The sequence below is a fragment of the Drosophila ficusphila genome, unplaced genomic scaffold, assembly GCF_018152265.1.
Source record: "Drosophila ficusphila isolate 14025-0441.05 unplaced genomic scaffold, ASM1815226v1 contig_791, whole genome shotgun sequence".
NCBI lineage: Eukaryota > Metazoa > Arthropoda > Insecta > Diptera > Drosophilidae > Drosophila > Drosophila ficusphila.
The window spans coordinates 3,222,195-3,365,007 of record NW_025064737.1 but is presented as its reverse complement, the minus strand read 5'-3'; the positions used below and the strand labels follow the sequence as shown (position 1 = coordinate 3,365,007).

At 42.1% G+C, this 142,813-nt stretch overlaps 10 protein-coding genes, 1 long non-coding RNA gene and 2 other non-coding genes across 13 annotated transcripts; 7 read left to right on the top strand and 6 right to left on the bottom strand.

Annotated features, from left to right (window-relative positions):
• The first annotated feature begins 6,690 nt into the window (after positions 1–6,690).
• On the top strand, positions 6,691–24,357 carry LOC108090214 (pair-rule protein odd-paired). Its single transcript, XM_017188807.1, is given in 4 exon segments — positions 6,691–7,974; positions 22,815–22,984; positions 23,667–24,092; positions 24,094–24,357. Coding segments are annotated over 4 exon segments (1,839 nt in total). The 5' UTR covers positions 6,691–6,995.
• A 7,439-nt stretch (positions 24,358–31,796) lies between these two features.
• On the bottom strand, positions 31,797–34,250 carry LOC108090237. Its single transcript, XM_017188835.1, has 3 exons — positions 34,176–34,250; positions 32,603–34,123; positions 31,797–32,539 (listed from the first exon to the last, which is right to left on the bottom strand). Exons 1-3 carry the CDS (start codon positions 34,176–34,178, stop codon positions 31,868–31,870), a joined length of 2,196 nt encoding a protein of 731 aa, XP_017044324.1. The 5' UTR covers positions 34,179–34,250; the 3' UTR covers positions 31,797–31,867.
• A 23,229-nt stretch (positions 34,251–57,479) lies between these two features.
• LOC108090204 (replication factor C subunit 1) lies at positions 57,480–61,018 on the top strand. The gene is made up of 4 exons (XM_017188794.2): positions 57,480–57,568; positions 57,634–58,940; positions 59,176–60,018; positions 60,082–61,018. Exons 1-4 carry the CDS (start codon positions 57,560–57,562, stop codon positions 60,863–60,865), a joined length of 2,943 nt encoding a protein of 980 aa, XP_017044283.1. The 5' UTR covers positions 57,480–57,559; the 3' UTR covers positions 60,866–61,018.
• Positions 61,019–73,703: 12,685 nt separating this feature from the next.
• LOC108090139 lies at positions 73,704–104,315 on the top strand. The gene is given in 12 exon segments (XM_017188677.2): positions 73,704–74,417; positions 86,472–86,704; positions 86,858–87,079; positions 87,146–87,389; positions 87,449–87,609; positions 87,679–87,753; positions 89,416–89,522; positions 89,733–89,848; positions 89,912–90,164; positions 90,632–96,438; positions 96,922–100,624; positions 100,627–104,315. Coding segments are annotated over 12 exon segments (12,822 nt in total). The 5' UTR covers positions 73,704–74,168; the 3' UTR covers positions 102,279–104,315.
• LOC108090140 lies at positions 84,086–85,637 on the bottom strand. Its single transcript, XM_017188680.1, has 2 exons — positions 84,521–85,637; positions 84,086–84,420 (listed from the first exon to the last, which is right to left on the bottom strand). Exons 1-2 carry the CDS (start codon positions 84,696–84,698, stop codon positions 84,203–84,205), a joined length of 396 nt encoding a protein of 131 aa, XP_017044169.1. The 5' UTR covers positions 84,699–85,637; the 3' UTR covers positions 84,086–84,202.
• Positions 104,316–105,710: 1,395 nt separating the features above from the next.
• On the top strand, positions 105,711–107,490 carry LOC108090079 (FERM, ARHGEF and pleckstrin domain-containing protein 1-like). Its single transcript, XM_043209193.1, has 3 exons — positions 105,711–105,856; positions 106,297–106,783; positions 106,851–107,490. The coding sequence occupies exons 1-3, from the start codon at positions 105,823–105,825 to the stop codon at positions 106,927–106,929; spliced, it is 600 nt and encodes a 199-aa protein (XP_043065128.1). The 5' UTR covers positions 105,711–105,822; the 3' UTR covers positions 106,930–107,490.
• A 948-nt stretch (positions 107,491–108,438) lies between these two features.
• Positions 108,439–108,603, top strand: LOC122320789. The gene has a single exon (XR_006245832.1). It is a non-coding gene; the product is annotated as a U1 spliceosomal RNA (small nuclear RNA).
• A 1,551-nt stretch (positions 108,604–110,154) lies between these two features.
• Positions 110,155–110,319, bottom strand: LOC122320806. Its single transcript, XR_006245849.1, has one exon. It is a non-coding gene; the product is annotated as a U1 spliceosomal RNA (small nuclear RNA).
• A 2,268-nt stretch (positions 110,320–112,587) lies between these two features.
• Positions 112,588–116,095, bottom strand: LOC108090221 (ubiquitin-conjugating enzyme E2-17 kDa). Its single transcript, XM_017188814.2, has 3 exons — positions 115,888–116,095; positions 113,288–113,573; positions 112,588–113,216 (listed from the first exon to the last, which is right to left on the bottom strand). The coding sequence occupies exons 1-3, from the start codon at positions 115,929–115,931 to the stop codon at positions 113,091–113,093; spliced, it is 456 nt and encodes a 151-aa protein (XP_017044303.1). The 5' UTR covers positions 115,932–116,095; the 3' UTR covers positions 112,588–113,090.
• A 666-nt stretch (positions 116,096–116,761) lies between these two features.
• LOC108090100 lies at positions 116,762–117,256 on the top strand. Its single transcript, XR_001771331.2, has 2 exons — positions 116,762–117,031; positions 117,093–117,256. It is a non-coding gene; the product is annotated as an uncharacterized LOC108090100 (long non-coding RNA).
• A 1,130-nt stretch (positions 117,257–118,386) lies between these two features.
• Positions 118,387–120,187, bottom strand: LOC108090235 (protein takeout). Its single transcript, XM_017188833.2, is given in 4 exon segments — positions 118,387–119,029; positions 119,032–119,148; positions 119,211–119,306; positions 120,036–120,187. Coding segments are annotated over 3 exon segments (738 nt in total). The 5' UTR covers positions 119,281–119,306; positions 120,036–120,187; the 3' UTR covers positions 118,387–118,478.
• Positions 120,188–121,820: 1,633 nt separating this feature from the next.
• Positions 121,821–126,742, bottom strand: LOC108090231 (protein takeout). The gene is made up of 7 exons (XM_017188829.1): positions 126,659–126,742; positions 126,195–126,272; positions 125,028–125,146; positions 124,597–124,718; positions 122,357–122,490; positions 122,125–122,277; positions 121,821–122,057 (listed from the first exon to the last, which is right to left on the bottom strand). The coding sequence occupies exons 1-7, from the start codon at positions 126,720–126,722 to the stop codon at positions 121,903–121,905; spliced, it is 825 nt and encodes a 274-aa protein (XP_017044318.1). The 5' UTR covers positions 126,723–126,742; the 3' UTR covers positions 121,821–121,902.
• Positions 126,743–132,024: 5,282 nt separating this feature from the next.
• LOC108090088 lies at positions 132,025–135,407 on the top strand. Its single transcript, XM_017188589.2, has 4 exons — positions 132,025–132,245; positions 133,878–133,987; positions 134,666–135,080; positions 135,144–135,407. The coding sequence occupies exons 1-4, from the start codon at positions 132,179–132,181 to the stop codon at positions 135,293–135,295; spliced, it is 744 nt and encodes a 247-aa protein (XP_017044078.1). The 5' UTR covers positions 132,025–132,178; the 3' UTR covers positions 135,296–135,407.
• Positions 135,408–142,813: the final 7,406 nt, after the last annotated feature.

Sequence of the window (142,813 nt, the reverse complement as noted above, 5' to 3'; positions counted from 1 at the left end):
AGTATTTAAATGCATTTGGACTTATTAAAAAGTTAAATGTAAGTTAAAAAAAGATAAATTTTAAATGTAAAAGAAAAAATGATAAAAAATAAATACTTACATAGCAAGTTAAAGTATATTACAATATAGTTTTTGTTATGTACATTGTAATATATTTGAACTTGCTATGTAATCAACATTAAATGTAACTTTTTTTAGTACTCAGCTAAATTTAACAGTAGGAATGTGTGGATTTTCTCATTTCCCAGCTAAAATTACAAATCAAGTAAAGTTTTCTTTCCTAAAAATATGTATTATATAAAGAAAGAGCATACACCTTCCTTAATAATAAAATTACTCCTCGCTCCAAAGACTTTGACTAATTCTCCATTTTGTGGCGGACTGTTCTTGAGGCCAACTCGCTTGGGATCCGTAGCGCCTGCCTTAGTTAACAATTATTAATCGATCGTAACATTTATCATAACCCCTTTAGGGCTCACTTTTTGGAGGAACATATGCAAATGCCTTCTTGACATTTGTTCGCTGGGGGGCTGGTGGAACGTTTTCCAAGCCCATTTGATAAACGAAACGAGATAACTTTCGTGTTTAGCCGCCAGAGCCAGATCTCCGGGCAGATAACTTGATATGGGAGATGACAAATCTGAGATAACCTTTTGTTAAGAGAGTTTCCCGGCTGAGCGGCGGAAATGAAAGCGGAAAATTTCGAGAAATTATTCAAACAAATCAATATGCTGATGGGGAGCTTTTGGGCCATTACCTTTTGCGCCGCCTGTCAGCAAGGACAACGGGCAGCGATGTCCTGCCTGCCCGTTTCAAAGAATTGTGCCCTGGGCCCGTGTCAAAGGTCCTGGCCAAGGGTCCTTTCACCGGGTTTTCCTGGGCATCGTCCCGCTGCGCGGATGCAATTTGCCTTCGGCCAAATCAGCTGGTGGTCCCTCGATTTTTGAACGGCCTTTTCCACCGTACTCCGCCGGCTCCTTGTAGGTGTTCAACCCAAATTAGTGGCTTGTGCTATCAAATAGTTCTGTCCTGTCACTGAGCCAGCTGCATTCCGTTTCCAGTTGCGCTCTCATTTGGCCAACCAAGCCCGGGCCCAAACCAAACCCAAAGCCAAACCCAAACCCTGGCTCCAGCTCCAGCCATGGCTCTTTCGGGCGCTCATTAGTTATGATTTAGTGTGCGCATAAACAAAGTTATTAAATTTCCATCCACGCTCCGCCAAACTACTAAATTGTCTGCCCCGAAGTTGTGTAGTCATAAAAATTAAAACCATAAATTAAATGAATATTTATTTACTACGCCATGGCATCTCCTTTCCTCCTCCCCCCATCCCCTTCCCTTCCCCCTCAGCTCCCCCCTCCCCCTCCCCCTCTCATTTGGCCAGGCCAGGAGATGTTCGCAAGGAGAGCCAAAAGGCAAACAGAAATTTAATTAACGCTTCTGTGTACATGTAACTACGCTCAGCAGGGGCGGGAGGAGGGGGAGTTGGGTGAGGGGAGGAGTTGGCGTCGGTGGAGTCGACGTGGCGCATCCGCGGGAGCGGGGGCATGGACCCACTCTCCGCTCTCCAGAGCGCCGTTTTCCATGAGCCATAATTAACGATTAATTAAAAGTGCCGACTGAGCCAACCCACAAGCCAGTGAAAATAAAAAGAGTTTGTTGCAATCACAACCTTTTGCGGCCATAAATAATAATGTTGGGACGAAAATGGAACACTTTCTAAAAGAGAAAATTTAAACCTTATTTTTAGAACTAATCATAAAGAACAGCATTTATAAATGAATTTAAAAGAATACGTTTCTAGGTGCTGAATTAAAAATTGATTGGTTTTTATCATCAGAAGTCATAAGTGACATTAGTCATAAGTGACATTAAAAATGTTGTATAGCTTTGAACTTTACGACTAGTTATCGTAATTTATAGCTTATATATATTTTTTTTACTTCGAAGTATACCAATTAAAACCTTTTATATGTATAAACAAAAAGTCGAAGGCTCTTTTAAAAAAATTACTCAATTCCTCGAAGCAGCATGATTGTTTTAATGAAGAGAGGGTACGTGAGGCAAGTTACAATAATAATATACTCATTTCTAATTAACAAAGCTTTAATTCTTAAATTCATACACCTCTGAGTTTCTAGGGGTTCAGAGAGCCTTATATAAACTTTTAACATATGAGCTTCAAGAAATATTTAAATGTGTTTCAAAAATCGTTTAATTTAAAATTATGGGTAATTCATGAAATGCCTAAAATAGTTAGAACAATCATCTAAGCCGGACAAATCGAGGTGAACCTAAAGACTATACTAAGGTTTCGTTATGTTCCTTCCGCTAATCGAGAAAAGCGAGACTAATTCCGCCACCATATATTTCCTGGACTTGCTAGACATAACAATGCAGTTCGGCCCGAAAATGGTTTCACAAAACGTGCAAGTCCTTTATCCTTTTTTACAACAAAGTCAGGGCATCAGCCCTAATGAAAACTAAACTATTTACCCAGAAGTGGTCACCGTAATTGGCTCAAAAGAGTTAAGGCTGGGGAAACTGTAACGCCCTGCCCGGATCGGAATTCGATACCGTATCCGATCCCAAGTCCTGACAGCCAGGTATGCGAGGTGTTTGTGCGGCTCGGACCAACGCCCACAATAACAACTTGACTCGGGCAACGGCATAATTTATGCCGACCGATGGTCGAGAAAACCTCGAGGCAAACAGAGACAATCGCATTTGCAGTCACAATTCAAATGAAAATCCAGCCCAGCCCGGCTAACAGCTCGTAAATCACAAAGGGTATCGAGCATAGAGTCCCGGCCGGAAAGTTGACTGACTGCTTGACTTGGCCAAGGGACTTACCTGCAATCTGCACGGCTGACCATAAAATCCGCCCAAGGCCTCCAGGTTCCGTCCGCCTTTGTTTTTTGCTGTTCAATGGAAAACGCATTGCGGAAAAAGGATGTGAGCTGATCCTGGCCCTCACCTTGATGTTTATGGCATGTAAATATTTATGGTTGACATGACCTTGTCGAGTCCGTGTCCTCCGATCCGCTCTTCGCCTGTCACGCATTTTTTTACGATTCGTCCGAAGCAAAACCGTTGTGTCCGCTCTCCAGCGAAATCTTTATGAGGCATATAATTTTTCCCAAATTTTATATTTCCCCTATCTGGAGATTCTGTTTGCGATGTGTGTGTGTGTGTGTGCTAGCGAGGTTGCCTTGTTCCGGTGTCTTCATGATGGTCATAAAAAAATTGACTTTCCTAAGCTGTGTTGGCTCGTTAATCCTTGTACTACCTTTCCAAGCATCGGCAGTTCATCACGCCCCGGGATTAAGCACTCGGATTTCTTCACATTTTTGCGGGTTTCGCGAATTTCCTTTTTATATTTGGCCAAGGGGTCTGCCTACCTGAATTGATTACTGGTTGTGCAACGGGAAGTGGGTGGCCGATTTGGCGTGTGCTCGACACCTGCGGGAGTACATAGTTAATTTATTTAATTTAATTTGCCAAGAACTTAAGTTCAGTTCTGTCTTAACTTGGTGATTCTTTTAGATCGAATGGAAAATAGCTTCGTAGCGACTTATGCATTTTAGAAACAATTTACCTTGCTGACTTAAAATGTTTACTTAATAATAACTTTAAGCCTTACCTTTCATATCTCATAATAATCCACAAATTTACGATATAAATTTTTGTAAATGTCGGTTTTTCAGCTAGGGTTTTACCAGTTCCCAAACATTTTTTTATGAAATGAATAAATATATGTAAACTGTTAACAATTATTAATAAAATGAATTCATATTAAAAATTCATATGTATTAAATATTTTTTATATGTTACCATTACCATACAATTTTTAACAAAACCTTCTATAAAATATAACCTTGTATAAAATAGCTCTATTTACTTTTCCTGTATGCCAAACTCCTACTCCATTCCAATTTCCAAGCAATTCTTTTGTTTCCCCCTTTTAAAAATGTTTTCTTCATTAGCCGTGAGGAAAATGGCTTTCTTTCTCCATTCTCCCATTCAAGCCGGCACGCACATCCATCAACACCGAAGTGAATGGAAAGGAAAACGCCAAAGAAAACCAGTTGGACAGAAAACTCCCACGCTCCCACTTCACTCCTTTGACACTCCTTCTCTGCGAGACTTCTCGCTCCCTGGACACTCACTTTGGCCCGGCACGGAGCACTCAAGCCCTCGACTCTCGAATCTCGAATCTCGACTCTGGAATCCCTGGCCTTTAGTACAAAGTCTGGAGTCTCAATCGAACCCCAGGCAAAAAGACCAGTACAGTGCTCACCGCTGTGATCGCGGCATGTGCCAAAGGCGTCCACGCCAGGTTACGGTTTTATTTTGATTTCGCCTCCGACTCAGGCTTTGAATCTGACTACGGGTCGCACTCATGACACGAGGCCATTTGCCCAGGCCAACGCCCACTGGTTGCCCACTTTGTTGTGGCCAAACTGATTAAGCACAGCCGAGGGCTGAGTCCGTTTAACCTTGGTGGTGAAATTTACACCAAAATATGAATATTAATGATAAGGAAGGGTTAGTTATACTTCAAGACCAAGAACAAGTATAAATAACCTCTGAACAATTTTTGTATATGTTTGGGAAATGGAATTTAAGAGGAAAAAGATAAAAAAGATATGTTTTCTTTTAAGTTCTCTGGCAAAGCACATTTTTATATAAACTGTCTCTATGGTTTATAACACTTGCTTTTTAAATGTCTTACTCATCATAAAAAAATAACTTCTTGTGTAGTGTTTTGTTAATGAAATTATTTGACTTTCTAAAACTTAAAGTGATAATATTATTATGTTTTCCATGCTTCTAAGTGTAAAACTGAAGTTGAGTTTTAATTACATAAATAAATAAATCCATATGGAACAAGCATTCTTGTAAATAACCAATACTAAAAGTTTACCTAAAACCCTTTTTGCTGAAGGTGATTTCAATAAGACAAATATAGCACACGCGTTTCTCTTAAAGATTACTTAGCCGATCACTTGTACATATTATAGACAAATAAAGAACCTGCAACCTGCTGAGCAAACTTGCCATATTGTTTATTTAAGGAATTTACATTTATAATTTGTTGTTTGCCAAGACTGCTAATGGTTGTTCTTCTCTCCGCTTGGTTGTGGTTTCTGTTATTCCGAAGTTTATTGCATTTTGCGCTTCCATTTTCAAGTGGCTCGAAATGCATTATTTATGGGAGTGGTTCTATGGCGATGCGCTAGAAATCCACTTCAGTCAACGTCTCCATTTTCAGCGGTTCTCCCCCCTTCAGCGGCATCCTTTCGCAGCTCAAAGTGGAGCAATGGCTTCATTTCGAGTGACATTTGTCGTCGGTGCTCTGCGGGATTGGCCTGCCAGTTTGGAGCACTTTGGCGAAGTTTTATGGTCTTGCCGGTTCCAATATGGCATTGGGGTCGGGCCCGACACTCGTACAATTGCCGATTGCTGATTGCCGCGGAGTTTGTTTTGACAATTTAATAGCTAAACCGTTTGGCGACGACGGTTTATGTCACAATTTAGCTCAATGTTTCAATTGATTGGGGAATGGGGCTCAACACAATTAAAAAACAAATCACGTAATAATCTGCTAATTACAGTCATTTACGAATATTAAATTTAGAGATTAGATAAGAAATGTGAGAAATTTCTGTTCATTTGACAATATTTTCTTACCAGAACAAACTAGTCGCTACATATAAAGATTGTTTATTCACAGTAAAATATAAATTAAATAAACTGCCTTAAATCCCAAATCATTGTTTTGTCTGAAACAAAACTCGGCTACTTTATTGACCCCCTCCAGTTGAAAAATCACTTCTCAATCTGCCCCACAACCCAAATCGCAGGGGCATTTAACACTCAACAGAATCCAATCAAGGCGATTGATACAAGATTATGTATTGTTTCGATAGCTGCTTATTGAAAATTCCATAAATTAGTAAATGAAAAACAGAGCGTTTGGCGCTAATGAAATCTCGTACGTCTTCATTGCGCAACCCAAACAAAGCGGCTGGAAATCGCTGATGTCTGAGTGCGGAATGTGCTTAATATCATTAAAATCAATAAAATAAACAACTAATTTGATAAACCGACAGCTGTGGCCAGCCGGGGTGGGGAGCATTCGCGGTGCAGTGACAATGAGCAGCGGTCTAGAGGGCGCTAGAACTGCATCCCCGCGAGCTTTCAATTGGCTGCCCGTCGGTCCAATCAGCGTCCGGGCCCCCTGCACAGGCGCACGCTGCGCCCAGTCGGCCCACCACCCACTGGCCAACCGCAGTGGGTGTTAATTTCCGAGGAACCAGTTTGGCGAGCGGGAGGGCTATATGGCTGCCGCAGTTCCAATTGGACTGTGTGCCTTGCGCTGGCCTCTTTCAACGGCCTCTGGAGCAGGCTCACGGGCAGCCATTTTCTTCGAGCCGTCCCTCTCGCACTCGCAGTCCAGCCCTATCCGGCGCAGTGGTGGCTTGCGAAACCCACCACGGCCAGCTTTACTCACCTCGCAGCAGCTGTACGGCCATCCCGCTCGCACCCACTAGTCCGGCCTACGTTGCCATTTTGCGGCGGGCAGTGCTGCCTTCCCCCTCGCACACACACGATCAGCAGCAGAGGCATTTCGAGGCGACCAGCAGCGAGCCAGAACTTCAGGAGCATTTCAGTCCTGCTGCGCATCTTGAAACGTCAAGTCTTGGCAGTCGGTTAGCGTCAAGTCTTGCTGCGATTTCGAACGCCCAGAAACGCAACGCGCGCGAGTGCAAGTCAAATCAAACCAAACCAAACAGCAACCAAAAGCAAATAAATACAAACCAGCGAAACGAGCACACAGTATACATAACAGCCAAGTGACGTGACTCAGTGCGGTGATGGGCTCGCTGGCCTAGCTAGTGCAAACAAAACGAATCGAATCGAAAACTTATAGTTCTTAGCGAAAGCATTCAAAACAGATAGCTGTCCAGACAGTAAACCCTCCTCCAGCCATGATGATGAACGCCTTCATCGAGCCCGCCCAGCACCACCTGGCCAGCTACGGGCTCCGCATGTCGCCCAACACAACCGCCAGTAACGGCAACCCGCAGCAGCAACAGCAGCAGCAGCAGCAACAGCAGCAGCAGCTCGAGATGGGCCAGCAGCAGCAACAGCAGCAGCAGCAGCCGCTCCAGGATCAGGACTCGGCAGCGGTCACGGCCGCGGCTTACCAGAACTCCGGCTACGGGCACTTTAACGGCTACGCCTCCCGGGACTTCCTGCTGGGCCGCAGGGAAGCCGACTACGGGGTGGCCGGCTCCGCCGGACAGGCCACCGCCGCGGCGGACTCCATGCTCTTCTCCGGCTTCCCCGCCCAGGCCGCCGAGCTGGGCTCCGGCTTCGGCCAGCACCCGTTCCACAGCCACCACCACGCGGCCGCCGCCGCCCACCACCATCAGCACCAGATGCGGATGGGCATGGCGGACGCCTACGCAGCCGGGCACCCGTACAACCACCACAGCAACTTTCCGGCGGCCGCGGTGCACCACCCAGCCGTGCACCACCCGGCCCACCATGCCATGTCCGCGATGCACCCGGCCGGAGCCGGGGCCTTCCTGCGCTACATGCGCCACCAGCCGACCTCCGCCGCCTCCAGCGTGAAGCAGGAGATGCAGTGCCTCTGGATCGACCCCGACCAGCCCGGCCTGGTGCCGTCCGGCGGTAGGAAGACCTGCAACAAGGTCTTCCACTCGATGCACGAGATCGTCACCCACCTGACGGTGGAGCACGTGGGCGGACCGGAGTGCACCACCCACGCCTGCTTCTGGGTGGGCTGCTCCCGCAACGGACGCCCCTTCAAGGCCAAGTACAAGCTGGTCAACCACATCCGCGTCCACACCGGCGAGAAGCCGTTCGCCTGCCCGCATCCGGGATGCGGCAAGGTCTTCGCCCGGAGCGAGAACCTCAAGATCCACAAGCGCACACATACGGGTAAGTACGGCTGGGAAATGTTAGTGCTCTCTATCGAAATCCTTGAAGGCGGAATATGAATTTAGGTTTGGATGAGTAAAACGAATTCACAGATTTGCTAAAGAACGCTCCTTTACAGCTTTAACTTGGACGGATTAGAATAACCATAGGTGAACTTTTATAATTTCAGTTCCTCTAAGCCCAAAGCTTTATTTTATGAAACCAAGTTTCATAAGATAAAAGGGGTTCGAGTAAATAAAGTTCCAAAGTTCTTTTTTAATCAGTAATCAAAAAATTATTTCAGAGAAACAGAAAATTCTTTATCCACTTAAAGCTTAGAAAGCAAAAAATAAGAAGAATAGAAAATAACATGTTTTTTAAACTGTATGTATGATCGATTAACAATGACAAGCAAACATGTTTTTTCTGTTTCAAAGCGCATCTCTACGATTAAACTAGAAATACTTTGTACAGATTTTTAGGGGCAAAGAGCTTTAAAGACTTTCAGAGCAATTATTATAACAAACTCAGAATTTAGTATCGAAACGCATTTTGGAAATTGTTTGTTTTTTTGACTATTGATTGAAAATTTGTATATGAAGGGTAATATATGAAGGGTAAAGGTCGGAGTTCCTGATAATTTCCTAGGCAAACATCAGTTCACCTTGCCACCGGTTTAACCCTTGCCCTCGTCTGGGCAAATCCCGCACGATATGGAAGTGGGCGTGTTGCCGTCGGCAAAAGTCGGTGCAACGCCCACTACCCGGCTTAACCCGCCACTGGCCGCTCGGGCCTTCTTTTACGACACCTGTAAAACCTGCGTCTTAAGCCTTCCCTCAGCCCCGAAAATCCCCTTAAAGTTGTTGTCTTCGCAGCAAGGATTATTCCTGCGACTTCAGCTTGACTTTGACTTTGCCATCTTCGGTGTTTCCCTAAGCCTGAGAACTCCTCTTGACTTTAGAATTTGGCTAGCAAATCCAATGTGATTTTGGTTAGGTCACAGGAGAAATCTTAACAGAGAATGTTCAGTTCTGTATGCAGCTGAACTTTTTTTCTCATTTTAAGACTCGCCAAATAAAATAAATAAATTATCTTATAATATCAATTCAACAACCAGCCAAATTCTTCAAGATTTGTTTTTAGATTTTAATAAGTTTTTTCTCATTTACAAATTAATTATTTCTTTACAATTTTGGCTCCATTAATCACGCCAATTTTGGGCATTTCTCTTTCGATTGTCTTGCAAGAATAAATCAAAACAAAGCTCAGCTTAACATCAGCACTTCGACAAAAATTAATCAGAAATAAACGAATACATTTTAGTACTTCTTTTGTTTGAGGTTTAAAACCGCAATTTATGTGCCATGGTCGTGATCTATGAGAAGTTGAACTTTAAAGCCAGAGAGCGAGCTTAACGCAAATTAATGACTTTGATTCCAGTGGCTGTTGAACTTGTTCCATTGAAATTTATGGCTGAGCATGTAGGGCTCATTAGAAGCGGCGAAACACAGACATTAAAATCAATTAACCAGGGAAGAGCCAGAGAAATCAGACATTAAATGCGAAAACACAGTACAAAGTTGCCGGCAGAACTCTGGATAATTGTTTTAAAATTGTGCCACTCGATTTAATGAACCCACCGGCAAAGAACAATAAACGGAGGCGAAATGGAAATGGGAGTTCTGTGTGCCTAGCTCCCAGTATTATCCTTGTTCGGTGGGGTCCTTCGTTTATTAAACTGGCAGGACGGATAGAACCGGAGAAGAGAAAGCTAGAGAGCGCACAACAAGAGCAATCTGACCAACAAATGCCGTACAGCCGCATTCCGGAATATCCAGAAAATGGCGTCTCATATCGCCGGGCATATTTTACACATTTTTGTTGCCTTAATTTCGCCTTTGCCTTTGCGCACTTTTTCTGCCTCGTTATTGTCCCTGTTTGGTGCGTGGTCCTTAACAAGTTTTTGTGGGGATTATTTGGCTTTATACTTTTATAAATTGAATTAAAATATGAGGTCTCTCTTCTCGGGGGCTTCATTATAGACACATTTTATAGTTATCACCGCGAGCGCCGAAATAAAACTCTCACACAGATCCATAAATCACTAAATTAGCTGCACAAAAAAGCTATTTTTCCAAATCTGTTCGGACAAACAATATTTTCTTTTGCACACTCATCGAAAGGTAATTAAAATGTTTCGATTTGATTGTCGAGACGCCGCCATATTGTGTTCGATTTAGGAACAATCATGTGGCATTATAATGATCTCAGGGGGCACTGTGAGTTGGTTACCGTGTGTACGATATGATGATATTTTTGACTAATTTCATATTTCTTTTTCTCCGGCGTGATGCGGCAAAAAGTGAGTTTTTTGGGCCCTGATTTCTGTGTGCCTTCAATTGGCCGGAGATGGCGAACACATTGATTGGCTTTCAAGTGGCCGACGCACAACTTCATTAGGGAACGGGCCTTTAACCTTTTTGTTTGTGCCCGGGCACTTGAACTACGTACCTCTACGTACCCCCGCTCTCCTCCTCCTCCGACTTTCCCGCTGCATAAATCAAAAATTCAATCAGCATCGCTGGCTGGGCAAATGTCCCTTGGCGCTGCTGTTTGTTTTTATTGCACTGACACCAAAACCAACAGCAGCCAAACAAACACACACTTTGGCGGGCACACACACACACACATGTGTTGACACGTGTCAAAACTTCCGTTTGTAATCGCTCGGAAATGCTTCTTCGGCATCCGTGCTTGGCCCTCTCGAAAAAGCCATCGAAACCCCGAATCTGGGGTAACACTCCGCGGATTACTGCCTGTTTCGCCAACATTCCGGTCCTCCAGCTCTATTTTATTTACGTTTGCGATTGTTCCTGTTTCAGTTTGTGATTCTGATTCTGATTCAGTTGCTGTTTCTGTTTCTGTTCTGGTGGCTCGCCATGCTACATTAAGCTCTTGATTTAGATTATGCATAGGTTATTTATGAGCTGGCTTCCACTCCTCGCCGATCGGGAGTGGGTCGAATTTGATAAGTGGGTGAGTAAAACGGAGCAGGGCAGTCAAGTATGTGTTTATGGATATGCGATTTGGATCTGCCTTAAGTGGTGCCATTAAAACAGCGAGAACTGATTGCAGGGGTCAATATACGATGGCGAACATCGAGTTTTAGAATTAGAGTGTGAGATGGGGTATGTGGTAATCTAGATTTAGTCAGGGCGTTAATGACAAGTATGTCTGTTTAACATAAACATCAAAAAATATATATTTCCTTTATAAAACTAATTAGCTATGTTCCTGTTAAACTATTATTTTGCCTACATTATTTATTTGCTTTAACTCAAAACACTAAATTATAAACTTTTATTACGTTTCAATTAATCAACTAGTGTTAGTACTACCTGTGCTACCTAATGTTTCCTTAAACTTTATCGTAAAATCTATTCTGAATTTTGATCTTGATAGAAACACTTTTTTATTTCAATTGCGACGTTCTTGTTAGTGGATGTGTTGTGTTAACTTTTGCACTTGTCACCGTCATCGTCTGCAATTTTGTCCAGCCCCCTGCCCCAAACCCTTTCCCACCTCCAGACTCCGCCCCCCAAAAACCCGCAAAAAAGGCAGCAAACAATCAAGGTTTGTCTGCTCTGTGGCTGTTGTTTTGTGTCGTTTTTGTTGTTTGGGGCTCGGTTGACCTGCCGGGGAGGCTGAGTGGCGAGTGGGAGCTGCGAGTGTCTGGATAGATGGCGTTTATCACGCTGTGCGGTTGGCACACACAGCCATCTTTTACACGATTCTTTTTCAGCCCGCTCCTCCTGGCCGGACCACAAACAACTTTATTCATTAACACCTACAACGGCCACAGGATCCGGATCCGACTGCCGCAAGAGCATTCAACAACTTTGTGGTTAGTTTTTATTCGCAGCCCCCTCAGTCCGCCATTTCAAGCTCATTAAGCTTGCTGCTGCTAACCGCCTCCCCCTCTGGGTTTCCCAGCATTTCCCCGCTTTCCCGCCATCCATCGCCTAAGTGCAGTCACTCGCTTTCCAGGCGCCTTGTTGTTGTGCAATTATGCTGCGGGGCAAAGTTTAGCATTCAACATTGTCCTGGTGGCTGCGACCCTTGTTTGATTAGCCCCCTCGCGCCAGGATGCCCCTTCTCAGCTCCAACTCGACTCGATTTAATTGAGTGCAAGTGTTTTTTTAATGAGTCTTTTATGGACTTGTTCGGGCTTTGAACGATGGAGTGAATTATGCAATTATTTGCGCTTTTCAAAGGCTGCAATGGGGATAAAAGAGCAGGGAACGTATTGCTTTAGCTAGGAGTTTGTGACATTGAGCATTCAAAACTAATGCAATTAAAGATTGTTTAAATAACGAAATCGTTACTTTGAACCATTTAGCTGTCATTTTGAAACCAGTTTATCTTCTATTAAGAATTGGTAGCATGTAGCGTATCTAAACTATAATGTCTTTTCCTATTTTGTATTCTTTATTGAACTTATTCTAACAAAACCCCCCAGTAATTTGCACTGCTCACCTCTGCTGCATTTTTTGCTTGCTCGGCGCCAATAATATAATTTTTCAAAACACAGAATTTAAAAGAACCAAAGCGCTGGCAAATGCCAATGATTGATGACTTTATTGCGGGTTCAACGGTTTTCACAAAACACACACCAAACAGACCAGCAGATACGGATACAGATACAGATACAGATACATCGAAGCGAGAGACAAAATCACTTTTTATTTTTGCGGATAAACAGTGTGTTTTGGCTTCTCGGAATTTGACTGCTGCCAGAAGAACAATGGCCAGAAGACGAGGACGAGGAGAGTCAGCGGGAGGGGGCGGTGGAAAAAACCTGCGATGTGCCCGGGCTGATTGCCTCAACTACCTGGTCGGAGTTCTCGGCCAGGATCTGCTGCCTTCCTCCCTCCCTCCCGCTGGCCCACGAACTGCGAACTGAAAATCAATTAGCCACGCTCTCTAGGAGCAATTCCCGGGTCTGCTAACCTAATGACAAATGCATTTGAGGGCCAGAGCAACCAGCGAGCAAATTCGTCATTTAATTAGCAGTACCCCCTCCGGCGGAAGGACAGAGCACTGTCCCCGGAAACAGGACAGTCCTTCGCAAGGACTCGATGTTTGCATTCGTCTCGCCCAATTTAAAGTGTCAAATACCAAACATGACACACGATCGCAATCTGCGAAAAAAGTTTGACAAGCTGGAAAGTTCGCTCCTCTCTTGCGGAGATTTATGTCCCCGAAGTAAAAGTGTATAAATTCGCTGTGGTCCAAGCCTTTGACAGCTGAATGTAAGCAAAGTTGGGAAATTTATTGACCGAACGGGGCGATGGAAACTAGGGTTGAACTTTCTTTGTGATAGGGGGGATTTATGGGTGTGGCAAAACCTTGGAAAATAATTACGTTGTTTTTGTTAAATTATTCTCTATATTAAATGGGTACTTTTTTACTAAGACCGTTAGAACCCGCAGTGGTTGGAACGACGGAATGAAACAACTGAGTGAGGTTGCGGGCCTTAGAGATTAGACAACACTTAATTCAATGGGACTTGCTTTACTATCTAATAGCTAAAAAACTCCCTAAACGTATTATCATATTCTCTAATATACAATACTTAATTCAATGGGACTTGCTTTACTATTTAATAGTTGTTTTTTGTTTAAATTATTTTCTATATTAAATGGGTGCTTTTTTACTAAGACCGTTAGAATCCGAAGTGGTTGGAACGACGGAATGAAACAACTGAGTAAGGTTGCGAGCCTTAGAGAATAGACAACACTTAATTGAATGGGACTTGCTTTACTATTTAATAGCTAAAGAAACTCCCTAAACTTATTATCATATCGCTTGTCCTGTGTCCACCCATGCACACACACTCACCCATTATAATCTAGCATATGCACCCATTCTAATTAGCGACAACCCCGATTGGGAACCCCTTTGCGGCACTCCTAACGGCAACTAACAATACTCCTCGATCCACCCGTTACGCCCATGAGCAGAGAGGGGTTGCTCTGCATCCTTCGCGCTTTCCATGCATTTTCCCAAATGTCAAAACAATTCCACATGCGTGTGTGTGTGTTGGTGTGTGTGCGTGTGTTTGTGTATCACCTTAACCCCTGCCAGCCAAGAGCAGGAATTATAATTTCATTTACCAAAAGCGAGAGACGTAAAAAACGGGCGCTTTAGCGCTGCAGGGGTTTGTTCTCGCAACCCTTTGAAACTGTCATTGTTTGGTCCTCCATTTGAATCTATTAGCTAAGTAGCCATTTTGTTGGGCTGTTGCATAATATCTGACTGGAAGCGCTAGTCCACGGATGGCTTCGTTCCACGGGTGAATCGCTGGATGGCCGTAAGCTGCTTACCCGGCTAGTTAATAAATGAGGCTTAGTTTTGATAAATTTCCTCGCTGTCCCCGGTTCGGTTCTCTTTAATTTTTGGCAAGCTCTTCGCTCCGATTCCTAAGCCCGGTCACGCCCACTCTGTCATTAGAAGTCGCGCTCGAATTAATTAAATTCCTCACCCGAGAGGAGCCAAAGTAGCCACGTACCAGCCTCCATTCGCATTCCTCGGGATCCCGAGATCCAGAAAGCCAAAAGCCGAGGGAAGGCCCAGATCGCAGATAGAGACGGAGCGAGGCTCGAATAAGAATACAATTTCAGCGCATAAAGAACTGATCAGCAGCAGACAAACCATAAAATTAAACTGTCATCTTGCATATTTTTTATATCTGCACACGGCCACGAGTTCGGTTGGGGCACAGGTAGAAGATGGAGCTCGGAGCTGAAAGCTGGGAGCTCGGGATCCCGGACTTGGGTCTCTGCCTTTCGAGAATTATGGAAAGTAAGGCCTGACTAATCCTCTAAATCGCGCCAAGGGCCCCGCGCGCGTTGCCCCACTTGTATAAATTAGCTGATGGGAAAAATGAAATCATTATTCATACGGGCAAAAATGTTAAACAGCCAAAAAGAAGAGCGACTGGGAGACAGCCGGGCAACAGGGCCAGACAATTCTGAATAAATCGGGGAATGCTCTGACCAAAGCAGTGTGGCCTCGATTATGACTGCGGAATGCCTGGAATGTTTTGATTCTGAATGGACATTCTTGGGAAATCAATACGAAGGTTACCCAGTTAAACCCGACAGAATTTGATATATCAACATCTAGTGAAGCAGCTCAACAATTTACTATAGCTTTCAAACCAGCAAATATACTCCTCGAAAACAGAGTATATGACCAACTTTGAATTCCCATTATTCCCGCATTCGAAAAACAACAAGCCAACCCAATTTGATCGCTGAATTAACTGCTATAAGCGTGCTTGTCAAATCAGCTTAGGTTCAGATATATGCATATTTGTTATTTTTGCCGAGACATTTTCGGATCGGATCGGATCGTTTGTCGCTTTCGTTCAGCCGCATTTGTAACACACGAACGCCTCCAAGTTGTCTTAGGCGCAAATGTGATTGTTTAACCCAAATAACAACCTCAACGGGCACGCAATTTGTTGTAAAAACATTGTCAATTGTAATTAGAGGCAGTACATTCTGCGCACAGAGTTTGTGTGTGACAACCTGCCGTCAAAGTTTTTGGCTAAAATTACAGCCGCCAACGCGGAAACAAGCCATCGGAATAATGGATCCGTGGCCTCTATGACGCATTGCCGACGGCTACGGTGAAAAGTATCTTGCGGGCATTGCCAATTCTTTTGCCTCTGGTTTTGGTTTGCGTTCCCAGTGATCGTTCTCAGCGTGATCGAATTTCCTCACGGGACTCAGCCGAGTGTAAGCCACCGGGATGTGGGCCACTGTGCTGCGATGCGATACTTTCCCCTCTCGATTTTCGGAATCCAAATCGCTTGCTGCCCCGAAATATGGCTGTGGCTCGTTACTCGACTGTTGCGAACATAAATGCAATTTTAGTTGATGTTTTGATGTGTTCATTAGGCAGTATCGATAAGATACACAGAGGTGTTGAACTGCGAAGGGTATTCGATGAGGTGTGAGAAAACACTCAAGATGTGTGGGAGAAATTCAAATCCAACGAGAAACAATTTATAACAGCTTCTGGTTAAAAATGCAGAAAAAGTATACTATCTCATCATTTATAGCCATACCACTCAAAACTTCTTTATGTCTCAAGCTCCAAATATTTGTGGCCTGATGTCATTGATTGGTTTTATCACGAGGCGAATCTTGTTAGAATCGACAACGCTTAAACTCGAACAACCATTTGAGATAAGGAGTGATCCGAAACCCGAATCTGGAGGCCCAGCCTCCTTCAGTTGCCAGAGATGTCACATCGCATAACCGAACGATGACAATCTCGATGACATTTTAATTTCTGACAAACAGCAGAGGAGATTTTCTACTTGATGGAACTCGAAAAAACAAACAAACCGATTGTTAAGATCAAGGTGATGGAGAGGGGGAAGGGGAGGGGAAGGGTGAGTGGGCTGAGGAGATTAAGATCTTAAGGAGCGCTAAACAGCAAAGAATCAGGCCGAGGAGATGCCGAGAAGATATAGACACCGATCCGTGACCGATCCGGGACAAAGCGACACCTTCTTCCTTTTAAGAGTGTCGAGCAGGCCGCCCTTTGTTGTGGATTTTAAAACACAGAGAGAGTAAGAGAGAGAGAGAGAGAGTTAGAGCATTTCCCTCTTTCCCGCTTTCTTTTCGCAAGCATTTCCACCGCGTAAGCAGTTCATTCATGAGGCCTTCAGCTGCTTCCTTGGCTAATCCCGCCCGGCCGACTTCAGTTACCACGTTCTTTCTTCTTTTCCAGCCCTGCCCTTGTTTGGATGCATTTTGGGTTCAGACAAAGGGCTTAGTGTTACTTTTGCTCATTGTCTGCGCTCCGTTTGTCATTCGAGTGCAGTTCGAGCCGAGTTAGGATGTCTCATTCGAAAGTGGAGTAGATACTTGCAGTTTAGTGGGTGAACAGAGCCAATCAATTGGTTTTCCTCCAGCCTGCTTGTCACAACACAAAAGTTAAATCACAAGGAAGTTTATTAATGTATGCCATGGAAAGCCTCATTCACAAAGTTCCTTATATCCTATTGCTAGATATTCCAACGAGGTTTGCACACAGTCATATCCCATATCTGCTTATGGTTTCCCCTTAACTTTTTGCTCGCATAACACACACCCTGGCCTGTGTATAAACTCAATCCACAGATAGACAACTGCGGAGCTATTAGTAAAACAATGACAGCAACAGCCTTGCTGAACACGAGTACAAGACCAAACATGGCCAGTTCGTCTGGCCTCCACCCCCCATCCCCATCTCCTCCTGCTTTTCCTCCTTTTCCTCCGCTCTCAGCTTCAGCTGCTCTTGGTTTTTTTCGGACCCAGCCGTTGGAACAAATTTTCGACAAGTTTGCCGAGCAACTAACGCCTCTAACATTCAAGGCGGGCTGGGCTGTATGTAAATGTGCAGAACCTACCTACATGGGAGTGCGGCTTGCAGTTAATGCATTCAAATTGCACATTCGGCCGGAGCGGCAAGAAAAACTTTTCCAGACTTGGCTGACTAAGAAAAAGGCTTGCAAATGTATGTGTGTGTATCTGTATCTGTATCTGGCAACCTCGTGTAATAACCAAAATTTGTTCACAAAACACAATTTCGAGTCGAGCATTGAGCATTAAATTTGATGCCGGAGAGGGAAAAAGTTTCCAAAGCAGTTAATTCGCTGCAAAATTTGGTGTACACAAATTCAAATGTTAGATGTGTAAAGTTGGGGATTCCGTTTAGTCTGCGTTACACTTCCATCCCAAATCTACTCCCAGTTCCCCTGCTCCGTCTTGCTACGTAATCTCCTCTCATTTCCTCATTAGGCACAAGCCGCCAGCGAAGTGTAAAATTCGGTGTGTTTTTTTTTGGAAACACTTTCCCAAAGAATCTGGGGAAGTGACTGCAGCAACCGCAGGGAAACCCAGGGGCTGCGAGTCTGGCCACTGACCCCGGTGTCAATTATTAACGTATCACTTGACAGCGAGCGGCAGAGCTGCAAACAAATAGCGAAAATTATGTGAGGACTTGGCCGGGAAAGCGGGGATGGGTCATCATAATCATCGGCGTCGCAAGGAGGGATGCAGCAATCATAAATCACCAACGAATTCACTCAGCGATGGTTTTTGTCAAACAAACAACAATGGGCCGACTGTGTGGCAGACCCATAGGTAACATCCCCTCGTCCTTCGTCCTTCATTTTTGGTGCTTGGTCCTCCGGCGAGGATAGAGGATAATGACGATGCTCTCCCCGATGATGAGCCCGAGGATTTTGCATTCGGCCGTTGACAAGCGGCATTCATTGCTCTTAAATTATGATTTTATTATTATTATTATGGAATGGAGCGGAATTGTTGGCCATTAATTTGGTCATCAAACGCAGGCAACTGTTATAAATATTCAAAGTGAGCGGCGTGTGGGAAAGTCAGGATGGAAAATGTGAAAGGGGATTTGGAGGGAATCGATGGAGTAGGGATCTCTGGCATCCGATTCATGGTTTCTATATCCCGAAGATCACGAGCTACACTCGAAGGTCACCTGCTCACCCAGGACACCTCACAAAAACCAAAAGACCGTATTCCCATCATCAATAGACACTGCCCCTAACCAACCCTACGGAAAAGTGAGCTATTTGCCAACAGCGAAAAGAAGGGGGAGCGGGGGAAAATTGCCCATTGAAATGTAAACCGCCAGGAAATCGGGGTTTGGCTTTTTCCGGCTTTAGCAGTAGGAACAAAAGGAGCAGACCGGAGGAAAAAGAAGCGACAGCAGCGGAAAAAATGAATGGCAAACAAACAAACAGATACAGATACACAATGAGCTCAGGATTCTCAAATCCGAGGAGTGTCAACAACCCAGACAGGGATGGGGATAGCGAAAAAGATAGGGAAAGGGAAAAGGATAGGGGGAGAGACAGAGACAGAGACAGAGACAGCGAGAGCGGCAGGCAAAAAGTAGCAGTTTTGTTATTGTATTGTTAGATAATAATAATCATATCGCATTGCATGCTGTTGACACATGAGCGATGATGATGCTCATCCCTGCCATTATTTGGCCCGACTCCCTCCCCCCTCCTCCCCTCATCCCCTTCTGTTGTATTATATAAAAAGGAGCCGGTCCTTTGTTCCGATTTTAGGGCGAGTGGTGAGCGCTCCTTGAGCTGGCAATAAATATTTACCGGGGCAATTATTTAACAGCAATTATAACGGAGAGGAGAGGAGCGTTTACTCATACCTGCGCTTTCGCGTTTTTAATTAATTCCACTTCGAAATGCCTTTAATAAGCAACTGTCACTCTGGCGGCAGAAAAATGGTTTATTTGTGCTGCATGTATTTTTAATTTCATCTGTTGTTTGTTGCTGAAAATTAAAAACCTGATTCACTCCAATTAATCAGCGACTGTCAATGATGCTTAATTTGCATCGCCTGGTTAGCAGCGATCACGTCCAGAGGGAAGTATATATTTTGGGTAGTGTATATAGTCCTCCTGTTGCTTCCTCATGACAAGTTTGGGTATTTTGGGAATTAGATTTACAAACAATAAATTAATTATAGAATGTCACATTTTGTAAGTAAACTTAGGTGATTAGTTTGTTTTATTTCTCAAATTTACCAAATGAAAAAAAAAAAAAAAAAAAGTAAGGTATACAAATATTGTAACCATTCTATAATGTACGTTGTCTGTGTATATCATATTTCCTAAAATGTATATTTTATATTCACGGCCTGCAAAGCCCTTAAATCCTGTTTTCAATCCACCCGTTTCCCTTGGCCAAAGCGAAAAGCATATTGTTGTCTTTAGCAAGCAAACATATTTTAATAATATACAAGCAAGTCGTCGGGCCTAAAAGAAAACACTTTAGCAAAACTCATTTCTGTTTTTTTTTTTTTTGGCTCGACTACGCCCAGAAACATCAGTCCCCCAACGAAAAAGAAACAACGCCCCATAATAGCCACAACAAAAACAATTTCAGGCGGGAAAGTGGAGTGGGGTGGTACAGGAAAAGCTGGAGGGGCGGGGGAAATGAGGGGGAGGAAAGGCCGCCGGCTCGGCACTCGTCTGCAAATGACAGCGAGCTTTGCAGCAGTTACATAAAAGCCAAAACATGTGCCATATATACCGACAACAATGCCGCACATATACTTTAATATACATATATAAACGTGTATATGTATGGCCATGTAGAACTTTCTTGGCTTAACCCACGCACACACACACACTGGCACACACACATTGGCAGAGAGGAGATTACAAAGCAACCCCAAAAATATAAGAACCACCCCAAAAAAACAAACAACTCTGCAGCTGTACACAAAACGCCATGACAGGCAGTCTGTGCCGATTCCAATCGTTCCTCGTTCCTCGGTCCGCGAGCAGCGATTTTTTCTTCCTCGGGAAATTAACCATTTTGGGGCTTTCCTCCGGGAAAGCGAAAAGGGAAAGGGAAGGAAAACAGAAGCTCCCGCTAAATATGCAAATCAGGAGGCAGTCGGCCTATTTCACAGCTACGCCTGCGTTATTTACCCGGGGACTTTGCCATTGGATTTACTTTATTGAAATATTTAAATAAGTTTGTCGATTCGCACAGCCTAAATGGGATTTGCCGGCGGAAGGTGGACGGTGGGGGGAGCTCTCTTCTAGGGGGCCCACTGTACCCGTGGCGCCTTGCCAGGCCGAAAAGGGTGCGCCAAGGATGTCTTTCATGTCGCTCCGTCGGAAGGGGAAGTTGAGAAACGTCGTCTGAAATTGACATTTTATAAATGGGCGACGATATTTCGGTTATTTTCCCTCGGCCGTCGGACCCGCCGCAACTTAAAGCAATAAAACATATTTAAATTCCGATTTTAATGCCCGCCAGCTCGGAGCGGAATGTGAAAATTATGCGAATCCTCCGGCGCTGCACTTAGCCGGGGCTCGAACCCTTTAATGTCCTTGGCCGCAGCGCGTGCCGCACTCTCCACATTCCGCACTCTGCACTCTTCACTCTGCCGCCCCCCGCCGCGCTTAGACCGCAGCGCTCCAGGAGATGGATGTGTGGATGGATGCGTGCTCAGTGTTTGGTATTCGGTGCTCGGTGTTCAGTGGGCAGCAGGATGTGCCGCTGGGTTCCCCGAAAACAACAAGGCGATGGGCCTGATAGCTCGGATAGGAGCCCAGCGGGTCGGCGGAACCGAGTCAGCTGCCGTCTTTATGACTAATTAGTGTTCGGAGATATCGTTTCCCACTGCCACCTGATAACTGGAAAGTGCTGATACGCCAGCGGAACGGAGTTATCTCTTGGGTTTCAGGGCAAAACAAACATACTTTTGAAGGTGATTGTGATAGCAAATCAATCTGGATAGAGCTAAGCTCACATGGCGCCTTGTAAAGTAGATCAAAAGCTGGAACTTGGAGCCCATCGAACTGCATTTGGTACGCTTGTTCTGCTGAGAGACCCTTGGGACCTGTCAAAACAACAAAACAACGAACTTCAGCCGCCCTCCGATGTCACTTCTCGTAATGCCTATTTATGAGTTTTAAATTTTGACAAATTAATAGAAAACACAATAACAATCACAATGCGACACGCCGTTCAAATCGAATTCGATTTCTGTTTCTTATTCACGTCGCTCTGACTCATGACGAGGCTCGAAATAAAAGTTATTCAAACGCGGATAATAAAGCACATAAATTAGTATTAAGTTACATAAAGCGAACTGCGAAGGCGAAGAGGTAAACAGAAACTTGTTGAGCTGCCGCCAACTCGCCGCTGGGTGTCTTGCCACAAAGCCCTGCCACGAAACCCCACCTGTGCAGCTTTTCCTCCGCTGCGATTGTCCGCTTAAGCTCGAGGTGTGAAAATGTTCGATTATTGTCATCGCAACAGCCCCGCGTGGGCTCTGCTGGGGGAGAAGTGGGTAAGGGGGGTTGGGGGATCTGAGCCGCTTAGCTTCAATTGTCATAAAAGTTGTGGTGCATGTAATGGCCGCTTATCTGCGACATAAATGCCATATGCTAAATGGACCTCTACACTGGACTTGTTTATGGGGTTTAAACGGCGGTTAATGCGGCAAGTGATTGAAACTGATAGCCAATCGGACAATTATCAAGCTAACTTGGAAATACTTATTCAGATTTTCCACTGCCCTCGTAAATCCCCGGGATCCTTGCCAAATGGGTTATGGGTTACCCTCGATGTTAGATATTATTTATGCCTAATCCTGATTTTATCTCTGCTCGCTGTCAAGATTTTCTACTCCTCCACCGTCGTCAAAAAATAATTTTCTAATAAGCCATAAAATATCACTTCGGGCTAAACGGACAAACGTTTTTCTGCCTTTCGATTGGAAAGGTGTTACGCACACGAATCAAATAATAATCGCTGGCCCTGTGACCTTTTACCTTTACCCTTGCCGCTTTTGTTCTTGTGCATCCTAAGAGACAGAGGAACAAATAAAAAAAAGGACAATCGACATCGGCACAGGTGAAATCGTGTAGGGGTCGCCGGGTCGGGATCCCTCGAACAATGGGCCTCTTGATCCCGCATAATTTATATGATTTCTCCCCCCAGCCGTACGTCTTGTTGTTTTGTTATTGTTTTCCCCGTAAATATGTTGGACACACGGGTTTTCCCACCTTTATTCGACTGTGCGTGTGAGCAGGATAGTTCATAAAAATTGTGAGCCCATAAACGGTCATCGTTGTGCGCTCGCCGCTGCTATTATTTATTTAATGCCCGTCACATAAATAACGCTATTTATTGCCCCTCATAGTTTGAGAACTACATTCGATTCGTTACCGCCTAACCGAATCCAGACTAACCGAGTCCTTTTCTTGCCTACTTTCAGGCGAGAAGCCCTTCAAGTGCGAGCACGAGGGCTGCGATCGCCGGTTCGCCAACTCCTCCGACCGGAAGAAGCACTCCCACGTCCACACCTCGGACAAGCCCTACAATTGTCGGATCAACGGCTGTGATAAGTCCTACACGCACCCCTCCTCGCTGCGCAAGCACATGAAGGTAAGTTCTTTTTTCTTTTATGGAGCACATATAATAATATAATAAGAGAGCATGTTCAGTCCAAGTTATTTGCATATCGCTTTTCGGAAATAACACATTCTATACCTATACCACAAGTGGTTAAGGTACTTTTATTCTACTTTATAACCAGCTTAAGTAAACTTGTTTAAATTCAAGCACTTCACTTAAAGTTTCTTACTTATTCATTTTTGGAAAATGTGTTGAACAATTTATTAATGTTCTTTGTTACTTTCTTCTATAAATCTATAAATCAGTTGAAATAAATGCTATGTGTACCCACACTGTTCTTAAATACTTATATACAGATCATTAATCTCACTTACCAGAGTGTACCTATAACTAGTTGACACGATTCTGAAAAATCAAAAAAGTATTAATTTGCTATAATAGTAACGTGTAGATCATTTCTTATTTTAACTATGTTTTTATATTGATTGTTAGAACCAGTGGATCAAAACAACTTATTAACACTTACTGTTATTTACTGATTAAATAAATATCCTTTAATTTTATGTACTTTGGCTGGTAATGCATGCTAAGGGTAATGTTTGATAATCGTATTTTAGTTTGTATTTCCATTTTAACTGACCACAATATATTCAACCCAATCATGAGTATGTATTGACCTGAACTAACCCCCCACTCTCTTGATCTCCCCCAGGTGCACGGCAACGTGGACGAGAAGAGTCCTTCGCACGGCTACGACAGCGAGGGCGAGGAGAGCAGCAGCTCGAGCATCATCACCGGAGGAGCCCAGACGCCGCCGTCGACGCGGCTGGACGGGAGTGCGGGCAGCAGCAGCGGGGTGAGCAGCCTGAGCGGCGGGAGCGGGCTGAAGTCCTCGCCGCACTCGATCAAGTCGGAGCCCAATCCGCTGCACAGCGTCCACCTGGGCGCCTCGAGCAGCGGCAGCAGCAGCACGGCCAGCAGCAGTGCCTCCCACCTCCTGCAGCAACAGCAGCAACAGCAGCAGCAGCAGCAGCAGCATCAGCAGCAGCAGCAGCAGCAGCTGGCAGCCCATCCCAGCGACTCGAAGTCCTCGCCCGCCCTGCAGCTGATGGCCGCCTCCAGCTCCGCCTACCTGCCGCCCCCCACTGGGGCCGCCGCCCTCGCACCACCACCCACACCACCACCATCAGGCGACCGCCTCGCCGGGAGCGGCCTCCGCGTCGATGCTGCACCACAACCACCACCTGCTGTACCACCCGGCGGCGCAGCACCACCCGCCCAGCGAGTGGTATCACTCGGCGGCGCCGAGCGGGTCCGCGGAGGCGATGAACCCGCTGAACCACTTCGGGCACCACCACCACCACCACCACCTGATGCACCCCGGCGCGGCGACGGCGTATTGAGAGTGGGAGAACTGGTGGCCCGAGGAGCCGCCACCGCCGCCGCCGCCCCCCGCCCAGCCGGTGGCCACGCCCTCCGCCGTCGGGGGGCGGGCCCTGCACAAGGAGCCCTCGAGGAGTCGGCCTCCTCGCTGGACTGGATCTGCTGCCAGCGGCTGCAGAACCTGGCCCTTGTGGCGCAATGTGAAAACCAAATATTTCTGAAAGTCGAGGAGAACTCTCTGAACTTTTTACCTGATAACTGAAGATTGCTGTTGAAACGAAAATCGATAACGATAACACTCACTTTTGACTCGTCTTTGAACGTGACTATTATGTATTTTAAATGTTAATATACAAAAAACAAAAAAGGATGTACGATCGATAAATTGCCTAATTTTTTGCTATTCATCTGTTATGTTAACTTAAACGTAGTTTCTAGTTGCAGAACAAAACCAACTAAAATAACACAACCTAAAGTAATCCTATTGTAAATGTATAGAATATGAGTTAATTACCGCATACATGTAAAAACCGCACTCGTAAATTTAACTTAAATCGAACATTACTTAAGCATATTGACTACCTAGCTCGTAAGTCTTAGCTAATTTTTTGTCGAAGCTGCTTTTATTCTCATCCCTCATCCCTCCCCGAACCCCAAGCTTTCTAGTACAAAATTGCAAATCTATACACTGTAAAAAGAGTTCAACATCGAAGGGATTGAAAGCTACATCGCATATACGTATATACATTTTCGGCCTTAGATTTCTCCAGCTTAAGTACGCAGAATAAATTTAAAGAGTTACCCCAAAAACCCAACAACAAGAAAACCCACAAAAACCAACAAAATAAACTGAAAAAACCTATAAACCAAATGTTCAAATTAATTGGGGAACGGGACTATTTCGATCCTTGAGATTGAATTATTGACACTTATTAAACTGACATTAAATAGTTTGGAACCTCGTAATTGATTAAGCATTACACAGAACCGCTTACTGCATGTAAATTATAAATATAAAACCCAATCATTTTTTCACTAATATATGCACAATAGTCTAATTAACTTAGACTATCCAATTATGTACATATGCATGGTTGCATCAGAAATCTATTTAGATAACTTCGATTTCCTGCTTCGATTTGAAACCGATTCCAAAGCCTTGGACTCATTTCCATCACAATCGATACGGTTCCCACACGCTTCACCAGACTGTTCCATTCCACTCGTTCCGGCTTAATAAAAATGCAAATGGAATTCGCACATTTCTGATCTGTTAATTAAACGAATTTTTTACGGACGCTGCAGCCGAGTGAGTTTCGGATTTGAATGGCCGCTTTAATTGACGGAATTTTGTCATGAATATTTATTGCTAAACTTCGTTAATTTGTTTTGATTGGTTCAGCGGAGGCTGGCAAAAACAAATTTGATGTGTGTGCTGGGCGAATCAAGTTTCCGGGGGCTAAAAGTCATCAAAATGTCTTAATGGCCAACGATTTGCGGGCTAAGCGATGTTCATTAACATTATCATAACAGAGGGCTGCTAAGATAAATCAAAAGCCAGGCAGTGAGAAAAAGTGTCTAAAGTGAAATTATTTTCTGGCGAAAAACGTGTGATTTATTTTTCAAATTCTTGGCAGGGAATTCAGCTGATTTCAGTTGATGAAAGGGCCCTCGGAGACCTGCCACGGTTATTTGGCGGCCGAGAGTGTGAATAAAGAATAAAACGATTTATGTTTTTTTAATTAACCCAACAATTTGTTACGTGCCTCAAACGAACACACATCCACGGACGGTGTCTAGATGTCTAGCCGAGGGGTCGGGGCCGTGGCGAATTCGTATTTTGATTTATTGAATAGAAATCGATTGGATTAATCGAAAGAAATTATATTGCTGCGGCCCGCTGTCGACGAAATTTGCTCTGCCTGTTCGGGGCTTTCTACCGGCAACCTCTGGCTGTCGTCAAAACTCGAGCCTCTCCGATTTACCTGTGTGGAATTGAAATTAAAGGATGGAATCAAGCGGAAAACTGTTGTGGCGTGCAATTAAATTTTTACCTGGATTCCGCCGTCCAAGTTAAAGCCATAAAACGAGTTTGGCTTGCTTTGATTTCGGTTGGTTTACGGCCAGAATATGCGGGCCCCATATAAGCTTTGATTGGGAGAAATAGCTGAAGAAATGGCAGCCAAAGTTAATTGCCAATGTCAGGAGTTTAAGTTGGAGCGGGAGCAAAAGTTGCGCGAGATTCGTATGGCTGCTATAAATCACCAATAGCAAATTAAAGTTGAAATAAAAGGTTCATGAACTGAATGTGCACATTTTTTTTTGATCATAGCTGGACTTTAGAAATTATTTTTTGGAAGGAGAAAATTCGCTTACTCTAAGTTTTATCCTTAAGAAATTGTTTTGCTCATGTAGTACATTATGTAGTACATTACGTCTCCTTTGAATGTCCGTTAATTTTAGAGTAAGCGGTATTGTTTGTTCGTTTAACCGCATTAACAAGAAACTTGTTGTTGTGCTCGCTTGATAAGCGTACTCCTCCGATCTCTCCCCTTCTAGTAAACCCTATCCGAAAACACATCAAAACATTGGCAAGCCACGTTCCCATCGCCGAAGCCCAGAACCAGAAACCTTTAAACAAATCAAGCCACGACCACACAACCACCAAACAACGTCAACAACTGACACAAAACAACAGCCAAAAAGTACAAAAAATGGCCAACAGCGAGAGAGAGAGGGAGAGAGAGAGCCGAAACTTGTTGACACACGGCCCAAAGCCAGTCTCTTTCTGGCCAAGTGCGCCCCTCTCGCTAGCACAAATGGCTCGTTCACTTTCTGTGTCGGTACAATTTAAGTTTCAATAAGCGACTATTTGTTGCAATTTAAGCTGAACGCGTTTATAAATTGACGACGGAAACTGCCGTCGACTGCGACTCATAGACTCATGGGCCACTAGAAAGGCCGCAAGAGGGGCGGAGGGGGCGGCGCACTGCATCCCACTGGGAAATAGGCAGGTAAAGACCCAACGAGTGACAGGGCCCCCGGACGTTTAAATTGAACCAGCGAACGTCCACATGCCGCTCACAATTCCCGATGTAAAGTCTAATTTTCGGTTTTTGCACAAGCGCTGACACTTAAATTACATAAATTAATTTATACTAGTTATGGTTCCTAACTGATTTATTCACTCTTTTTGTTTGCTTTCGTCTGACGTACTTTATTCAGTTCAGTATTATTTTTTCGGTGGGGCTCGGCGGATTTTGCGGCTAACTAATGTTTGCGGTTGTCATTTTTTAATTGAATTATTTTCATAGTTGTCTGGCAAACTGTTGCGGTCGATAATGAGAGTAAAAGTCTGCTGGGCAGGAAACAATTAAAATAGTTTTGTTCACGATTCTTTTTGCGAATTTGCTAGATGATTTCCCAACTATTTTGTTTGCGGCCTTAATGAGTGTCTATGAACAAAAGGCATACACAAGTAATATTACAACCTTTAATAATTTTACCAAGTACATATCTAACTTGCTGGCCGACTAAGTAAAATTGTTTCGAAACCACTATCTTTTAGTTTTTTCAATTGGACTAATGAGTCGGCCTTGATTATTAAGCTATTTGATATATTAAAAGTCTCAAAAATTACTGTATTTCAGTCATTGCATTACAGCATTTTAATCAAAGTGGTTGCAATGTGTCCCAGACGAAAGAATTTTTTTTACTTTTATAACCACGCCTCAGAAACACAAAATTCTTTCAAATGTTAGTTAGAGAAAAATTTAAAAAATGTTTACGCGCTAATAAACGCATCAAACTCGACTAATTAAACATTTTTTTCAGTTCAATTGATTAATTAAATATCGTAACAATTTAAATAACTATAATTGTTTGGAGCCATTCAAAAGAGAACCAACGTAATAGTAGTTATTTTTAAATCAGTGGCGGTGTTTTTTTTGGAAACTTACCTTTCTTCACTGAAAGCATTCCTGTAATGAAGTTGCAAAGGCCACTTTAGTTTTCTTCATTTTAAACATCAGGGCGGGTAGTTGCTTTTCTCCAAAGTCTCATTCAGTCAATTTTATATTTTGATTGTAAAATAGTGTAGTGTGGCGTAAAAGCCACGCATCTCAACATTCCATTTGTGGCACAACAATAGAGCGGAAAAACTCAAACGATAAATAAGAGTATCGGGACAGGCTGAAGCGGCGCAGACGCATTGGCACCACCACGCAGCATATTAACGATAATTTGTACACTTGGCTAATAGTTTTTTGATCAAAAATTTAACGCCACACTCGACTCACAATAGACTTGGCGGACACACCCCAGCCTCCGACCACACGCGATCTGGGAGAAACCTTAATTACTTTTCGCAGTGCAGCCAAAGATGATAAATCGTTCGGCTGGGAAAGCCAAGCAGATCCCATCCCAGACTGTCTGTCTGGAGCGATCGCGACTCGCCGGCTTATTGAGTTACGATGTCAGTGGAGGATCATTAAAATTACAGACAGTACCGGCCAGAAACTGGGTTCCCAAGAAACCTCAATGGAAGGGTCCAGCCGCAACTCATGCCGGCCAAATCCCCAATCCCTTCCCCACTCGCATCAAAAGTTTTGTAATTTTTCAATATTCGCACACAAAACGAAATTAGCTCGTTGGAGGATCGGGATCGGTCTTTGGATTGGAGTGGGGATAGGGATCGGGGTGGAATTGGTATCGGAATCCCAACGCATGCAAATTTCACAGGAATCAAAGGCGAAAAGATGAGGCAAATACAAATAATAATAATAAAAAGGCTTATCCCAAGCCAAGAAAGTCGTTGCGGCGTTGTGACTTATGGCTGAGCTCTTTTTATGATTCGGACACTGTTGCTTTCGTCTCGCTGACACACTGTGAGAAAAGGTTATTAAAATACATACAATTAACATTAATTATTTAGTTTTCTACTGGTCTTATGCTCAACTCCCGAAAAAATTCTATGAACAGGTCCTTATGGTTTTCTACTCTTATTTGGTTTTAGTTTAAATTGACAATTTGTAGAATAAGCTTGATGTTTTTTTTGGATTATATTAGTTTTTGAATTTTTAATTTAAGTAAACCACCCAATTTAAATGAACCTCCGTTCAATACGAATTTTTTTTATAAATGAGAAATGTCTTAAAAAACATATTTGTGCTTTATGCTTGATTTATTTTAAATATATTTTACATTTTATATACATATATGTTTTTATCTCAACTCAGCTATCTGATAGATGGAAAAGCTTTCTTACACCCCACCCATTTCTCGCGGTGCAGATCCACCTTTGCTGGGAGCCTCGTTTCGTTCGGAGCATGTGCAGACAGTTGTGAAATTATATTTGCGCAGCGTCATGGCCATTGTGTTGCTGCAGCAGGATTGGACCGGCCGAGACTGGATCCCCGTCCGATCGGAGTGCACTCCGCTCGATTTGTCAGGGCAGACGAATAGCCCAACTGCCTGTTGGCCAGGAGGAGCTCCTCTGGCAGGTTGTTTCAAGGGGAGGGGGATCGGTGATGGGGGAGGAGGAGTAGAAGGAGGAGATGGAGATGGAGGAGAATGGTCATGGGAGCTAGCGCGCATCACCGTCATCGTGCTATTCAAACAAATGATTTACAAAACGCTAAATGAATTATGCATTTTGCATATGCGCCTTGGCAGTGTCGTGCCATTTCTCATATCGAATGGGGAACCTGTGCCACTCGGCCACATTTCCCTGGTGTTGGCTTTAATAAATTGGCGTGGGGTGCGCCTCGGGCCTCGGGCGTCTATTCCCCTCCGACTTTCCTCCTTACGACCGTCATCCAATCCTCGGGGTCTTCTTGTCGCAGGCTTGTTTGGGCCATGTCCCTAACCACGGCGATGTCATGGCTCCGTTCGGCAGGCGGCCACTAAGCCACTAAGCAAACACAGCCATTCGAAGGCGCAGCCTCGGAAGGGAAGGCAAATATAATCAAGTCGTATAAATTGAGTGCATTTTTCACAATAAATTGTCTAAATTGTCTAAATTATGCCGTGTGCGCTCACCTGATGACCACGAAAGTCACGTGGGCCCATCGGTCCTCGTGGGCAGTGCGTGTGGGAAATTGGTTGAGCTGTGATAGGAAAGGATAATGGACGGAGACTGATCGGATATGGCCAGCAAACACTTCTACCTATTTCAAATAATTCAATTTTAATTAATAACATATTTATTTAATTCAATTCTTTTGGAAAATGTAGTTTTATAAAGCTTGAAAAAGTAAATGATCTTTGTACCGTTACTGCCGATTTAAGAAGTTACAATTTTAAAGGTTTAGTAGTAGTAATTTAGTACTGGATTCATACACAATGATTGACATAACATTAAGAACAAGTTAAACAGTATATTTTTTTAAATTAGTAACACATTCCGCTGATTGTGGGTTTCGTGACACAAGAAAAACACGTCACTCTCTCAACCCTTCCTTCAACTCAAAATCCCCAAGAAAGCACTGCACAATATCGTAAATTATAAACATATCCACGCTCACTTCATTACTAGAAAAAGTGGGGAATGAACACAGAGCATTCCCCAAAAATACACCCACTCAATCGATCTGGATCCCAATCCCAATCCCAATCCCAATTCGAATCCGATTCCTATCAGATCAGTCGAAGGGCATTAGGCAGGTGAAATACGCTGATGTGCCTTAAAACAATATTTGCGCGCCGCTCCGCCGCAGCTTGTGTTTGGTTAGCAATTAGGTGCATCCAGCATGCAGGCGAGCATAACCCAGGACCGATCTCTGATGGATCATGTAAACAACTCCTGCGTATTTAGTATGTGTCGGGAAAATAAATGGCCCCTCGAGGGGCGAAAAAGAAGGGGGGGCGGCGGGGCGGCAAGTGCACGCCTAGACTAACAGTAGCCATGGGCTAATTATGCTGCGGGGGAGGGGCATCTGCCCCAATCCACCATCCCGAATGCCACTCGAGAGCTGCGCCCTTCAGCAAGACACTTGGCCAGCACTAAAGTTGATTTATGCGCCTCGGCGTGCCAGCCAGAATGTTGCATCCGAGGAAAGCGAGCCCGCAGACTGCAAGGCGGCCGTGCCACGCCGCTGAAAGTTTCAAGTAGTTGCCACAACTCCTCCTAGACAGGCTCTAGTGCAAGCCGTTCCGCCCAGAGGAAAATTCCCCAAAGGAGATGTACACTACACTAGGGACACAAATCCATTACCCTTTTTCCATGATAGTTTACCAGTTCAATTCAAACAAATAATAATGAGGAGTGGCATAATATTAAAAACTCTTAATACTGTACCTTAAGAACTTGGAAAACAAAAAAATAAAAATAAAAAATAAGTAAAATCAAACTATAGGCACTGAGATTACTAAAATTGTTGCTGCTATTAACCGCATCAGCAGTGCTTTTCTTTATAAGCTACTTTTCAGAAGTGAATTTAGATTAATATTTCGTTTTGCCTGCTCTTAACGAATTTCGAATATTTAATGAGAAGTAATTGCAAATACAAAATATATGCGCACTCTTGGAACTCATTGAAAGCTCTTCACAACTACTTTCAGCTGGCGGTGGAGCTTTCTGTTGAACTCCTCGGAGAGCAGCTGTCTGTCCAGTTCGCGGAAAGGCTTCTTGGTGACCTCACTCTCCTCCGAGTGTGGCCACTCAGAGTCCGGGGTGGTGACCTCCTGAACCAAGGGTTGCCACTCGGATTCGGAATTTGAAGACAGGCTTTGCAGGAGTTGTTCGGCTAGAAGCGCCACACGATCCTTTTTCCGAGGAGCACTCTCCTTTCCATCAGTCTCCGATCGACGGGCAAAGATCACACTGGGCTTGTAGCTCAAGGTGCTGGACTCGACGGACCGTCTTGACTTGATACTATCAGAGGCACTAGTGGAGCAGCTACTCCTTCTGGTGGTCAGCGCCGCGGCCATTAACTTAGCCCGGATCTGCTCCTCGTCGTCGGTCAACGTGATGTCCAGGAAGTCGGCATCGTCGTCCAGCACAACTGCAGGGCCCTCGAAATCCTCCGGGATCTCCATCAAAGCCTCGTCAGCATCATAAATCCTTAGATTTAGGAGACTTTTGGTCTTTGCTTCAGACTTTTCCTTGGTCAACTCCAACTCGTTGTCGTAGTTTGAAGATTGGCCCTCGTCACTGGAGGATAGCTTTTCTTCATTGGTCCACCCCTGATCATCTCGATATTCCTAAGCGGTGTAGAGAGGACTATTAATGGGAGAAGTTTTTAAGTTTGATGGAATCATTCTTACAGCGACATCGAACTCGCCTTGTTGATCTTCTTCTTCAGTGTTAATGTCTTCACTGAGGTCTATACCATCATATTCATCAGAACAGCTTTCTTCATAATGGTTTGTCTTGGTCTCCTGATTATTTTCGGTACGGTATTCTTCACCTTTATCGCTTCTTCTGAAAATGGCAGAATCAGCTATGAAGTAGTCGCACGTATATTGCTCCATTTCATTGGGGATTCGTTCGTCACTTGACACTTCTTCAAAACTTTCTCTACTGTCAATGTCGTGAGCTTTTCCCTTCAAGTTGAGTTCCTTATCTTGGACGATTTGTACAATTTCGTCAGCACTCGCGTCAGAATAGTCCTCGATCTCGTCGTCACTGGGGTACTGCACCCCAACAGAGGTACTTGGCTTGCAGACTAAGTCGGTGCCGGATCCGTCGCGGAGCTCCTGGGAGTCGGGCCTCCTTCGCCTCGTCTTGATGTTAATGGGACTGTTTCCACGATCTTGATACGTCTTGGACACACTCCTCCGGCGACGATAATGATGATGATGACGATGGCGTGTGCTGCAGCTCGAAAGATAATCTCTCTGCGAGCGAGATGTCGCAGTTGCAGGAATGCCGCTGCTTGGGTCACATCTGCGGTCTGCGGGGTAATCGCTCCCATCAGTCACCTCCGAATCGCAGTTTCTGGAGTGGTGCTTTCTCGACCTGGAACGAACCGAGCCAGTGGTACAAGATACAGATGCCTGTTCGCACATGCACGCTCTTGGTCTATTTCGCTTGTGAAAAGAATCTTCCCAGCACCTGTTTTCCGAGCAGTGGGAATAAGAGTTCCGAGATTCGCGATTGCTAATTGATTTGTTTAAAGTTCTTTCGGAGCGTTTTATCCCATGGTCCTTAACTATTTTTTCGCGCTCGTCTGTAGATCGGCTTTCGTATTCCCGGGTTTCCCTTGGGGAGTGACTGGAGTACTCTGATTCCACGCTGCTCTCGTCATCATAGAACCCACTTCCCGGTCCTCTGGACCCAGATAACTCCCTAGTCCTGCGCAGTTTGGATTTGTTGATGTTGTAGGTTCGACAAGCCCGTTCCCCCTTTTGTTGACGCGCCTTTGACTCCTCGAAGATTTCGCTGTAGATCTGACTGAAGCTCTTCGATCGATCAGAGGACTGAGCGCTTGGATGAAACCGGGATTTAGCTTCGTCCTTTCCACTGGAGGTGGACTCTGAATTATTAGCGCTAAGTGCAAGCTCCTTGTCCGAACAGTTTTCTTTACTTGTTTTGTGAGAAACGTTCGCTTTAAATACCTTCTCTTTCATCTTTCTGGTGTACTCTGGGTATACGGAACAGTCGTGTACTTTTGAACACCTCTCGGAGTGCCTGCAGCACTTTCTTGGGAGGTCCTCCTCGCATTTTTCATGGGTTGAGTAACCGTTTAGTCTTCTGTGGTCTGTTTGTCGGTCAGAGGCAGATTCATTTCGATCCTTTGTCGATCGGCTATCGGAACTCATCCTGTTCTTACCCTTAGGACGAGACTTAAGATTGGGTTGTGATTGGGGATCGAGGCAAATGAAGTTGTCTGCTTACCATATCCCATCAAATTAGTTGTTAGGTGTGGCTGCGAGGAAAGTGGGGAGAATAATCCGATTCGCCTGACATCAACTGGCAGGCAACTCCGATTATCTAGCAGCTTCCAACTTCCATCTCCCCACTCCAAAGGCCGTCGCTTTCAGCGGGCCCATCAATTACGGGCCAACTCAACTTGGCAGCCACGAGGGAGCCGGGCCGGGCCGAAAAACAAAACTCAATTAGCTAAACCAACGAAGACTCACTCACCATCTCGAGAACTTCCCATTGCCACACACAACGAGCCGCCGAAAAATGGAACAAGTGCATCAAGTTTGGCCCGAAACAGGCAGATGGGCGGGGAGTGGGGCGGGTTTTGGGGCAGTGCAACTGCGGCCCCATTAGCGTCACTTGGCAGCTAATTATGCTGCGCCCGAGAATTACTTTTTAATTTGTTGCTCTGCGCCCCGCTCCAAAATAAATAAACGCGCGCGCCAAGAACCTCAAGTGGTTGTGGTTATTCAGGGACCGAGGAGGACTGAGCAGGGGAGCCCCGAAACTCGAGTGGCAAACACTTCCCCGGAGTCTTGGCAGCCAGCCTGGCTATCGCGCTCTTGGGCTCTGCTCCTGGACGCTTAGCTCTGGGCTTCTGGATCCCTATCTTCTGCCACTTCTTCGGCGGCGCGTGCTGTGGGCGTTCACCTTAATTTGTGCGCTGCCCAAGGGCTCGCCGCCTCGGAACCTTCGAAAGTTGCACGTTCTGGAATTCCGGGTGCAAAATGGGCGTGTGCGGACAGAGGAGTTATGTGGTTGCCTCGCCGGCCAAGAACAAGTCTCAGCAGAGTATGCCAAAATGGGACTTTAAGTGGTGCGGGGCTTTCTAAAATGAAGCAGGTATCCCTTGGGTTAAAGGAAATATTAAACTCTACGTTTAACTAAGAAATGGACGTTGCCCTTTAGATGTGGACGTATTAAATTATAATAAGGTAATGCCAACATTATACAAACAGTATATACTCGTATTTAAAAATAGTTTTTTAAGGTATATATAAGCTTCGGGGATATGTTATCTTACTTAACGCATATTTAACTGCCATTCATAATATCTAAATGTTAGCAGCTAAAATTTGGGTTAAGTTTTGTGTAAGCTTTCATTGAATAAACTTTGGATATTTGCGCTTTTAAAAATATATTATTAACAAAAAGAAATTACCTAAATGTTGATTCTTACTTCTTTAGGAAACAAGTTATCTGTTTGTCTCATACATAGAGTTTAAAAGTTAATCCCTCAGAAAACCCAGTGCTTTCCGGAGCCAACTTTCGCTCAGGTTGTCCTGCGACCATCGACGCTTGATCACCTTTTGATCTTCACGCCTTCGGTGGCACACGACTCCAGTCGCTTTGGCCATGTCGCAAGTGTTAATTAGACAAAAACTAATTAAACATTTTGCGCACACACGCTCCGAATGGGGAACTGGCACTGGCGGAGTTGGGGGACTCGGGGAGCCGACGACGGCGCCACATCGCCAGGGACAGAGTCGCCTCAATCGGTGGGGGCAGGGGGTAGCGGATCCACTGGGATCCTCGGAAACTGGGGCCAAAAGCGGCAAGACACATTTATTAAAGTCGCTCGGGGCATAAATCGTTGAGTGACATGCGACAAACGTCCGAGTTACATTCTGTGCGGTGCGATTGATACGACAATCGATCGATGCGATGCGATGCGATGCGATGCCTTCGAACGGATGACGACGATGATGGGTAATTAAAAATTGATCACGTTTAACAAACTGCTACCGAAACAATATATCACAAGTGATCAGCGGAGGCAGGAGCAGGACTTGACAAAGTCACAAAACTTGGGCAGCTTCGATCGATCTGGTTGAGCTGCCACATTAAGTCAAAGCTCTGGTTACATTTCATCTCGGTCTCGGCCAGTTCTATAGGTTTTTGTGTGTTATTCTCCCTGCCCTTTGACGATCGGTCCATCAATAATTCATTACGCCTGAGTGATCTATTCGGCGAGGGAGCCAATCCATCGATCGATCGACTGCTCGCAGGACCCAGCGGATCGATCGCGAGAAAAAAGATATTCCGCCTGTCAGTTGGACCGGGGCACAAGTGTTTCTTTTTGTTCCCCCTCTTGCAGGGAAGAACTGTGCCATAAATATAATGAATACATATTTGGGAGGCATGGAGAGAGGCCAGAACAATGGAACCGCTGAGGTTCCGCTCATTATTAGCCCGAACTGAAGGACCCTTCAGGCGGAGTGTTGGTTTTTGTACAGTCGCTGGCGACTTTTGATGGAACACCGCCGCCGACGGTTATTGATGAGCGAGTGCATCGCGGTAGGGCAATGGATCAGCGATCCAGTCCCCTCCCCCTCCTGAGAATTCCTTGAGAGACTCGAAGCGCTTCGCAAACTTTAACCCTTGAGAGATTCGCGCCGAGGTGTTGGATAAAACATAAAGTTCGTGTGAATGCCGACACGTTGTGACAATTGTTTGACATCAACAGCCGCAGAACGGCCGAACGAACAACCAAAGCCATGCAGAACTATGAAAAGGTCGTCGGGGACTCGGCCGCATGACTCGCCCACACAATCATCGATAAAGTTTGTCGCCTGCCCCGCGCCTTCCTGTAAAACGTGCCACGAGTCGCCCGCGAACATTCAAAATATGCAAATGCCACAGTGGTAAACAAACAGCACAAATAAACACAGACAGACAGACACTGGTTGTGGCTCGGAGTCAAAACCAATCCAATCCAATCCTATCCGTCCCCCGAAATCGCTCCACGCTGGGCATTTTTCGTGGCACAGTTTTCCGCTCTCCGCTTTTCCGCGAAACTTTGTGGAAATTATTCCAACTCAAAATTTAACCTGGCTAATGATAATGACAAGCGGGACAAATTTTAACATTTGTTTACGGTATGTATTATATTTTGCTGACCACCTTTTTTAAACTAGTCATTAATATTATCTGACTTTCGTGTTTCCTTCCACTTTTGTCTTTATGAAACAGGAAGTTTAGTTTTTAAAACAAATCCTATAATTTAAAGGGAGAAATAAAAATAAATGTTTATAAGCTTTTGTTAATGTCGTTTGTTTAATTTCTTTTACTTATACCCAAGCTATGTATGCGGAATCTAGGAAATCTTTATAAAAACGAGTACCAAAAGCTTCATATATGTAACCTTTACGCGATGTAACAGCTCTAATGGTGGCTTAGATAAAGTGGTTGCTAATTAAGATAAATTCGAATTAATTATTAATTCGAGTACGATTAATAAGTACCATGTGCGAATGTAAATGTGCTGGGAAACGTAATAGGAATTATTAATATTTTTATTTTCTTCCAGTGTCTGTATGTTTAATTTTTTTAGAGACTGATATTTGCGGATGAAAAACACTAAATCGTTTTAAAAAGGTTGCTCAATTTATAATTGAAATCGGTGCAATTATTTTCCAGGAACATTTATTAGGAGCCCTGTTCTGTTTCAACATAATGGATAACCTCACCTGTATTTATAACTACAATTTTTGTCTTATCCAGGACTTTTATCTAAAGACTAAACACAACTAACGCTTTTATAATGATGCGCTTCTCTAATGATGAGGGACTCGATTCAGGTGGGTAAAGGTTTCTAGTAAGCCTTTATAGAACAGTTAAATTAATATTGTAGTGGGTACTGGCAAGTACTCCTCCACCTTGGCCCCTTTTTCCCGGTTCCCGGTTCCTGGTTCTCGGTTCAACCCCACATGGCCCGATTGCATCGGAACGGATCTGCGCCAGTTGCTCGTTGCCACGGCGATGTTCTTGTTGCTCGGCCGAAACAACACCAGAGCTCATTGATATCGTGCTTATTGATCTTGTTTGGCGATAAGTCCGCGCTCAAATACTTATATATATAAATATTTTCATCGTCTCGCTTAAGCTCCCACTTCCATGGAAGTTGATCGCATAAAAGCAGCGATCAGCGAGGCCAGAGACAAAGACTCCACTCCACTCCACTCCGCTCCGCACTGGCATTAGAGGCGATCTTCGACTTGGCCAGTAGTTGGATTGGATTCTTTTAAATGTGTTCTGCAGGCTCGCCTTTGCAGTTGAACCCGAGGTTCAGACCGAGTCCAGGACGAGGTGGGGGATGCGGATGAGGATGAGGATGGGGACTGGGGCACATGTGCCCCGAACATTCTCACACGACCAGCTGTGGAATGGCGAGGAGAACCTCGAACCTCGAACCTCGATCCTCAAGCCTCGAAGCCGACCTGAACTGAACTGAAACTGGGACTCAGCGATTGCGGGCTTTTCTCCTAGACCGCAACTATAAATTTCATAAACAGCTCTGCCTTTGGCTCTCGGCCGCCTTTTGGCTGAAGGTCTTTGCAGTTCCGCGAATTAATATTCGTGTGATTTTTTATCGTTATTTTATTTCGACCAAATTTACTGGCCACGGGACTCAAAGTTCCAGTCAAGATGGATGCAACTGCAGGTGGCGAAAGTCAGCGAAATAGGAAATGGGGATCCCATAATAAATTGCTACAAATAGGATGAAGATATACGAGTGGGAAAGAAACGAGAAACAGGCTTCACAATTCCGTACCTAACTTTAAAATTCACTGAGGTCCAAAGAAAATATTATAACACTAACTTATCAACATACAATCAAATTAGATTGTGACTTAATTTTAAGCTGCAATGGACCTTTCATATTAGAATAGAAAATATTGTGTATATGGAAATGCACAAAGTCAAAAATCTTATAAATATACTCTCGAATTTTTGCATTTGTTGAAATGTTTTCTAATTAACAAATAATGATAACTTAAGACCTTTTTCTTAGCTGGACGATATTAAGGGATAATTTTTACATTGTCAAACAGTCATAATAATAAAAATGTTTTTGTAAGACGTCGAGTCCCATGTAGTCTATCTAGGGTTTCCTATAAAGTCTTCACCCCATTAACCTTCATAAAGATGCCCGCAAACATGTGTCAACCCATTGCCATAAATGTCCGAACAATTAACATGCGCCCCAAGTGGCAAGGCCCCATGTGCCCCAGGATAGTCATTAAGCGGCTGAGCCTCAACTTTAACCTTTTTAATGGCAGGCCGCATCATAAAAGCCCTCCACACCCCCTCCCCACCGTTCCCCGAGTACCTGGTAAATTAGCCAGAGTCGTAAACCGAGGAGGAGATGGGTGTAATTATGCAAAACATATCCGTACGAGCAGATGAATTGGACATCAAGGGGCGTTTGCAGAAATTAACTTATTAATTCTGAAAGTTGGAATTTCAATTTTACCGATCCGCGGATCGATTTCGTTTGCCCTTTTTATGGGCTGCAACGTTTTAGTTATTAATTTCACTCGCAAACGAAGCCAACACACACGGCGTATGCGGAATGTCCCTGCGCCTAATGAAGAAGGGTTGGGGGCGAGGCAAAAGGGGTCCAAGGGGTCCAAGGGGCCCGGGGTGATCGCAAACAGCAGCTCGTAATTTAATATTTCATGGCGCCAGCAGCACTATAAAAAACGCAGCAGCCTGAAGTCCAGCTCCAAAATGAAATGACTTAAGCTGCACCATTCATTATGACAACACGACGTTGGCCGAGGACCTGAAAACACGGAGCCTACACTGAGAAAAGGATCTTAAGGTTAGAAGTTTAACTATTTATAAATTGAAATATTAGAAGTGCATTATAGATTTTTACTGTGTTAAAGTATACAATTTTACAATATTTATTGAGAACAAAGAAAGAATATTGATTTCTAAAACGTAATAAATATTTTTCAATAAATGACTACAACATTTTTTTTAAAACTCAACACTGTTTTGAGCTTACAGCAATCCCTTCTATTTTTAGTTAGGAAAAATGATTTATTTATTTGGTTCTATTAAAACAATGAAATCACTGTAAATGTTTTCGAGTGTAGCCAAGAACCTGGCCGAAACCCTGCCAGACAGGCTCCGAAGGGGGGTCATACATTCCCCGAGCTTTTTGCAGATTTGCTGCTGCTTCATCTTCATCATCTTTTGGTTATCTTAGAGGGCTCCTCGGCACAGTAAAAAAATGTCTACGCCAAACACAAATTTTGTGTTGAGATTGCGATCATTTCGCTGATATGGCCCCGCCCCCTGCGAGCAGCTCCCCTCCCTCCGCCCCAAAGGTCCAGTATTTGGCATTCAGGCGTGTGCGCAGGCGCAATCCGCGAATCGATTCCCCCCTCTGCTCCCCCTCTACCAATCCACCCCTTCCCCAGTGAAACAACAACAAAAACCAAGGTGGAACAACGCGTGACGCAGAAATACCAAACACATAACATTTGACTGTTGCTTGTTGTTGTGGTTACCCTTTTATGCCACTCGCATGCACTGAGCAAAAAAATGATTGGCTGAGAGCAGGACCAATTTTAAATAGTTAACTTTTTAATTGAATGTCTGGGCAACCTTCTCTTTCAAAAATCTTGTTGGGTAGGATGCGATTCCGATCGAGACAATATTTTAATATTTAAGGAAAATAACAAAGTAAAAAAGTTTACAAAATTAAAATAATATCAGCATGATGAATTAATACCTACATATATCTGTTCTTAACAGAAGTTTTTCTGTGTAAAAAGTTTAATCCTCTTATTCTAAACTCGCGATTGCCGTGATAGATGTTTTAGTCAAAAATCAGGAAAAGCAATAAAATGTTTAACTAACTCAAATCAAAAGCAACTAGTCCTTCATTTAGACGACTTGTTTACATAAGTGTATCAGGATGAATTATTGCTAAAAATTTCAATGACTTATTCTTATTTTGAATGTATTAATTCAGCTGTTATTTCCAAAAGAGTTTTCAGGTTACAAATTAATAAGTACAAAATGTGTTTCTCTTAAACGCGAAACGTGTTTCAACTTTATAACTGAAACAAATTTTAAAAAATTTTTCTTTTCATTTCATTTTATTTTAATGCAGAACTAAGCAAAGTCTTTACATTTTTTAAACATCCTACGAAGGTAAATTGGAATAAAAGGAGCATTCCATACCACTGTTTAACAAAAATAAGACAGACGATAAAATCGCTTTATGTTGAATGCTGAATGAATGATATTATTTTATGCCTTACTAGCAAATCTGTGGGCTTCTCGATGATTGTTTTTGTTTGTCGTTTTTACTCAGTTTTGAACTCCTTTGCCTCGGTTCGCCCAATGCCCATAAACGTAATGTGTGCGAAATTGTGAACATGTGGGAACTTTTTCGCGTTTCAGTTTCGGCTTGAGTTTTGAGTTGCTTTTATTTTGATTTTATTTCATATGCTGGTTGGCTGGTTGTTTGGCAGTTCGGTTGTTTGGTTGTTTGCCTGGCTGCATTGGACAACATCGACGACTGCGTTTGCGTCTGCCACCCCCATCCCCCGTATCTCCCGATCCCCGATCCCCGATCCCCGACCCCCGGTCCCCGGTCCCCATCTCCAACTCCATCTCGATCTGGCTCTGGTCTCAGCTTTTCGGTGTTGTTATGTCGTACTCATTTCGCCTTTGATTTATGCACCGTACCCTTTCTAAATAATAAATAAAATATGAAATATGTCGTATTTCTCTCCGGGCTCTTCTCCCCCCGCAACGCGAAGAAGAACAGATCCTCGGATCCTCGGATTCGGCAATCCCACCTGAAAGTATCCAAGTCCCGGGTCCTGGTTCCTGGCCAACAGTTGGTGTCGTTTTGTTAAGTGTCCATCAAAATCAGTTTTGTGTCTCGAAAAAGCTCAAAATGTATACATCAAATGCCCTGCTCTGCTTCTTTTTTCAGTTAGCTCATAAATTATATTTTTGCCAGACCCTAAAAAACTTTTTGGGTGTGTGTTTGGCTGGTGTTCCGCAGAAGAAATTGAAAGTTAGACTTCGCCGGAGACTGACAAGTGAGCCTGGGGTTATGCGATCCTTCTCCATTGTACTCCCGACCATTCTGGACATTTGTGAGTCCGGCGCTAGTTGGCTGTCAAATTAGTTCTTTTCCACGGTGACCGATCCGATGGGTGACTCAAGCTGCTTGCGTGTGGGATACGCTGGAGTTGTGGCACAAAGAACGAATATCGTTATGGGCGGGGGGTCAGATTATGATTTGCTTGTCAAAACTCGAATATTCCATTTCGAAAGTATTTCTTAACTGGGCTTAAACCATTTTTACCCCTTGCTCGTACAGTAAACAAAAGCTTTTCTGGAGTTGTAGGGCTAAAAATATAGCAGTTGGTCTGTTTTTAAAAAACTATTAAGAAATGTGATGGTTTCGAATACTTTGTTGTGTTGATTAACCGGAGAATAATGACAATTGAAACCCCACAAATAATGCCATTGCATATTTTAATACTAGTAAAAGGCCAATTTCTTGTTCATGTCTTATTGACGAAAGGGAAACTACTCTATTATTTAAAAAGGGAAAAGCTAAAGCGTATATATATTATAATTTTATAGAAAAAAGGCGATTGGGAAAGCTTCTGAGCTATACACCAATAAAGCATGACATTGCAAAAAACATTTGTATGTCCCTATAATGCTAATAAAGAATTTATGTAATTTTTATGGTCGAATCATTTTCCGCAATTAATCTCTTTCTTTCGCTAGAAATAACCATATCATAAATCAAAAGCATTACCTATTATTATTTTTATTATTTGATATCCATTTTTTTTTTTTTTTTTTTTGGTTAAAAATGAAAGTGAACGCCCGCCGGATGATAATAAAAATAGGCTTTTAAATAAATAGAGTGAACCGGATTTGCGACAAGCCGAGTTCTCTACATTACCGCCCAGGCACACGACGACTGACACCTTCGCATTCGAATTCGCATCCGCATCCGCAGCGGCATCCGCTTATATGACGCATTTCCTTGTGGCAACTCTAACACCGCCAACAACAACAATAACAAAACAGTACTGCAAGTGATGTTCCGTTGTTGAAGACCCACCATTATCCTTTCACACGCAGTCCTTTCCTTCGGGGGCGAAGCTACCGCTTTCGGAAAAAGTCAATTAAAAAAGTTAAATAAATCATAAACTTGGCAGATGATTTGATTGCGGCGCAGGAATCCTAGCTCAGCCATTGGGCCACAGAGTGTCTGTGTGTTTCACTTCTTTCATGGAGGGTGGCTTTTACACAGCAAAAAAAGTTATGGGTTTTAAAAATCAACAAGAAAGAAAAGCGTTTAAAATTGATCAATAAAATTGCAAGCAACGCCAAGCCCTTGGTTCTTTAGCACTTCCCGATCAAGTGATGAAATGTTTTGCTTTGCCCCCTTAAGTAGCATAAATTTTTCTCGGTGCAGCTGCGTTTGTTTGAATAGCTGAGGGCTTACATCCATCGAAGGGAAGCGTTCTTCCTTCGGCATTCGTGTGTTTACTTTGTTGCGGTTTTCTCTCTGCGAGGCTTAGCTTCCGGATGGGCGGGGGGTGGTATGGGTGGCATCGGCTGGGTGGGCGGACATCCGACGGGCGGCCGCTCGTCCCCCAGTTGACTTTCGGGCAATCATAACTGTAACTGTAAATGCTCGGGAGCCGCCGGCGTAGGAAAATTTATGAAGTGTGGCGTGTGCAAGGACACGTGTACCGAGTCCTGCATTTGAGTTCTGGGCGTGCTCCTGGGATTTCCATTATTAAACATTTTCGGCTCGCTCTTCGGCAACTGCAAGTGATTTGCTTTGATTTTCTTGTCTGGCATTTATCATTCTGCAGCCTGTTCCTTAACTTCTTGGCAGTAAATGAATTTTAATCAAATACATTTTGCATAATTTATGATTTTCATGGGTATTTGTCGCATCCTTCAGAGCTATTTTACTTCCAAATACATATATCCATTTTTTGGCAGGCGCTTTTAAGTTGTCCGCACCCGCATCCGTTTCCGCAGTCCCAAAAATAAATGAAGTAACAGAGTGCCTCGAATAATAGATACCCTCTATTAGTGGTAAAAAAACCATCAGTAAAACATCAATATTACGCTCCAAAGAGCCATGGACTAACAAAATGCAATATATATTTGATGATAGTTTTCAAGTGAACTGAGTATGTTAAATGTAGCAAAATTATATTTTAGCCACGGTATCAAATCTCTTGGTAATTTCCCCAACCCGTGATCATTAGGATTCGAGTATAAAAGTTGCCGACACATTCCCCAAACTTTCTTCCTTCTCCTTTTCTGTCTGGCAGCCACTGCGAACTTCACTGCGCCAATACGTTTCCGTTTTCCTGTCTGCCTGACACTTGCAGCATGCTGCCCGTCATTATCCTTGGCTCCTTTCTGCTTCCTGGCCTCGTGTGTTTTCTTCTTTTTTTAGTATATTTTTCGGGGGCATTACGAAATGATTTAATGACAACGAATGAAAAATTTATTGTGCGTGAAGTTTGTTCGCGCTGAAGGGTCGTCGCATAAATTGGCAACGACATTTCTACGCTATTAGCTGGAAAGTATTTTCTTTTTGCAACCCTCGTTTGAATAAATACATGCCATTTTGATGGGGAAAGAGGGCGGACAGAGATAGGTCGGGTAGATAGCCGGTCCTGTCAATGTCATAACTATGTGGGCGTGCCCCACTTGTCTCTTACATGACGGGTCAATAATTATGTTGTCATTTCCAACATGTCCCCGATTAACCCTCAAAGTTCAAACTTATGAGGGCTCGACTCAAATTACCAGGGTCCACTCCAAAACTTCGATTGTGGTTAAGCGTTAAACTGGGACTAATGAGAAGCGCGGAGGAGGGTCAATATTGTCAGTAACAGTACAATTTAACATATTATACAGAGCTAAATATAACGGAACCTGGATTAAAGCTTAGAGCAAATAATTTTTTATTTAAATCTGACAACTATACGATTACATTTTACCTTCCACTGCAATGGGACAAAACATAAGCTTATATTTACGAATTTAAGGATCATTTTTAATATATTTGTATGCATACATTAATTTTATACAATACATATTTATATATATTAACATATTCGAACGTATTTGTTTTTAAACAATTCCGTTTTCAAACACATCTTTACAGTTTACAATATGAGCATAAATAACAACAATAAAACAATACGGTCTATCTATGATTTGTACTCTGTTTTGTATATTAAGTTTTAAACTCATTTTGAGATCTATTCACAAAAAATTCGAAAAGTAATTTTGAGCACATCTGTAACACATATTTTTTGTTAAGATAAATCCACCGTAACAAAAACATAATCCGACAAAAAAAATGTAGGGGAATGTCGTCAAGGTTGGACAGTTGTCAGGGTCGGACACTTGCAATTTTTCTAATAAACCAAGTATCGCCATCTGTGTGCGAATGTGGTATTAATTGTTTCCACTGTGGGAAACTTTTCATTCCAAGCCGTATCCCAGAACTGTTAATTTTCCTGTTTTGTTGACATAGTGTCGTGATAGTGACGAAAAAAGTATCGGAGAACGCGCAAAAAAAGTGGCATAATTCAGCGGAAAATATGCCATCCGCAGGGTAAGTTTAAAAATACGTTAAATGGTTCCCCCTTAACGAAATCCTAAAAAAAAAATTTGTTCTAAATAAAGCGATTTGGTGGTTATGTTGTGCGGTAGGGTTATGACTCATGTTGTCAGGGTTGGACACTTTTTGTTGTCAAGGTTGGACACCCTTGGTTTTTTCCCTTTTGTCAGAATATTTTAATTTTTCCAATGTTTTTTACAGACTTTTGCATAATATGCTTACAAACAATGCCACGACAATTGAATCGCAACAACTCTGTTGCATGTAGAGAATGTAAAAGAGACGTTCACCTCAAGTGTGCCAAAATGACAAAAAGTTATTTTGTTTGTCCTAATTGCGAATCTGATTAATTTTTTTTCATACTTGGTTGTAAAATTTGTTGTTCACAATAAAAAAAGAGTCAAAAGACATAAAATATACCTGATCCATGGATAATGTCCTCTTTTATTGCTACTTTTCTGAAGTAGCAATTCAAGTGTCCAACCTTGACTACAGTGGCCAAGCCTGACTACATTTTTTTTTTTTTTTAATACTCGCCATTTCTATGTTTTTCATTTCACAACATAATGTTCATTGTCAGACATACCTTTTGCCTTTACCATTCAAACTATTTACGCAAATGATCTTAATTCTTATTAAAACGATAATTATGGGCATGGGTCGAAAGTGTGTCCAACCCTGACGACATTCCCCTATATATTTCAAAATGTTGTGTTGCAAACATAAAAGTATAATTGGTTTTTATTGTATGTTTGTTTTTCGTCCTTACTTGGTTTAATTTGGATAGAACATTTTTAGAAACATTAACAGAAATAAGTCTTTACAATAAGTCTTAAATATGACCCACCAACTGCAGTCGTCTTAAATCAATGTTTATTTTCTTCACAGACCTTTCTTAAAGACCTTTCCCTCCCCCAGCCCGAGTGCCATTGAAGCCGTCAGAGGCACTGGTTCGGGCCATTAAAATTTCAATAGCTTTCGGACGCGGAGTTCTTTCTTCTGGCTGCCGACCAATCGTTCGCCGCCTTGTCTCTTGTCAATATTGGACAATTCATGCGCATTGCGTAAACATCCGTTAAAACTTTATTTTATGGCCGCCATTTTACGGACGTTTTGGTGTAAATACATTTCCGCCGAGCGACATCGGACATCGGACCATGGACAACGGTCCGGTAGCCAGAAAGGAACCGGACCAAATCGAGCACCAGGGAATGGGCATTCGCAGAGGAAGGGGAAGGGAACAGATTCTGTCTCAGGAAGCGAAAAAAATGGCGACGCCAGCAGACGACAGCGGAGAATCGAAGCAGATAACCGAGGGAACGTGGGACTCGAGAGCCGGGCTTAAATTATGCACTGCAAAATAAGCGACAAGGCACATAATAAAAATCGGGAAAAATTGTGAACGCAACCAAAAGGATGGAACGGCAACGAGAAAATCGGTAGGGAAACTCAAAGTCGGGGAGAAATTAAGTTTGTTTAAGAAAAAATCAACAAAAACATTTTTGGATTAGAAGTATTTTCTACAGAAAATAAATGTGTAAATAAATCATTAAAAGAAATCCAGTATTAATGCACAGTATTGTGCAATACACTAAATAAAAATGGTACAGTATTACCTCTAGCTTTTCGATTAAAACAAAAAATAGTGTATTTACTATGAAATATTATAGGGCGTTTATTTATTCTAATATTCTTTATGATGTCCGAAAACATATTCTTCGTTATGGTATGGTTAGGGAATCAAGCAAGCCGTATAGTTCAGCTTTTGGAAAAATTGATTTTTTTTTTGGTACACAAGAAAGCAATTTTAGGAAACCATGGGGCAGAGGCCAAGAAAAATAAAGGAAAATCTGACAATTTTAATGAAAAATCTTGTACGTTGCGAAGAAGGAAAAGGAACGCCAGCAGGGTCGGGGTGAATTTTTGTGACAAGCATGTGACCCAATTATGCGCAATCATGGCAACAAGTTAGAGGAATCATAACAAACATTTCGCATTCAGTGGGGATCTGGATCTGGATCTGTATCTGGTGCACAAAAGACGAAGTGTCACCGGCACAAGACACGAGCCGACTTTTCCCCCAAATTCCCCCGTCCCGCAACAATTTCAATTTCAATGTGCCTGACAGCGCCAGTCCGTCATCAGCCACCCCACTCCCCCTCGCCCTCGCCCAAATGTCCCCCAGCTCCTCGCAGAGAAATACAAATCAGCAGAAGAAGACAACGTGGATGATGACGATAATAAGGACGATGACGACAATCAACGGCGAACAAACAAGTTAATGTGCAAAGAGGGGGTGTACACATGGAAAAATATTACACGTTTAAATAACGAAAGCAGCTCAGACCATCATCGAAAATAAATACTTAAATATTTCCACATAAAGTTAAGGAACAAAGTTGAAATTGAAATTGAACAAAAATACATGTACATACATGGTTTACTTTACTTTTAAGTATATAGATTGCTCATCAGGCCGAAGGACTTAGTATCCAGTGCCTTACAGTACATTAACTTTAGTATTAAATACTAGATTTAATTTAATAAAATAAAATAAAATAAATAAGATTCCTCATCATATATTTTACACTAAATTATGTTTTAGTGCAAGGAAATTTGCCGCTCATTGTGTATGTCCTAGAAGCCAAAGGCTTTTGTCCTAACAAGTGGCCACAATTGAATAAATGAATGCACAAACGAGTGGGCCGCTGACAATGGGCGAGTGAATGACAGTGGGAGGCAGGGTCGGCACAGTGGGCTCGGATCAGGTGAATGCGCCGCTCATTATGTTCTTCGCCGCTTTTCCGGATTGCAGGTCACTACCCGAAAACCCCCAATTTCTAGCTTTGTTTGCGGCGCTGCAATTTGCGCTCTTTGTCTGCCGCTTTTGGAGGCTATGCAAATAATTGCTTCATGTCCTTGTTCTGTCCGGCCATTATAAGTCCCCGCTGCCCCCCCCCCCTTTCCCTCTCCTGCGTGACAGAAGGACGACTCCTGACATGACTTAATGAGCTTTCATTCGAGTGGCGAGCGATTTCACCGCAAACTAAGTTAAGTGGATTTCTGCGGCTTGCCAAAAACATAATTGAACATCAATTGCGGCATTTGTTTGCTGGCCAAGTGGGTAGTGGTTAGTTTAGTAGGAATGCCTAATGCATTTGGCCCATTCATTAGAGTATTGGAGACTTGTGCTGCCGCTTATTATTTGGCTATGAGTTTTCAATAATGTTTTCTAAGCATTTGTCACGGAGATTCGCCAATTGCGCATCCTAAATGTAGAAATGTAGAAATGTGTTTCTTCAGTGTTTCTAAAGAAGGGTAAGTGAACTTTTCTGGCTGAATGCGTATTTAACTAAGGGATGAATTAAATGTGGTCTGTGATAACTAATTCAAAGGAATACATACACAAATGTTAATCAAAAGCTTTCAGCGGGCTATATTAACTGTTCTTGATCTTAGTTGTTACAGTTAGTTAGTTGTTAGCTCATAGAGGGTTATATTTATTGAAACCGTTTTTAAAATTATTTTTTGTTTACTAAACATTTTATTGTTTTTGGATTTACTAAAAGCTATTTGGAACTCTCTTTATTGGTTGGATGAAACGTACTTCCAAGAATTGATAAGACCCCCTCGATTGCAATTGCACTCCCCCAATTTAGACCTCGATAAGCGGAAAATCTCCCACGTTCCACTAAGGAACCCAACGAAACCAAGTCAACAATTACACAGCGAATTAAGCCAAGTCGACTCCGGGCCAGAAAACATTGAACTTTTCTCCCTGCTGCCTCATTAGGCATTCAAGAAGCGTCGGACAAAGCCATTGATAAAACCCCCACTCAGATCTCGGAAAAAAGAGGTACGAGGGCGAAGGGCAGAGCGTTTCTAAACAAAACAATTTACGTATAAATTAATTTACTTTCATTAATTAGTTGGGCATTAGACGAGCTGGGGTGGCAGAGTGGAAAATTGAAATGTAAAAGTTTTCGCTTCGCTTTTTGTTCTTTGGTTTGTTCATTTTGGGCAAGGAGAAATTTGCATAGCAATTCAGCAGTTCCGAGTTTTCTATTATTTGCATGTCCAATTAAACTTTTTGGGTCAGAGAAAACCAATTAACGCTTTTGTAATGCAATATATGGGTAAAGATAAAACTGTTAAAAAAAGTGGCACTTTTATCAATTTGTTTGTTTTTGGTTTATATATTTAATATAGAATTGAATTTAACATATAGAAATTCGATGTGCCCTTTTAAAATGACAATATTTTCTAAAAACTTAAAAATTATTTTCACAAATAACATTACTTTTTTTTATTCCAGATTGTGGAAATCTTAAGTTTAGATGCTGTTTAGTTTTTAGTTAGGATTGATATCAATTTTAATTGTATTTGATCGATTCGAGATTCCGCCTTTGATGATTATCGACATCTGATCCACGAGGCTCCAAATCAAAATCTGTAAGTGTATCGCGGAGATGAGAAGACTGCGCCTGACTTCAACTTGCCTATAAAAATGCTGATGTGTGTAAACTATAAAAATGTGACTTGCTTGCAGTCGGAGGGCATGGACAACTATTGTTCGATTTAGAACCAAAGCGCATGCGCCATAGAAACCGAATAAAAAACGTTTAAAATGTACATAAATTATGCCGGAATGGAAATGGAAATAAAGAAAAGGCTCGGCCAGAAAAAAATAATAGGAGTGTTGCACTAAAAAATCCGTAGGTGTTGCCATTGTCACAGTCTGCCCTCTTTTGAGAGAGATAACCCGAACGAAAGCAACATTAGGAACCCAATAAACGTCAGTCAAACCAGCGATCAAACTTAAAATTTCATTACAGTTTCTTTAAAATGGCGCCAGTCTCAATACGATTTAAATATTTAAGCACTGAGAGGAAATATGTATTAGAGTTACTTGGAGTAAACCACTTAATTGGCGGCGACAAATTCCTTATACATAAATATAGCAAATAACCGACACTCATCGCTAGTTTCTCCTGTCGTAAAAATTGTGTCTTTAATGTTTGCGACAAAAGTAATAAATATTTTGCGGTCCAATTGATGGCTATTTAATGGTAAGACATCAAAATATTTAAAAAGCAAGAAGAGGAGTGTTTTTATATAATACTACAATAAAGAGAAATAAGTCTGCCTAATAGAGCTTGAACCCACAAAAAGTAGCTTTCGTTCAGTTATGCTACCTTATATCTACCTTTCCCCTTAAATAGTTATAAATCGACAACAAACAAAAAAAAGGAGTATCTTTCATTAAAGCTACTATTTCAAAATTTTAAATTAAGCTGGTCTGAAGGGGCTTGAGGAGAGAAAGAACAGGGAACTAAAGACCGATTCCAGTGCCACAAAGAAACCAAATTTATAACCCAACAACAGCAACAGAGACTGCGACTGCGACTGCGACAGAGGCAGAAAGACACAGAAAGTCTTGTGGGGGAAATGAAAAGTTGAAAACCTATAAAAATTTAAATTGATTGTTCAATTAATCTCCACAAAACTTGACAAGAACGGCCAAGTGTGTTTCAACGGGAGAACAAAACAGGAATACATTTTAAACATTTGCAGGAATGGGGTTTCCTACAGAAGAACTCCTACATTTTGCGAAGAGGGCAGTGCAGAAGTATTGACAAACTTCGAAAAGAAATCTGTGAAAATCCCTGCTTTTAAGCCAATACCCGCTGCACAATGCAAACTGACATCCAGAATTCCCGCCAATACAAAGGGCCCAAGACAAGTTACTTAAAACCAGTTACATAAAAGAACCCAAATCGGAATCGGGGAAGGGACTGAAAGAGGGACCCATAAAGAAAATCCCTTTGCACCTCTGGGCCAGACAATGCAATAATATTTTTCATAATTTCTTCCCAGTCTCTGCCGCTTTTTGTTGGTTGTTAACCCACAGTCAATTAATGTCCCATAATTTCCGACTTCATATGTGATCGGAGAACGGAGATGGAGGCGGCAACGGTACCTATGTAGCTCCACGTTCTGAACTTGTCATAAGGTTTTTCGACTTTTAATTGCTAATAGGTATTTTGATCGCTCTGATCGAGCGAGGGTTCAGTTGTTTAATCAATGTGGAAATGCCGCCAGAGCGGAGCGCGTCAAATGAAAACCGATCCCTATCCCTATCCCGATCCCGATCCCGATCCCGATCTCTATGCCGATGTGGCGATGGCGATCCTTGGCGTTCGTTTAACGATCGATCGATCGATCCCCGCCCGCTGATCTCCTGGCCGAGGCAATCGGCAGCTAATTTCCATGTCTGGGCCTCGGTTTTGGTTCCATCTGGACTTGGGGGCTTCTTTTACGGCTGCCTCCGCTCTCGGCGTCATTAACATTTTCGAGATTTAATCATCAAACATGGCGCAGCCTCGGATCTCCAATGCAGCTCGGTTTGGATCGGTTGGTGGTAATGATGGCATGTTCTGTCTTTTGTTTGGCCGCTTGTCGTACATGCGCTTTTATCGGCATTTAAAATAATCTATAAACGTTTCGCGGCGGCGAGGAGCTGCCGGGTGGTGGGAGATTCCATCAACTCGGGGCGCCACAAGGCAAATCGGCTTAGAACAGTTCGGTGGCAAGTTGAAAGTCGGTAATCGGATATATCCTGATCGTAAATGTCTTCGGGCCGAAAGTATTGCATAAAAAGCAAGAGGTCGTAATTAATACAAATCGGTTTTGAGCCTTGAGCGGAAGAAGAGATGCTTTGAAATTATGAAAGATAATCGTAATATGTTGTGAATAAATATTAATATAAATTAGCCCTTGAAAGTTATGGGTAAAATGTTAAAATCAAGATCTACTAATTAAATCTATTATTATTTTTAAACGTAGTTCTTTTTTATTGCGTTAATCGCATAAATGAAATATCATCAATAACAATCATAGTATTCCAAAACGATTATCTTATTGTTGGGTCGATAATGACCTTAATATAATTATTAGTTGTCTTTTTTGTTCACAAAATTAAGTCGCCTTAATACCATCAATGAAATATGCAACACTTAACAAATTATTCGTTGCAAAATTTTGTTTCTCTTTAAGTTAGTTAAAGCCACTATCTTTTGGTTTGTTCCTCTTTCTTGCGAACGTTCGTAATCCCGACCCAAGATATACAGCGCTTTCATTGATTTCAATTTGCCCGGCTTGCGACGCCATATTTCAGTTTCTGACCGACGCACAATTTACAAGCCATAGCATGTGTCTCCAACTCTCCGGCCCCAACCATCCATCCAAGCAGCCATCTCTCTCACAGGCCGTATCTCCCTCTCTTTCGTGTGTTCTGGCGGAGCGAAGAGAGAAGGAGAGGGCGGAGGACACTGGACAGACAGCTTAATTGATGAACAAAGGCGTTTGGGCCAAAAGTTTTGCGTTTGTTTAAGAGATAGCCAAGCGATGTCTGGGTCCTGGACAGTCTTTTTGCCGAGTTCGAAGTCGAGGACTTGCAGAAGTCGTACAAAATATTTAACACCCGCTGAGCGTATTTATGGGAGAATGAACCTGTGTGTCCTACTCTCCTCGTCATCAATTCCAATCCCATTCCCACTCCCGGTCCTCCGCCTCGATCCCCACCTCCTCCACGTCGTCCATGACTCCACCATTTTGTCTTAGACGGGCCAATATGAATCCACAGGAGCGCTATGAGGGCTTCCGAAGATGAATCTGTTGGTGAAGAGTAAGCAAAGTTATCAGAAATTATAATATGCATGGAATCGCAAACTGATAAATCAGTTTATTGATTCATCTCGGACTAACAATACTTGTTTTCTCCCAAAAATCGTAAATTTTATAATGTAACAAAATTAATTAATGATACTATTCGGCTACTGTTTATATTTACTTCCAAAATTGAAATAATCATGATCTCATGAATTTCATTTGCTCTTGCTCAGAAAAATTTATCTATATTTTTATTGACTTAATATTGACTTGCAAAAAAAAATGTCTTACTCCAAAAAAAAAGAAAATGAAAATCTACTACTTTGTATTTTGACTCTGTTAAAAGCGTTTCCTGGATAATAGACAGTTTATTTTATTTATTTCGTATCAAACTCTTTTGGATAACAATAAAAAAAAAATAGATATAAAAATTTGACATGCTATCTTCTTAACTTTTAAGCTTAAAGTAATGTTGAAGTTGGTTAAAGTTGTTGTTTTGAAGCAACATTTTAATTCACTCTTCAATACAACTCTCTGGACAAATTGAACCGCTACTGATCTTCGGAATCCTTGTAGACTTACCTCCTCCTCCATATTCCATCTGTATGGCCACATAGATATGTGTGTCTCTCTCGCTCCCACTCCTGCAAGATTTGCAATTCCAATTGGCGCGACGTCTGCTCCCGCTCCTTCTCATCTCCTCCTTCTCTTCTCCTGCACCTGCTCCTTCTGCTGCTGCCGATGATTAGTTGTTGGCTCTGCGTCCTCCACTCTTCCCATCTCGTTCTCTCTCTCTTGCTCTGCGGACAAGCAGCCCTCTCTGTCTAGTCTGCAGTGGGGCTTTCTATGGCCACGTTTAACCTTCTTTTTATTGCACACACGATGCAATTATTTGTTTTATTAACTGTTGAACATGTTTTCTGCGCGCACAGTGCTCCATGTTTTCCCACTGATATATAAGTCGCTTCCAAATTGTAAATTGCAAATTTTATTAATTTCTGTCCATGGGAACTTGTTTCCCTGCAATTGAACTCCGTGTGGGTTCTTCCCGATTTGATTTGGGCTCGGTTCGCCTCTGCAGAGATGGGTAATTTTCAGCATCTAGTCCTGTTTGTTGGGTGGTAATTAACCATTTAAGGCTATGTACTTGGTAGGAATTATATGGTATTTTTTCGGTCAAGGAACTATCATAGTTTACTCAGAAGAAGTTGTTGAAAATCTATAAAAGCATGCAAAAGAAAACATACTATATCTGAAACACTTTCTCCTACAAATATTCCTCTGAAATACATGTTATGTGTCGCTCAGCCAGGGGAAATGGCAATTTTTCATTGGCTAAGCCTGAAACAGGTTGATTTGCATAAAATGCAAAGCCAAAAAATTAATTTCCCACCCACTTCGCAAACAAAGGTGGCAAACAGGACGGGGCGGGGGAAGTGAAGTCAACAATATAACATGAACTCCGCTCAAAGATTAATCAGCTAAGCAAACATAATAAAAGGCTAAGCGCTATTTTGCGACATTTTGATAAATATCGAATCAAAATAGTGCGTACGAATAATTAATCATGATTAAAGGGGGTCAGAGGCGTGGGCGGGGGTATTAGCCAGTGTTAATGATCGATAAATGAGACAGCGGGGTAGAACGGAGAACAAGTGCTCGCCATCACACGCCATTCTCGAATTAGTGGCCAGCAGAAACAAGGAGTCACCCCCCTGCACTTACCCCCATCCCAATCACCCCCATGATGACTTAAACACTCTTGCCAAAAAAATGTCACATAATCCTGGAAATCAAATGCAAATGTAATAAATCCGTGTGAAAGGGGGTGCCGTCGGGCCACCCCCCGATTTGTATTTATTTACTTGTGACTTTCGACGCATAATTTAAGGTCCTGCCAGATGAAATCCACCCGAGGTCAATTTATATTCAAAGCCTTCCCCCGAGTTCCGATGTGTGGGAACTTAAACATGCGGTTTCTTGTGAAGTCAGTTGGCTCAAACCCTTTAACACTTTTTCTGTTTTTTTTTTTTTTTTTAATTTTAAGGAGGTTTTTAGCAAGTCCTGAATGGCACAATTTTTCGGAAACATTGCCACTTATTGTTAAACAAATATCTTGGCACCCATACCATACATGTTTTAGGTTGTCATTTGTGCCAGGTGAATTAAATGCGAGAGACAAATTAACTTAAAGTTGTTTAAGTGTTAACTAGAAACCAAACTTATTCACTCTTTTTTCCCCTCTTTTGATTATTGATTATTGATAGTGAAATTTAATTAAAATCAGTGTTAGCAACGATTATTCACATAGGCCCCAAGGGTGACATTCGATGGCGTTTAGCACGTGCAGCCGCCGCGAGCAAGGCCACTGGGTGGGTGGCCCTTCGTGGAGGGGGTGGCGGCCAGCCGCTCTGCCCGCAACCCTTAATTGCGCGTGTAATCAGTTGGCCAAGGGGGTTGGCAACCGGCAGGGGAGAGCGGAAAATCGGGGGAGGCGGCCTAATGCCCTGTAAATGCAACTAAACAGCTTGTGTAACGCTTCGCTCTGCGGCAAAGAGTGTCGGGGGATTTGACTCCGAAGCGATGTAAAGTGGCATTGATGATGTGATTCCGATTTGATTAGATTGCATTGCATTAGCGGAAGATTGATGGGGCATATGTCAAATAAAGTGTTAAATTAAAAGGCGTGTAAGCAGATTTGTTTTATTTTTGGCATCCACATTCATTGTAAAAAGCAATTTGCTGCGGCGATTCGGCTTTGTCAGCTTTGTTGACTTAAGGTATTTAATGATTTTTATATACACAAAGAAAATTATTTAAATCAACCATTTTTGGAATAAATAAATTGTTTTCAGAGCTTCTAGAGCTTATTTGGAATTACTAAAAAAAAGTATTGTACTTATTGCACTGAATTAGATATATGTTAATTTTTTTAAATCACAATACCATAGTATTGTATACTGCCTTGAATTTCTAAATTAAATATTTTTTAAAATTTATCCAATCGTTCAAATGACAGCTACTACATATAGTAAACCGATTCTTACAAAAAATGATTGGGAAGTTTAAAATAATGAAAAACCAAGTAAATGTTTAATAGGCTTAAACACCGAATAACACCGAAGCTAAGTTTTGTATAACCCTACTAGGCAAATAACTTATATACACAAAGGCAGCTTTATGGGAGCTACAAATATGATCTCGTCGTTCGATTTTTATAAAATGTAGTCTAAAAAAAAGAGTAATTTAAAATTAAGTCGATCAATGATGATGATCAACCCCCAAGGGTATTAAAAGATATGTTACTTATAGGGTCGTTTCAAAAGTATTAGTATCTAACTTAAAATTGAATTCATAAGTCCCTTTAACCCAGGGCATTAAAACTTTTACTAATAAAGAAAGCATTTTTAATCTAGTCTAATATTCAACTTAAAAATCCATCGTCATCTAAAATGTATTTATCATTAATAAAATAAAATTTTTTTTGAGTAAAAACATGAACACATGAACACGTACACTCGCGGCTCGAGCAGATAAAAAAAAAGAATGTACACGTAATTGGTAATTTACTTTAACAAAAAAATAAATAACATCAACAAGCTTTTTTCAATATTCAAACTTAAACTACTGATTTCACAAAAAACCCTTCTACTAAACGGTGCTAAAAACAAAAATTGCGTATTTTTTTGCATAATACTTTTGAACAAAGATTCGAATGCAAAAGTTAGCTTGCTCCATTACAATTGCAATCTAAGAAATATTTTCAAAATATTTATAAAAAGAAACGGTTATGGGAAATTCGATCAAAAAACTAACTTTATTTCGGGATGCTCTTAAATGGGTTTGATTCGCAACAACACGGTTATCAAAAATAAAATCCACAAAAATGTTGGTATTATAGTTTTTGTAAAACAAACATGTTTTAAAAGTTATTCAATAGAAAAGGTAGTCAACGAGCCACCTTAACCTTGTAATTGTTACCATAAACTTGAGGATAATTCAGACCACAACAAATTTTTAACGATATGTATTTAATTATAGCATATTTGGGTTGCGTCATAGCTAAAAGATTATCAGAAACTCAAACCATAAAGAAAAATGTTCAGTTTCTCAGTCTGGTGGCACCGTTTTTATCGTTGCATGATAGTATCGGAGAATCATCGCTTTCTGTTCCATCCCTACATTCAAATCTCGCTAAAAATTGGCAATTCTCTTCAAAAACTAAACAATAACTGCCGTAATGCAGCGCGTAAGTGCTTGACAATTGCCAGGCGTGTTGACAACACTTCAGTTAAACAAAATTAATTGTTGCAGGGCATCGACTCCTTCTTTAAACGGCTGCCTGCAAAGCCAAAAACGGCAGAGGATGAAAATGGAGAGACGCCGTTGAAGGCGCCAAAACGCAGGAAGGCCTTGATCATTTCCAGCGACGAGGATGAGGTGGCTGCCAGTCCACCAGAGCCCAAGAAACGCAAGTCGTCCAAGGCGACGTCCGGTGATGATGATGTTGTGCCGGCCACACCGGAATCGAATGGCAAAAAAACCAGAAATGACCAGAAGCCGGCGCTTTCCAAGCTCAAGAAGCACGTGGATCCATCTGAGCTCTTTGGTGGGGAGACCAAGCGTGTCGTTGTTCCCAAACCGAAAACAAAGGCGGTTCTTGAGTTTGAAAACGAGGACATAGACCGGAGTTTGATGGAAGTCGATATGGAGGAGAGCATCAGGGAGGTAGAGCCAGTGGAAAAGACGTCACCTCCCTCTCCCAAAAGAGCGAAGACAAGCAGTCAGGAGCCCGCAAAAACCAAGTCCACAAAGTCCAAAGCCTCCACTCCGCGTGCGAAGAAGGAAAAGCCTTCGGCAGACCTGGAATCGAGTGTTCTGACCGACGAAGAGCGTCACGAGCGGAAACGCATGACCGCCGTGCTCTACCAGAAGTACAAGAACCGCAGTAGCTGCTTGAATCCCGGCAGCAAGGAAATCCCTAAGGGCTCGCCCAACTGCCTGAGTGGACTGACCTTCGTGGTCACCGGAGTCCTGGAATCCATGGAGCGCGAGGAGGCGGAGGCAGTGATCAAGGAGTACGGCGGCAGGGTGATGACCGTGGTGGGAAAGAAACTGAAGTATTTGGTCGTGGGCGAAGAAGCTGGTCCAAAGAAATTGGCTGTAGCCGAGGAACTCAATATACCAGTACTCAGCGAGGACGGACTCTTCGACCTAATCCGGGAGAAGTCCGGGCAAAACAAGCAGGTAAAGGAGGAGAAAAAGAGTCCCAAGCAGGAGCATAGCTCCAAGGAAAGGGAGAAAAATGGGGTTAACGCTTTAACCGAGGTCCGAGTTAAGGAGGAGAAACATAAAATCAAAGAGGAGCACTCTTCCCCTAAGACGAAAGTCAAAGAGGAGCACACTTCCTCTAAGGTAAAGAAGGAAAATAAGGAAGAAGTGCCAGCTGTTACCCTGAAGATAAAGAAGGAACCCAGCTCGCAGGAACAAAAGGATCCGGTCGCAAGGCCCACAGAACCCAAGACCCAGGATGTGGTCAGCATGGCCTGGGTGGACAAGCACAAGCCCACAAACATCAAGGAAATCGTTGGCCAGGCAGGACCCGCTAGTAACGTGACCAAGTAAGTGAATACATCACATATACTCGTATATTAATAGGAATCTCTGTTCTTTGCCGAGGGCTACTATACAGACCTCTTCTTCTTTTAGGTTAGGAAGACCTCAAACATTAATACATGGGTTCCCGAATACTCTTTACAGAAGTTCAATTCTAAATATTCTAATAACCCTTTTTTTAAATTCTTGAATTCTTTTATTTGTTCAACAATTTGATTTTAACTGAACCCATTTTTACAGACTGATGAACTGGTTGTCAAAGTGGTATGTTAACCATGACGGAAACAAAAAGCCTCAACGCCCCAACCCGTGGGCCAAGAACGATGACGGCAGTTTCTACAAGGCGGCTCTGCTGTCAGGACCGCCAGGAATCGGAAAGACTACGACGGCGACTCTAGTGGTGAAGGAGCTGGGCTTCGACGCGGTGGAGTTCAACGCCTCCGACACGCGCAGCAAACGCTTGCTCAAAGAGGAGGTCTCAACGCTTCTGAGCAACAAATCGCTATCCGGATACTTCAGCGGCCAGGGGCAGGCGGTCTCCAAGAAGCACGTGCTCATCATGGACGAGGTGGATGGCATGGCCGGGAACGAGGATCGTGGCGGAATGCAGGAGCTGATCGCCTTGATCAAGGACAGCTCCATTCCGATAATTTGCATGTGTAACGATCGCAACCATCCGAAGATTCGGTCCCTGGTCAACTACTGCTACGATCTGCGATTCCAGAGGCCGCGGCTCGAGCAGATCAAGGGTAAAATCATGAGCATCTGCTGCAAGGAGAAGGTCAAAATATCGCCTGCGAAAGTGGAGGAGATCATTGCGGCCACCAACAACGACATTCGGCAGTCCATCAATCACATTGCGCTGCTCAGCGCCAAGGAGGACAGCTCGCCTAAGTCAGGGTCCCATGTGGCCACCAAGGATCTTAAGCTGGGACCCTGGGAAGTGGTGCGCAAGGTGTTCACGGCCGACGAGCACAAGCATATGTCCCTCGCGGACAAGAGCGACCTGTTCTTCCACGACTACAGCCTGGCGCCGCTCTTCGTGCAGCAAAACTATCTCCAGGTCTCGCCACAAGGAAACAAGTAAGCAAGGGACTCACTTATGATTACTCTTTTGAAACCTTGTCGTGCAAATTCTATTTTCAGAAAGGATGTTTTGGCCAAGGTGGCTGCCACGGCGGACGCCCTCAGCTTGGGCGACTTGGTGGACAAGCGCATCCGCGCCAACTCCGCCTGGAGTCTGCTGCCAACACAGGCCATCTTCAGCTCTGTGCTGCCTGGCGAGCACATGTGCGGCCACTTCACCGGACAGATAAACTTCCCCGGATGGCTGGGCAAGAACTCAAAGTCGGGAAAACGGGCGAGACTTGCTCAGGAGCTGCACGACCACACCAGGGTCTGCACCTCGGGATCGCGACTGTCCGTTAGGCTGGATTACGCGCCGTTCCTGCTGGCTAACATTGTGCGGCCTCTGGCGAAGGACGGGCCAGAAGGTGTGTCCGCCGCCCTTGAGGTTATGAAGGACTACCACCTTCTGCGAGAAGATCTGGACTCGCTGGTCGAGCTTACCTCCTGGCCGGGCAAGAAGTCACCTTTGGATTCGGTGGATGGCAGGGTGAAGGCAGCACTAACCCGCACTTACAACAAGGAGGTTATGGCATACTCCTATTCCGCTCAGGCTGGCATCAAAAAGAAAAAGGCGGAGGCTGGCGGCGGAGACGAGGACTACTTGGACGCGGGTCAAGGAGAAGAGGACGCTGCTGGTGGACACGTCTCGTCAGAAGACGATGAAGACAAAGACAACCTCGAGCTGGATGGTCTAATCAAAGCCAAAAAGAAGTCGACCGCTTCCAGTACTTCTAAGGGCGCTGGTGGTTCTAAAAAGTCAGCTTCCACTACCTCAAAACCAAAAGCCAAGGCAAAGAAATAAAGGCTTTTTAGACTTGTATACGTTTTTGCATCCAAAATTGTCAATACGATTTCTTTCTATGGCTCATTTATACTGATGGTCGGCTCTGGCAGTCCGTTGTTCATATTGTTAAAAACATCAACCATATACCAATAAATTGTGTGTTTAAAACTAGTTCGGAAATCCAAAGTTTGTAAAATTTAAAAACCGTTGTTGAGATTATTATATTTTTTTCAAAAGTTCCCACTACATAACTAGAAAATATATATTCATATGCTGAAATCCTAAACTTTTTATTAATGATTTAAATGTAGGTATATTAAAAAAGAAATAATAGAACATCTTTTATTTAAAAAAGAGAGCACTAAAAGATAACTTCAAAATCTCAGTGGGATTTTCCCCGCACAGAAACTTCAGATTTCCTGGCCCCTTTAAAAATTGCATATAGAAATAACATATTCTTCTAAGCATTAATTTTCTGTCTTTATCTTTAATCCAATTTTTTTGGATTATACAGGGCCGGCGGAAGGTGTATACCGGGTGTTGAGCACTCCACACGCCAAATCTTAGCGGGTGTGGAATTCAACACCCCAAAATGCTTGACTTGTAGAAAAAAATTTATTTACATCCATTATTATCAGTTGAATGTATGATTCAAAACTGTTTCTCCGGCCCTGCATATAGAGTATATCGAAGAAAAACGAAGAGAAATCCCGCCTTTACCACGGCCCAATTAAATCAGTTTCTATTTAAATAGGTAGATAGTAACTCTCCCAAATATTTCCCAAGTTAAGCATTTTCCAACTTAATGTAACAACTACTTAAATAATTATGAGATTATCATAAATAAATCTTTTCAGATTGGTACTTACTCAGTTAGCTCCTTGATCTGCACTGCAATCTTTCGTCTTCTTGAAGTAAGATAATCACCGCAACCACTTTATTCGCAACATTAACACTTAACACTTTACCCTGAAATTAAATAAGAAAAAAAAATAATAATAAATAATTTGTAACAAATAATAATAGTTAGAATAAATTTGTTATTAAAAAAGGTATTAGTAAAAAAGGTATTTACCTCTTTGGGTTATTGATTCACTGCATCTTGAAGTACACTCCAAGTAGAAAGTTATAGTCATCACCTGTAATGAAAAGAAGCATTCCAAAATATTAGTTAAATTATTTTATACAAATCGGTTGTTTAAAAAATACATACCCCAATGAGGTGATGCACTGCATTCTGGAGTGGAGTTCAATAGAAGATCACGCCATTCATAATTGATCCTGCAGCCTGTTGTCCAGTCCATTTATGTGGTGTCAGCATACTATATATTTCCGGTAACCGCATTCTTACAACTATTACTATATATATACTATATATATTTATATTATATGTCCCTACTTGTCCCTACCTAATTGTAAACATTATTAATTGTGTTTGATTTTCAAGTACTTTAAGTTCAATATTTTATAAAATTTACCTTTCAAATTTCTTTCATGTTCTTGAAAACTTTCAGATCTTTATGTTTCTTTTAGTTTCTTTGTCAAAATATTTATGATTTTTTAAAATATATAACTTAATTATTTATTGTCTAAAGGATGTACTCACTGCGTAATAACTTTGGTGCAGTGCATCCTGATGTCGAACTTCAAGTTACAAGTTGGATGGTGTCACTGCAATCAGCCAAATACACAACCAAAAACCTGAAAAAAAAAAAAAAAAAAAAATTGAATTAATTAACTGCATTTTTTTTACAAAAGCCACGTCATCACATAATTAAAAAAAACTGCAACTCACCTTTTCAGGTTTGGATGCCCTGCATCCTGGAGTCCACTACATGCAGGAAGGGATCGGGCACCTTTAAGTTCATGCCAAGTCAGGTCATGATGCAGTGCATCCTAGGAGGAGTCGACCCATGGTGCACTGCATCCGGGAGTGGACTCCAGTAGGTGGAGTCGACCCAAGATGCACTGCATCCGGGAGTGGACTCCAGTAGGAGGAGTCGACCCATGGTGCACTGCATCCGGGAGTGGACTCCAGTAGGAGGAGTCGACCCATGATGCACTGCATCCGGGAGTGGACTCCAGTAGGAGGAGTTGGCCAGATACTCTCTCCCACTCTGGAACCACGTCTCTAACACACACGCACACACACACACTTCCAGAGACCGGAAAAAGTTTCTTAGAGAAACTGCCGGTCATCCCGGAGAACTGAGATTGGCCAAAATCAAGGGGTATCCCACTACGAATCAGCCAGAACCACTTGGGAATTATAGGTGCAAGAAAACGAAAAAAATAATTAATTATCATTGTCGCTGACGTGGCCATATTAATTTAATTAACATTTAGTTAACATTACATTTACATTATATTAAATTAACATTATTTTAACATTAAATTAACATTATGTATATTAATATTAAATGGATTTTAATTAACATTTTATATTTAAAATAGTTTTTTTTACCTGTTGCATTTTGATTGATTGGTGTTGTTGTTTTATTAAAATAGCTTTTAAAAAATATATTCTGTTCAATTCAGGATTGAAATTTTGTGAGGTCATCACCCCACTCAAAACTGTTTCTCCGGCCCTGGGATTATATAACATAAGTGTCAACTTATATACCTTTTTAACTAAAAACTTTATTTTTGCACCGAAAATATTACCTTTTTTTTTATTTATTTTAAAAAGCACGTGAAACGTGGATCAGAAAATGTTAAACAACACATAAGTACGAGTTTTTTTTTATAGAATACAAATTCATATTTAAAAAAAAAATTTAAAATAAACTATCAGCATACCGGGGTTAAATTTAAAACGAACTAAGATCTTAATATTCAAACCATAAAAGAAATAAATAAAAATTAGTAAGAAATACATCGACAGAATCCACAACCACGCAAATAATTTGGGTTATTGTTGATTTTTTTTAAATTAATATTATTATTATTTTTTTTCTTAAAATGCAAATAAAAGATATGTATTTATCATATTTTATGATGTTGATGGGTTAGCGCAAGTTTTTGAAAAAAGCGGCATCTTGACAAACTTTGTGTCGCAATTTAAATTTCATATATCGACGAATTTCCGCGAATGTATCGTATGTTAAAAAATCCAATTTTTTTATTTAATCTCTTAGGAGCACTGTAACGTTAGATAAAATTGAATTGTAATTTTTATCGAAACTATGGGGTTTTCAGTTATAATATTTCACAGTGTAGTAAGACATTAGGTGCCTAACAATTTTGCATTAAAAACTCAATCTCGAAAAAAAGCGACATACGATACTTTGGCGGAAATACGCTTATATGTATTTAATTATTTGTTATGGTTTATTTTAAACAGGTAAACCATAATTGCTTTTAAATTTTATTAGAGAAAAACGTTCAACACTCAGGTTTGGGAAACGTTCTTTAAAATCGAAATGGCACTGCCGCACATGCGACAAACTTGTCCCATTTGGTAAAGCGTGCCAAATAAACATAATAATAATAATTTTTTGTATGCTACTTTGACTGCATATTTTAAATACGGACTTCGTAAAAAAAATAGTTTTTAGAAGTGGCTGTATGGCTGTTACCCTTATTAATCTTTTCGTGGCCACCCTGAAGAGAAATACAAAACAATCAAGCAGCTTTGGAAAAGCGCCTCCAGCGGGAACTACCAAATCGTTCAGGTTCATTTCATGTGCCGCTTGGAGAAAGCGCCTCTAGCGGACGAAAAATATTCATCAATCGATATAAACGATATTAAAAAAATAACAGTGGTATTCTAATATATCAAAAAATTAACTTGTAAAATATCGATATATTGGTTCTCTGATATATTTTTCACATCCCCACGAGCTAGTTGTACGATTTTATTTCTCGATTCGAACGGACTGCACGTACTGTGGCAGCGGAAAATGCAGTGAAAATTGCTAGGAAAATTATGGGACAGCATGTGCGGGCACTACAACTAACCGTTTAACTGCAAGTGTGCGCGATCCAATGGATTTTTCGAGTTTATCTGCCGAGTTCAACGTAGTTGTGGATTTTTTCGCACTGAAAAATTCTCGGCTTACGCGTGATAGTGTGTGCAAGTGTGTATCTGTATCTGTGTAAAGGGCGCAGCTTGGCGAAAAACAACACCCAGAAAATGAGAAATTCCAGCCTGGCGAGGCGCTTTTAATTAAATTGAAATTAATTGTAGTTCAAAGCGTCAAATTCAACGGGTTTTCTTTGTTTTTTTGCGCAACTCGCTGCTCTGAAAATTCAATAAGCACGTAAATTCCAGCACACACACATACCACCTTAATCGCGCACGCACACCGATACAACGCTGCTGAGCTGGGTGACAGAGAGAGAGAGAAAAGGAAAAGAAGGCAAGTGTAGACTTTGCTCCAACTCCCCGCCCTCCCCCATTGTTGTTTTCGGGCCAGGCACAAGGACACGCAGCCTCCCAGCTCACGAATACATGCTCGTGCTGGGAAGCCAGGGTTTTTGAGTTTCTGCTTCTTCCTTTTCGGTAAACAGGTGCCGCGCCTTGTGCCGTTACTTTCGTTGGGGCCTTGGATTTTGTGTTTTGGCAACACTTGTTTACCTTTTCAACACTTAGATGAATTAATATATGTAAGAGTGAAGAGTGAGGGTTGAGTGGGAAACGAATGCTGTGAATGAAGGGTTCTACCCTGTTAACATGTTTATATCTCGTACAAGTTTTTATGTCTATATTTCGTTTGAAAACAATTTCTTTTCCAAAATTAAAAATTGAATTAAACGTGGTGATTATTAGTACCTAGATCCATGTTCATACATTTTTCAAGTTAAAATAAATTATAAATCGATCTTAAACATACAGAAAATAAATTTTTTTAAATTAAAAGATACAATTGAACTCTGTTTTCAAAATGTTTCCAAATGTGTCAACAAATAAATTCAACAAAAATGTACAGACATAAAATCGACACATATATGAGCGGAGTTTATTCTTTTTAGTTTTTAAATCATAAAATAAAAGGAAGCAAGAAATAGGTTGAAGGGAAAAGCCGTTTAAGTGTTAATGATATCCCCAAAATTTTAGCAGCTTGTATAACTTTAGCTAATTCCTAGCAGATTTAAACAATATTTTTTGGCATGTGCTTAATTTATTATTGCGTTCAGTTTTAATTTATGGAGCTTGGGATTTACTGCAGCACCGATTCCATTTCTTTAATTTTAAGTTCAGATTCATTCGCATCATCTTATCGCCCTTTTCCACTTTTTTTTGCACACAACGCTCCAAATTCAGGTCATTGCATTTGTTTGACTTGCCACCCACTTACCTCCCCTCCAATCGTCTTTCCCTTTCTTTCTTGCTCTAGTCCTGCGTCTGCAGGTTGATTTTCAATAGATTTCCCGTCGTCTTTTTTTATTTTCCGCCTTATTGGACTTTTAGTTTTTATCGCTTTATAAGGTCAGCGCTTTTGCGTTTCCCGTACTTCATAACCCTCTTTGCATTGTGACGAAACACAACAGCAATCATGCTCTGCAAAAAGACCGAAAACAGGGACTTATCGATAAGTGGTAAAATGTGACTGATAAGGCAGAACAAGGAATACAGTTAGACGACTCACAAAACGGTTCTCTTATCTTTATCTATACTGCACGAGAAAACTCCAGAATGAAAAAAGATAAACGTTGAACAAATGAGGGCAGTCTTTCTCGCAAAAGAGGAACTTTGTATTTTTGTTGATTTCTTAACTTATTCTTAAAAGTCAGGTTTCACTAATTTGTTTTCCATTTGCCCTGCCTATTAACAGACTGAAATCCACAAATTTGTTTTCCAGTCTATCACGTGTCCTGTTTAATGTCGGACAGAGTCAGTTCGTTTCCTTAAGGTTTTTACTGTATTTTCTATTTATACAGCCCGTTTACATGACTTCTTATCAGCTGAACTGAAGTCGTGTGTGTGTGAGTGAACTGATTTAAGTGGCAAGGGGAGGCGGCAGAGATAAACCATCGAACAAAACACACTTGACTGAAACGAACGAAACCGAAGCCGTTAAAAATACCCGTTTGTTGTCATAGCTGTTCGTTAATTTTTTGGCAACCCAGCCGCCTTTCTGACATCATCATTTAAGGTTCTTTGGGGTCGAATAGAAAATTCTTTATTTATGTACAACCTGTTAACAGGTAAATAATTTTTTAAACACATTTAATACATTAGAAGTTAACCGTTTTAAAGCATAGTCTTTTAATTTAAGCATTTTTTTATTCGATTTGTTTGATTTGAATCAACAGCTGATAAAGTCTTTTCCATAACGAAAGTTGAAGTTATATACATATTTATATTAATATTTCACACAAGGAAAGTAGTAGTGTCAAATACCGTTATTTGTTTTCACATTAGAAAATATGGTTTTAGGGCAGGAGTTTTCTAGTCTAAACTCTTCTATCTTTTCACGGATGCTGATTTTATATTGGTAGTAATACGAAAAAAGTAGTTGATGTAGAAAGAAGACTTGACTTGCCTTGTTGACCAAAGGAGAACGAGTTAATCGTGCAGATGAAATGGGTCAACAGTGGACATTGTACAAACTGTCTGTCGTTGTAAAGCCGAGTTACACAGATACAACACACAAAGTCCGTCGACAGCCGCAACGGGGCCGGCTAAATTAAGTTGCCAGCCAACTTCGATGCCATATAGCCATGCCCACAGCCTATACATATTTTATTTGCGATCTCAATTCGCTTTGTTAGCTTTCTGTGTTTTTCCGTTCACTGTATGCAGGAGAAAAGGGGAGAACAAATAATAAAGTGAGGGTGGTCGAAACTCGTTGAATACGCGTCCCACCCTTGTTCTCCTTTGTTTTTTTTGGTGGTTTAATTGAAATTTGTTGTCTCAGCAGTGATTTACACTCGTAAGCAGGTTTTCTGGTTTCGGTCAAAGCATAAAACCATTTCCATTTCCGTTTGGAGCAGCTAGAGAAATCAAAATGTATGTCGTATTGCCGACGGTCGTGAGCTGCATATAAACTAAGCAGAGTTAATGTGCTTAAGCATCGATACAGTAACTTCCAGATAAGCACTACAAGTGGCTTTGAACAGAAATCAGTAACACCACTAAAAATGCGACGAAATATAGTTTATTAACCCTGAATTAATTGCATGTTTATAAGTAGCTGTAAAAACTTTTTCTTTTCTTTATATTATACTTATTAAAAAAGTCTTTTATAATGTGCTAAAATTCATGTCAAGGGTTCTGCGCCAGACTAACACTTTTCTCTTGAGAACCTTTATCTTCCCTTTTCTATACACATGATTTTGCGATCTATAGATGGCTTTTACCGAGCTTTGTTCAGCAAATTGCCATAATTTGTTGTAAATTCCGTTCAAGTTGTTGCCACTAGTGGTTCGCATGGCTAGAGGGGTGGCATGGGGGTGGCCGCCGTCTAATCAATACCTATATCCACTTGTTTGTTCAGTCAGAGTATTGTCCAGCTGTCACTTGGTTTGTTTGTCAACGAGCTTTATTTTCCACTTCATGCCGAGCATGGGTCTCGCTCACATGTGAGTATTTCTGTGTACATGGGCCTATCTGCAAGCTACCTTCGACAATACTAATTGAGTTCCACACTGATATAGTCTCATTCGACGTTTTCACTGCGGTTTGTGCTGGCTGTTTGTAAGTTTCTTTCTTGCTCATATTTTCCTCGAGTTGTTGGCTTGTGGTGCAAATATGTAGCTAATAGTTCGTTATTGCCGCACACGTAACGTATCTTGTAAAAATAGATTATTGCGGCTGAGATGTTAGATCAAAGAAAAACTTGCTTCGTAAGCCTCCCTTTAAGCAGGCCTCAAAAAAAAAGGAGAAATAGACCACTATTTATCAGAAAACAAATTACAGTCGAATCCCGATAATTCGTACCCCGCTAAAACGAAAATCGCGATAATTCGTAAAAAATTCTGTTCCCTTGAAAAAAAATCCCTTGAAAAAAATTTCGATAAATCGAATTCCCGTCTAATTCGTAAAAAAAGTGATCCCCTTGCCATTTCGAATTATGGGGACTCGACTGTAATACAGTAAGGTTCTTGGAGTGAGTTATCTCGAACAACGGTATTAATGGTAAGCAGATTGCAATTAAGGGATTCTGATGATTCTAAGGAATATTATTCGCTGACAAGTATAAAAGCCAGACGACGAAGGGCGGGCTCAGGCAAAATTTTGCCACACACATGTCCCTCTGTATTTATATGCCCCCAAGTGTGTGTGCCATAAAGTAAGGCTGTATACAGTGAAGTAAACAAAGCGCCGAGTCATATAAAAGAGCAACTGGCTGTGGTCGTTGGATATGCGTGAGGTGGGGGACTTTAAATAAATATTTTAATGAACTGCACTAAAGGCTGTGCCGACGCCTAAAAAGAGTTGACTTTGAAACGCACTGACTTGCTGCCTGCCATCAGCAGCAACTACATACAACAAAATCCGCCTGACTGACAGACAAGCGGAGTGCATCCTTTTATACTCACGTACTCGCACATCAATTCTGTGTGTGCATTTTATTTTTAACCCATTGGAAAATGTGAAAAAATGCAAGAGGTGCAAGGGAGATGGAAGGAAGCCATGTACATCCCATGTGGGATGTAAAAAAGATTTTTTCGTCGAAGTTTTAATTTTTCTTTCTTCGCCACTATACAAACACACAGCTGTAATTGTTGTTCTTCGGGCTTTGGACTTCTCCTCGTTTGCCTGCCTTATTTTTCGAGGAAATCTCCACATGATTCATCTTTTCCTTCGCGAGTGAAAGATACTGAAAATACATTTTAATTGGATGCATTTGAGGTACATGCCCACCAAACAGTTCAATCAAATTGAGTAGAAGATTTCAATTGCCTAAATTGAAAGTTGACATAGCTGATATAAAAGAAGAGATGAGATCAATTTAACGAAAAGGGTTTAAAGTGAACTGAAAAGACGGTTTCTTTATTAGCAACCATGACATAGTTAGGTGCATTTCAACTTATAGCCAAATAAATTTCTTAAATTAACCACTTGACGTAAAACAGCTTATTACTCCCAAGAATAGAAACGTTGGCCCTTTATATTATTCTGTACGTTCGGATACATTTCTGAAAAGATCCCCTTCCTTTAAATATTTAGCAAGGGACCACGCCCCACGCTCTACCTTCTCCAACACACCTAGAATGGCAAACGAAACTTAATTAATAAACCATGAATTTATGTCACTCGACAGCACATAAAAGTCATAAAACTTTGATGGGTTACCAGCTCGCATAACTTTCTGGGTCACACACACTCGCAGAACGCAGTATATAGAAACAGGAGACAGAATCTTCCATCTCCTGTACTTAGAAACTTGTTAAACTTTGCTTGACAAACGACAAACTCTTCAGAGCCCAACTTTGGCTGCCAGTGATTAACTCGGAGAGATTTACAGCAGATGGGGCACATCATTCGCCAATTCGAGCCAAGGAATGCGCAGAGCTATGCAGCCAATAAGGCCTCGTTCTTGTGGCATAAATTGGAGGTTACTTGGCCAAAGCCAAACTCGTCTCACCTAGCTGTATTTCAACTCCATTTTGCGATTTTCAGTTATAAGTTGTCTCTCCCAGGACCAGTCCCATAAGTCGCCAAGATGCGCAGACCATTTTTATATGTCGTTCGAGTGATGTCCGCTTTAGGTGTTCTTTGATTAAGGATCACATTAAGTGGGGCTGGCTAAATTGACAGCCAATTGGATATCTGAAAAAAAGAAAGAACAAAAGTACTTGCTTAAGAACTGTAATATGCTTGGATTCCAGCTTACTTTAATTGCGATCTCACAAATAGCATAGACAAATGGTAAACAATAATTTACATTTGTTTTCTGAGCATGAACTCGCAATGTACTTTATTAGCATCGTTTGTCTTATTTATGACATAACGTAACTGTTGCGAACTGAGGACCCAAAGAAAGAGCAAGATCATCTTTTTAAGTTCACATAGACATGGTATGTAAATCTGTGAGAAAGAGTTTCTTGTGTCCCAATAGATAGAGTTTGGTTATCGCAGCAGCAGTAGACCCGAACCCATGAATGGCTGCTCGAAAAGTCTGCGGTTCAATGAACGCAGTCGAGTTTGGTTATCATACCAACACATGCTTAATAGTGCCTCTTTCAACCTGACTATACATATATAATATGTAAGGGACTCGTATCGCCTCGTAAATTCACACATTTCACGCCCCATTCAACCTTATGGATGGGGCTGGCATCCTGTATCTTGCAAATTGACAACCAGCCGGCCACGTTCCACGTTCGCATTCAAATTTACGAGTCGAGGCATAAATAAATGCTTCTTGGCGAACGGCGGTTTCTTCATAATTTTTCCACATTTTATTATTATTATTTCTGCCTATCTTCTATGGCCCGCCCACGGTATAATTGGCGCCAAACTTCTTTCCCGCTCCGTCAATGTGTTTTTATGTACACTGCCCCGCAACTGAATAGGTTCATGATCTCAGAGGAAGTAATTTGTCTATAACTTCTAAACCAGTGTACCGATTTCCAAAATTTTTTTTTTCTTTAACTCTTGAATCATTTTATAATAAAATGCTGAAGAAGGTTTTTCAAAAACATATTATTTATTCCTTATTTTATTTATTCTTCTGAAAGGTTAACAAAATGCATGATTTTTTTTCGGTCATCTGAATAGGTTCAACCTAAAACAATTAAAATTATTTAAGTAACTAAGGATAATATTCATATTTTTGAACTTAGCTGATACTTATGAACATTTTTAAAGTACATTTTACTAATTTTAATAAAAAGTGAACCCTCCGTTGTCCGATATAACATCATATACACGACCGGGAAGCGAGCTATACGAATTGTGCAGTATTTGCAGTGAAATTGTTGTCCAGGCTATTTTAATTGCCTTAACTAAAGTTTTTTTGCAATAAAATTACCTGCCTCCTTCATATATCTTGCGCGATAGCAACCCCCATACGATTTCGATTATATTAAGGTCAGGTGAATATGGGGGCCATTCAAGTAAATCCACATTTTGAGCCTTAATCCACTCTTTTACCACCCTAGCTGTATGATGGGAGCGTTATCGTACTGGTAAGACCATTTGATAAAGTGAAAAGTACTTAAATAATCAGGATTATGATAGATTTGTAGGTTTCCGCGCTCGTTTTGCAAGTAACAAATTAAAGGTCGCAAGTGCCAAAGACTGATACCGACCCCCACACCTAAATCAATTTAATTTAGAAGCGTAAATCAATAGCTACAACTATTATTATCACGATCTTCGAAAGGAAGAGCATTTCCTTAGCCGTTGTCATAGCTGTGAGGGTGGGGTAATGGTGTGGGGGTCGGTATCAGTCTTTGGCACTTGCGACCTTTAATTTGTTACTTGCAAAACGAGCGCGGAAACCTACAAATCTATCATAATCCTGATTATTTAAGTACTTTTCACTTTATCAAATGGTCTTACCAGTACGATAACGCTCCCATCATTCAGCTAGGGTGGTAAAAGAGTGGATTAAGGCTCAAAATGTGGATTTACTTGAATGGCCCCCATATTCACCTGACCTTAATATAATCGAAATCGTATGGGGGTTGCTATCGCGCAAGATATATGAAGGAGGCAGGTAATTTTATTGCAAAAAAACTTTAGTTAAGGCAATTAAAATAGCCTGGACAACAATTTCACTGCAAATACTGCACAATTCGTATAGCTCGCTTCCCGGTCGTGTATATGATGTTATATCGGACAACGGAGGGTTCACTTTTTATTAAAATTAGTAAAATGTACTTTAAAAATGTTCATAAGTATCAGCTAAGTTCAAAAAATATGAATATTATCCTTAGTTACTTAAATAATTTTAATTGTTTTAGGTTGAACCTATTCAGATGACCGAAAAAAATCATGCATTTTGTTAACCTTTCAGAAGAATAAATAAAATAAGGAATAAATAATATGTTTTTGAAAAACCTTCTTCAGCATTTTATTATAAAATGATTCAAGAGTTAAAGAAAAAAAAATTTTGGAAATCGGTACACTGGTTTAGAAGTTATAGACAAATTACTTCCTCTGAGATCATGAACCTATTCAGTTGCGGGGCAGTGTAGGTTGCCGATGACTTGAAGCTTTGGAGTTTTACTCTTTTTTTTCTTGTTGTTGTTGTCTTTGGACCGACCGTGGGCTGTCCACGTGCGTAGGCTTTTTGGGGCCCGTCAAACTTGAAACAAGAAGCAGAAAAAGTAGTCCCATTTGATTTGCCGCCTTTCCACCAAAAACATTTCCCTTGTTTATGCCTTGTGGGTCGGTTTTGATAAGCTTATTTATTTTTACAGGTGACTTGGTAATCTCTTCCTACTATTTCTTAATTTTCGGAGTGGGGAATTTTTGTAAGCTTTAAATATTTTCCATTCAGTCAGTTCTCTTATGGTTTTTGTTTTATGTAATTTTAAGTTATCATTAAGAGACAAAGTGTGATTGTCGCCCACAATTATTGAGATTTTTAGTATTTCACGGCTAAGGAACCGTCTGATAACTATCTTTCTGGAGAGCTATTTTAGGGGCATAGCCTACGCTTTTCAATGAGTACTTATTTTTAAGTCGATTTTGAAAGCTCTAAATTTTTTATATGTTTGTTTAATTACACTATTGGGAAAATTGAATGTAGGTGGGGTTTCAACAGCATAACGCCCTGGAATACTCTTAAAATAACTTATGTGCTACATAATTTGGAATACTAGTTCTTAAAAATGATTTTTAAAATTGAAGAAGTGGTTTTTTGAGACTCTCGATGTTGTTGCCAAACATTAATACTGTGATCAATTAAGTTTATGTCTAACATGATGCTTTTCTTGTAATCTTTGTAGGAAAACGATGCCAAATCCGGAGGAACTTCGATGAGGAAACCAAGTGCCACACATGCGTGCTGTAAAATTTAATGCGCCAGAAAATTTCAAACGAGCAAATTCATCTAACCCAATAGAATAGAAATATGCCAGAAGCGTTCGAGATCGGACTTAGGAACTCAAGAGGCAAATGTGAAACATATGTACGAACGTACGTGTGTGGAGTTGCAGCTTCCAATTTTTGGTTATTGTTCTTTGCTGGCAGCGAATAGAAATTGAATTAGACACTCGCACAGACAATAAAAGAAATAAACAGAGCCAGCTGAGCAATTCAATTAAGAAGACAAACGACGAACCCAGTACCATTCCAAATTAAAGCATTTAACGCAAGCAGAGCCACAAGACAGGAACTGGAAACTTTTCCGGCTCACTCTATGCCACATCCTGTGCTAGTCCCCACCCAGCGGTAACCAAGATTCTCGTCTACAAAATGTCCCTGGCCGACATGGGCACAGCCTCCCGATCCGCCGGCGGCGGAGGAGGGGGAAGGCACTACGATCTGGCCGCAGGCGGAGGTCATCCTGCTGGCGGTGGTCTGCCCGGGGGTCGCATGACCCACTCCCTCAGCACTCCCTCCGGGGTGGATGGCACGCCCTCGACCCCCCGCCACCGGGGTGGGAAGAAACTAACGGTTCGCATCCAGATGCTGGACGATTCGATCACCATGTTTCAAGTGCAGGTGAGTTTTGTGTACAATAAACGTTAAGAAAGAGCATCTGCTCTTGGGTATATTTTCAAAAAAGTTGAACTCTTTTGCAAAATTACAAAAAAATGCGTTATTTGTTTACCCGATTAGAAGTCGAGTAATAGGAAGCATTTACAAGTAGAACAGTGCCTAAAATCGCGATCTTAAGGCTTAATTATAACAGTAATATTTCTATAAGGGTTAAAAATATTACAATTCATAGTTCATAAGATACACCAAGTTCCCCGAAATACAATAACATTTAATGTTTAAAGCCCTGGTCCTGTCGAAGCGAAATAAATCTGTTAATAAAAAATTGAATAAGTGCATCTCTACATTTACTCAACTTTCTTACAACAAAAGACTTAAAGTGCAAATGGGTGAAATATATGAGAGAAGCTACTTTTAATTAAATGTGGACTCGAAAGAACTCGGAAAATGGCAGGAAAAAAGGAGAAGGATGAAGACTGGTATTTATGCGACAAAAGGCCTAAGGTTTACGGTGGGCGTGGCGCCCGGGTTGTTTGGCACGAGGCCAAAAAAAGAAAAAACTCTTTTGCTGTTTTTCCGAGGCAAACAAGCCGAATTCAACAGGGAAAACGAGAAGAGAATGGTTGCAGATGCAGTACATCCGTTCTACGGTCCAGAAATCTGTCTTTCTTTCCCTTACTTTATGTTATCTCTTTAAAAGTTGGGCATAGATTTTTTTGAGGGGTAGTTTTTATACCCTTGCAAAGAGTATTATAATTTCAGTCAGAAGTTTGCAACGCAATGAAGGAGACACCTCAGACCCCATGAAATATATTTATTCTGATCAGCATCACGATCTGAATCGAACTTTACCAAAAGTTGTGCAGTTATTGCACGCAGTGTATAAGTCGGAACGGGATGGATCGGCCGACTATATCGGATAGATTCCATTGGAGAGACTAAAAAAAAAAATTCTCACGCCGTTGTTTTTGGTCATATCGACTTGATAGATAGTATTTTCTAACTTTTGAATTAAATTTTACCAAAAACGGATAACTACATCAAATAGATCGAGAAATCTATATAAAATAAACGGAAATGAATGGAAAAAAATCGTTGTTTTTCTCAGACAAGCATAGTTTTTGGAATATAAAGTTTTCTAATGACTCTTGAATTTCGAAATTAGTTTTATAAAAAATCTGACGAATAAAATCACTTGGTGTGTTAATAAGTTCGTTTCGTGTACTTCACTTCTGTACATCCTATTTTAAAATCGAATACTATATGTATAATCTTCGCATTGCCAATATCTATTTTGTGTACCAATGCAAAGGGCATTTCTAATTGTGACCAGCTGTGAGTAGCGACCACAAGCATACAAAGGTAAAAAATCATTGTTTATTTGAATGAATATTCAAACTTTTAATTATCATAAAACAATTAATACTTTTTTATAATAACAGAAGAAATAAGTTATATAACGTTTATTTATTTGTTTTATCCTATATCGTTAACATCTCAAAATTTCCATGTATTTCGTTCTTATCCTTGTTCAATTTTCTATTTCCGTGGAAATTGGTTTTTAGAGTAACGGGTAAGTGAGAGTCGAGGCAGTCGAATGTCCATTTGGTTTTTTTTATACAAGCGATTTATTCGGGTCTTCGAACCTGTCTGCTTTTGCACATTGTGGTTCACAAATGCTCCTAATGCAAACTGAATTTTACCAAAAATACTTTTCGTTTGGTTCTCGTACTCTCTTTGTTGAACAGGCCCTTATCCGTACTCGTCTTTGCCCAGATGTCGGGCACTTTATGTTGGTTAATGGATTTTGTCGTAGTGTGTGCAGTTGGTTCTCGTTGCTGTTGTTCTTTGCGCCATTTCCTGGCTCCATTAGCTCGGCCTAGTGAAAGGCTTAGACATTTTTGTTTCGCAGTTCAAGAGGACACGCCCAAATTTGTGCACTCAAAATATACAATATACATGTTAGGATATACAGCAAATCGAATCGAAAATGTGCACAATTAATGAACTATTTAAAAGCTTATTTTTTTGAGATTTATTATTATTATGGTAAAAGGGTATTGTTTTGTTAAAAAAAATGGCATATTCAATGAATTTTATAGTGTAAAGATGTTTTTTTCCGAGTGTATTCCCCCCCAAACGGTAGACACATTCCAAAGGCTTCAACAGGCAAGCAAGAGAGCCAGCGAGAAGTGGAAATGTTTCAGGGCAACATCAAAATGGTTGCCATTGTTTGGGTGGTTTTCGGTGGGGCAAGTGGACTGACTGGCTGGGTGGGGTTGTGGTTTTGGTTTTGGACTGCTGGTGTTGGCAAGGGTTGGCTACAGCTACCGAGTGTTCTCGTAGTCGTCGTTGCGCCAGAAGCCCAACCTTTTCGTGGAACATTTGCACTTGAGGCAATGCCCCAGCTCGGTAAATGTAAAGTGCTCCACAGAAAACTATTTGCAGGCGAGTTTCAGGCACTCGGTATCTGCATTCTTCTCCAGACATTTCCCTCTTTTGTATTTGCCCGTGGCAATTCTAAAAGTAGTAGTAAAACCCGTGCTCTTCCACTGGCAACGCTAGAGATGCCTTTATTTTTAAAGACCTCGCCTTAATTGTTTAAATACTTGCGAGAACTTTTATTGTTCGATTGATATTAGTATTTTTTAATTGAGATCCCTTTTCAGTTTTATGTCTGATTTAAAGTAACAACAAATAACAATGACCTAAAAAAATACAAAACAGTTGTTCTTGTTTCTTGCCGCATTAAAAATTCAATCAGTCCGCGCAGAAATTCTTGTCAGAACGGCGTACACGTAACATACTATATATATTGACATGGTTGCATTTAAAAAAAAACACAAGCCTTGAGAGGACCTGCACCGCACAACCCTTTCAGATTCGTTTTATCAACTGCAGGCCTGCTTTTTGCCAGTTTATGTTTGTAGGTTCGTCCCAAACTAGAAACGAATGTTGTTGCATGGCCGGTCAACTGCATTATTAATCAAGGCTTCTAATGGATTTTGTGGCTTGTAAACGATTATATAGTTTGCAACGAGAATGAGGTAGGTGAATAGCACGAGCATGTGGAGCATAATGGGAATGTGGTTAAGGCTTGTGGCTAGCTTCTGACTAACTGATCAAATTCTCTAGAGAAAAACACACCAAACTGCTATACTAGAACAATACTTTTCCTTAAAAAAGTGCGTAACCATTTAACGTTGTCAAGCACCTTGGTTTTCACTTTCTTTCTAAAACACTTTTATTTTTTCCAATACAAAACTAATTGATTTCAATAAAGCTTATTGCAAAGCGAATATCGAATAGTTTATGCCTTCCTCTGACTCTCAAGATTGTCAATCTTCACGCCTTTTATCTAACAAAAAAGTTTTTGCTGCCAAATTTGTTTATTGCCTATATGCATCTTCTTTCTCTATGGGTGCAAACAATATAAAAAGCTTATCTCGATGGCGTGGGCAAGTTTTGCTGATAATGCAAAATGAAAAGAACGCTCTTATGAAACAACGAAAATTTGTGGAACAAGTCGACAAATTATTTCAAATGACTGGCTATTTTCAATCCTTATATTGAAATGTTTGGCATTAGGGTTTTCACTGGCCAAAAACCCAAATACAGTAGAACCCTGTTATAACGACTCTGCTTATAGTGTCCGTCCGGGTATTGCGACGAAAACTCGATGGCTTGATTGGTCCCCAGACAGACTTATACACTTAAATCCTTCTGCTTAGTGCGTCTTCCGGGTATAACGACGAAAAATCGTCGGTCCCTTGAAAGTCGCTATAAGCGGATTCTACTGTATGTATATACCAAATTTTCTATATATAAAAAACATCGTTTTCAGACTTTAAAAACTCAAAAAAAAAACTAATTTTAACGTAAAGTTAAATCAATTTCTTCGTTAGCCTTAAGGGGTTATATCCAGTTGCGATTTTGAAAAAATCGAAATTTTTTTTTGCCTATTTTGAATGTATATATATCTAAGAAGATTATCTGAAAATTTCAAAGTATTCCGGTAAATAGTATTGGAGTAATCAGTGTATTTATAAAGACGTCTCCCATGTAGTTCAACTAGTAGCCAAAACTTTAAATGCGTTTTTCTCGAAACGATGTCTTCAAAGTCGTTGAGGAAAATTTCTCAGAGACGGCTTGACCGATTGACTTGAAACTTTCACATTCTCTTCTTAGATATTTTTTTCAGGTAATGAGACTTGGAATTTTGGCTTTGACAAAAATTTCGATTTTTTTAGCCACTTCAAAGTTGAAATTTTTGTGCCAAAAACAAAGTTTTATGTTTGGGAAGCCGCCATTTTGTCAAAAATCAAAATTTTGAAAATCCCAAGTCTCATTACCAGCATTTGTCTATTCTTTACGTAATCCTTCTGGTTTTTTGTATTTCTGATCATTTGGACTGGAGATATTTTCCTCACCGCAAAACCCTTTTTTGAAGTGGACCCTCGGGAGATCCTCTACAGGACCGACGGAGTCCGAAAATTTTTTTTTTTGAAAATGTATTCTAAAACTAGAAAAAATTACCTATCTTTTCATATATGTAGGGTATAACTTATAAAAGCCACCCACAAATGTTTATTTAATAGAACTTCCAGAATCTTCTTAATGCTTTTATTAATTTGCAGATCACTTCGCGTTTTCCTCTTTATATTTCTTCAACTTCTTTTACACTCTTTCGCTTAGCTTCAACTTGTCGGTTCTGTAACTTATTCTCGAGTGTGGTCGTATTCCTCAAAGCTTAACATCCTTAACATTAATGCTTAAATACTAAATACTTTATGCTTAATACTAGATCCTTAACTTACACACAGTAGGGATATCCTACTATCCTATACCAATCCTACATTCGGCCATCCTGAATCTTAGTTCGCCCCGAACTAAACCCATTTTCATAAACTCTGCTGCTGTAAACGTGTGATTGGGACCTTCTTGGCAACCTCTACCTCGTATCGTCCATGATTTCCTTTTCAATCTTCCTCTTTTACGCCTCTTCGCTTTTGGAATCGGAAACTGTAACACCGTCTCAATTTTTTCATTCGAGGGAGAAATAGACTTCTTTTCTATCCTGAAATCACAACGAAGTCTCTTCGAACCATCTTTCTTACCAACTCGAACTACTGGTGCTGCATATGGAGAACTACTGAGTGATATGATTTCTTCTTCTCTACGTGGGGACTGATAAACAGGAAAATCGTCTTCAAGCACAATTTCCATTTTCAGTGGCGACACAATTTCTTTCTCTGCTTCGTAGCTGTCTTTGAACTGTTCAACCTCACCTCTCAAATCCTTACTAGGATGATTTAACTGCACTTCCTCTGAGGTTCTAGGTTCAGTGATCATTTCGTTCACGCACAATCCTTCAAATATCTCTGATCCTTCTTTTTTCCTGAACTGTACGCCACCTGAACTAAAAATGATATCTACTTCCTTCAAAACGTCGTTCCCAATGATGGCTGCATACTCAATGTCTTTTTGTTTGACCACATTAAAAGTTACATTAAAGCAAACATCCCCTGCTGACACTACTGTCTCAAACTGTCCGATCGTTTTAATTTCTCCATTCCCTATGCCTCGCAAGCTCTTTGGAAGGAAGGACCTTAGACTAACTCCTTTTAGCTTTTCCATTAGATCTTCCCTCATCAAACTCAGATCGCATCCTGAGTCTATCATTGCGACAAACTGTACGTCATTTACGCATATGATCGTATTGATTCCGTCTTTTGATATCGATCTAGACTTCAAAACACCTACTTTCTCATTCTTTTCGATTGTTTTCTCCTGGTTGCAATCCTTAGCAATGTGACCAGTTTTATTGCATTTAAAGCATAAAACTGCCTCATTACATTCCTTCGAAAAGTGTCCTTCCTTGCCACATTTAAAACATTTCTTCTTAATCTGGGGAATTGGTGTTCTTGTACTGCTGCTCTCGGTACTCTCCTTGATCCTTTCGTAAATGTTTATCTCTGCCTTCAATTCGTCAAGCGTCCTGCATCGGTACAAGTTACTCTTGTTTAATTTGCTATCTGGAACACCATCCACGAAGTACAATATGAGACTTTCTTTGTCTAATCTGACTTGCTTCCCAATCTCAATCAGACTATACAGATACTCACTTAACGACTCTTTCTCAAGCTTTACTCTGTTCTTCAGTTGTTTATGTACTTCAGCTGCACACATTGTTTTGCCAAACTCGGCTCGCAGCTTTGCCTTCAATTGTTCCCATCCTCTTACGCCTGTTAGACCTCTCACAAACACTTTTGCCGCTCCTTGCAACAATTGCTTCCCGTAGATGTACTTCTGTACGCTATCCCAACCTACCGTTGCAGCACAATCTTCAAATTCAGATACCCACTGACTGATATCTGGTTGATCTGATCCTGAAAAATGTGATAAACTATCTTGAACATCTTGGAGTGTAAATCTTGATGCGCTCTTAAAACCATCTGTCTCTGCTTCTTGATACTCTCTAGACTTAACTGAGTGCGTCTCTTGCTCTTCTTCATCCTCCTCGACATCTCCTAGATTGTAATGCTCTAATAGCCTATCCTGCAGCACGGATTTCCTACCGGTGGACTCTAACTCTAAAGCTCTTAGGTGTTGCCGCAACTCCTCCACTCTTAAAGACAATATTGTTTTGGCATCCATGACCTCACGTAGCTCTACTTAATCGATTCCTTGTCGATAGCACTGCTTGCTAGTTTGTTGTTGTTGTTGCAGTCTGCCATTCTACAACCTCGTGTTGCCCAGAATTGGCGTTCCTCGACTGCAACTCCCTCGACGATGTCTCTCCTTGTGGTAGCAAACGACCTCTGTGTCGCACTGCTTTACGACTCTCTGGCCGTTGTTGTTGTTGCAGCTTGCCAATGTACGACCTCCTTGTCGCACAGGATTGGCGCCCTTCAACTGCAACTCCCTCGAAGACTTCCTGAATACACTGCTTTACCACCCTCCGGCAGTCGTTGTTGCTGGAGTGGACCTCTATGTCGCACTGCTTCGCCACTGACCGACAATTGTTGTTGCAGCCTGCCGATCTACGACCTCTGTGTCGCTAGATTTGGCGCTCTTCAGCTGCAACTCCCTCGCCGCTGTAACTTCTCGTTGCTAGAGTGGACCCCCTGTGTCGCACTGCTTCGCCACTGACCGCCACTTGTTGTTGCAGCCTGCCAATCCACGACCTCTGTGTCGCTAGATTTGGCGCTCTTCAACTGCAACTCCCTCGACGCCGTCACTTCTTGTTGTTGCTGGAGTGGACCTCTGTGTCGCACTGCTTCGCCACTGACTGACAATTGTTGTTGCAGCCTGCCAATCTAGGACCTCTGTGTCGCTAGATTTGACGCTCTTCAACTGCAACTCCCTCGCCGCTGGCACTTCTCGTTGTTGCTGGAGTGGATCCCTGTATCGCACTGCTTCGCCACCGACCGACAATTGTTGTTGCAGCCTGCCAATCTACGACCTCTGTGTCGCTAGATTTGACGCTCTTCAACTGCAACTCCCTCGACGCCGTCACCTCTTGTTGCTAGAGTGGACCCCCTGTGTCGCACTGCTTCGCCATTGACCGACAATTGTTGTTGCAGCCTGCCAATCCACGACCTCTGTGTCGTTAGATTTTCACCTCTTCAACTGCAACTCCTTCGCCGCTGTCACCTCTTGTTTATACACTCCTGCTTAGTGGTTCACACACATACTCACACCGATTTGACGATCGTTATGTGTAAGTAAATGCGCGGTTGCCACTTTTCAACTGGAACTTCCTCGCCGCTGTCACCTCTTGTTGCTAGAGTGGACCCCCTGTGTCGCACTGCTTCGCCACTGACCGCCAATTGTTGTTGCAGCCTGCCAACCTACGACCTCTGTATCGTTAGATTCGCACCTCTTCAACTGCAACTCCCTCGACGCAGTCACCTCTTGTTTATACACTCCTGCTTAGTGGTTCACACACATACTCACACCGATTTGACGATCGTTATGTGTAAGTAAATGCGCGGTTGCCACTTTTCAACTGGAACTTCCTCGCCGCTGTCACCTCTTGTTGCTAGAGTGGACCCCCTGTGTCGCACTGCTTCGCCACTGACCGCCAATTGTTGTTGCAGCCTGCCAACCTACGACCTCTGTATCGTTAGATTCGCACCTCTTCAACTGCAACTCCCTCGACGCAGTCACCTCTTGTTTATACACTCCTGCTTAGTGGTTCACACACATACTCACACCGATTTGACGATCGTTATGTGTAAGTAAATGCGCGGTTGCCACTTTTCAACTGGAACTTCCTCGCCGCTGTCACCTCTTGTTGTTGCTGGAGTGGACCCCCTGTGTCGCACTGCTTCGCCACTGACCGCCAATTGTTGTTGCAGCCTGCCAACCTACGACCTCTGTATCGTTAGATTCGCACCTCTTCAACTGCAACTCCCTCGACGCCGTCACCTCTTGTTGTAGCAGTCGACCTCTGTGTCGCACTGCTTCACGACTCTCTAGCCGTTGTTGTTGTTGCAGCCTGCCAATCCACGACCCCTGTGTCGTTAGATTTGCACCTCTTTAACTGCAACTCCCTCGACGCCGTCAATATTCGATCTTGCTTGCACCCTCCTGCTCGTGTTCCACACACATACTTACACCGATTTGACGATCGTTATGTGTAAGTAAATGCGCAGTTGCCACTTTTCACGTCGTTATGATTGTCTGTGTGACGCCATCGACCCGCGATCTTTTCGCCAATTCTCGAAAACTTCCTTTTCCACGAATTTCCACGACGCCTCGACTTTACGCAGTTTTCAATCCTCTTTCTCTTGTTTCGCACAACGCGCACACACACATCCGCACTTATAAAAGACGCAAAAAGAAATTTCCAGAATGTTCTACATATTTCATTTCCCGGACGAGCCCCCAATATTTGTAGGGTATAACTTATAAAAGCCACCCACAAATGTTTATTTAATAGAACTTCCAGAATCTTCTTAATGCTTTTATTAATTTGCAGATCACTTCGCGTTTTCCTCTTTATATTTCTTCAACTTCTTTTACACTCTTTCGCTTAGCTTCAACTTGTCGGTTCTGTAACTTATTCTCGAGTGTGGTCGTATTCCTCAAAGCTTAACATCCTTAACATTAATGCTTAAATACTAAATACTTCATGCTTAATACTAGATCCTTAACTTACACACAGTAGGGATATCCTACTATCCTATACCAATCCTACATATATAACACATATACATACAATAGCCTCTCCAAAAATAATTTTCAAAAAAGCTCAATTTTTTGGCCTCGCAACTGGATATAACCCCTTAAGTACACTTGTGGGTGACAATAACCATATTTTCTTTTAAAGTTCAATGGAGAAATCTTTTTTGAAAAAAATGTTTACCTGTTTTGGCCAAAGTTTGCTATAGACGTCGGACAACATATTTGGTGTCTATGTATATCAATGGGGTTAGCTGGGGCTATTCGATAGGCAAGGACAATGCAAGTGGAACGAGGTGAGAGGTAACGTCCTCAGCCACTTTTCCGCTTCCAGTTTCCAATTGCCACAGTTTCCCATGAACTGAAAAAAATTATTTCTGTTAAACACATCAATTTTTGAAAACAAAAATTCAGTATACAATTTTTTGTGGAGTTCGTTTTTCGAAATTATTTTCTTGCCTAAATAAAAATGTAACAGATAATTGATGTATTAAACAAAAACAAATTTATTAGCTTTAACGATAAAGGCGCAAAAAAGTAAATATAATCTCTAGATAAAAAATGTGTGTATTAGATAACCGATTATCGGTTGTGCGTATTTATTCCGAGTGCAGATGCGTCACATCCTGCTGGTGGTTTGCACAGACTAATGCTCCTTGTCCCGTTTTCGTCTCCTGATGGCGACAAATTGAACAACCGACAATTGCGGGCCAACTTTTCCCTCCGCCTGTGTGTACTCGTATGTAGAGCGGAGTGGCGGAAAGGGTTGCTCGTATTGAAAAGCTTCCTGTCGTTTTGCCATTTCCGTTCTCGGTGCCTGCAGAAGTCGCCAAAGTTAATTGGTTTGTTTTGTAGTCAGAATAGATCCTAAAATTGGCCTAAAAAGATAAATTGCTCTAAGGGAGCAAACCGCTCACAATGAATGGCCAGCAGTTGTATGCGTGTGAGCCTGTATGTTCGGTCCAGGAGAATGTCAGAGCTTGGGCGTGGCTGTAGCCTCATTGTTGCCTCATCCTGGCTTAAAAACTGAAAACAATGACTGCGGTTGCTGGGAAAGATTCGAAGTGCAGGCGACTCTCTAACGGATAGAATCATTTTGACTCTCCCTTCCTGCCTTGCCTGCCAAATTAATTAAAGCTTTCCGGAATTACAACGGAAAGGTTTTAAAATTTGTCTAAACAACCTTTAGTCGACAATATGCAAGAAATTCTCGATCTGATTAAGTATTAACAAGCGAGAAACGAATACTTCTAATGTCTGATATCAGAAAAGTCTTTTAAATTAGCTTTCCAAACAAAGTTAATTTGTTTAAAAACCGGCCACTTTTTCACATAACAAAATAGTTAATTATATTGTATAATGATACACAAACTGAACAAATTTCGCCTTAAAATTGTATCTTTTTCTAATATGCTGACCAGCCACGCCCAAAACCATTCGATTTATGTGCTAAAAAGCCGCAAAAGCAATTTGGATGTCAGCCAACAAATTTGTTGTCCTTTAGATCTGCGCTTACATACAGTTTGAAGCATAAAATATTCAAAAATCAAACACACACACACGGTTTTGAATATAATATTGGCACGCCCTGCAGAACACTTAACACTCTGATAGATTGACACCGACTTTTATGGCGCTGGCGACCGAATCGAACTGACTAAGCACTCTGCCTGATTGGTTGGCGGCGCTAGGCGAATCCCTTTATTTGCCAAATGCCAAAATATCTGCCGGGGATTGCTCCTTGATCCCAAATTAATAAATTTCAGGAGTCACACACAGGGCCAGTCGCGATTAGCAAATGGATATTGGAGTCTTAATAGGTATCAGGCGAGGGATATGTGCGGAAATAAATAGGCTATCGGGATGTAGCCCATTTATGTCCGTGTAGCCAATTTGTTAATTGTTAAAAGAAATTAACATTTCTAGGGCGTAGCTCAGGATAATAATGTCATTTGTGAATGGGGTTTGTTATGCAAACAATTTGGTTTATTAATTTGTTAATTTATACTTCGAAATGCGGTATTATTTTGTAACCGCTGCTTGTAAAGTAAATGTCTTGTTTTCAAATTAAACTCATAGTTTCAGTTTTTCCAAAAACTTATGGACTTAAGAAAGCACTTTTGTAGAAAACAAAAGACAACCTGCGACCGCTAATATAAAGTGGTTAACTACTATCCCAGATATGCTTAATTTGCCTATTCCAACGTTGGCTTCTATTTGTCACAATGCCAAACATTTATTTATATTAATTGCAGCCGTCCACCCAATTGAAATTTATGCAAATGCATTCAGACGCAACGCCCACCACTTATTTGTGGTATGACGTCATCTGGGATCAGCGGCAATTTGCAAGATAGATAAGATTTTAACGAGCTAAACGAGTGCGAGGATCTTAAGCACATCTTTGAGCTTTCTAATAAAATTCAGCTGCTCAGGCCGTAGCAATAACCCTCCTTACTTACTTACACTGTTTTTAAAAGTTTATTAAAGGGTCAATAGTCTAAAGAGTTCTTAGAAAACAAATTTACAGCAAAATTAATATCGAAGATTAAACTTTGCCAATTTGTAAATTGAAATTTTAAAAGTTATTCACATCAAGAAAATTTTTGAAAAGTAGAGTTCATTCTTACCGATTTGTGATTCCTTTTGCCCTTACAATTAGGATAAATTTATATATGATTGCATACAAATAACATATTTAAAATCATGTAGTAGAATCTCTAATTGTTACTTTGTCGACGACCCTCAACAACGATCGATAAAGTGATTTCTCCAAGGAAATGGTCCCCAATTACACAAGTTAATTAAAAGGGTTGATTTGTCAAATTGTACTCAACAAAAATCCAATTATTTGGTTCCTTTTTGCAGGCCAAAGCCCTGGGACGTGTGCTTTTTGAGCAAGTTTGCCGCCAGTTGAATTTACTCGAGGCCGACTACTTTGGCTTGGAGTACCAGGAGGTGTCCACACATACCAAATACTGGCTGGACCTGGAAAAGCCGATGAATCGCCAGGTGGGCCTCTCACTCATCGATCCAGTGCTGCGCTTCTGCATCAAGTTCTACACGCCCGATCCAGCGCATTTGGAAGAGGAGTATACCAGGTAGATATAAAACATGAGACTAAGTTTCAAATGCTAATATGATTTGCCAATTTGACTTCAAAGCTGAAAGTAGAAGATTTTGTTACGGCGTCAGAAGGGCGATTAAAACGTGTTCTCAAAGATGCATGACTCACAAAGGTTTCTCTTTTTTAGGTATTTGTTTTGCCTGCAAATCAAACGCGATTTGGCCACAGGTAGCTTGCAGTGCAATGAGAATACGGCCGCCCTGATGGCCAGCTACATCGTACAGGCATCATGTGGCGACTTTGTGCCCGAGGACTATCCCGACCACACCTATCTGTCCTCGTACCGCTTTGTGCCACACCAGGATGCCACTATGCAACGGAAGATTATGGAGAACCACAAGAAGCACTTGTATGTAAATCAATTATAATAATAATTATTATTTTGCTAATAATTATTTTGCACTATTCCTACCAGTGGCCAGTCTCCGGCGGAGGCGGATCTCAACCTTTTGGAGACTGCTCGGAGGTGTGAGCTTTACGGCATGAAAATGCATCCGGCGAAGGATGTCGAGGGGGTGCCACTCAACCTGGCTGTTGCCCATATGGGCATCACGGTGTTCCAGAACATCACGCGCATTAACACCTTTTCCTGGGCGAAGATTCGCAAAATTTCCTTCAAGCGCAAGCGTTTTCTGGTCAAACTTCATCCCGAGGGATATGTAAGCCGATTATTTGAAATACCCCATATGGCAATGTTTAAATTGTGTTAATAATTTAGGGATACTACAAAGACACTGTGGAGTTCTTCTTCGAGGGGCGCAACGAGTGCAAAAACTTTTGGAAGAAGTGCGTAGAGAATCATGGGTTCTTCCGATGCACTACCGTGCAAAATACGCCCAGGCGCAAAACCAGGGTTATCTCACGGGGCAGCTCATTCCGGTACTTATTAAATGAATTAACTTAAATTTCTTAAAACCACAATTTTATTTATGTACATTTATATTGCAGCTATAGCGGCAAAACGCAAAAGCAGATTATCGAGTTTGTCCGCGAGAACTACGTAAAACGTCAAAACTTCCAAAGGTATGCGGCGGATAACGCCGAGATGGCTTTACTTTTTAATCCCAGATTTAAATGTCAAAAGCTTTTACCAATACTCGTGTTTATTTTATTTCATTTTATTTCTTTTACTGTTGGGAAAGGAATTATTGAAGCTTTGGCTTTGCAGCTTATATTTCCTTGAGCAAAACAAAATCCATCTCAAAATTCTTTACAATTTTCTTAAGAGCATAAAATATAAATAATCTCTATATTATATTTTTAAGCATATACAAGTAATATCTTCATCAGCCTACATTGCCAAATCATCTGACTTCGTTCTCATCCAACTCGACTCGTTCGTTCGTTATTTCTTTACACTTTTTACAACACACGTTTTTTGTGGCTTCTGTTTGTTATTTTCGAATGAATTTCTTTAAACTATTTACTACCCAACCAACTGAAACAAAAATCCCGCAAAAACACACATGCAAAAAAAATGACAAGATCAAAAAAATGCGCCTTAGAAAAGAGAAGAGGATTTAAAAACAATTGGTACAAAACAGTAAATGTAAAAACTTAAAATAGCACAAAAACTAAAAAAGTTGAATAAAAATTAAAGAAAACCCCAAAACAAAAACTGAAAACTAGTCAAATGTACAGCAAAGAACGACAAGCATTTCAATTACTATCACTTCTGATTTAAATGTATTCTTTAATTTACCATTCTTGATTTATTTCACTACCCAATGTGTGGGTATGTATGCTTTTGTTAAAGTGTGAGTGTTATTGTAATTCAGTAAAATTAAAAAAAGTAGATGGTTACTTAGTGAAAAGAACTTACAACCGAATTGGCAATCCCTATATGTGTACTATACTCCAAAGCATTCTGATTTGTTTACCATCCATTTAAACCGACTCCCTACTCCGCTCAAATTTTCACATACTACATCATTGCAAATCATCAAATACGGGGACAGCCTCATCCCTTGTTTGGCTTGCACTTTAAAGTTATATTTTAAAATAATCATCCTATGATAACTCCCCCTAAGCTCCCTTTGTCGTACTTTTTCTGTGTGTTGTTGTGTAGACTATACCACAAGCATAAAGTAGATGGTTATCCAGCTAAACACGTTAAAACTCTCCCCATTGCTCCAAATAAATGTGTAGTAAATTAGTCGGTTTACCCTAAACTAAATACCCCTTAGAGCCAAAAACAAAAAAATTTAATAAACATAGAATTTATAAAATATTTGCAGTTAAGAAATGAAATGTAGTCGTTCGTAAATACTATGGATAAATAGATTTTACAACCAGCAGAGGTTTTAACTATTTTAAGAACTTTTATTGTTCAAGTAGATCCGAGCCCATGTAGTCGAAATGGATATCTGAAGTGTTCTGTTGTATAGTTTGTAGTTGCTTACTTGCTGTTAAAAGTCTTCTATTATCATTTTCATTTGTTATAATTTGAACTGAAATGACTTCGCTAAGATAAGTAAATCTCTTAACTCTAAAAAATGTAAAACTTCTAACCAGACTGATCTAAACAAAGGAAACTCTCCGATTAATCTAATCCCTAAAGAAAACGCCTAACTACCGCCTAAAGAAAATTCTAAAACTAAAAAGAATAACTAAAAACAGAAAAAACAAAAATGAGCATGTGAAAATATAAAACGTGGTATCCTCTTGTCTTTTCTTTTGATGCAGGTCTCAGTCATTCCGGCAAGGGCCACTGAATGCTAGTAGCCGAAGTCAATCGCATACGTATGTGAATTCCAGCATTTCAGCCAATCCCCTTCTCCCAATTGACACTGGTTTGTATTTATTTCGTTACTCGTTTTGATGAATATATGTATTCGATTCGATATCATTTGGTTCGTCTTTATTTCAATTTTGAGTTCAGTCTTAATTTGCTAGCTGATGATGAGTGAATGTCTAGTCGAGTCGAGTTATTGTGTTTCGATAGTGTATGCTTTGAAATGATTTGGTTTTAATTTCGCTTTGCCTATAATTGCACGCTGCAGCGGCATGGGACTATCGCAATCAATGCAGCGACTCGATGACCCCTTCTCAGACGAAGAAGGCAGCGGATACCTTGGATCGCCGACGCGACAATCCTATCGACCACATGCGTTCTCAAGTGAGTTCTCCCTGCGACCCTCTGTCCGCCACCCGACTAACAGCTGCTCCAAACACCTTCCAGGTCACAGCAGCCCAGGTGGAGATCTATCAGACGAAGAACTATGCAGCGGACTCGCCAACCTCCCAGGAGGAAGCGGAATGCTCGGCGGCGGCGGAACGGCAACACCACTCGGCAGTGGCTATGGACCAAATGAATTCGAACCGCTCGCTTTCGCCCCAGGGACCGCAGTCGTGGACTTCTCCCAGCCACAGCAGCCACCTCCAACAGCGCGGTCCCGATCAGGCTCGTGTGCATCCAGGCGATCACAATTTAGGTGAGTCCCCCGACTGTCCTCCATGAATGTGCTAATGATTTTTAATTTAACTGAGAACTTTAGTTTTATCGTTTAAGTTATCGTTAAGTTAAGTTACCTGAAAATGAGTCTAAGAGGCTTATATTATATTTGTAGACGATTACTTTTATTAGACTTAAAAGGGCTCGTATGATTTCCTATTTGTGGGACTGTCCACGAATTACTTAAGTTTTACAAATATGTATAAGTTAATTTTACTAATTAGTAATAGTGTATGATTTTAAGCCCATGCAAGTGGGATTTCGTAACATAATGATTTCCATTCCAGTGTTCAGAGTTTGCTTTGCGGTCTGCTCAGTTGAGTCCGATATTATTTCGATTTGGTTTCGTTTCCGTTGCGTTTTCGTTCCCGTTGCGTTTTCGTTCCGATTACCTTGAACCCGATCCGCGGCCTAATCCGGAATTGTTGTCTCACCCGGCGCGTTCAGGTCTGAGCCACTTGTCCCACTTGTACAGCAGCAGCACCCCTCGTCGAGTCTCAGTGGGATCCCAAGCGTTTGTCCCTGCGTCGCCGCAGCTCATCAGCATCAACACGCACAGCAGCAGCAGCAACCACAACACTATGCACAACACCAGCACAGCGGGTCGTTCGGCGGATCTCAACAGCTCCATGGAGTTGGAGGAGGAGGTGGAGGACCCGGGAACTGCGGACACGGAGGAGGAGGGGGAGCCTATGGGGGAGGAGGAGGAGGAATTAGTCGAGGAGGAAGCGGATTCGGACTTGACGGCATCTACCATCAATCGGGAGACTATGGGGGCAGCCTTACCGGCGGGAGCATCGGGCTCGGCTTTGGGCTCGGGCTTGGCCAGTGCCCATCGTCCGCAGCTTCGGTCACAGGAGTCCCAGTCGCAAACTGCCACGCCAGTCCATTATAGCAGTACCAGCTATTCGATGTCTAAGCAGTGCATGCTGAACAACGCCAATGCCAACTCGACCGAAACTGAGACGGACAACATAATCTACACCGACATCAACGACATGGGCCACTACAAGTATCCGGACTTTCACAGCTCCGCCCACCAGGAGCACAAGATATCGAACAGCGAGCACTTGAACCTCAACGAGCGGAACGACATTTATGCCACTGTTAACCGCAAGGCCAAGTCCAAGATCCGCGAGAAGCACTTCAGCGACGAGTTTATCGATCAGTCAATCCTTCAGTATACGAGGGCCAAGCAAATGGGCCTTAGCCAAGTTCCGGCTCTCCTCCAGCAGCCCAGCACCTCTGCTTACGCGGCTGCTGTCCAGGAACGGAGCTACAACAGCGGGAACTATCAGTATCACAACGATCTCAACCACCCCTCGGAGTCTTCGTCCTCCTCCTACTTTGGCACTGGCTTCGGCACCAAGCGGTACGGCCAAGGAGAGCGCACGAAGCTGGCTCAGTCCGAGAACTACTTGACACCCTCGTTGGACTCGCAGAGCTCCCGGCACACCCACTCCCTTCCCCGGAACTCGGAACTGTCTGGAGTTGACTCGGTGGACTCATACGACAGCCACTACATCACCCACCACTCGGTGGGCATTCTTCCACCCGCGCGGCTCGCTTCTTCCTCGGAAAAGCTTGAGTACCAGCTGGCCCCGGGCAACCTCTATTCGACGACCCAGTTTGTGAAACCCGAGGAGGCTGCCGCCCACTACATGGACGATGAAGAGGAAGAGGAGGAGGATGAGGGCGAGGACGGCGAGAACATCTACGACCAGGTTGAGCGCGAGTCCTGGCTGAAGAGCAGCTCGTGCAAGGACCTCTTCGAGCGGTACAGCAGCACCTACTACGACCGCGAGCAGCCCAAGCCGATGACCGCTTTCGACAAGGAGTTCCTCTCCTCCAACCGGATTGACTCGCCAGTGACTCGCTACGATGATTCGCGTCACTCGTTGTATGTGGCCAAGAACCATTCGATCGATGCCCACCAGGACTTCTCTCCGCTGCCGCAGAGCAAGGTGTACTCCTCAAGCTACCCGGGAAGCACCTACAACACCCAGGAGCACCGCCGCCAGCACGGCCAGCACCTGGACTACTCGGGCTCCCAAGACGACATCTCGCAGGACAGCTACGAACTCCTCGAGAAGTACGACATCGACTTCTTTGGAGGACGTGGTCGCTCCGAGGACCACATGCGCTCCTGTTCGCTGGACTCGGGAAACTACATTCCAAGTGACGACGAGTCTGTGTCCGAGGGGCACCAACAACACAAGTACCGCTCCGCAATCGACGTCAAATCCAAGTCCGCGGCGGACATTATGAACGAAATATGGGACGCCGAGGACCCACGCTATCTGCCGCGCGAAAAGCTGTCGGTCAAGTCGGACGGAAACTTCTACAAGAAGATCCAAGAGGCTCTGACCCGCACCTCCAGCCAGGAGAGCCAGAGCGAGCTGTTCGAGACAAAGATTTCCCGCAGCTCAGACTCCAGCAAGAAGTCGCGCGACAGTCTCTACCACACGGACAGCAAAAAGTCTCGGGAGACCACCAAGAGCAAGACTTCGGTGGCATCTAGCCAGGACTCCAAAGAATCCTTGGTGGGAGATTGTTTCGGACGCAACTATGAGATGCCCACCACCACTGGCAAAAAGGTGAAGCAGTTCACTAAGAAGGAGCTGTACGAGAAGTTTGCGCAGTCCAGTCAGGAGTCGAAGAGTGACTATTACGATGCCGTCGAAGCCGGTCTGGAACAAGCACCCGAGGGCCTGTACTCAAGGCCAAAGGTCAAGAGCCACGACTGCCTACTTTCGGACACACATAGCTCCACTGCTAACAGCTCCTTCTACGACAGCCGCGATACGTACTCCACCTTCCCCAGCAACAAGACGCACAAGACCTCGAAGGTGCACTCGATCAGTTTGCAGAACGTGGAGATCGAACGCAACGCCAAGTCCTTCGGCAGCAAGTCACCGGAGTCGGTGTCGACTCCGGCCTCGGGAAAACGTTGCCGAGAAAAGGACATCCAGACGGGAGACTCGCTCGATCAGATGGCCCCGATAAAGAGGGGCAACTCACAGTCCTGCAAGATATCCGCCTTCCGTCGACGGTCGGACAGCGAGAACATCTTCAGCTTCGACCAGGATCGCATCGAGTGCATCCAGAAGTACACCAAGCAGTGGGAGGGCCAGCAGCCCAAGGACGAAAAGAGCAAGCAGAGTCCAGAGTATCCGCTAACTCCAGAGCTGGTGTCGGAGTTCGAGAAGCAGCAGGCGCGTCTCATGGCCCACCAAAAGATAACTCGCAAGGAGGAGCTTATGGCCAAGACGCACTTCGAGGAGTACAACCCGATAATGGTGCCCCTCAGTTACTCGTCTCATGCCACAGTGGAGCGCACCAAGAGTGACCCCAACTCGCTGGCGAATCGCGCCCGTTTGGGGAGTAATTCGCGCCGCCATGTGCTCATGCACCAGAAGTCCATTGATCTAACCCCGGCCGACTCAAACTCCAGCGATGAGGATTACATCTACAAGCAGATCCCGAGCGCTCCTCCTCTTTGCAAAGCACATGGCAATTTCGAAATCCCCAAGTGCTACGATGGCGCTCCCACTTCACAGGTCGCCCAGGAGCTGCCTAAAACGGGCTTCGAGCTGCCAAAGAGCTTCTTCAGGGACTACGAGAAGCGTTTCACCAAAGTTCTGAAGGAGGACATTCCCTATGTGCTCCACAAGCGGCACATCATGAACGGAACTGCTCCTTCGCCCAGCGAGAAGAAGCACACTAAGCCAAAGTCTCCAAAGTCGCCGAAGTCCCCCAAATCTCCGAAGTCGCCGAAGTCCCCAAAGTCTCCAAAGGCGAGTTGCGGTATTCCGGGGGCTGGTGTGTCCGACTTCCTGCCAGACATTCTCGACAGCCTCTTGCCCCCGGACACCAAGGAGTTCCTCTTCACGCAGAACATTGACCTCTCGAAAGTGGACCCCATCACGCTGGAGATCGACAAGACCATTCCCACAATACACCTGTCGTCGCCAAAGCGCGATATTACGAAGCAGATGGATGCTTCAACGCTGGAGAAACTGAACAAGAAACTAAGCCAGATTGAAAGCGATTCGGCCACCAGTTCGCGAACCGAAAGCATGCAGCAGCAGAAGCTCGAGCAGAAGCAGATGGAGCTTATCCAGAGCCTTCGCAAGGAGCTGCAGGCCAACGCCCGCAAGGCCAACAAGCCTAGGGTCATTCCCAAGACCAAGTCGGCTGGGAAGTCAAAGAAGGGCAAGACCCGCATCACCTCCTTTTCCTCCGATGACGAGAGCTTGGACTCGGACGACGTGTTTGGCTCAGCGGAGGCCATTCCCGACCGCTTGGAATTCTCGCCGCCGCAATCTCGCAAGGAGATCGAGTCCATTCTTCGTATCGAGCAGAGTAGACTCATCTCGGCAGCTTGGGGTCGTGGGCAGACCATGAGCTCCACGGAGATCGAGGGCTCGCCTCCCCAGTGTAGGCGACTGGCGGATCTGGAGAGCCGCTATCAGACCCAGAAACTGGACCCCCAGTACGCGAATGCCTCCGAGCTGAGGCGCATATCGGAGCGCTCCATCTCGATTCCCTCGTCGGAGGACGAGCCCCACATGCCCATGCGGGGCCGCATTGACGAGTGCACCAACGACTACCAGAGAAACGAGAACATTCCCTCGCCCATTCTGGAACACGCCGAGTTCTTCCGCAGCAACGACGACATATATGAGACTTGTCACGAGGAGCGCATCACCGGATCGGACATCGACTACACTCTGAAGAAGCAGACAGCCAGCGGGGCCAAGTCCAAGGTGAAGCTGATCGAGGAGATAATCGACTCTTCGATTGTGATGCGCTCCAAGGGCCATGCCCCGATCCTGTTCGCCCACGCACGACTAAATCTCTCGGAGGGATCTGTGTCACTGCAGCGCCAGAAGGCCACTCAGCAGCAGTCGCCGACGACGGAGAGACGAACCAAGAGCCTGGACACTCCGGTGATCTCGCTTCACCGCCTGCCGCCCATGAACGCCTTCTCCTCGAAGGACGACACCGTTGGCTTCGAGGAGGAGGCCGAGATTCTAGAGGAGAAATCCCTGGAGCGGGAGGGCCAAACGGGCGCCCAGGAAGAGGACACCGCCGACAGCGTCCACTCCTGCGCAGGATCCATACCCACGCAGAGTAGCTACCAGGCGAACGGCAAAGACTCGCTGCTGAGCGCAGTCACCATCGACAGCGAGGAGGCCCAGCTGCTCAATCAACTGCGGTACATCGAGAAGATCGCCTTGCAGGGCGTCAAGATCAAGGACAAGAAGAAGTCGAAGATGAAGCTGCGGAGCGGTGATCACCTCATCCTAAACATACCCAAGTATCGGTTCACTGACTGGTCGCCCTACAGCTCGGCGAACAGCTCCCGCAAGACGTCGCCCGGAGTCTCGAGGGCCAGCAGCATCGAGAGCACTGGCAAGGGTAAGCTCAAGACATCGGAGCCCTACAAGGGAAAACCGGTGTCGCGAAGCCGACCGGAATCCCGGCGGACCAGTGCCGACGACATCAAGTCCCGTGACGGGAGAGGCAGTAAGAAGTCCAGTCCAAAGGAGCGACCTCGGTCGATCGAGATGCGCCGTCTCAGCAAGGACAAGAGCAAGTCGCAAGAGGAGACCGAGGCAGACGTCGCCAAGCGCAAAGAACGCCAGCAGAAGCTATACGAATCAGCCATGAAGCAGACCATTACCATGCTGAGTCCGGTAAAGGACACTTTGCCTGCCTTCCCCGCTCCAGAGGATAAAATACTCGTCAAGACCGACGGGGACAAGATCATTATCGAAACAGAGTTTAAGTCGAAGGCGGAGGATCACGTTCTGATCGCTAAAAGTCCCAGGAAGCTCGACAACTCGCTTGTCAAGTTCAGCCGCAGCTTCGACGAGGGACGCAGCCCCGACAAACTGGACAAAGCGAACCGCAGCTTCGAGGATCGCAATAAGTCCTTTGAAGACTCCGAGAAGTCTGACGCTCCCGAGGACATGCTCATTAAATCGCCCAAGAAGATTGCCAAGGCGCAGGAGCTGAAGCAGAAGATCGAGGGCAATGTTGTCCACAAGAAGATAGATGGGAAATCAAGTAGTCTGGAGAGGCCCGCCGAGCATCACTATCTCGGTCCAGACGTCAAGGCTCGCAGCCTTGATGACAAAAGACAGGCCGCCGAAGCGGCAAAGAAGAATGAGGAGAAGCCGGCTCCAGTGGCCAGGAGTGCTATCGGAGATCGCCGAATGTTTGCCCACCAATACCAAGTCCAAGAGGTAAGCTCTCACTTCTTTTGTATGATTTATTATTTTGCGATGGTATAACTAGGAAGAACCCAAGCCGGGAGCAATGTCACGCTGCCTTTAAAGAAGTAAACATTTTGATATCTTTTTCAATTTGACATTTTAAGGTAAAAGAGTTTTGCTGCTAATTTATCTATCAAAATTATAAAACATATGCCTATATGCATAACCATCAACATTAGCTGTTAAAATTTTAAACTAAAAAATGTTCATCTAGAAAATATTAAAACAGAAACATTTTTGCTCTCTTTTTACATATTTCCGATTTACAGATAACATTAACCTTCATTTTTTTTGCTTCGCTGCAACTGTGAAAACTATTAGCAATTTCTTTAAAAAGTTGATTGGTTTAATCAGTAAAATTATATTCATCGCAAAATTTCTGTAAAATCAAATTAAATTGACCGCGAAGTCTTGATGAGATTTTTATAAGTAAATGTTATTTATTTGTTTCAGCCCCTTCAGGAGGACATCGACATGCAAGCGGTGATCTCGGAGCGCCGGTCCCTGGAGATCCTTAAACGATCGCTGCCCTCCGAGGACGCACGCGATAGCGAGGGGGCTTTCAGTCGGAAGCCCTCCACAGCCGAAAGCCTGGACTCCTTCGTCTCCGCTGATGACAGCCACTCGCCGGCCAGTAAGTCGCCGATTCCAGGCGCAATAGCCGGAACAGAAGGCTACCCGCACCGAGTGCCCACTATTGAGTGCGAAGAGCCATCCATTGAGGAGGACGACAACTCCTCCGAGAGACGCCATCTGAGGGTTGGGAGGCAAGATACAAATCGACTGAGTCTGGACCGCAGTCGGAGCGATGAAACAGGGTCCTGGATGACGGTGGAGTGCGATGAGTTTATAGGATCTGATACGTCTGACAATGAGCCTCGCACCTTGGAACCAGATCGCAATGTTCTCGAGACGCAGGCCACTTTGGAGGACGCTAACCCGCTGGAGTACTCGAACTGCGCCACTCCCACTTCTGATTTAAACATCCTCTTAACGCCACCCAACGCGAGTCCCCAAATCGAGAAGTCCGTGCTGGAGACATTCGAGAAGTATACCGGCTCTTCGGACAGCAGCAAGAAAAACCGCAGCCTGGACAAGCAAAGTGACCGTTCCAAGAGCTCCGACTCCTGGACGAGCGGAGAGAAGGACACAAGTCCCCAGAGACAGCAGGATTGGAGCCTGTCGGTGGGCAAGGAAAAGAGCTCCGTGGAAGAGGAGTCTAGCGTCAGCTGCTCCATTGCACGACCCCTGGGAATTTCTCAGGATTTTGGCAACGAGGAGGCACGCAAGTGCCAGGAGCTCAAACAGCGGATGCTCCAGCTGGACGTGGGCAAGGATGAGATCACACCCACGGGGTCCAACGAGCAAACGCCTACCAACGAGCCGAAGGTCCTGGTTGGCAAGAAGCCGAGCACGCCCACGCTAGAAAAACAGAGCCCAATCGACTTGGGGAACAGCACAGAGTCCTATCTGGATCCCATCGAGGAGCGTATTGCCAAGATCCTGGATCGTGGAGGCGCACGCACTGAAGACAGCGAATCCAGTTCCGGTGGCTCCCGCAAACCACCGCGCATTGAGAAGCCCGCGCGGGCCAACGCGGGAAAGAAACTGTCGGTAACTCGGGCGGAGCCAGGGAAGTCGGGCAGCGATCGCAGCTCCCAGGAGTCGAAGTCCAGCTTCGATTCCAAAGGCTCTCTGAGCGTGGAGTCTCGAGGCTCATTTGAGACGGAAAGCAGTTCCGGGTCTTTGGGGGCGGCGCAAAGGCGCGGCGACCTGGCTCAGAAGGAGCAACAAAGCACCTGGCGACCGTTCCCCATTGAAAGCTCAAACAGCTCCAGCACAGATGACCCCTGGCACCATGTGGAGACTGATGGGGGCTACGAGCGGTACGATGCACAAAACCCCCTGCGCGACTCCTCTGACAGCGACGTGAAGGAAGCTTCCCCGGACGAGCAGAAGGACGCCAGCGATGCCAGCTACCAGGACGAACTCAACGACTTTCCGGCCACTTTCGGCTACCCAGCCATGACTAGCAACTTGGGTGGCATTGGGGTGAACCCGACGGACATAATCGGCTACAGCACAGGCTTCACTTTAGGCAGAACTCTCTCGAGGATCTCGGAACGCAGCACTGCCTCCGAGAAGTCCAGCATGGAGGACGACGTAAGCAAGGCTTCGACGCACTCTGTGAGCATGCGGGATGAGTCCGTGGGGTCCACAGACCACCAGCCCAGTTTGAGCTCCGATTCGAGGAGCAACACTAATCTTGCCTACATCTCGGATGCTGATCGACGCACCTCCGCAGAGATGCCGGAGATTCCCTGCGACTCGGCCACTGGCGATCGACTCTCCAGTTTCGGAAGCCTCAACGAACCTAAATCGCCGACTCTGGTCACTGGACGCTTTTCAGTGACCCACGTGGATGAACTGCAGGGCGACGATGTGGAGCGTCACACCCTCATGTGTCTCTCCAATGCGGGCAGTCAGGACTCGGAGGACTGGCCCCTGCCGGAGATTCCCTTCGATCATGTGCCGGTGAAGCCGGCCGACTCGATGTACGCCATGCCGGACCTGGACAAACCGGTGCCCAAGTCCTTCTGCTGGAAGGCGAGCATGTCGTTCCAGCAGTCGCAGGACTCCTTGGACTGGCCCTCGCCTCCCTCGAGTACCATCGGAGTCGGCGCTCCCATAATTGTGGAGAGCATTGAGACGTACTACGCCAGCGAAGTGCAAAGTGCTGACAAAGTGGTCTTGGACGAGGAGATGGCAGTGGGACCGCCGGACGTGGCCAAAGTGCTGCCCTACGAGGACACCGCGTATCTCATGTCGGCGGCCTTCGACGACAATGACTTTGGCAACGAGCAACTGCAGCCGGACACGGTCAGCTGTCTGAGCTCAACGCTCAGTGCAGCTTCTTGCCTCTCCTCCTCGCTGAACGTGAGCTGCAGCACCTCCTCCACCCAGGCAACCGCCAGAGTCCAGCGCAAGAACTCCAGTCCCGAAGTGATTGTCGCCCAGCCCACAAGGTCGCCCGCTCCAAGGAGCCCGCTCTCGGAGGAAGAGCTCTTCTCCAGCGACGACGTCTTCATGCCGGGCACCATTAAGGTCCAGCTCTCCCCCGACGCGCAGATGCGGAAGCTGTCGAGGGGCTCCAACAACTCGGACACCTCCATCGACGACATCCTGTCGGGCAGCACCACCTACCTGGAGGACCAGACCACCGTGCGGAGGAACTACGAAGCCCGCCTGAGCAGCGGTGGAGGCGGGACGAGCTGCAAGAAGTGCAGCCACTCCAGCCACTCGGAGGAGGAGACCAGCTCGCTGGGCACGGACCTCGACGGAACCGTGCGTATGGGAGGGATGCAGCAGAAGAAGTGCACCCACAGCTCCCACTCGGAGGACACCTCCATCGGGCTCAGCATCTCGGAGTGGTCCACGGGCACCAACACAGTGCGCCAGTACGCGAACCTCTCCGGATCGGACAGCCTGTCCGCCGTGTCCACGCACTCGTGTGCCAAGAGCGAGAAGTCCAACCAGACCAAGTCGAGCATCAGTTCGATCAACAAGTCGGCCGAGAGCCTCAACGAGCAGAGCGGAGGAAGCAGCTTCTCGCACAAGTTCAGCGGGGAGAACGGCTCCTCGGACGGCCTGCGCTACGACATGCTCTCCAATTCCGAGACGGACAAGCTCAGTGAGCCCACCTCGGCGACTCGGAGCGACGACACGACGCTGACCCTCACCGAGATGGCCCACACCATCAGCGAGTGGTCCACCTCGAGCAGTCGCACGCTGGTCGGCGTGACTCCCGGCGAGTACCTTCCGCTCAAGCAGGCGCTGTCGGGGAACAAAACCAGCCTGAGCTCCCCCAGCGAGGAGAAGCGCTGCGCCCTGCCGCAGGTGCACCGGAGGAGCGGCAGCAATGGCAACCAGGCTCGGACCTCCCAGGAGCACGGCGACGCTCCGACTGGTCCGGAGACAAGTGCCGCCGCTCGAAAGCGTCGCTCGCTGGAGATGATGTCCAAGCTGTACCAGAGCCAGGAGATATGCTCGGAGTCCGAGTCGCCGTTCGTCGAGCGTCTGTATGCACACACCGAGAAGCTGACGGAGCGCTACCAGAGCCAGGAGTTCGTGCCCCTGCACGGGGCACCCGGAGCCCAAGCCCCCCTCCGACCACCACCCAGATCCAAACCCAGCAGCCCCAACAGGCGCGCCAGAAGCCGAGGGCTCCGCAGCCGCCCACGAAACCGAAGCCGGCAGTTACGCGGCCCATCATGCAGGCCCTGCTCAACAAGATGAAGCAGCCTGGGCTGGCGGAGCAGGCAGCCGAAGCAGCGGAGGCCGAGGAGAGAAAGGCCAGGGATGCCGCTCCTCCGGCAGTGGCGAAGCCGAAGCCGCCACCAGTGCCCACCGTGCCGCCCATCGTGACGCCCAGCGACTTGCCCGGCGACGTGGTGGCTCCTCCGCCCAAGCCGCTGGCCAAGCACCACAGCTACGACGACAGGACGCTCTCGAAGACCCAGATCCGCGAGTTCAAGACCACCAGCAAACAGCTGCGCCAGTCGAGCTCCTTCCACGAGCACATGCTCAGCAAGTCGCAGCAGTCCTCCCAGGAGCTGCCCATGCGGATCGACGAGGAGCGGGACCCGCACTCCACGTCCTCCGCCACCAACACCACCACCACGACCAACACCCTGAACAGCGAGAGCACGGAGCCCAGCTCCCCGCAGATGCCCCAGCGGGCGGACAAGTTGGTCCGCTGTTCGCCGTACTACTCCAGCAGCCTGAGCTCGGAGTCGCCGCCCAACCAGCTGCTGCAGAAGCCCCCCAGGAAGGCGGCCAGCCAGCTGAGTGCTGGGGCCGTGGCCACGTCCTTGAAGAGTCCGCCCAGTGGCAACGACACGGACAGCTCGCTGGACGTGCGCGGTCAGGAGGCGAAGATGCGGAGCAGGGGCTACCGCAAGAAGCGCCAGCTGCCGGCGAAGAGAATGCGGGCCAACATGACGGCGGCGGCCCTGCTGGAGCAGGCGGAGAGCTCCGAGTGCTCGGAGGGGTACGTGCCGGAGGTGGACTCGGGCAGCTCGGAGTACTCGTCCTGCCAGCGGGACGACCAGTACCTCGAGTTCGACGAGGAGCTGGAGCGGGATCAGGAGCAAACGGACGAGTACGACGACTATCCGCAGTACGGCGGCAAGTTCGAGAGCCTGGACATGAGCGACAACGTGGACGAGATGGGCTTTCCCCGCTACGACCGCCTGGGCCACATCACCAAGCCCATGTACCACCAGGCCCTGGCGACGGAGCGGCCCACTCCGGTGCCGGTTCCAGCCCCGGCCAACCACCCAATGCCTCCGGCCACAGGACAGCCCGTGAAGCCGGCTCGCACCAAAAAGAGGCAGCTGAAGCGGGAGGACTCCTCCGCGGCGGGGCCTTCGGGGATGTCGGGAGCGGTTCCCGCGGCCCGACCCTACCACGGGCGCAGCTACTGCAACCCGGAGGAGAGCGAGTACGAGACGCGGGGCGGCGGCCTGTCCGACGAACTGGCCAACTCCAGCGAGGACAGCTGCAGTGGATTCGGCGGAGAGGCGGGGGCCTCGGGCTCGGGCACCATAAGGAGGGGCGCAGGCAAAGCAGCGGGACAGGATCAGCAGCAGGCAGGAGCGGGAGCCCAGGCCAGACAGGTGCCCTATCCGGACTTTCTGTCCGACTACGAGAGCGAGCCCATTGAGTACGAGCGGTATGCCTGCGGACTGGACATTCGTGTGGATCCGCCACCCAAGTTCCACGACTCGGACGAGTTGAGCGACCAGTAGGGAGCGATCTCCGAGGATTTGGGAGGGCGAGGAGCAGCCAAGTAACCCCCAAGAAACCCCGTTGCGTGTGCTTACCGAATGCAGCCTTTTCATTTGTTACGTTGCCTTGGAAATTTTAGAACGACTCTTCGACTTTTACACACGATCCAAGTACTTATAACCAACTTATTTGTAACTGAGACTGATTTACGACAAGCTAACAAAACAAAAAGAAAAACCCAAAAGTATTACAAGCTGCAAACAAAAAAAAAAAAAAAAAGAATTATAACTCTCCTTGAAGCGTTAGAGAATCAAATCAAATTCTAGTAAAAACATTTTAATCAAACATAAAAACATAACAAATCAAATAAATACCTTAAATAATCGAAATGACGGCAAAAGCCTGTAGGTCGGTGTAGATTGAGTTGCCTTTGAGCGGTATCTATATATGACAATGTTATAGATCAATTCAACATTTAAATATATATATGGGGGCATGTTGAGCGGAAACGTTAAACGAGTTGAACAAATTTTAATGCACTGTTTAATCATCGAATAATGGAATACAAGATACGGCAAATGTTTAATTGTTATTTAGCTAATACAACACGAATCGAGACACAATACTTAAGATAAAAGTTATTGAATGAATATATTATATGATCAATTCAATTGCCACGAACTTTGCGCAGTTATGTTCAGTATTTCGTCAGTATCAATAGCGCAGGTCATGAAATCCTATCCATCTGAGTTCCAACCCAAGTGTCAATGCAAGGTATACTAAGTGGGAATATCCAGAGCCAGACCTCTAACTAGTTATGTACACCTATGTTCTAGTTTTAGTAATCTCAGATGATGAAGCGACAAATCAGCCAAATGCTTTAAAACTCTTATCCAATGAAGACCGTTGGAAAAGATTCGAATACTCTAGTTCCCAAACCACATTTATAGGACCTTCAGACAGGTGCTCTACATCCCGATCAAAAGTATTCTCCTACCAAAACTTGGAATTATCACAGTAATGAAGGCATTTATTCCATGCTATTAAGCGGTTTTCTAGTCATATATATTTTATATTGTTATTGATCTGTATAAGTTTTTAATTTTACGGCAAACGTTTTTAGACGCAAGTTACCAATTTAACTATTACTTACGATTCTCACAAGTGAACAAATGTTGTCTTAGCTATTAGTTTTGCTTAGTACTTAAATGTGCCAAATCGAAAATGGAAACCCCTATACCAAAAGTATTATCTAGATTCTAGATGTAATTGTAATGGAAGCAGTGGACGAAATTTTTGAAAACCCTGTTAAGTTTTAAATCCGTTTGGAAACTTATATACCTGTGTGGGAAAGATGAGTGTGTGTTTGTTTTTTAAATTTACAAAAAGATATTTAAGTGTTGTTAGAGAAGTTGAATGGAAGGAAATCGGTATTAGGTAAAGTAAGCGTACAATAATTTTACTAATTTAATCCTGATCAAAATTATTGGAATCAAAATATCTAGTTGTGTTTAGATTTAATGTAATGTCTAATGTGTAATTAAAGATCGAAAATTGGTTGTTAAAAAGAAAGCTTGTTTATAGGTTGACCAACATTACTTTGATATCCCATTTACCCGTAGAAAATATCTTTAGTTAGGAAAATCTATTTTTAAAGGTACATTTTTAACACCCTGCAGAGAGATTTCGAAACAAAATTTTAGGTTGCCAAAACGGAGTAAATTTATGAAAATATTTTGAATTACAAATGTTGTATTTCAAACTAAAGTCTTCGTATATGGACAACTAAATCAACAAGAGTACTAGCTGAATTTTAAGAAAGTAGAAAAAGAAATGTTTGCTTTGCAACACAAATTTAAACTCAGTAAGGTTTATTTTAAACAAAATTTTTCTCACGTTATGCCAAACCAAAAGATTACACAAACAAATAAAAACAATGATGGGAGGTTGAATATTAAAAACCCATTAAAAGTACACGAGCAATCGATTTAACAAGCATTAACTTATTATTATATAGAAACGAAACAAAATAAATAAAACTTCATTAATCAAATAAAGTAAAAAGAGTTTAATTACCAGCATTTAGTCATGAGAAACGTTAACTATGTTTTAATTAATTTAAATTCGTTTCGTTAATGTTTAAACATACCAGCTTAGTTTATGTTTAATATATTATATGGTATTTCGTTAAACCATTAAGTTATTAAGTAATCTGTTAGGCTTTTTAGTGGCTTAAAAAATTTATGTTTTCACTTTATTTTATTGGTTCGTTATTTTGACTTTCTTCATATGATTTATTCCCAGAAGTATACCACGGCATAAATGGAAATATGTCGCTGGACAGGCGCGGTGAGATAACCACTCCACCCTCGCGCTACGACCTCACCTTGGGATCGGATAAGTCGTCCTCCCTTTCCCGCTCTGAGGCCGGAACGTACGATGTGATCCAGGCGGAGATCCAGCACGCCAAGCGCCAGGAGCTGGCCACCGGCGTGGCCACCGCGCCGCACCAGAATGGGCACAATGGGACCGGGACCGGGAGCGGGACGGGGAACGGAAACGTGCATCCGCTGACCACGCAGCACGACATCGAGGCGGAGGTGAAGAAGCGGAAGTGGCCCACCGAGCCCAGCTACTTCCTGGCCAAGGAGCTGCTGGTCACGGAGCGCACCTACAAGAAGGACCTGGACGTGCTGAACACGTCCTTCCGCCAGGTGCTCAGCCTCGGGGACGTGGAGCAGCTGCAGCCGCTGTTCGAGCTGCTCGACTCCCTGGCCCAGCACCACAACCTCTTCCTGCGCGACATCGAGCACCGCCTGGTGCAGTGGGAGGGGCGTGGCGGCCACGAGGCCCACCGCATCGGCGACGTGATGATGAAGCACATGGCGGCGCTGCCCATCTACGATGAGTACGTGCAGACGCACCTGGACATCCTGCACTGCCTGAACGACATGTACGAGGGCGACGAGCGCTTCCGCCAGGTGTACAAGGAGTTCGAGCAGCAGAAGGTGTGCTACCTGCCGCTCGGCGAGCTTCTCCTGAAGCCCCTCAACCGCCTGCTGCACTACCAGCTCATCCTGGAGCGGCTGTGCGACTACTACGCGGAGGAGCACATCGACTACGGCGACTGCCAGGCGGTGCACCACCTGCTCGTCCGCAGCACCAAGGCGATCCGGGCCCACCTGCCCGACTCCGCCAACTTCGTGGAGCTGTGCGAGCTGCAGCGCGACATCAGCTTCGAGCAGCTGGTCCAGCCCCACCGGCGCCTCATCCGGCAGGGCTGCCTGTTGAAACACTCGAAGCGCGGCCTGCAGCAGCGGATGTTCTTCCTGTTCTCGGACCTGCTGCTCTACGGCACCAAGTCGCCGCTGGACCAGAGCTTCCGCATCCTGGGCCACGTGCCTGTGCGATCGCTGCTCACCGAGAACGCCGAGCACAACACCTTCTCCATCTTCGGCGGCCAATGCGCCATCACAGTGAGCGCGGGCACCACCGCCGAGAAGACCCTCTGGCTGGCCGAACTCTCCAAGGCGGCGGCGGACATCAAAAAACCGACCGCCCAACATGCAACTGCAACTGACGACGCTTAAGAACTGCAGTGAGTACATGCAAATGGGAAGGGGCTGCTAAAAGTTTAGATTTCTGTTTAGAATTGTTTAATTTGCCGGGAATTCCATTTTGTTTTGATTAGAGAAAGGTTTTTTTTATGCTTACAAATATCACATTAATAGTGAGCTGTTTTAAAAGATGTTATAAAGGCACCTCATTTAAACAAGTCTAGTAGGAAGTGCAGATTGATTCTAGTCAAAAATATGCATTTTGGATTCAACTTGAAACGTAAATTTAAGAATTCCCAACTTCGGCCTCCGAAGCTAACCTCTCTTTTCGCTGAACCTCTTTTAAACTCTCACACATATTCTCCTTTATTTTGGCTGGCAAGAAAAGCACGCTGCAAGGCCTTGTAAGCAAGAAAATGCACCCAGATCCCCAACTCTTCCTCGAAGCGAACATCCACTAACCTTCACATCTGACTTCCAGGTTCCTCGGAGGAGGGGCTGGACCTGTTCGGCCTGAGCAACGGGAACAACAGCAGCTTGAACAGCAGCGTCAACGGGGGCGGACCGCTGAGCCCGCAGCAGCAGCAGTTGCAGCTGCAGCAGCAACAGCAGAACAGGACGCAGCCGTCGCGAAGCAACACCGCTCTGCACGTCTGCTGGCATCGTGGCGCCACCGTAGGACTGGGCGACCACCTGATTGCCGCCGAGAACCAGCTGTCCGGGTATCTGCTGCGCAAGTTTAAGAACAGCTCCGGCTGGCAGAAGCTCTGGGTGGTGTTCACCTCCTTCTGCCTGTACTTCTACAAGAGCTACCAGGACGAGTTCGCCCTGGCCAGCCTGCCGCTGCTCGGCTACACAGTGGGTCCTCCGGGCCACCAGGACGCTGTTCAAAAGGAGTTCGTCTTCAAGCTCTCCTTTAAGAACCACGTCTATTTCTTCAGGGCGGAGAGCGCGCACACCTACAACAGGTAAGGCTAATATTGTTATGCTTGATAAGTTTCCACACTCAAATTGTAACTTTCTTTCTTCCAACAGGTGGCTGGAAGTGCTGCGCAGCACGACACAAACCCAGGACTTCAAGAACATACACAGCCACGCTGTGCTGGGCAACTAGAAGGAACACTTTGCTTTCGGGGAAGCGTCACTGGTCCAACACGTAACCTTTGTGCTTTTCCAAAAAGGAGGCACTCGATCAACCAGATACGCATAGGGACGCCTTTTAGTATTCTATTTTTATACCACGTATACACCACAACAATATTTCCATTTTATATACTTTAACTCCAACATTACTCAGTGTATTCTATATGTATCCTTACACGACCAGCTTTAAGGTGTATTTGTAAATAATGTGTTTGTCCTTTCGTTTGGTTATTCGTCTTTTTGGCAATTATTTTGTATTTTTTCTGTACTTTAACGTCTACCTTTATGGCTGGTTTTGTTTTTTTTTATTTTCCAAGTTACGTAACTATCCGTATCCGTATGTTTAATCGATATACATTACGAAAAAAAAATATGGAGAAGCGAATTGATTCCAAAATCAAATAAATATCTTGAAAGGATCTGTGTAATAGAAATTCAATTTTCTTACGTAAATTATGCAATTTTTAATCATAAGCTTAAGTCATTAACTTTAATAGAAGTAATAAAGCTTAAAGAAAATTAACCAAAACAAGGTTGTCAGAGTGTTTTATTTCTTTACAGATTTAGTTTTCAAATATAGTTGATTATAATCTCCCTATTTTAATTTTGCAACGCAGTGTGGAGACACCTCAGACCTCTTAAAGTACACTCACCCGTATATCTCTGCGTACTACCCAAAAAAATTTCAAAATCGAACTATAAATCCTTGCTGTTTGGCCATTTATCCGTATATTGAAGCCATTCTTTTTTTAACATAATTATAATTTTTTTCTTCATTGACGTATTTGTTTTTTTTAAATTATTCAAAATAGTCTTATATTTGTTTTTTAATTTTAAACTTAACACTACCAAAAAATGTACCCCCAAAGGTCTGCATACAACGGTTCTCAACTTCGTGGAATGCAGGATTGTGCGATTTCCGTGTCGCCGATCTACTCGAAATGAAACTTTTGCATTATAATAACGAGTATATTGCAACATGGAACAAAAAGGCAAAGAAATTTCTGTTGAGGAGCGGAAAATTATATTAAAAGGTTTTTTGGATGGAAAATCTTATAGAGAAGTTGGTGCTCTAGTTGGTAGAACCCACTCATCCAACCAAAGAGTGATAAATAATTACAACTGGACTGGTAGTTCTTGCCCAAGCCCAGTGGCTTATTACCCAGTGGTAGCTTTCCAATATAGCCTGCAATACAACAATTAACTTTTCAACTTTTCGATTATGTAGTTTCTAGTTATACTTGGGAAGCTAAAATCGTCTCACGGTTAATAAAACTAAAAAAAATGTAAGGTCTTACGATGTTAAGTTTACAGAAATCTAACTTCTGTGTTATTTTACAGTTCGCTCAATCCTGCTGTTACTGGTATTACCTTTTTTTGTAATTTCTAAGGGTAAAATGTACACATTGTCTGTTCTTACAATTCCCAACTAGTTCTGCCTGTGCGGTCTAGGGAAGCCCGGTGCCGAGCAGAGCAAAGCATACTTACCTGGCGTAGAGGTTAACCGTGATCACGAAGGCGGTTCCTCCGGAGTGAGGCTTGGCCATTGCACCTCGGCTGAGTTGACCTCTGCGATTATTCCTAATGTGAATAACTCGTGCGTGTAATTTTTGGTAGCCGGGAATGGCGTTCGCGCCGTCCCGACCTAAAAAATAAATATGAAAGCAAAGATAAACACTCCGCAACTTGGTATTACTTGATTTAAATATCGCTTGATAGTTACGCGTAGACCCTAAACAGCAGCACAAAGTTTGTACTACAACTACTTTATTCAATTGACGAAATTAAAAATCAAAAGAACTGTTACGTTGATAGACAAAAACAATTGTCTGGTGTAACGGTGTCAAAGGGTGAGAAAAACTATTTTCATCCTTGCCATGTTTTATGACGTAGTTTATGTATAACAAATGATACATTAGTTTATAACAAGAAAGGAAGCCCGATTCAACGAGCCGATGCTCATACACCATTGCAGTTCAGTCTACATAACGAGTAGTCGCATCGCATCTATAAAGTAAAAGGTGTTCTAATAGTTCTTTACTATGTATATTGAATTTTCCATAAACCTACGTAGTCAAGTTTTTTCAATTGCTCCTCTATGATACCGAAGTCCATAAAAATAGATTTTTTTTATTAAACAATATACAACGTCGTTTTTACGAGCAAGATTTTTAGAATATCGGGAAAAATATTTCATAAAAATTAGACAACTATGTATATCATATAGCTTCCATAGAAATGATAGAAAAATATGTTTATAAATAATAAAAAAAAATTATAACGTAGTTGTTTTTTATCCCACGGCCATGATTTTTAGAACATCGAGTTCAAATTCCCTTGAATCGAGAAAAAAATTTCATAAAAATCTGACAACTATATCACAGAGCTACCATAGGAAAAATCGAAAAATGTATATAAAATTAACGAAAAAAAAATTTAAAATCTTTGTGTTTCATCAGAAAAGTATAATTTTTGAAATATAGAGTTTTCTAATGACTCTTGAATTAAGAATTAAATTTCATAGAAATCGGACGACTATATTATATAGCTTTTATATGAACAATCGTCGTAAATACAGAAACTTCATAGATAAACCGACATGGCTTCGATGTTCTTTAGCCTCTATGTATTTGGTTCGACATATTTGATTACTGCAAGGGTAAAGAAAGGGCTTTCTTTCTTGTTTTTCGTTCATTTCTTTTATTTAGATTGTTTGATCTTTCTAATGACAGCTATATGCTGGGCCAGATTTAGAATGTGGGGGCCATGGGCCGCGGCCCATCGGCTAAGCCCTTAATCCGGCCCTGGCTATATGACATAGTCGACCGATTTTTATACAAAATATTATATTTTGCTTTATTTATAATAAACGAAAACGATGTTTTTTCGATCTTCCCAATAGCAGCTTTTTTATATATTTCCATTGCCGTTTTCACATATGTATGTATAAACTACCTTTCTTTTTTGTATGCAGAGAAAGAACAGTTTTTGAGAAATCAGGTACCTGCAATATTTTTTAAACATTTTTTTTTTCCTCCGTTAAGAATTTTGAATGTGCATATTCTTTTACAGAAACCCTAAAAATTATCGAACTAAGTGGTTTCCATACTGTTTCCTGTATCACGCGAGCTCTCAAGCAGTACTTAAAGGTAGGAAAACTTTCTTCATATTTTCTCTCTTTATATTTATTTTTTATGTCGGGACGGCGCGAACGCCATTCCCGGCTACCAAAAATTACACGCACGAGTTATTCACATTAGGAATAATCGCAAAGGTCAACTCAGCCGAGGTGCAATGGCCAAGCCTCACTCCGGAGGAACCGCCTTCGTGATCACGGTTAACCTCTACGCCAGGTAAGTATGCTTTGCTCTGCTCGGTACCGGGCTTCCCTAGACCGCACAGGCAGAACTAGTTGGGAATTGTAAGTAACGACTGTCGTTAAAAAACACCCCTGTGCTTCATTGATTCTGACTTGCGCACTGGGGTAGAAAACGTTTGAACAGGCTATCTTTGAGATAATGAAATTTCAATCTTTTTAAAGCCATAATCTATTAGATATTAGAGCTATGATAGAAATTTTTTTTGAGGACCCAAACCAATTTTGAGGTTTAATGTAAAGTATATAGCAAGATCTGTTGGCATCTTTGCGTAAAATGTAAGAAACTAAAATACGTTTAATATTTAACAATTGTTAGTCAAGAGATCAATTTGGAAAACTCGCCCGCATTTAGTAAGGTTTCCATAGTCAGTAAATTTAATTTAAAATATTTTAGACAATCTTGTTAAAAAGATTATGAAAACAAGAAAAGAAGATAGCTTCGGCAAGCCGAAGCTTATATACCCTTGCAGTCATTATGTCGAGAAAAATACATATTAATGTTCCATATTGTTCATACGAGAGCTATATGATATAGTTGTGCGATTTTGATGAAATTTAATTTGAAACTCAAGACTCATAAGAAAACGCTATATTCCAAAAATGTTTCCATGATTGTCTGATGAAAAACAACGATGTTATCATTTAATTTCCGTTATTTCTGTATAGACTTTTCGATCTTTTCTATGGCAGCTATATAATATAGTACTCCGATTTTGATGAAATTTTTTGCTCGATTTAAGTGTATTTAAAAAATTTGATGTTCCAAAAATCATACTCGGGAAATTAAAACAACGACGTTATAATTTTTTTTCCATTATTATATATTTTTCTATCTTTCCTATGGCAGCTTTATGATAGAGTTGTTAATAGAAGAAATCAAGTCGATCTGATCAAAAACAACAGCGAAAGAATTTTTTATTCCGTTCTCTCGTATTGGAGCTATCCGATATAGTCGGCCGATCAGCAAGATAGCTTTAAAACTGAGAGACTAGTTTACATAGAAACAGACAGGAGGACAGACAGACAGACTTACAGACGTATTTCGATTCAGATGGTGATGCTGATCAAGAATATATATACTTTATGGGGTCTGAGGTGTCTCCTTCACTGCCTTGCAAACTTCTGACTGAAAATTTAATACCCTTTGGCTCTGCAATTTTACGATAGGAAAACAATATTAAGTTTATGTTATCTTCATTTATTGATATTTGAAATCTTAAACTTTATTAATAATAATAATGTTAATTACAGTAAGGTAATTTGAAATTCCACGTTATTTGAATGGTTTGCCTTAATCCTCATCCTTTGCTCTTCTTTTTTTGTGATTTGAGTTGGCGTAACCCTGCTTCGTCTGCTTTAGTTGGTTCACAGTTAATAAAACAAAAGGCTGCTACATGGTAGGTTTTCAATATATATGATTTATATGATGCTCAGAGCATCACCATCGCTTCGGATCCCCGTGATCCATTTAACACAAAGTGCCAAAAAGTGGAGGGTTCATAGCAAAAGGAACAGCAATTCGCACTCAACAGAAAACCAGATAAAACTCGATTGTAAACGCTTAAAAACTAACTAAATCAATTGCCGCAGCCAAGACACAGTGGAACCTAGAGAGTACATAGCGTGGCAAATGGCAGTTTATGAGGTGTGTTCTTCCAACTATATACTAAAGAAGTATCCCGCATATTCCCAACTGTACGGGCCATTGTAACATACCAATTCAGGACATAAGCTAGAACCATATCAGGGACTTGATCTTATACATAGCGCGGAAGTTTGAGGGTCGAGCAACGAAAGAATCGTGCGAATACATAGCGCATTGGTCACTGGATGCTGCAGAGGTATACTTATGAGTAGATATAATAATTGCCTGCTCGTTCCCAACTTGGAGACTTGTCACGTACCATGTGGAGTGGCTAAATCGCTAACAACTAACATTTAATTCTCAATTTCTAGTAATTTCACAATTTTTAGCCAATAAACTTATGAATCGATCTAGGTAGCAAGTGTATATGTGTGTATGTGGGGTTTGGTAGGTATCATCAACGACACTGGACATTCAACTACAATGTGGCTCTCAGGCAGCTTCATAATTGCCAATTAACTTTGTTGTTTTTGCTACGACACGAAGTACTACAAGTATTAATTTCTGTTTGGATTTTGGCTAAGTTGCAGATCTAGCTTAGTTTTACAGGACTTTCTTTGCGCACATCTAAAATAAAAATGTTCGGATTTTTCAATCGTTTGACATGGTTTTTATAATTTTTTTTATTATAATTAATAATTTTTCGCCGCTGCTATTTGAATTATAACATTTGAGTTGTTAGCTTATGAGAGTCTTACTTCCGGCTGCCGGGTTAACTAGCGGCGACTTCTACAATGGATTTCCGGGTGTTTTCTAGGTATGATTTCGGGATTGGGATAAGGACAAGGTGGAACTATCGGCCAAACAAATATAACTTAAAAATGCCCAGTACGGGTTCCGGGTGGTGTGCGCAGGTGTGTGAGCGAGTGAGCGGTTGAGGGTGTATATATGCTACTGTGCCGTGCCAATGGCGCTGTTACAATTTCATAGCTTTACAATTATCATAAATATTTCTGTTATTATTTAATTCAAACTTCTTTATGGTATTGCATATTTTTGTTGCTGTAGTTTGCTGATGTTTTAAGCTGCGGCCGCCCTCGAATCTGCTGCTGCACCTGTTGTGGCTCCTGCTTCTGATGCTGCTGCTGTTCCTAGAGTGGGCGCATGGCTAATCGATAAAACTCTGCTCCACGCAGGCTTTCACACGCTTCTCGTACTCGCGGCGATTTTCCTTGTACAGCTGGGCGGCGGTGGAGTTAGCCGGTGAGTTGGGATTGGGATCGCTCAGCAGTGACTATGGATATGGAGCGCAAACACAAAGGAGTTAGAGTCATTTCGACTGCTACCCAAACTAGTACTACTCACCTGTATAGATGTAAGTATGGCTGACACATCGTATGTGGGACTCCAGCGGTTCTGCAATATGTCCAAGCATATTCCTCCATCTGCGTACACATTGGGATGAAATACTTTCGATACGAATCGAACTGTTGGCGGTTTGTTTGGATACTCTTCCGTAAATTCTATGGTTAACTTAAAGGTTCCGTCCTCGAATGGTGTATCGTGTGGACCAAAAATCACAGCATTCCATATCATAATATTATTATCTGTTGGCGCACCCGAGACACCCGTTGGTGGATCCTCTTGAAGTCTGCAAAAAGAAAAGGACATATTATAAAATCAATCAAATTGGCATAACAAAACAAAAAAATGGAAGATAAAAATTGTTTGTTGCATTGTATTAAGTTTATTTTATAGTTAATTTTTTTTAAGAAGTAGTAGCAGTAACTGGTTTCGAATTACAAAACCTGACTATTTTAATCAATTTAAAGTTCATTAACAAAAATTTTTGGTAATTACTATTATTATTATTATGATTAATAATATTTTTTTAATATTGGAATAGCGAGTTATGCTTTCCGTATTATGAGATTGGTTTAATAATGGACATTCCAGCGGTATGTGCTCGATAAATCAAAGTTTACTGTTTTTATACCCTTGCAGAGCAAAGTGTATCATAATTTAGGCCAGAAGTTTGCAATGTCCGTTTCTACGCAAAATAGTCTCTCAGTTTTAAAGCTATCTTGCTGAAACTTTTCCAAAAGTTGTGAAGTTATTTTAAATACCCTTAAATGGAACAAAAGTTTTATAAAAATCGGACAACTATATTATATAGCTACCATAGAAGAGATCGAAATCTATACATAATTAACGAAAATAACGGAAAAATTATAACATCGTTGTTTTTCAAATAATAGAGTTTTCTAATGACTCATGAATTAAGAATTAAATACTAAGTAGTAGTATTAGTAATTGGTTCCGAATGACAGAACTTGTTTATTTTAATCAGTTTAAAGTTCATAGACAATCATTTTTTTATATTGAATAGTTGGATGAGATGAATATTTATGAATATTTTGAATATTGGATCCGAGTTAACTAAAATTGGGCTGGTTAGAGACCTAAAGTTTCGGTATTATGAAATTGGTTAAATGCGCGTCTTTCTATCGGTAAATGATCGATAAAACTAAAACAATGTCTGGTTGCATCTAGTAATAGTTCCATATTCTGTTATCAAAAAAGAGTCATACAAATTGTTCTTTACAGTTTCGGCAACCAAATAAGAGTGCAAAAACAAACTCTCCGGCTTACAATGTAGAGACCACAATCTGGACGGTATTGGCTGAAAATTTAGGTCAACAAAGAGCAACAAGCGGGCGGCGCAACCCGTTTAACCGCGCCCTTCAATCGGCTTAAATCGATACATGGGCCAAGTGAAATCATCGATTAAACAACCAACGAAACGCGAGTGTACACAACTAAAGAAACAATAGATTGGGCTTATTTAAATGTTCAGTATGGAATATGAAATAGTAAACTAGTTTCTTTTTCTCTCACCCCGAAATTAGGAATTAATAACAATCTTAGGATCGCCAACAATATGTATCTTTATGTTCCTAACTTGTTAAAAGCAAATAAAATGATGGTCAAATTGTTAGAATCTAAGTTGTCTGATCTAATCCAAATTATCTGCATATATTGTATGCATGTACTTAAGTCCCAGCTTGGCTTGCAATTGCAAAATGGTGTTTATGAAATATTTTTAAAACGGAAATAATCTTATTATGTGAAACAAGTGCCAAGTATTTGGTTTTTATTCCTGTGTGGAATGTCAGATAAGCGACTAGTTGTTGTAAGTTCTCTGGGTGGTACTTTGCATTGGGGTAGGAAAAACCGCCCACTCAAACAGCCTTGACATTTGGTTTCGTATTCCCTAGATGCAGTTTGCTGTTTCGCGCCAGCGTTTAAATTTCAAAGATGATGAAAGTTCCGAAATCGAATGAAATTCCAATTGGAGTACTCAATCTCTTTCGCGTGAGTCAACAAGGTTAAGTGCGAGCGGGAGAGGGCAGGATGCAGCTGCTGACTCAGATGAACAACAAAAACAATTGTTAATGTTTTGCTGCGACGCAATTTCGGCAAAAGACGGAAGAAGAATTTTTGTTTAGTTTTACCCAATTTTCCCCTTTGTTTTATCGCTTTTACCCCGCGCCAAACACACACATATCAAAGTCAAGTGTCAAAGACAAGCGAATCGCTGTTGTTGTTTTTGTTTTTCGCAAGAGCAAAAAGCAGCGAAAATAATCAACCACTCTCACACACACACAAATATATATAAGCACATGAACACGTACATATTTTGGCTGCGCAAACTTTTCCACTACATACAGACATAGAGCACACATGTATGTATGTACGCCTGTGTGTTTGCTTATATGTATTGGGCAGCCCCAGGTTTCTTTTCACCAACATTTTCTCGTACCACGAATTACGAATTCGCAAAATCCAAATATTGTGTGTATTTCGCGTTTCGTTGCTCCTGCTTATTATCTTGTTTTCATTTCGTTGCGATGCGTTTCCTTTCCTTTTCTTTTCACTTCGATTCGTTTCTTTTCGTTTCTCACCTTTTAAAATCTCTCATAAGACGTCTGCGAGCGGGTGTTGACATGTTTCACAACGATACTACCGCTTGTGTTGGATGTGAATTTGAACGCCTGGGCGATGCGCTGAGTTTTACAAACGGAAACAGTGAAATTTTGTAATTTTATTAGGGCAAACTCGGGCAGCGACGGTATAGAGCTGGAACTAGATGTGAACCAAGGGCTGCAGTGATAGAAAAATCTCTTCCTCCCTGGAAAACCAACGTTTCTCGAACACCTGAACTAGTTCTTTTCAACAAACGGCCACCCTAACGATTTCAAAGTAACGTAAAATGTTAAGTGTTTACTAAACTGGACAAATATTATCCTTGACAATGGAGGATGGGCTAAATTCTTAGAGTTGACAGGCTTAAATTATAAATTGTAGTCATTTTTGTTGTGTAAAACTTTAGAAAGTCGGATTGCAATATCCTGAAAACGACAAAACCTAATTAATTATTTACAGCTTTCCGACCTAGATTCACCAATACCACCAAAATATTATAATTTCATCAAAAATCACCTTTAAATTAATGTTTTTTTCTACGAGAAACTGTCGTAATGGAAATTTAAAGACCTAATCATAAGTATGATTTTTGCCACGTTTAATGTTTTCTCTTATTTGGGTGTAGCTTGTTTTTTAGCACTATAAAATTTTAGCTTATTTTTTTCAAAGATATAGCTTATAAGGCGATCAAAACCTGGCAACACTGGTTCTAACACAAAAGCATTGGTACACGCTTATCGAAAACGGTTGTGTCGACGTGAGTTCGACGTCGAACATCGTTGGCAGAGAAAATGTTTGACATCGCCAGTAGCATCACTATATAAGTTCCGTATCTTGAAAGGTAGATCAGAATCCAATCAAAGAATGTACTCGCAATCGGGAATGTCCGCCTTTGATTTTTCCTGGATGAGTGGAGTAATATAACTGTATTGCTCTGCTTATCCCGCTAAAAACGAAAGCGGACATTGCCGATTGCAAATACATTTATAGAGTGGACTCAGAATTTAGATCCCCCGTATGGTTCTTCTGTTTTCCGCGAATAAGGATACCTACTTCAACACTATCGTCCAGGAATGATAAATGGTTTTAAGGCCTAGAGTGAATTAAATAAAAATGGTTTCCGTAAGAAATTCTCGGCCTTAAGACTTATAGCATATGTAATTACAATACTTTTATTTTTTAGGGTGCTTTGGATGTGCAATTCAATATATTGTTTGCAGCGGAATATGGAGACTCAAACAAGGAACGCCATTTTGTTTTTGAATTCTTGTATTAACCTAAATTATGGAAAAAATACTGTGCTACTAAAAATGTATCTGTGTTTATAATAAAAGAACTGAAGCATGAGTTAAACAATTCTAGTGTGTGAATAGGGTTTTTAGAAGTTGTTTGTGTTTGTGACAGTTTAAATTCCGGTTATTGGTTTAAGAGGTTTAATACAGACGATGTTGGAATTTAATTGCAGTGTGCAGTGTGCATTTTAAACAGTTAACATTTAATTGAATCTATTTTTATCGTAAACCAATAACAACAATATTACTCTTCAAAGAGGCTATAAACTCAAAAGTTTGCAATGCAGAAAAAAGACACTTGGTGCCCTATATATAATATATTTAGCAGTCATAAACTCTTTTTTATCGCAGAAATGATTTATTTTAAGTGGCTGTTCTCGAGCGACATTATCTTATTGGGTGATTCTTTAAAGACATGGTCTTATTTATAGACCGTGTTGTCGAAAGCATTATTTTAAAAACAGGAACCCTAAAAAGTAAACAATTAATTAATTTATTCAAAATCGTTTAATTCTTGAATATAAGTATTAAAATCCTTAAAACAAATATGAATAGTTATTTTAACCAGAACTCTATTCTTACTAAATAACCTTAAGTTAAGTTCTTTAAATACATATGTTTAAATTCACTATGTCCCTGTGCTTCTGTACTTTCCGAAGATGTAAAAATACCCCAACTTTCTGATACTCTTACTTTAGTACAACAATTGATTAAAAATAAGAAAAAAATAATAAATAAGCAATCCCTGATATGGTTTAGGAGATTCCTGCTTTTGAAAGTTCAATAAAAGTTCCAAAAATCCAATGCAATCAAATTCTAAAGTAACAATTCCACATAAACTGCAACAAGGCGATAGATTTTTGTCCCAAAAGGGAATCTTTAGAAACGTTTGGAAATCCCGCTCAACTTTTTAAAGCCAGAAAACTATTAGGAGAAGAGAAATTAGTTTATTAACCACAGAAGTGCTGACGCTACCCTATAACCTATGGAATAAACATGTTGCAGTTGAGAGTCCTTTATACACTTGACTGGCATGCGAATACCACTGGGCCTAGAAAAGTAAGCGGAGATTTACCTACTTCCCCCTACTTACCTACTTTTTTAATGTATCCAGATCTTTCTTATTTATATTTTCTACAGAGAATGGGGATGTTGTCATCTGATATTTGGTTTAAATTGCAGCCGTTGGAGTTCTGATGATTTATTGAATACTTTAGGACTAATTAAAACAATTGGAGTGTATCACGTGCTTAACTCTAGCTTAATCACATTTTGCCTTAGACTGGGAACAGCTCGTTGTAGGTGAAGTTTTCCAGGATTTTGGTGGTGATGACGAGGAACTTGGCTTCCAAAGCCCGGGCAATCGGAGCGATTAGGTCGTTGGTGAAGACCTCGAAGTTCTGGTTGATCGTGTCATTGATGACATCGCCGAGCACTTTGTCTCCGTTGAAGAGGTTCTCGAGCTTGAGGTTTCCCTTTCCTGTGCGGATCTTCAGAGCGAACTCCTTGACGTGCAGGTAGTCCAGGTCGTTGATGCTCTTGATGTCGTACTGCACCCGCACGTAGGCCACGAAGTTGGTGAAGTTGCCGGTGAAGGGTCCGTTCCCCTTGACGGGCAGGGCCAGGATGTTCCCGTTGATCTCGTAGAGCCCGTCTCCGTGCAGATGTGGCAGGATCAGCTCGAAGTCAAAGCGACGGCTCTGGGTGGATGCGCGCAGCTTTGTGATTTCGAAGTTCGAGGCGCCCAGGACATTCAACTTCTTTGCCTTGACTGTCAGCCCGCCGGAGCCGTCCAATATGCTGAGGTCACCAATGTAGAGGGGCTCTAGGGGGGACAATTGAGCTCCTTGATGCCCTTGGCCAAATAGGGCCGCAGGTTGTGCACACTGCTCTTCAGGCACTTCGACAGCTCGGGGTCGTTGCGATGGCACACCTGGATGTAGTCGGCTGTTGGGGAGGAAGCCTAGTTAGAGTTCTGGAAATATTCCTGAGGCACAGCTTCAACTTACGCATACCGCCGGCTGAGCTGCAGCCAACGAGACAAACCAGCAGAGAGGCTACGATAAGTGGGTACTGCATTCTGATTCTTCGGATGCAATTAAAATCTGTGGAAAGATATGGTAAGTATTGAAAACACGTTTTACCAGAACATGTGCCGATTTAATCGCTCTTATCGACTCCAAAGTTCACTTAAAGGGGTTTGTTAACCCCCAGCACTGAGTGAAGCCACCTGAATCGCCCTTAAGTGTTCCACCTCCCACTTCCGTCGACTTGTGAAGCGTTTGATTATAGCCTTTATGTCTAATAACTAGAGGCACCCAGACGGCTTAATGACCGTAATTGATGCCTGTTCTGTTGCCAAGTCAGTTATTGACTTCGATCGGGAGGTAATGTTTTTATGAATGACTGCAAAGGTTACAAATACTGCGAAAGAAGATTTCTGCGTACTAAGAACACAGTTAATGTTGTGAATGAACAACGCTACTGCAGAAATTATACGAAATCCTAACCGAGTTCCTTTGACTCCTGTATTTGAAATTAAAAAGGTATGGACCCAATCTATATCTAATATATCAGTCTATTATTTGATTTTCTCTCGCAATCTTTAGAAAAATTTGGAATGTTAGCTGGGCCTTCCCAAATTAAACTTGAAAGAAATATTTTCAGTATTTGCCTTTTTTGCAGGTCAGGATTCTTTAATTGATATCCTTGTTTTGCTCACTTTTACCAACTTTCACTGTAGTTTAAAAGGGCTGATTATAACTTTGTGATTAGTTCACTGTTGCAAGTTCCTAAGGATACACCGCAGAGATGTAGCCTGCCTTGAAACTTACACAACTTGGCGGAGAGGTAATTTGATTTGCAACTATTTGTTTTGGCACTGGTTGTTATCTTTTCTGAACTGTCGAAGGCTGCTCAACGTTCTCGAGCTGTCAGAGCCGGGTGTTGTTTTAGTAACCGTCTACGGATCGTACTGAATGCTAAATCGCTGAGACCGGCGCGTTTTATAGCGAAAATTACGCTACGATTTACATGAGAGCTTGCCTAGCTGTGGACTCGCAAACACACGACGTAGAACCCGCACGCCCCCTGCCACGCCCCTCGGACGCCCCCTGTCCCCAGAAGCCGCCAGGTGAGCTCGAGCCACTAGAAAGAGAGGGTCGACCGCTCAGAGGGAGAGGGCGAGAAGACGCTAAGCAGCTACTGTTTAATAATTATAATAAAGATTGTGGCGATTTCGACCACACTGCTGAGGCCCGGTGACAAACCCAAACGCACACGGAGTCAGGCGAGCGGGAAAATTGCCGGTTGGCCGGGAAAATGCAGACTGCAGGTCGAGCCGGAAGCCAACACCACTGCCTACAAAGCTGATTATCCCAGTAAGTGCACTTTTAGGAAACATAAGTAGGTTTTTTTTTAAATCATTCCAATCAATAGTCGAGGATAATAAAGTTATTTGCCAACTAAAAGATTGTTAGATTACATCCCAAGTTCCTAAAGAGATTTAAATTTGAAAACAAATTATTAAAACTTTCAATTTCTGGAGGTCTTCAGGTTTAAAAAAAAAAATTTTAATAGCATACGCCCCTAAAAGTATCTGAATAGTGTAACCATAACATCAGGAATATCTTTAGATCCAATTTAAATTTAGTTTATTTGTCCGATCTATTTTATTCACTAAGGTTTCCCACCTAAAGGCAACGGTTACTTATTTATAACATAACAACAATAAAATGACCGTCGCAATAACATCGTGGAAATTATAAACCAATTTTCCTTCGAGTGGGTGTATCGCAGGTTAGGAGGGATCTTACCGCTTGGTAGCTCGTCATCTTCGGTTTAAAAGATATGGGGACTGCCTGAGGATTGTTCTAGACTCTGGCGTGTCTGTCGCAATTACGCCTGGCGAACATCTTGGATGGGGATCGTGTGCTGACAATCTGCCAACTTTGGATTGCATAATAGAGATCCCCTGGCGAAAAGCTTTTCCCGACTTGAGCCCTGCGACATGGTTCGTTGCGGAGTCTGATTGTGGAGGAAAATTGTCGGGTGCACGCAATTCGGAAGCCAGCCAAAGATCGCTTCCCGACTTCATCCCGGCTGCATTAGGTAAGTTTGCGATGTTTGTGCTCATTCATAGTTTATTATTCAATCGGATGTGGTAAGCTTCCCGTTTGTGAGGGGGATTTGGCTAGGATAGACTAAGGGGTCAACAGTGCGAGTTACGAATAGCTAGGAGAATGATGAGACACTTTCAAGAATTTCAGTTGGAAGAAAGAACTATAATACTCTGCCTTACAAGTGCTTGAACAAGCCAGTGGGTAGGGGGAATCCCCTAGGATCTAGTCTTCCTTGACTGGCCATTCATTATATTTTCAAGCCACTCTTACCGAACTATTACGAAAGGGAACGAACGGTTCCGCCTGTCTGTCTCCTGTTATTTACGAGACTTGTCCCCACATTTCCCATTCATTCAGATCGCAAAGACCTTGAATTAGCGTGACGGACGTGCATGCAACTCCCATATAATAACTCCTTCCCAGTGGCCCGATGACGCTCTGATGAGCTAAACGACTCTGATGATATGGCAACCGAGTCGGCGGGTTACGCAGCAGCAGTTTCGGATGTGTTTACTCGGTTTATTTAGCTTGAACTGGGTGCAATAAATTAGGCTTAGGCTACGGGTAGGGCAACTACGTTCTAGTTCAGGTTGATCCACTCGTCCAGCGGTATCTTGGCGAAGATGCGGTCCATGAAGTTGCGGATGACCAGGGTGAGCTTGGTCCTGAGCGCCGGCTTCATTTCCTTGAGCAGCTCCTGGGAGTTCGAGTTGATGAACAGGTTGAGGGCGGCCTCTGTGTGGGGAAATCCGACTTAAGTGCTTAGTTGGTTCATAGAGGGGCTGGAAAAGCAACCACTTACGGATAACCGAGTTGCCGTTGGCGATGTTGTCCACGCCCATCTGGATCTCCTTCACGTTGAAGTCCATCTTCACGGACTCCGTGGTGAGGTAGGTGCGTCCGTCGGGTCCCTCGTTCGCCGTCGCCTTGAAGTAGATCTTGGCCTTTACTCCCTCTGCGATAAAAATTGGGAGGCGGAGAGAGATCGAGCCATTAGCAGTGCGTCATGGCGGCAGAGAGCCCCAAGTACTCACCGTACTCCCCCCAGTAGTCGCCGGCGCCGGAGGCCTTCACCAAGATCAGCACACCTGTGGAGCGGTACTGGGCCTTGACGCGAATGCGGGGTATCTCGCACGTCAGCTGGAACTGCAGCGAGTCCAAGTCGGAGCTGCAAAACAGATTCGCCCAGATGGCTATTAATGGGCGCCCCTAATGGCAATGACAGTGACAATCCGCGGAGTAATGAGCTGGGCGAAAACTGCCACTTCATTCTGTTCGTGCGAAGATGAGCCGACGATATTTGCCGCGGGTCTCTTAAATCTGAACTCCGACAGCGAAGAGAACCTTCTGAGTGCTGAGACAACTAGTAGGCCTTCGTCGAACTATTAGAAAACGAATTCAGCACCAGAAGCAAAGATCGCAAATCGTAACTCGCTAAAAGCATCGTAAAAACAAATACTCAAAATATTCTACAGAAGTGTTCAATTTCAAAAATAAACCACAGCATGTTTTCAGATTGTAAAAAATAGCTATAGCTTTGCCACAGAAAGCGAAACCGATAATGGAACCGACCCAAAGAATGCTCTCCACTTGGAGAATCTCGCATGGCACACTTTTCTGGCTCGTTTCTTGGCCAACGATCTGTGGGTCGGTTGTCATCACCCGTGGCTGTGTTTGTGTTTTTGCCACTTGGCGTGGATTATTTTATTTTGCCGAGTGTCTAAGGCCCAATCGTTGTTGTTTCTGCTATTGTTGGTGGAGCTGCCGTTCCAAATACCGGAAAGTCAAGCTAAAAGTGCTCTTGGCTTTGGGTGTTGCATCATTCAAGACCAGTGCAAAATCGGAAGCCGTATTGGATAGTGGGTAAACTTGCTAAGGGGGCTTTATTTACTGCATTTATAAAAAATAAGTATATCTTCAAAGAATTTTTAATACGATTTAATATTTCCTTGAATAAAGTTGGAAGAGTACTAAGGAAAAGCGCTTCTTCGAAATTCAGATTGACCGCAATAAACTGAAGCGAAGTTGGGTTTATTTCCCCGGTTAAAAAAAACTCCCCTTAATCAGAATTAGACACCAATTATATTTACAATCACATTTTCAGAGAACGATTAAAATAAGATAAACGAACTTATTTACTATTTCCAGCTAAACCATGGCCAGATTTTCCTGACTTCAAATTAAAACCCACAAATAGAACCCACCAGAATAAGCCAACAGCTTCATATGAAAAACCCAAGCGAATGCAAATTGATCTGGGCAAACATAAAACGCTAAAGTAAGCGTTAAAGATTTATTGCAATGCAAATCGGCTATTGCTCAACCGATTCCCCAGTGTGTGGCAAACGTTTTGTCCATAAATCAAAACTATGAGTTTTTCACGGGCAGTGGCAAACCCCCTGAAGTGAGGAAAACTGCGCTGGTTCAAGTGGTCCCCACTCCGTCGAGAAAATGCCAAGTGGGGATCGCGTGCTCGGAGACTCTAATTGAGTGGCCAACTGACTGATTGACTTACTGACCGATAGACTGGGCGGTTAGGCAAATCAGCAGCCAATTAAATGATAATAGCAGGGGGATCGAAGTTCCGATACTGTTAGCTCTGAGATGTTTGTGTGCCCTGGTAAATACTGGATTAGCTTGGAATGAGGCATTAGAAGGTTGCTCAGGATATTGCCGATTAAAATATATAAACAAAGGCAAACACAGTTGAAGAACAACAAATAAGTCTTGGCCCTTGGCGCGATGTTTACAACCTCTTAGAGTTCTACTTCAAACGGAAATGTATATTAAACAGGTTTAATTACAAAAATGACGCTTTTTAAATTGTTGTTCTAATTGTAGCTTTTGCAAGTATTTTGTATTTAGAGCACGGGTATGAATAAAACATATAAAACTTATCATTATTTTTAATTTTTATTCCAGCAGTTGCCAGCAACAAATATGTTAGTAAAACACTTAAAGTAACCACTGGGTCATAAATGGGTAAATGAGGTGTTATTACTGAGATGTAATTAATTGCAAAGGGAAGCGTGCAATTAAGAGTGCTTACTGCGGTGGAAAAAGTCACTGAGCGGCTAATAGCAAACCAAAGACGAAATGTAAATACAGACTAAACTGTGTCACGTGTCTGGACTTGTATTTAAGTTATCAAGATGATTTATATTGCGGAGCAGCTGTAATGTAGTAAATGCCATCTAGGATCTGATTTCTATAGATGTTCCTGGTATCCCGGTATCAATGCACCCATTTAGCTTAAAATATATCCAAAACTTACCGGATATTTGTTACCGTGATGTTGCTCACACCGTAGGCTTGGATATTCCGGAAAAGGGCTCGATAGCCATCTGGTCCACTTCCCAGCACAATGCCGATCTCATCAATCATCACGGGTTCGATCTGATGATGATTAGAATTAGATGGTTAGAATTAGAACCAATCGATGAGCAAATTCCAAATGTTTAAATTAATCTCAATTTTCTGATGAGTTCCTTATAACTAACCCAATGATAGCTACTTATGTTACATATATATCTCCTCTTAACTTGCAGAAATTCAGAGAAATGGTTATAGTTATTCTTATTTGGGTAGCCTAATTATGTTTACTTTTACACTGACAGGTAAGTAACAATTTTTGTGGTGTTGATTTAAATGGATAATTGTATTATCCATCTTAGTTGGTATTCTTGAACTGTTCCTCCGACTCACCTCGTAGATGTCCAGCTCCGGCACCCCCTTCTGCAGGAAGTGGACCAGCTTGTTGCCACTCTCCTTGAGGCACTCGTTGATCTGGGCCTCGTCCCTGGGACACTGTTGCAGGTAGTAGGCTGTGGTAGAAAAGGCATTCGCAGGGTGAACAATGGGTTGGAGAAGGCAGGCAACGATCTGTAAATGTCAGGTTTTGCCTATTCATGGTCGGCATTGTCTCTCCGCCGCCACTGAATTAATCGACAGGGGCTCACAATGGAAAGGAAGATTCGCTTTCCTCCCATTAATTGCGGTTGCACGGCGAATGCGAATGCGAATGCGTCAGTTGACGTGAGTTCAAGTTCACAATCACCTCGCCGATCCCACAGCGCTGTGAACATGTTCGGTTTAAGCCGAGAGTCGCTGCGATGGGACAAACTGGTGACAGGTTTATTGCCGGGCTAATTAACGTGGCTGCGGTGCAAAGGGCATGTGCGAAAACTGGTCAAAAGCGAGGGTTCCGGGGTGCGATTCCCTAGGGACCGTGACGAACTCCTAATTTTGTATAACTGTTGTCAAACCTTATATTATAATATAGTGTTTGTTTACAGTAAATAGTTATAAAGTGTTTATTTGGCAACGTTGGTATGACAAGGTTTTGTATTTTTGCTTTCAGATTTATGTTACGGGTTTCTTTTTATTCTATCGAAAGAATGATCACTGCTGGTCGAGCACTATTAATCCACTTAAATGGGAAGTTGTATGCATTTATAACACGAAAATATATATTGGCTTCGGGATCTTAGTGGCTTTGATGTTTGAAATGTTCTATGTATAGGAAGATTACGTGGAATCACTAAATGAAACGCACGTTGGCCGAGTTGAAACTTGTGGAATATTTCGAAATATGGCCTAATTCCCGTCCAGTTTGGTTAGCGGAGCCTGAACTATTAACCTCGCGTATTGTGGCAGTCAATCGCCGTTCTAGAGACCACTCGACCCGCTCGGTAAAAGCCGACTTTCGTCGTTGCCAAGGCACGTCTGCGGGGCGGGCAATTAGTCAATGCCAAATCCACGGGCCACTTGGGCCAAGTTGGTCGGCGGACGTGTCTAAGGACCGGCTGGAAACTTAGAAAGCCGCGGCCATAAGGGCATCCCCGGAAAGGTTAATGGGTTGTCACTACTTACGCTGCTCCTGGCCCAAAGTGGCGCCCAGCAAGGCGACGAGCACAATAAATCCAATCCGGCGGCACATTTTCGGTTCGTCTGCATGAAAGTACAAGTAGTAGAAATTAACGACGGCCGTGTTTCACTTTTCGCTAGTTTCGTAATTGATTAGCACGTTTTGGCCACTCTCCTCGGAGCGAATAGTATGGCTTATGGTTATTGATATGATAATTTATGTTGGATGACGCGACTGGCTCTTTACGAGCGAAAGTGAAGAAGTCGGGAAAGAATTCAGTCAGAAGTCAGAAGCCCGAGTGGGTTTCACTTTGGAGCGGAAATTCTTTCGCTTCGCCTTGGAAGTGGGTCAAGCCAGTCCAACCAGTTCACTGTTTGTTCTTGGATAAAGAATTGGACTGTCTTCCGCCGAGGAGTGTCTTCTCTGTGTGCTCTGTGTGCCGTCTTCTGCTTTCTTCGGCTGCGCTTACTTTGCGTCCAACTTTCTCGCGACTCGGCTGAGGAATGAGCTCGGGCTGCGTTGGTCCAAGCCATTTTAACCAGCAAGAAGTCGGCCCGAAAGCGCCGACAAAATGCAGCGAAAGAGCTGGCGAAAGAAACACGAACAAAAGGCCTTCTTGCCACACCCCAGAAATCGTGCGTAGTAGACAGGCCGTCGGCGTTATCATCGCTGTACGGTAAAAAATCTGATTAATTTAGTTGAATTAAATGAGAAACCCTCTTATGTTCTAGTTCTGAATCAGTGCGGCAGTATCCAAAACCCTACTACAGAATACATACAATATTGTAAATATTACTCTTATTTGAAATCCATCTCAAAATACTTTCGAATAAATTGCAAGAAGCCCGAGAATGTATTGCTAGTAGGTTCAACTTATTCAGATAAATTATTATTATTAAATTTTGAAATAACTGCTAACTCCGAATTAAAAAGATTTATTTATTATCACGAAAATAAATTATAAGTATTGTCAACTGGATATCTTCTTCTACCAGAGATTATCTTGGTCTTGTATTTGTAAAGTCCTATTTCCTTGTTTCGTTCCATTTTTCTCTGTGTACAAAGGCGCGTAGCGATTTGCGGGGCTTGTAGCCTGAAGGTTACGTTCAAAGGGTCTCTGACTCGAAGCCCAACCTCCCACTGCCGCGATTGCAAGTTGGTAACGAGGCTGTCATGAATCATCCGAGCGGCTTGGCATCATTAACGATTCTACAAGCTGGGATTAGCCCTTAGCCGCAGTACCGCGCTCTCCTATTCTGCTGCCTTTCAGCCCTTTTGTGGGCCGCAGTTGCACTTGTGGCCAAAAGGTCAAGCAGTGCGATTAGAACCAAGAGCTTCGCAAGCGTCGAGTGCGGTAATGGGCTCTCATTATCGTCCACACAATGCAGCCAACCACGCATATGAACACTTCGCCGGCAGGAGAGTGTGTTAACCCTAATAAATCAGAAGTGTTTGTTTGTTCCAACAGTCGAAATTGTGATGAGATGCAGACAAGCCCTCTATTGAAATGCAATTGTCTCCGAGAACTTTTCAGCCAGCTTTATGGCCTGTCTGGAATTATTTCGATTACCGGCCATTGTCCGGTACGCATTTAAATTGTAAATTTGAGCTGGGAAAGCATCGTGAATGGTGAGGGTGTGGGACCTGTTTGTGTAGTAAACAACGTGGAATTCATTTTAAAATAAAGTGTTAATTAGGTTTACAATTTTTTTAAGTTTCATGTTTTAAAATTTACATTTATGGATCTCTGAAATGAACTGAACTTTAGCAGTTCAAAACCGGCACTTGGTTAATTTTTTCGACCTTCACTGTAAGCCCGACGCCTAAAAGTATGTCACAGAAGGTTAAGTGCAAACGGATCGTGTCAAATGTATAATTCATTTTACATTTCCATTTTCTATTGATTTCAAAAATTTTACCGATTGCTCCTATTACATTTATTATCCAAAAAATGTAAAAATCATTTGAAAACTTTATAATCTATAATCTATAATCTATATCAATCTTTCTTGCATGATAAAAATAACGTTGTTATAATTTGTCAATTAATTTTATTTTTAGAAGGTGATTAAGAATACATATCCTTAATACTACCTTCATTGTACTTATGACTTATACTACTTTTACTTGAAAATAAAAGATATAATAAATTGTTTAAAAGCCAAAATACACTTAGACTACAAAAATGTTTACACGCAATAAAAGTTTATTAATTTAATTTTATATTGGCTTTTTAATGATTTACATATTTTTAAGTACAGTGTCATGTTAGCACTAGGGGAGGGTGGTCCCATACCGACCCCCCTAAAAGGCAAAGGCGATAAAGGTGAGAAAAATCAATTTTTCAGTTCAGTTCAAAAATTTACTATGTAGAGGGATCAGTTTACTATACATCTAAATGATTAGTAAGTGCGTAGGTGCTTTGAAGCGTTAGATATTCAGGCAAATATAAAACTCTACTTTTTGGTCGTACTCAAAAGTAGTGGTCCGAAACCGACCCCCTATTTCTTAACAGAAAAATTTAATAACATAAAATAGAATTTAATGATTTTGACGTTTACTAAGAAATATATTGAAGGTTCTTTCCAGAAAATAAAAATTAATGTATGAAATAAAGGGCACTGTAGTCAATAGATGAAGTCTGAGTTGTCCCCTTTCTCATAGTAAGTTTTCGCGTTGTTTTCGCGTTGTTTTTCGAAAGCCGCTCGTTGATGACTGTCTCTTCGCTTTCTTCTGATGTTTTTGCTGTTTCTGTTACTTTTCTTTACTGAATCTTGTTTACTTTTTCATATTTTCCATCAAAAATACGCTATGACATATTAAGCTGCCAATAAATGGGGGTCGGTTTCGGACCACCACGACCTTTTCTGATTAACTGCTCGGCATTAACTAAAGACGCAAAGAGCGATGTAATTCTAATTATGTGAGTGAAAGCTAGGACTATCAACGATCAGAAAAATTTACTCTCCGATTTTTATGCGGAGAAAAAAAACTTTAAGCTCAAGTTCAGTAAAGCTCAAAAATAAATGTCACAGGCGTTGAAACAAAACAAACGGAAAAATTGCAGTGAAACAAAATAAGTCAAAGTGGCTATCTATCTCCAAAATGTCTGTGTTATAACAGCTTTTCACTGAAGTTACCGACAATTCGGCTAACATCGCCATCTCTGAGAAACATGGGGGGGTCGGTATGGTACGACCGGTCGGTATGGGACCACCCTCCCCTACTAAAATTTGATAATAGTAATTCCTATAAATTAATTGTAGGGTAAGGATATTAAGTTATGTACGTCTTATATTAGATATTTGTACGCTTAAAAAGTTGAATACCAAAAAAAGGCCCTACGCATAAAAAGTTTCATTTAAGTTTAGTTTCTTTTTTTTAATTTACCTGACAAGAGACAGATATCCAAAAAACAATAATTATAAAACTATTTTTATGTGTTTACAATTCTGCAAAAATATTGCTATTCCAATAAAAGCAAGAGGACTGCAAACAGGATGCTCGAAGCGCTCCAGAAAAACGAGTGCACGCAAAAAACAAGCGCTCAGTTTGCCCGCGACATTGGGCTGCGTGTGGAGAATCGCACTCAAGGTCAAGGTGAATCGGTGACTCGGTGACTTGGTGACTGGGTGAATCGGTGACTGGGTCAACGCGAACTCGAAAACCACCCGACTGTGAATGAAACTGCAAGTGGCGTTCCTTTCGTCGCGAGTCGGTTGAATGACACATTTCTGGGCCACAAGGAAGCTCGAGCCCGAGTATCTGGTAATTGGTGCGAATTGAAAGTGGTTCTGACGGAAACTGGAAAAGTGTACGATCCAACCTGTTTGTCTCAAAATTGTGTTAATTTCAGTTCTCGCAAAACTAGGTTTTTATGCTTATAATCCTAATAGAGGAATTCGCCATAGCTTCGCTATTTATTCCGCTCAACTTTGCACTTTTCCACTCGTGCTTAGTCACCTGAATAATTAGCACTGCGGCCAGTGAATAGTACGAATGAAATATCAAAGTCAGGCGGCAAACGCTGAGAACGGCAACAAAAATATTTGTAAAACAATGAGGCTTCGCAATTTTCTTCCTCCTTTCTGCATTTCACCACGCGTTTGTTTGTCATTATTCCCAGGCATCTTTTGTACAGACTCGAATACAAACGGAGAAGTATTTATAACCACATTGGCGGGTATTGTGAGCCAGAAACACAACAACAGGCTTTAGAATCGGCGAAGAGGCCTTTGTGCCACATAACAAACAAGACTTCCCATCGAGTTCCCCGATACTTCCCCATATTCTCTATTTATCTGTGTTCAGGGCCATTGTAAACAGTTTAAGAGTTCAGTGCGTTCCGACCACAGTGCAAAGTGTGGGCCAAGTAAGTACTTTGGTTTCCGCGCAAAATTATCTGGGGATTACTGACACATTGAGAAGAATCATCCCCCATCACGGAAACCAAGTCGAACCTTGTATACGCTACAGTTGGTATTATCTTTTGACATTTAATATCAATATTTTTTAGCTCCAGACAAATATATTATGCTAATAGCAAAGTTATGTGGATAGCAAGCTGCGTGGCTTAATATTTCAAGTAAATTGTTAGCCATTCCTGACAGACTCCCGCTTAATGGCTCACTAGGAATCATAGAACCCATTCAGACTGGAATATCAAGTCCATAGTAGATTCATACTGCAACCGGTTCTGTCCATGAATAATTCAATTCTAGCGCGAGGAGAGTAATCCGATGAACAAGTAAAAGTATTTTCTTTCACTTCCAGCACGTGTTTACTATTCTGATAATCGATGAACAGGAAAGGTCAATCATTTTTACTGTAAATTAAATTTGTCACCCAAACAAACTAAAGCTAAAATAGAATATTAATGTTTCCGACTAATTAATGCTTAAGTGGTTTCTATATAAAACCGCTTAATGTTGAATAAAAACATTTCTTCTAAGTTGGTTCTGAAAAATATAATGTTTCTGCAATTTAGAACTTAAGTTATGAAAAGCAACAATCTTCTTTTTATTGTAAACTAAAAGTAGTGGTGCGTTCTCCCCGGCAGAGTATTCCAAAAGGAAGGAGCTGGTTGATTTCGACCCGGCTTTTAAGTGTACATTTTATTATCTCACGCTAATGGACAATTAAAGCGTCACACTCATATTAAATAAGAGGCGGAGATATATTCAGGTATCTTGTTCGGATTGCCTTGCTACGGTTTAGCCATAGTATGTTCTACTTTTATCGAGGCTTTAGGAACCAAAGGAAGTTGCATGAATCTGCAATTTAATGGGGTACAAGAGCTATTTCTCAAACCTTGCTTGTGTTCCACTGACTTTTTATTTGTTCTTTGTCTCGTTAAGCTGTGATTTAGGTTTATTTCGCTTGTGAGTAATTGGGAGTCGTTAAGTTCTCCGCCAACCGCAATCAGGGTTCCTTTGTGGCTGATGAGCAGAAGGTTAGCCGCGTGTGAAGTTCATCTGGCGATGCCCTGAACGATCGACTTGGAGCCATGCACCTCGGCTTGCAGGCAGTTGCGAAAATAGAATTGCCTAATTGCCTTTTACGGCACTCGCCAAGTGGGCAAACAAACCGAAGTCTTGCACAGAAGCCTCTCGGAGAAGAAGTCGGAGGAGGGAAGCCCAGTCGGTCAGTCAGCCACTATATACCATATATACCATATAATGTACTCGCATCGGCGAATTTGGAGATACCTCTGCTTGCGCAGAAGTCGACGGTTGAGGCGGGAGTTGAGTTCGGCTTGGTTTGCATCTCGTTTCATTTTCCGCCGCGATCTGCAGCTTTAGGGGCTTTAAAATCGGCGATCGACCGGCAACCAGCTCGCAGTTTAAGTTCTCGGCTTCGCGTAGACGGACGGTCGACTCTCCACTAAATAAAATTAAATAGCCTGTAGTCCTATCTTTCGATCCGTTGCGTGTGCTGCAGTTGATCTACGTACTCCGTAATTGGTTCTCAAGTGATTTTTCCACTCAAAATGATGAAGTCTGTGTGCCTTTTTGTGATCGTGATCCAAGCTCTTTGGATAGTTCAGGCTGAGACCCGTAAGTTGCGATAAGGATCCATAAAACTTAACTTTAATTGGAGTTTCTAGTGAAATGAATTTAGAGATGCTGTTTAAATATGAATAAATTAGCAGGTGTATATGAAGCTTCCTTGTTTTTTGCGATTGTTGCAGCATCTTAAAGCATCTACTAAGTGTCAGGGCAAATAGATTTACAGACTGGAGTAAAACAAAAACAAAACCACTGGTGAATGTAATACATTACACAAAAGTTTATGTGATTCTGAACATCTAAAGTTCTAAAGTTGTTTTTAACTTTGCGACCAGTGGTGAACTATTGATCTCTGAAACAATAAAGGTGTTGTAAATTCTTTTTTACGACGTTAACAAATAATTGGAAATCGTTTATACAGTAAAGGTTTTTTTTATATCTTACAGCTGTTAGTTAGCTTTGCTTAGCTAGTGAGTCACGTCATTATTAATAATGAAATTTCTTAGATATTCACTGCTTATTAGATCAGCCCAGTCACTAAAGACTTGTTGACTATTTAAGGTGGAATTAGCACTTTCATCGGCTCTTCACACCTTCCAATACAAAGAATGCAGTCGCATCTTCGGGAATATGTCAAGTGTCAAGTTTACCCCCAGTTGGCCAAATCCAGCCACTTGTCAAAGCGTTAATTGCCTGAGACGACACAGTTTTGTTTGACAAATGAGCGAAACAAAACCGAAAAGCGGGCCAAAAGCCAAAAGCCCGGCTTTTTCAGCCGACGACTGTCAACAGAAACAGCGGCTTCGCTTCCGCATCGCACTCGAGGCTTTGAATACGTAAATGTAGGCTCTCAAAATGCAGACTGTGAACCAAATCCATAGCTAATAACCGCGAGCCGTGGCCGTTGAACAGCCTTCAACTTGAAATTTTAATCGCTGCCGCTGCAGCTCGCCTTGCCATCGAATGGCGCTAATGAAATTGCCCAGCGGAGTGGTGGCGATAATGGTAAACCAGCTATAACCTTATGGCCACGAATGTGTGTCATGTGCCCCAGAATTGCGGCTACAACAGGTTCTAGAGGTGCACTTCTGGGCAACCTTGCCAAAGAAACCGAAACCGAATCTGAATCGAGATCTTGATTCCGATTTCGATCGCTCGGAGGCCGCGTGGCTTTGAGTTTATTTTCGAGCTCGTCTGCAGAGTCGATGAACTTTACAGGAATTAAATCGGCGGTTGATGTTGATCTTCCACTTTGTTGACACTTTTGAGTGGTTTTCTTTCGGCCGAATGCGAAAACAACATCAACAAATCAGTAACAAAGCCACGTTAATACAACGATCTATGAGATATCAGAAAGTACTTTAAAATGTCAATATAAAAATCTCTTTTATTGCGTTTTCGGTTTTGAATTTTATTTAGAACTGTTGGCTAAAGAGGTATTGTAAATTATATTTGATCCTATTTCTAGCAGTATCTGGTTTCATAAAAAAGGAAACTATAATTTTCATAACGTAAACATTTTGATCTTTGGGAATAGCTGTTATTTTAATTGTACTAAATATAATTGCTTCATATTTTAAAGCAATCGAAACCAATAAAACAATCTATAATTTAACAAATTTTCATGAGGACAGCTATATAACTAAGTTATAAACTAAATATATTTTCTTTTTTTTACAGCTGCGTATATCAAACAATGCCGGAGGGATGACCCCAAGTTGGTGGACTGTTTCATTGGAGCCATTGAACACCTGAAGCCCTACTTGGCCAATGGCATTGCCGATATTCAGGTAAGTGACTTTCGTCCCGAGTTTTTCTTTGCAAACAAGTTTGCAGTTGCGTAAGAAGCAAATGCAATGAAAGTCACTGGGACTTTCGCACTTGCATAATGAGTTTTCGCGGGAAAATACACCGGAAGTTGAATGGTGTACTCTATGCACAGTGGTGCAAAAAGCCAAAGAAATTCCAATTCATCCTCAATTAAAAACCATTTTGACAGAACTTTAGTAATGTACGAACTGACCAACTTGTCAGTTCTAATAAATGTTCTTGCTTATTACAAAATTGAGTGCTAGAAATAAATGGTAGTGAAATCAATCAATTTAACGTTGGGAAAAGATTAATGAATATTAATGATTTTTATTCAAACTGACTTACCAAAAAAATATATATTTGAGTCAGTGTTAATTAAAATAATTAAATTTTGGCATTATATTCTTATTGTTCTTATTGTAGTATCGACCGGTTTAAACAAATAATTTTCCTGTAATTATATCAAAATACCTGCAAATTATAGCACTCTAAAGACGAATAACAAATCAATTATGCAATTATTTTTCTGTTCCATCTCAATAATTAACTTCATTGCAAACTTCCTACCCAAACTATAATTCGCTCTGCAACGGCAAACAATATATAAAATAATTATTGAGTAAATCTTAATTACCCTCTCCGCCTTCCCTCATCAGCTGCCCTCTGTGGAGCCCTTCAAGATGGACACTCTGGCCCTGCAGCTGACGGAGGGGCCTCAGGGATACAAGATCACGCTGAAGAACATGGAGGCCTTCGGGGCGAGCAACTTCCAGGTGAAGTCCCTCAAGCTGAGCGAAGGCAGCGAGCCCTTCAAGGCCAAGATCGTGATGCCCAAGCTGAAGATCGAGGCCAAGTACACCAGCTCGGGGGTCCTGCTGATCCTGCCGGCCTCCGGAGGCGGGGACTTCCACGCCAACTTCGAGGGCGTGACCGCTGATCTCACCGGAAAGACATCGATTCACGCGGCCAAGGGCGGAAACTACCTGCACATCGATGCCCTCAGCTTGGTTTTGGACGTTAAGGACGTTAAAATGAGCATCTCGGGAGCGTTTAACAACAACCGTATTCTGCGTAAGAGTGCCTTAATCTTTTTTGTTACCAAGTATGCAAATTGAAACCCTTTTTCTTCTCTAGTGGAGGCCACCAATCTCTTCTTGCGCGAGAACTCCCAAGTCGTTTTGGAGGCCATGCAGGCGCAACTGCAGAAAAAGTTGGCCACTGAATTCGGCAAACTCGCCAACCAGCTTCTGAAGAACGTTCCTATCGAGCAATTCTACGTGGATTAAGCTTAAATATCCAAGATTCTAGTTCGTTAGCTTAAGATAATATGTATTTAGGTGTAAGCTACTCTGTAACGCTATGAACCAAGTATTAAAATGTATGTGGTGAAACTGTGAACCAATCTTTGAATCCTAAGCAAGGTAGATCGTTAAATCGATCATTTTAAGCTTTATTTTATGACTGTCCCTCAAGAACCCCTTAACACTCTTTTTGCCAGTTTATACGGTCAAGATCTAGATCGCTAGGCAAGATTATTTTATTGCCTGTCAAAGGTTTCTGGCAAATCATCTGGAAGACCCTAGTAACAGTGAACTTACAAATTGTACAACATTTCAATTTTGTATTACAGTAACTGGCACTTGGCAGATTTCTTTTTTTAGTGGCACATTTCTGAAAATCAAGAAAAACGATTTAATACGCGTTTGAAGGAGAGGAAAATAGACACTTTTCCCGGCTACAAGTTTTTTAGGACATTATTTTTAGGCTCGCCGGTGACATTATAAAAAATAATTTAAAGAAATTATTTACCGAAAATTCTACAGTGGCCTAACCCCTTAAGAAAGTCAGCATACCCCTTTTCTCTATAGGTATATTGCTTACTATAAGGCTATTACTATATAAGTGATATATACAGTGGACTCTCGTTAATTCAAACCTGCGATAATTCGAACCTCTCTATAAATCAAAGTTATCACGAGGTCCCTACGAAATCTCTTTATATTTCGAACTAAATCAATGCATTTTCATACACTTGGTAATTCGAACGAAAAAATCATTGATATTTAACAAAACCACGCGTTAATTCGAACTCATCAGCGTCTAACACTCGACAATTCAAAGTTGCAGAGAAAAAATTTTGCGACAAGTTCAAACTTGCCTTTGTTTTTGTTTTGATTATGTAGTTTTTGACGCACACACTTCTTACGAATTGGTTTGTGTAGTTATTCAGTTACTGTTACTCTTTCGTTGGTATGCATATTAAAAGTTAGTGTTAGCTATGAGCCCTAGAAAGTATAAAGAACCTTTGGCAGAGGTGTCAGTTAAGGAAGCAAGATCCTCATTTGATACCTTACAAAGCTTATGTCTACAAAATGAAAGTGATGAAAAAGTATTTCAGGCACTTTTTCTCTTAAAAAAGTTATTGAGCAGTGTGAGCAGCAGAATTGTGCTTTAAAGCAAGCCAGTATAACAAAGTTTTTTCGAAAATTTCGAACCATTTGATATTTCAAACACTCGATAATTCGAAATATTTCAAGAGTCCCTCGAGTTTCGAATTAACGAGAGTCGACTGTAGTATGTAATTGTTTTTGTGTGCAACGTCCAAAAACGATATTTAAATAATTCCTTAATAATGACGAAATGTCTTACTAATCTGACAAAGTGTCGGTACAAAAGATCAGTTTTAGCCCTTGCGTATAACATTTTTAATAAGCTAATAAATTGTTATATAGGGAAAAACACTTAATCTTTGCAAGTTTTGTTTCGCCTTGTTTTCTGATAACACAGGTCAGAAGTACAAATATCCAATTGGAAGTTGAACATTCCAATAATAAATTCTTATACCCTTCATACTTATTGGTGTAAATCAGACCAAAAATATACAAAAATACTCCTCGACTAAAAATACATTTTGTGTATGTATTAAGTAAACTCAAAGTCTTTGATTTTACACAATTTTTTCAAGTTGGCATATCCGAATTCTGTCAGTCCGAATTTTGAACTGAACAGTGGAACCTGATCTACCCGACATATGCCAGGGCTGCAGCACAGATTTACGTTTGATCATTCAGCGGATTAAGCTCCATAGATGGCGCTAAAGGTGCAAATACCAGCGGAAGAGAACAAAATCGGAATTTATTTTAAATATAAAACATCTTTCATTACTTCATACTTAACGCTTGAAATATGCAATAATATGTAATATTATAATGTTTTTTTTGGAAAAATGTTGGTTAGAGAATACCAATTTATTAACATTTTTTCCAAAATATAGCAAAAACGTAGTTATTATTAATCTAAAGATATTGTTTTAAAATATAGATTCTGCACTGTTTGATAAGAAATCGTGAATAAAGTTTTGTAATCCGAATAAATACAAAAAAAGGTACTTATTTTTGTACATATTTTAAACTTTTACTAAAGGGGCATCTGCCGGCGTGCTTCTGTTCCCATTTTCCAAAGAGTGCCTTACAAGAGTTCCGTAAGCAGGAAAATGTTATCCGGAACTAGTGTTTTGGAGGACATAAAAGTTCACCCATTTCAGTTCGTCAAATTGTACAGCTCTTGATACTTGGTTTTCTACATGACTTACAATTTACATAAATACATTTTTAGTATCTCATTTAAAAGTATCCATGGAAGTGCATCATGGAAACGAAAGCAATTTACGCCATCTAGCTGTGAACAATAATTTTGGGTTTCCCATATTTAGTATTTCTTGTAATTGTAATAATAATAATAATTATAATTGTAATAATTATGTTATATTTTTTTGCTGTTAGCTCTTTAAGGAAGAGACTATTTTTAGTGTAAGCACATTGTGAATACTGCAGATTTTTAAGATTTTACAACCCTTTAATAAATGCGATTTAGATATAGATAAATTCTGAAACGAAATGAGTAGAGCTAAAAACAGAATTCTCCAACGCCCTTCTACAATAATATTTTAATATATTTTCTTGTATTTTATACAAATACAAAAATCGAATAGTGTCATTGTTACGGGGTGTGGAAAAAATATAATTTTTGTCTACATCTTAACAAGGAATACATCCTGGGTATTGACAAAACAACATTCAAGAAGTTGTTTCAAACGAAACATTTACGTCGAACGTGAATAGATGGCGCTTTAATAGTTGTTAATTTTATGTTAAACCTTAAAGTTTTAACACTGCTCATTGGGCCAGAAATTTAAAACCAAAAACCTGTTTCCCAGAAGATCCAAACGGGAAACTATTTTTGACTCTTTTCTTTAAGATTCGTTGTTTCATAAACCTACGAATATATGTATTTTTTGGGGGGACTTGTCATTAATCATCTCATCAAAAGTATGAGTTTAGTTTCCTTTATTTAGTTTTTCATTTAAATAAAAACTTTTTTATTATAACTAGAATAACGTCTAGGATTATTTTTTTAAACTCCGTTTTCTTATTTGTTATATGAATTTAAATTCTCGCGCCAAAGTATGCAATCTTAATTTGTTGAATGTATTTTAGTATTAAATTAGGAAATATAGGAAGTGCAGCACACTTTTAGGTCAATAAAGTTAATCAAAATCCCAATACCAGTTTTGCACATTTTCAATAAATAGCAGTTGATCCTACAAAATTTCCATCAGCTACTTAAATTTTATTTAATTCTTCAACAGATTGGTATACCTTATGTCGATTAAAGATATAAGAAACACACTGTTCATTCCTACATACATTATAACGAAATATACAAAATCAAATAGAATATGAATCAATTAAAATTAATTCTATTAATCCAAACCTATAAGCAAGATACATAAGTGTTAGTAAATGGATCTTACAACTGTAAAATTTCTTTAGAGCTTGAATTCTTTGTTTTTGTAAGCAATCTTTGATTTATTATTTGTTTCAAGCCCTTATATGATCTACGCTCTTATTCTACGCTATATGTATCGTACGTACTTCTAAAAAAACATTCAAAACAATTGGGTTAGCTCCGTTTTCCGTAAGTAAAAAAATGGTATATTTGTGTGTATAAAACATCTTAGGAAGCATAATTTATTGCAAAGAATCATAACAATATTTTTTAGATTTAATTTTGAACGAGCAATAGGTGGCGTTTACATCGTGAAAACGCTTTGAATTAAATACTTTCGTCAAAAATATTTCAGCTGAGCTTGGTGTAATAATACATAGATGGCGTTGTACGACTTGACATTCATATAATTTTGCAATACGAGTTAAATTCCAGGCCATATTTTTCATTATATTTTATATACTATTTTTAAAAAAACATTCAAATTGTTGTGAAGGGCAGCACTAAAATTTGTAACTTTATTTGTTTGTTCAATATGCTTATTTAAAAAGTTTTTAGCTTTGATTAAATCTAGTAATATACAATTCTTATAACATATGTATGCATATTTTTAAAAACATTTTTATTCTGATAAGAGTACAACAGAAAATATATTAAGATTAGATTTATATAAGATGAGATTTTTGTATAACGGTTTGTTGGTTGGTTGATGGAATCAAGTTTCCAACTTGAATTGGGTATAACGTAAGAAAGCGACACCTGTCGTCGTAATTTTAAGTTAGGGCAATTGTATAAGTTAAGGCAATTTTAACTTATAACAATCTGCTCTTATATTTGTTCCGTTTTGTCATACGCACGATTTTTATTGCCTGCTTTTTGACACAATTTTGAATACTTTGCTGCTGCCAACTCGCTTTAAGCTACGGAAGCGCAAGCGTATTTGTAAATCTGGCCTCAATTATGTAAAAAATTCGTTTGGATATTCAGTGTAAAATTCCCTTTCGAATTCTGATTTACTATGATGTCAGCTGTTACCTTAGACCCCATAAATGACATATAATCTGGATGGGCACCACCATCTGAATAGATACAGATCGTTTGTCTCTTTCTATGTAAACTGTCTGTCTAAATGTAAAGATCGAATAACTTATATAAAATCATGAAACAAAATGAATTCTAGAAAAAGCAGACGACTACATATATCAAATAGCTGACAGAGTCGATTTTTTTTATAGTTTATTGCTACTAAACCAATCAATCCAGAAAAATTAAAAATGAATTATAAATTATATGAATTAGATATTGTTAACATTTATACTACATTTAAAAAAAATGTTTTTAGTGCGTTGAGATTTTTTCTAAAACTTCCCGCATTCGAGATGAAAAGGAGGATGCTGTGCATCATCACTTCAAATGGTATCCAATTTTGTATATTTAAAGGAAATAATAAGCTGTGAAAAATATCTTTATTAATTATTTTTTTTATTCATCAATGGTCGTAATGGTCGCCTTGGCTTGTAGTTTTTTATACCCTTGACGAGGGTATATAATTTGCAACGCAGTAAAGGAGACACCTCAGACCCCACAAAGTATATATATTCTAATCGAACTGGATGTGCATGTCTGTACGTTTGCCTGCCTGGATGTTTCTATGTAAATTAGTCTTTTAGTTTAAATATTAACCCGTTCAAATGTTAGCAATAGTTGTATAGCTATTACACGCAGTATTTAAGTCTAAACGGACCGGTCCGGACGACTATGTTGGATAGCTCCCATGGGAGTGATCGAAAAAATATAAAGAAGCCGCTTGTATTTATCATGTGCATGCTTTTTAATCATGCAGGTTTTCTCTAGACTTTATTCTTACGACTCTTGAATTTCGATTCAAAGTTCATGAAAGTAGGATGATATCAAGTCGATATGATACAACGGGGTCAAAATTTTTTTTCATTCTCTCCGGCCCGTTCCGACTCATATACTGCGTGCAATAACTACACAAATTTGGTAAAGTTTCTGCAAGATAGCTTTAAAACTGAGAGACTGGTTTACATGGAAACAGACAGACGTACAGAAGTACAGACATATTTCGATTCAGATCGTGATGCTGATCAAGAATATACATACTTTATGGGGTCTGAAGTGTCTCCTTTACTGCGTTGCAAACATCTGACTGAAGGGTATAAACATCTGCTCTGCAAGGGTATAAAAATAACTAAAAGTAACGTCCATATTTGGATATCGGCGGAAAATATGCAATATAATTTAGTTTTATGCTTTTGAGATTTTCAAACAAATATAAAAGAAAAGCAGCATACCTTTAGGCATTTTAAGGCTCATCAATATATCTTGACTTCAGTGAAATCAAAGTAAAGCCGAGTCGGCAGGTAAAGAAATTAGTTCATTTATAAAATAATTTCATTAAAAAGAATTTTAATCGATTGGGTGGATTTTTAGAAAACTATTGGGACATACAAGATTAGATTAGATTATTAGATCATTAGCATATTTTATTTATAAATGCTGAAAGCTTCGGAAACAATTCATGTTGTTAAAACAACTACAACGTCAAAATATTTTAAAAACAAACAAGAAAGGAAGCTAGCTTTGGCAAACCGATTGGTTCGATTCTCACAACTTTGCGTAAAAGCTTACTTCATAAATAGCACTTACCAATTTTTTCGCTAATTCATCAATTAAAAAAAAGTGCTATTACTTGCAAATCTGTAATGAGATTTCTGAAGACGTATCGTTTGTTTAAAGCAAAATATAGAAATATTTTTTATATTCGTACCTCCCAAAGAATCAGAATGGGTTTTACCTCTGTAAAGCAACCCATTTGGAAAGTTTGTCAAGTAAAAGAGTGTTTTCGAATGCGTGGTTCAAACTTGCAATATACTCTCCTTTCGAAGACAAAAGTATGTTTCGTCGGCACAAGTGCAGATTACAACCTAAGACAACGGTAGTCCACCAGCTTGTGGGTTTTGCCGCATTCGGCAAGAAATCTGCAAGGCGCCAAGAAATCTGCGAGGAAGCGGACCGACTCCAAATGTCATGCCTGCATCTGCCGCGCGAAGGGAAAACCGTCTGGCGGCTGAAGGAAGTGCAGATCTAAGTGAATTGTCGTGTTGACAATCCCGAACACTGAGCGCTGAGTAAAAGTTAATATGCTCGTGCTCGGCACTCAAGTATTTAAACATTTGCCCGCCTGTAATTCGAGCCGCATGCAAGTGGAGATGCGCCCCGTCCGAGGGAAAGCCAGTGTATCTGTGTATCTGTGTATCTGCGTATCTGGGCGATGCACAAAGTCCTGGGAGATGGCATGTTCGGCATGCGTGCTTGTTTGTATCTTTAAGATACTTTTGCTGTTCGGCGCAGACGCTGCGCTCCACACACACTTTATTTATTGTATAAACAATTTCGTGACTTTGTTGTTTATTTTCCATCGCATTTTGTTGCACCGCTCGTTCGACACACATAATGGATGTCTGCGGCAGTCAGCGGTTAGCTACACGGAGAGAAACTGGAGAGGCAAACATATTTCCGACACATTTTCATAGCTTAAAAACTGGGTTTAATGTTGATTTAATTGTTCCCTTAACTATATGATTATATTGCATTATCATTTCCTATGTAAGCACTCTTTTCAGTTGCTTATAGTTACTAAGCGTTTTTCAATTAGGTTATAACTACAAATTCCAGCAAAATGTCAATTTAATGAAAGCGCAGTTATGCCTTTGTTTGACACTTTTCTGTGAAGATCAAATGAAAAATTCTGTAAAATATAAATTAAAGTAATGTGTACTTCTATCTTAATTCAACCCTACTTAAACTTGTTAGGTGTACAATCATGAGTATACAGATATAAAAGTAAATTTTTCAGTTCAGTTTTGCTTTATATAAAAAATGGATATATATTCTATCCAAGTGCATGAGGAGACCCTAAGATAATCGGGGGCATCTATTGACTGCCGGAGTCTCGACATGTTCGAATGCATCGCGACCGATTGGTAAAAATG

What these genes read in the sequence shown, in the direction of transcription:
- LOC108090237 (XM_017188835.1), bottom strand. An exon ending in AAGGCGAGTTCGATGTCGCT is followed by an intron (nt 32,540 to 32,602) that starts GTAAGAATGATT and finishes TACACCGCTTAG; the next exon opens with GAATATCGAGATGATCAGGG.
- LOC108090204 (XM_017188794.2), top strand. An exon ending in CCCGCTAGTAACGTGACCAA is followed by an intron (nt 58,941 to 59,175) that starts GTAAGTGAATAC and finishes CCATTTTTACAG; the next exon opens with ACTGATGAACTGGTTGTCAA. An exon ending in GTCTCGCCACAAGGAAACAA is followed by an intron (nt 60,019 to 60,081) that starts GTAAGCAAGGGA and finishes TTCTATTTTCAG; the next exon opens with AAAGGATGTTTTGGCCAAGG.
- LOC108090140 (XM_017188680.1), bottom strand. Translation starts at nt 84,698, where the DNA reads ATGATTCTATCCGTTAGAGAGTCGCCTGCACTTCGAATCTTTCCCAGC. An exon ending in ACAACTGCTGGCCATTCATT is followed by an intron (nt 84,421 to 84,520) that starts GTGAGCGGTTTG and finishes CGACTTCTGCAG; the next exon opens with GCACCGAGAACGGAAATGGC.
- LOC108090079 (XM_043209193.1), top strand. Translation starts at nt 105,823, where the DNA reads ATGCAACTGCAACTGACGACGCTTAAGAACTGCA. An exon ending in GACGACGCTTAAGAACTGCA is followed by an intron (nt 105,857 to 106,296) that starts GTGAGTACATGC and finishes TCTGACTTCCAG; the next exon opens with GTTCCTCGGAGGAGGGGCTG. An exon ending in AGCGCGCACACCTACAACAG is followed by an intron (nt 106,784 to 106,850) that starts GTAAGGCTAATA and finishes TTCTTCCAACAG; the next exon opens with GTGGCTGGAAGTGCTGCGCA.
- LOC108090221 (XM_017188814.2), bottom strand. Translation starts at nt 115,931, where the DNA reads ATGTCAACACCCGCTCGCAGACGTCTTATGAGAGATTTTAAAAG. An exon ending in CTTATGAGAGATTTTAAAAG is followed by an intron (nt 113,574 to 115,887) that starts GTGAGAAACGAA and finishes TTCTTTTTGCAG; the next exon opens with ACTTCAAGAGGATCCACCAA. An exon ending in CCATACTTACATCTATACAG is followed by an intron (nt 113,217 to 113,287) that starts GTGAGTAGTACT and finishes CCATATCCATAG; the next exon opens with TCACTGCTGAGCGATCCCAA.
- LOC108090231 (XM_017188829.1), bottom strand. Translation starts at nt 126,722, where the DNA reads ATGGCTTGGACCAACGCAGCCCGAGCTCATTCCTCAGCCGAGTCGCGA. An exon ending in CACTTTGGGCCAGGAGCAGC is followed by an intron (nt 125,147 to 126,194) that starts GTAAGTAGTGAC and finishes TTTCTACCACAG; the next exon opens with CCTACTACCTGCAACAGTGT. An exon ending in CGACTACTGGGGGGAGTACG is followed by an intron (nt 122,278 to 122,356) that starts GTGAGTACTTGG and finishes TTTTTATCGCAG; the next exon opens with AGGGAGTAAAGGCCAAGATC.
- LOC108090088 (XM_017188589.2), top strand. Translation starts at nt 132,179, where the DNA reads ATGATGAAGTCTGTGTGCCTTTTTGTGATCGTGATCCAAGCTCTTTGG. An exon ending in GATAGTTCAGGCTGAGACCC is followed by an intron (nt 132,246 to 133,877) that starts GTAAGTTGCGAT and finishes TTTTTTTTACAG; the next exon opens with CTGCGTATATCAAACAATGC. An exon ending in ATGGCATTGCCGATATTCAG is followed by an intron (nt 133,988 to 134,665) that starts GTAAGTGACTTT and finishes TTCCCTCATCAG; the next exon opens with CTGCCCTCTGTGGAGCCCTT.